Raw genomic sequence first — 121,971 nt, 5'->3', positions numbered from 1 at the left:
TTTGGACTGCCATGTACCATGGTATATGGTTATAGTAATCCTTCAGTAGCATGGTATTACCATCTGATACCATCAGATTATCAAGGTTGGGTGTCCATGAATCGAAATAATCCTGAGATAAGGTGTGTTTAATATAGGAGTCCAGAATTGAGTCCTGTCAAAACTGATCAGAGAGACCAGCACATCTATTCCAATTAAATATGTGTGACAGAGGGTCATATTGTTGTGAAACACTCATAACATTGATCAGTGGTAGATACATCCATATCGATTCCCCTGAGAGCCCTGTGCTCATAAAGGCATTGACTGACCATATGTGCTTCCAGTACAAACACTGCTATAATGACCACAGCCATAATGAATGCACTCTCAGGTTTCCATTTTAATGAAACTGGTTCAATGCCAGTATTTTACACAATGAAAAAACAGGCTCAAATGTCCACAGCCTGTAAGACTTTAAGATACTACAGAGCAATAATGCTCAAATCATTATTCACAACAGCCACTTGTTTAGGAAAAAAAATGAGTTAAACTGTCAATAATGTCACAACACAAAAAAGGTAGATGCTATTTACTATTTCACTAAGTGAAAATAGCATATTTTCCTAGCGATAGATGCTATTTACACAAAGTGAAAATAGTATATTTCCTTAGTGTTAGATGCTATTTACTCTAAGGCTGTGTCCACCAAAGCGTTTTTTCCAGTGGCTTTAATTTAAAGGTGCCCTAGATTCAAAAATTTAATTTACCTCAGCATAGTTAAATAACATGAGTTAAGTACATGGAAATGACATACAGTGAGTCTCAAACTCCATTGTTTCCTCCTTCTTATATAAATCTCATTTGTTTAAAAGACCTCAGAAGAACAGGCGAATCTCAACATAACACCGACTGTTACGTAACAGTCGGGGTGTACGCCCCAATATTTGCATATGCCAGCCCATGTTCCCAACATTATGAAAGGCATTAGACAAGGGCAGCCAGTAACATCTGGATCTGCACAGGTGAATCAACAGACTATGTAAGCAAGCAAGGACAATAGCAAAAAATGGCAGATGGAGCAATAATAACTGACATGATTCATGATAACATGATATTTTTAGTGATATTTGTACATTTTCTTTCTAAATGTTTTGTTAGCATGTTGCTAATGTACTGTTAAATGAGGTTAAAGTTACCATAGTTTCTTACTGTATTCACGGAGACAAGAGAGCCGTCGCTATTTTCATTTTTAAACACTTGCAGTCTGTATAATGCATAAACAACTTCATTCTTTATAAATCTCTCTAACAGTGAAGCATTAGCCGTTAGCCATGGAGCATAGCCTCAAACTCGTTCAGAATCAATGTAAACATCAAAATAAACACTGTACTTACGCGATTAGACATGCTGCATGATGAACACTTTATAAAGATCCATTTTGAGGGTTATATTAGCTGTTTGAACTTTTTTTTTTATGTTGTTTAAGGCAAGCGCGAGCTCTTGGGGCATGGAGCACCAGATTTAAAGGGCCACACACCCTGAATCGGCTCATTTCTAATTATGCCCCAAAATAAGCAGTTAAAAAAAATTAATTAAAAAAAATCTATGGGGTATTTTGAGCTGAAACTTCACAGACACATTCAGGGGACACCTTAGACTTATATTACATCTTTTAAAAAAAGTTCTAGGGCACCTTTAAATGTATATAAATGACAGCAATATCCAAACAGACTTTTAAAAAATGTTTATTAACAAAACTTGCTATAAAAAAGTTGCATTGCATTGAAAATATGTGGAGTGACCAACAGTATCCATCTTAACACTAACAGAACATTTGGCTAGACAGACACTGAACACACACACACACACACACACCGCACCTCACCCCCCCAAAAGGCAATCAATAATTCTACCAATACTGTATAGAGTGATAGAGTAAACCTATATACCGCTGTGGGAACCGGAGTGTACATCAGTTACTTTCATTCAATGGCAAGAACCTTAAACAGAAGACAGTTTAAAATAATGGCAATATAGATAAAAAAAAAATATAAACCAGCTATAGTATCAAAATACAGCACAAAGAGAAACATTATATATTTAAAGGGTTAGTTCACCCAAAAATGAAAATTCTGTCATTTATTACTTACCCTCATGCCGTTCCACACCCCTAAAACCTTCGTTAATCTTCGGAACACAAATTAAGATATTTTAGTTGAAATCCGATGGCTCCATGAGGCCTCCATAGGGAGCAATGACACTTCCTCTCTCAAGATCCATAAAGGTACTAAAAACATATTTAAATCGGTTCATGTGAGTACAGTGGTTCTCTATTAATATTATAAAGTGACAAGAATATTTTTTATACACTGATTCATTTTTGCTCCGAATCTTCCTGAAGCAGTGTTTTGAAATCGGCCATCACTAAATAAGTCGTTAAATATTCTCGTCGCTTTATAATATTAATATTGAACCACTGTACTCACATGAACTGATTTAAATGTGTTTTTAGTACCTTTATGGATCTTGAGAGAGGAAGTGCCATTGCTCCCTATGGAGGCCTCACTGAGCCATCGGATTTCAACTAAAATATCTTTATTTGTGTTCTGAAGATGAACGAAGGTCTTACGGGTGTGGAACGACATGAGGGTGAGTAATAAATGACAGAATTTTCATTTTTGGGTGAACTAACTTTAAATGAAGTTGAAGTCAAATACATGATATCTCAGAATCAACCAGGTAAAAAAGACAGAATAAGATAGAAAATAGAAATAAATAGTAATAAAAGGGAGTTTTATCTAAATTGGGAGAGTTTTTAACATAGACAGTCTTTCATGGGATCTTTATGTGATCCCAGGAATCTTGATAAAAAATAATGTCATGACATTTGTACAAAGCAAGAGTGGAAAATATCATGTCAAAAGGCCATCAATTGTGTTAAACTATTCCTCATTAAACAATTCAACCCGTTTACATATATAACATATTTATAAGCAGCATCTCACTCATAACACAATAAATGTTTACTGGCATGTGACATCCCTGACCAGTACTAATCTGCAAAATAACATTTTCTTAAAAAGTATTTGTCAAATTTTCCAGTAAGACAAAATTTAAATGAAATGTATTATTAATTCTATTCTTTTTTTTTTAAGCATAAAAGTATAAGCCAAAACATAATAATGAGTTTTAAAAAAAATAAATAATAAAAATTCAAGATATATTTTCTTTAAAAAAGTATTTGTTTTAAAGATCTTTAGGTATTTTTACTGGAAAATTACAAAAATACCCCCTTTTTTTTTTGCAGTGTATTGTCATGTTCAGGGCTGAAGATTGACCGAATGTTTAAACCACTTGGCCTTGAAGACAGATACAATTTTTTTAATTAACCCCCAAAATGCCACAAATACATTATCAAAGTTATTTTAAGGGATCAAAAGTTAGTAAATATATCTGGGTATTTCCTTATTTGTCATGCTAAGTACTGTAAAATGACTGCATGCAAATGATTTAGGATTGCTATACATATCTCCAAAAATAATTCTTGTGGATTTGTGAATGGATTTGTATGAGGATTGTCTCCTACTACCAAAAGGAGAGAATGTATTATTATTTTTTTTGGTTCAAAACAGGGCTCTTTCTGTGATCTTCATTTGGCCTTCACAGCCTGAAACCCTACAGCAGGCTACTGAGGTAAAAACATATCCAAATAAAACTACACTAATTGTATTAATCTCTTATAACTAAAGCTTTGTACATTCATCCATCTGATGTCAGATACATTTCTGGTTAATCTGAGAGTCTGTAAGGCAAAAGTTTTCATAAGCGTAAACGTGTAAATATAACTGCCTATCTTTATGATACTGCATGTAAAAGGTTGGTTCTACGTATAGTTATACAGTGGCACCAAAAATAATCCGAACACTTAAGTAACACTTACTGTATGAACGTCATGCATTTCATTGCATAAAATATAAAAAAGTGGCATTGATTTTAACAAAAAATAAAGCACAAAAAGTGAAGTTAATTGTGAGAAAAGCTTTAGCATCATAGTTTGATGTTATGTATTCTAATGCAATGACATTCAAACACATTTAAGTGCAACTTAAGCATGCAAATACTTTTTGGGGAGACTGTACAAAGATCTTGTATCTATGCATACGTATACATTGTAATATAGATTTTGAGCACATTCCTTTATAAATGTGGGTGTTTCATAGGGCCTTGGCGCTGGTGGTGTGTGTGGTGTGTGAGATGGGTTTCTGTGGGTAGAGGCTGTAATAGTACACTTGGAAGAGAATAGCGAAGTCCACGCACACCTGAAGGAGGCCGCAGATCCAGAACTGCATGGGAGCCTGAGTCAACAGGAAGTAGCCTGTCTTGAAAGTGTCTCCACTGGTCCACATCAACACCATCTTAATACTGGAGGGACAGGAAGTGAGAGAGAGAGAGTTAGAGTCAGAGAGTGTTATTAAAGTCTGAAGATGTGAGAAAGAGAGGCAGATCGATCAAAATCACTGAAATTGAGAGAACTGGGAAGTGCAGGATGAGTTACGCTCAAAGGTTAATGCTAATGGTTTGAGGTTTGTTAAGTATGAACAATAATGATAGTGAAGGTTGCCACATCTACTAAATACATAATCTGTCCCAATAATGAGAGAACATGAGATCAGCACTGGAGTGATATGGGTTTGGTCTTCATAACCACCTCTCTTAAAGCTTAAAGGGATAGTTCACCCAAAAATGAAAATTTGATATTTATCTGCTTACCCCCAGGGCATCCAAGATGTAGGTGACTTTGTTTCTTCAGTAGAACACAAATGATGATTTTTAACTCCAACCGCTGCCGTCTGTCAGTCAAATAATAAGAGTGAATGGTCACACAATCTATAAGTGTCAATAAACATGCACAGACGAATCTAAATTAAACTCTGCGGCTCGTGACGGCACATTGATGTCCTAAGACACGAAACGATTGGTTTGTGTGAGAAAACGAACAGTATTTATATAATTTTTTACCTCTAATACACCACTATGTCCAACTGCGTTCAGCATTCGCTTGGTGATGTCTGATCATGCTCTGACAACGGCAGTGATGTCTCGCGCATATACTTCAATGAGTGCCAGACATCACTTCCGTTATCAGAGCGCGATCAGACATCACCAAGCGAATGCTGAACGCAGTCGTTTCGTGTCTTAGGACATCAATGTGCCGTCACGAGCCGCAGGGTTTAATTTGGATTTGTCTATGCATGTTTATTGACTCTTATAAACTGTGTGACCATTCACTCGCATTGTAAGACTGACAGACATCAACGGTTGGAGTTAAAAATCATCATTTGTGTTCTACTGAAGAAACAAAGTCACCTACATCTTGGATGCCCTGGGGGTAAGCAGATAAACATCAAATTTTCATTTTTGGGTGAACTATCCCTTTAAAAAGAGAATAAAGTTTTTAATAATATGTCATTTGTTGGGAAAGGACAGCAGTAACATACAGCCTGGACAGTGTTCTCACAGACTGGCTCCATCTGCTCCACCTGTGGGTCCCATGCTTTGTTTCTCACACTTGTTTTAGAGGAAAAAAGCATAAGATCACACATTCAGATTTAAAGGACCACCTTCCTTTCATAGAGCACAAAAGGAGAAATTTTGAAGAATGTGCTGGTCACTCTTTTCCATCGAATTACCATTAATGGAGACTGACTTGTATACTATATTCATATTCTCCTGAAGGTATGCGATTGCTTTGTGTGAAGAACAGACAGAAATTTTGGTCAATGTTAATTCATAACCCTTGTGAAAAAGAAGTGCACTTAGTTGTAAAGTATATTTTAATTGTAAAAGTATACATTTAAGAAATTGTACTTGTAGATGATATTAATGAAACAGAAGGACACTTAAGTGTGCTAAAAAGTCATAAAAGTGCATCCATTTTAAATACCGTAAAAAACATTTTTAAAAAGTGCACTTTGTAAAATACTTCATTGTAATTTTAACTGCAGTGTGTTATTCAATATTACATTTAAATAAATTGCAACTACATCATTACAAATGTGTAATTGCAAATATATTTAAATACATGACTATACAAGTTTCTAAAAAAAATGGCATTAAAGTATATTTTAGTTTACCATAGATGCTAGCCAGTACATTTGGCAGTTCATGTAAACCATATTTCAATGGTTAAAAAACTTATTGCATTTAATATAAAGTTAAACTTTTATACACTTTAAATTTAATTGCAATTAATTGTCAGAAAACACTACATTCAGTTAACACTTACATATATTCTTTTAAAGTATATTATTTCCGTAATAAGATCTTTTAGTGAACTAGTGTGTTTTCGCTTTAAAACGCAAACGTTTTGCTACGGTTACGTCTATTGTTTACACTACGCTGGCGTTTTCGAACCTCGAAAACGGAGACTTTAGAAAACACTGCAGACCCCATTTTAGTTTGAAAACGCCGGGGTTGTGTTTCAGTATAAACCGACCAAAACGGAGACTTTTAAAAAATGATGGCCGTGACTACCCACGTTCGCTCTGCATATCCTTGACGACCGTGTAAACAATAACATGGAAATTGAACTGCAATCTTTGCTGGCTTTGTTGTCATTTTTAGCAGCCATTGTGCAGTTAAACTCAGCTTTTTTTTTATAATACTGCAGCTGCCCACATGCGCAAGAGGCAACTGTTTACACTTGTACGCGAATGTGTGCATGAACAGTCATGTGCCATGCGTTTTTGGCCATGTAGTGTAGACGGAGATCGTTTCTGAAACGCTGTGGAAACGCCAGTGTAGACAAAGATCGTTTTCATTTTAAAACACCGTTTTAAAACAAAAACGCACTAGTGTAAACGGGGCCTTAAACTGTACTTCTTTTTCACAAGGAATTTTTCCCTGAAATTTGATCACTGAGTTTGTGGGTTGAGATTCAGATCAGTCTGATTTGGTTTTGAGAAAAGAATCATTAAGGAGTGAATCATTGGAAAAACTCGGACATTGCTACGTCTCACATGATTGTGCCAAAGAAAAACTAAATCACTGTAAATATTGTAAATCAATGCTATCATATGGCATCAGAAGACTTGGTACTGTATATAGCAGATTAGTTATGCGGTTTACTTTTATGGTGATTTGTCATTTTGGAGCTTGACACCCCCAGTCCTCCTCACAAACTTTAATTAAAGCAAAAAGAGTGAGTAGGATATTCTTCAAAACTTCATCTTCTGCGTTTCACTGAAGAAAAAAGTCATATGGAATTCATGAGGGAGAGTAAATAATTTTCAGTGTTGGGTGAACGATTTTTAAGATGTCTCAAGTGTAGAAAGCCTTGTATTAGCACAAAAAACAGCTCACATTTTAGGCAGGAGAATAAACAAACTTCCTTTGTGCGGCCGTATTTGGTGCATTACAGAGCTGTAATTCCACCTGCATAAAGCTGTTCCACCATCGCTGTTTCATAATAAACAAATAAATTATTCAAGATGTGCATTTTTCTTTAGACTTCCCAAAATACATTACTTCCACACTACACCAATTATTTATTGTAGATTTGGCTTATTTTATGTACTAAAGAACTTTTGCTGTGAATCATCAGTTTTGGGGGTAACACAGTACAAGTAATCCAAGTTATGTAATCAGATTACTTTTTTTCAAGTAACTAGTAAAGTAACACTTTTAAATTTACAACAAAATATCTGAGTTACTTTTTCAAATAAGTAATACAAGATACTTTGTTTTCCCATGTATTGCCTGACAGCTCTTTTGTTCCCATGCTGAGAGAAATCGAGAGAAAGTGCAGAGGCACAGTGTGTAAACATGACGGTTTTTGTATATACTTTATGTATTTAATCTCACTTTATTAACCAATGTCTTTGCTGCTGACCTTCAATGATTTAATTCAACCATACTAAGGAAAAATGACTTTAGAAAAACATCACATTTGTGGAAAGCCGGAAGATTATTCATTTCACTTTTAGTGTGAAAGGGCCTTTACATTTGCCAAACATAGAACTTTTTTGCTGTTATTAAAACACAAACAAACAAGCCCAGGTGAGAAAAAGTAACGCAAAAGTAATATAACGCATTATTTTCCATAAAAAGTAATGAAGTTAGTTACTTTTTTAGGGAGTAACGCAATATTGTAATGCATTACTTTTAAAAGTAACTTTCCCCAACATTGTGAATCATAAATAGACATAAAATTATCAGGTTATGCTGCAGTAAAACAGATTTAAAGGAACATAAAGTCAACACACACTATTATACTGATGCTGTTACCACGAGTGACTGATTTGGCCAAGTTGGATGTGTTACTGAAACAATATTCCTATTAAATAATCAGATTTTTTCAGGTACAGGGTCAAAGTTTGCAGGTCAAGATTAGATGCAGGCTTAGGGATGGTGTTGAGTTTAGAGACAGAGGTTTTTTGTTCACTGGAATATTGGTCTGCTCTGTGGCTAACAACAGATGTTGATGCAGGAAGTCACCTTAATTTGCAAATTCACTTGGCAATTAACACCTTTATTCAGCAAGGACACATACTAGATCAAAAGTGACAGTAAAGACATTACAGTATCTCACAGAAGTGAGTATATCTTTTCATGTGACAACACTGAAGAACAATGCTACAATGTAAAGTAGTGAGTGTACAGCTTGTATAACAGTGCAAATTTGCTGTCCCCTCAAAATAACTCAACACACATCCATTAATGTCTAAACCGCTGGCCTCAAAAGTGAGTACACAGTAAAAATGTCCAAATTGGGCCCAATTAGCCATTTTCTCTCCCCGGTGTCATGTGACTCGTTAGTGTTACAAGGTCTCAGGTGTGAATGGGGAGCAGGTGTGTTAAATTTGGTGTTATCGCTCTCACTCTCTCATACTGGTCACTGGAAGTTCAACATGGCACCTCATGGCAAAGAACTCTCTGAGGAAAAAAAAAAAAAAAACGAATTGTTGCTCTACATAAAGATGGCGTAGACTATAAAAAGATTGCCAAGACCCTGAAACTGAGCTGCAGCACGGTGGCCAAGACCATACAGTGGTTTAACAGGACAGGTTCCACTCAGAATAGGCCTCGCCATGGTCGACCAAAGAAGTTGATTGCACGTGCTCAGCGTCATATCCAGAGGTTGCGTTTGGGAAATAGACAGGTCAGCCTGTCAGTGCTCAGATCATATGTCGCACACTGCATCAAATTGGTCTGCATGGCTGTCGTCGCAGAAGGAAGCCTCTTCTAAAGATAATGCACAAGAAACCCCGCAAACAGTTTGCTGAAGACAAGCAGACTAAGGACATGGATTACTGGAACCATGTCCTGTGGTCTGATGAGACCAAGATAAACTTATTTGGTTCAGATGGTGTCCACCAGGTGAGGAGTACAAAGACAAGTGTGTCTTGCCTACAGTCAAGCATGGTGGTGGGAGTGTCATGGTCTGGGGCTGCATAAGTGCTGCCGGCACTGGGGAGCTACAGTTCATTGAGGGAACCATGAATGCCAACATGTACTGTGACATACTGAAGCAGAGCATGATCCCCCCCCTGCGGAGAGTGGGCTGCAGGGCAGTATTCCAACATGATAACGACCCCAAACACACCTCCAAGATGACCACTGCCTTGCTAAAGAAGCTGAGGGTACCTAAACCCTATTAAGCATCTGTGGGGCATCCTCAAACGGAAGGTGGAGGAGCGCAAGGTCTCTAATATCCACCAGCATCGTGATGTCGTCATGGAGGAGTGGAAGAGGACTCCAGTGGCAACCTGTGAAGCTCTGGTGAACTCCATGCCCAAGAGGGTTAAGGCAGTGCAGGAAAATAATGGTGGCCAAACAAAATATTGACACATTGGGCCCAATTTGGACATTTTCACTTAGGGGTGTACTCACTTTTGTGGCCAGCGGTTTAGATATTAATGGATGTGTGTTGAGTTCACTTTTGAGGGGACAGAAAATTTACACTGTTATACAAGCTGTACACTCACTAATTTACATTGTAGCAAAGTGTCATTTCTTCAGTGTTGTCACATGAAAAGTTAAAATAAAATATTTACAAAAATGTGAGGGGTGTACTCAATTCTGTGAGATACTGTACATCACACTAATCAAATCAATGCTGTTCTTTTGAACATTCATCAAAGAATTCTGAAAAACAATGTATCATTGTTTCCACAAAAATATAAAATAGCACAACTGTTTTCAATAATAATTATTTCTTAAACAGTGAATCAGCATATTAGAATGATTTCTGAAGGATCATGTGACACTGAAGAATAATGAGTAAAGTCTGCTGAAAAGTCCACTTTGCCATCACAGGAATAAAAAATTACATTTTAAGATACATTCAAATAGAAAACAATTATATTAAATTGGAATTATATTTCACAATATTACTTTGTGAGGCTACTTTCAAAAACATTTTAAAATTTCCCCTTTCACCTAAACTCACTGAAACCTAGTGGAGTTTAAACACTGAAATTGAATTGAATGCAAACACTCAGTGAGGATTGATTTTGTGGAAAGTGAGTTGTAGATATTGGACATGTTGTTATGGGAACACATTGATATAGATTATTCTGGTGCATCTTTCGAGCGACCGTCTCAAAAGCATGAGTAGACTAAACAACTGGGTGTAAAGAACAAACCAAAGCTAGAGAAAAGAAAACAGAGAATACGAAGACAGACAAATCTTTTCTTGCCCAAAAGAAACTGAGTCAAGTGGGGGTGCGGGAAGAAAGCTGAGGTAAACACTGTTTTCTGTTCTTTGTTTTGCTCAGTGTTACACTGAAAGCAAAGCTGAGAGGCGGCCTGATCCATGGCATCTGATAAAAGGGCCACTCTGAAAGCTTATTAGAGCAGCACGTCCTAAAGAGATGAAAGAGCGCTCTCAGTGCCGCAGGGCCACACCGATCAGCCCCTGTGACAGAGCAATAAACCACTCCACACTCCACATAACGGCAGAGTTTAATGAGTGTGAGCTATGATGAGGACAGGGTCATGATCAGTTACATTAAAGCTGAAAGGTAAAATATAGAAGTTTCCCCACTAGCGAGAACAAACCACTGGCATAAAATAAAGATTGTTTCCCAACATGTTTCCCAAACATGCCTACTGCCTGTGAGCTGCTTGTTCAGACAGCTTTTGCTGCACCATAGATGCAGGCCTCAACAACTGTCTAGACAACTGTAAACAATCCCATAATGCACTGCAATAAGCTTGTCCACTTCCATTAACTCTTTCCTCGCAATTGACTCTTCGCAAAGACCCGCCCCTCCTTAGTTACTGTTGCTTTGTCCGACAAGCCACGGCGTTCTAACGCCGCTCTAATGCTCTAACGTTAGTCTTCAAGTCCACCGACGTTAATTTATTAACTCTCCTGTCTGGTTCATTTATCAGACAAAATGGCAGATTTAGCGCCATGATTGGTCAGATCGCCTGTCAATCAAACTCGGGGCAAAGGGTGAACTGACAGAATTTTCAGGCTTTCCATGTTTTTACCGTTATACGGTAGAGGGCGCTATTAATTTCCTTAAAAGGAGCAGAAACAAGTGATAAAAGCATTGCTTATGCACATTGTAGACTTTGGGGGAAAAAAAAAACTTTCTTTCAGCTTTTTGCTCAAAATGTTGCTTTTTTTTTTTATGAAACTTAACCACATTCGATTTTTGATTAAAAAAATTGAATGCACACAGCTAGAATAAAACAGTTTTTTATTTTGTTTGTTTGTTTAAAAGCAGAAGTTCTGTTCTTTCTTTTGATATATTGCATGGTATTCATATTTTGGGGGCCATGATATTTTTTGAGAAAATGATCAAAAACGCTGGCATGGAAAGAGTTAAAGTCTCTATCAAGATGGAAATACTAAAAGAAAAAATTGCTTTATGCAATAAAAACGTAATATTTAATTGCAATGCAATTACAAATAATAGCAATTTCATGCACTGTATATGTATTAATTAATTTAGGAAGGAAGTGTAATAAATGTACAATCAGCTGGTCATTATCATAATGAAAACAACTTAAAGGGTTAGTTCACCCATAAATGAAATTTATGTCATTAATTACTCACCCTCAAGTCGCTCCAAACCCGTAAGACCTTCGTTCATCTTTGGAACACAAATTGTTAAAATGGTCCATGTGACAACAGTTGTTAAAACTTAATGTTATGAAGGGACGAGAATAAATTTTTTGTGTAAAAAACCCAAACAAAAATAACTGTATTCAACTATTTCTCTTTCTACATGAACAGCGTAAGGAGACTGACGTGGAAGAGAAGAAATTGTTGAATAAAGTTATTTTTGTTTGTTTTTGGCACACAATAAGTATTTTCATCGCTTCATAACATTGAGGTTGAACAACTGTAGTCACATGGACTATTTTAATGATGTCTTTACTACCTTTCTGGGCCTTGAAAGTAGTATTAACATTGCAGTCTATCAGAGGTTAGAAAGCTCACAGATTTTATGAAAAATATCTTAATTTGTGTTCCGAAGATGAACGAAGGTCTTACGGGTTTGGAACGACATGAGGGTGAGCTAACCCCCATAAATGTGGTAAAATAAAAAAAAGGGACCAGTGATCAATCTTAACAGCTGCCATGGAAACCATCAGGACTCAACGAGGCTGACGGTTGCCATGGGTTCCATGATAGAGTATAAACAAATTCCTCTTTTCATCCTCACTTTGAGACACAAAGCCAGTCTCCAGCAACAGTTACCAGAGAGCAAGAACTAACACAAAATCAAAAACAAATAAGTATAGCAGCACTGCAACACTATGTTGGTTGCCACTACAAACAACGATTGGTAGCTTATTTTCACAGACCGACTCTAGAGAAACATGAGGCTGGTAATGCCACACTAACACCCACACATTAACATCCAAGAGACAGCTGAGATGAGGACATGAAAGATAAATATTAATATTCTGTAAACTGAATAGGATGGTTTTTGTTACTTATTTCTGTTAAACATTTTGAGAAACTAAGATTTTGTGGATATTAAAATATATTTAAATTGTAATTTTGATTAGATATTTTTTATTCAGTTCCTGTGTAATTATTGAGCTTAGCAATTTATGTGGATGACACTCATAGCAGAATGTGTGTGCATGTCTATATAAAGGCACTGGACTGAGGTGGATTTCTGCAGTGCTCTTTACTCATCACACACACACAAGCAAATCAAATTCTATATTTCTCAAACTGCATCAAAACTCAGAAGAAATGTAACTGAATTCTAAAATAATTCTGCGATAAAACATATATCCCCATATTTTCTGAATGTAAATCACATGTTTCTGATGTTTTGACTGCTAGCCTTCCATCTTCTGCTAATGTTTTACTCATGGGCAATATTTCAATTCATTTCAACAAAAAGTTTCAAATAAAAAAAATATAAAAACAGATGAATAAATATATAAAGTGAAGTTAAGTAAAATAAGAACGGTAAAAACAATACATTTTTAAATATACTTTGTGTTATGTGTATACACAACAGAAGGTGATCAAAAGTCCTGCCTGAGCGTCTCTAGCTGAGAGGACGACTTGGATGTCGGAATAAACACGCCACCAGCAGCCTGAAAAACAGGGTGTTCAGCATAAAGCAGTCAACACAAACACACCGCTGTGAAATACTGCTGTCCTGCACAGCTTCGCCTGACAGAAGCACAGAGGGCAACTTCCTTTTGTGGGAGCGTTCAATTCACCCAGCACCTGACTAAAGGCTCAAATCTATAGGAACGCACAAATTAACGAATGGTTTGTTTGCAGCCCGTGGATACGAACCAGCTTGCTGCTCAGTAAACACATTTATAAAATAAGAGTTGGGTACGACTGCAGGGCAGCCGCGAGATAGTTCAGATGACTAAATAAGGCACTGAGGGTTCTCAAACTCCAACTAACAGGACTCTGGCAATGAACTTGGCTGTGGGGGTCACCAATTTCCCTCCCATTGCGATTCATTAACATTCGACTGATGGACAGCAAAACAGAGTCACATGAGGCCAGAGGTTCATTCACAGCAACAGTTACCAGTCAAACAACTCACTATGAAGCGAGTAAAAGTGGCCGAACAGCTAAACAGAAACAAAAACTAACAATGGCAGATAAACAAAACAAAAAACAAAACAAAAAACACCAAACAAAAACAAAAAACACAAAACCAAAACACAAAACAAAAACAAAAAACAAATAACAATGGTGGAATAGCTAAAAACAAACAAATAAATAAAACTTTTTAAATTCCTAAAACAGTTGTTTTCTTCCACAGTCTTTCAACAAAACAATACAAAACTGAACAAAAGCAAAAGCAAAACAAAACCAAAATAAATAAATAAATAAATGAATAAATGGCTGAACAATTAGTGAATAGCAAAAAAGGAAAAAAACAAGACTGGGAATAAGATGGAAAGTTCTACCATTTGTTTTGTTCAGTGCAGCAAAAAAAAAAAAATAAATAAATAAAATAAAATAAAACAAAAAAAACCTAATTCAATTTTTAGTCTTGTAATACAGGGCTGTCTCCAGGAGATGAATCATCTGTGATTGTGGTGGGCCTGCACAGAACACTGCACAGATCTGAATCTGATATGACCGTTTCCCATACAGTGCAAGTAACATAAATTACTCTAGGTACAATCAATGTGACATTCAGGGAACGTAAACAAGATAAAGCAGCACAAGAGTGCAATAAAAGTTGTCCTTAAGTCAGATGGAAGTTTCTGAAGGTCTCAACGATGCAAAGGCAAATCTGTAAAACTGTTCATTGCAGTAGCTCATTACCACTTACATATTACTGTGCATACATGCTTCATTCTAAAATTTACTGCCATATCTATACATCTCTCAATATATGTTTTTACTTTTTAGATAAATCTAATATGTATATTAAAATATAATTTTCAGACTAATCCTTACACAAAGTGGATAGGATTTGAGTTTTCTTTCTGTATCCTAACCAGCCGCAGTGTTGATATGTGACGAGCGACAGTGGATTCTATTTTTGCAATGGTTTCTGGGATGTTGTGGCTGACAGCTCAATGATTATCTCAGGTACTACTTATTTTTATACAATATTAAAATTGTTTCATTTGAGTTTAAATCTCATTTTTCTGAGACTAATATAATGACAGCGACAATGGATATCTTGAAAATAACTTGAAGGTAAACATGAACGTTCAAACTGTACTATATGCACAGCTCTATATGAACAAATAGTTCACTATTCAAACTATTCCATGACATCAGTCGCTGAGTATGCGTTTTGAATAATATTAAAATTGCTTCATTTTTATTCATTTGATTGTGCACATTTTGTTGCGTCTGTGAGACATTTATTTGGTTAGTAGTCCCATAATAAGCAAAAAAAAAAAAACACTGACAAGACAATACAACAAGTAGATCCCAGTAAATCCAAACAGGATTTAAAAAAGTGACAGTAAGTGTCAAAACAGTGTCAAAAGTGACATTAAAGACATTTATAAATGTCATAAAGATTTTTATTTTTAAAAATGCTGTTCTTTTGAACTTTCTATTTATCAAAGAATCCTGGAAAAAAATTTATCACGTTTCCATTAATTTTTTGTGTAACATTTTCGACTTTTATAATAATAAAAAATGTTTCTTGAGCAGGAAATCAGCAGATTAGAATGATTTCTAAAGGATCATGTGACACTAAAGACTGGAGTAATGACTGATAATTCAGCTTTGCCATCAAAGAAATAAATTGCATTTTAAATATATATTCAAACAGAAAACTTATTTTAAATTGGAATAATATTTCACAATATTACTGTATTTTTGATAATAAATGGTGAACAGAAAAAGACTTCTTTCAAAGACTTTTCCAAACTTTTGAACAATTGTGTATATATTTATATACAGTTTTCTTTTCCTTTCTCTGTTTTTATCCCTCTTTCTAAAACACAGCCACACTCACGCACAAAGCAGCAAACTTCAAATTTAAAAATACATAAACATAAGCATATACAAATAACTGTTTGCATACACACAGATACATACATAGACAGCAATACAGGCTCTATCGGCAGGTTTGCAGATGTTTAAATAGACACACACACACACACACACACACACACACACACACACACACATATATACAGCAACACAGAAGGCAGCAACCCTTATCTTGTCAGGCTGGCATGATGCCAGCGGCAGCTCCCCGCCTGTGCCATCAAATCAGTGCGGGTGAATGGACACACACACACACACACACACAGTGAAAAACAGAGCACAGGATGGCATCTCACAGTGTGAGACGCTACCAAACACACTAAGTCACACTGACAGGACGTGTCTTTACAGCACACACACTGAATCTCTCAAAAGGTTATGCAAGATAATACGCCTCTCAAACACATACAATGCATCTTATACAATCTAACAGTCACAATGAAAAATTACCTGATTACTATTTTTGTCTGATTCATTTATTTTGAGTACACTTTCTGCCACTGTGACTTGTTTTATTACTTAATTTGCTTTGTTTAATTTGTGGTCATACAATTTATACAGCAAAATAAAACATAAAAAATAAAATAAAAAATCCACTAATCCAGTTAATGTATAAGGTATCTACTGTATATCGGATTCCTGTAGCTTAGCAACAGTGTTTCATAAACCAGTTGAGCAGGAAGTCTGACTAGCAGACATCAAGGAGTGACTGTGCGCCACATATCACTTCCCATGTTCCTCTGTTCAAGCACTAGAGCAGTGGAGGCTTTTGTACTCACTCACTGGAGCGAGATGGAGTGAAAGTTAAAATGTTAAAGTGGTCATATCATAATTTTTTAACTGACTTATCTCTTTCCTTCTGAGGTCCACTAATAGTGTTAGTCAAGGTTGTTACTATTTTTTTTAATTATTTGTTTCATTTCCACCCTCTTTGAGCCTTAGATTTAAAACCACAATAAAATGGAAGTAGCGACAGATATTTTATTTTGTATTGTGACATACATCTAAGTGTGAAGTATTATCCAAAAAAAAAAAAAAAAAATGTGGGGTGGGATTTGGCTTTATGCATCAGTTGTTGATTGGATGGAGGCAGATCACCAGAAGATCCAGTTATGACATTTTGACTTAAAATTGATTAAAAAAAATTTTTTTTTGAGCATGTAAAAATTAGATTTGTATATGAAACGAGTAACAATGCTTTGCTGTATATACACTGGTTTGTACCAATAGCCACTATAAGTAAGTCATTACAGGGTTAGTTCACCCAAAAAGGAAAATTCTGTCAATTTACTCACCCACATGTCATTCCAAACCCATAAAACATTCGTTCATCTTCGGAAAACAAATGAAGGTCTTTTTAATGAAATCTGAGAGATTTCTGTCCCTCTATTGAGAGCCTACGCAACTACCACGTTCAAGCCCCAGAAAGGTAGTAAAGGCATCATTAAAAGTAAACCATGTGACTCCACTGGTTTAACCCCCAGGGATCTGAGGATTTTTGGGACCCTGGAGAAGTTTTGACATGCCCTGACATTTGTGCTTTTTTCAGTTGTTCATAAACATATTAATGGAAAAAGTGTCATTACACTGTATTCAGCACAAACTAGGCTACCATAATATGTGAGGAACATGTATGTACATGTTTGTGTTTTTGAAGGAATAACGTTTATGCGTGGTTATTGAAAAAACAAAAAAACTTAAGTCACTGAAATAAAGCCAAAAAATATATATTAAATCTTTGTTCACAAGACTTCTGGGTATTTGAGCTTGTAGACTAGAGTTTTTGCTTCAAAATGAGGTAAAAATTATGCTGCCTGCTTGTTCATATAAAACAATAGAGAGATTTAAATTTTCTGTGTTTCTTTGGTCGAGAAACACAGTATGCGTGGAGCCGTGATTAATCATGAATAATGGGTGATTCTCACCTGAGAAGACAAAAGAATCGCATAAAGAGCTCTAATGACCTGCATAAATAATGAGCTCTTTCAGTCAGATAGGCTGTGAAAAAACCCTCATGTCTCAAATCTCATCATGGTGTAAATCAAACATACAGAAAAAACAGCAATACTGTGAAATATTATTACAATTTAAAATAATGGTATTCTATTATATTCTTTAAAATATAATGTATTTCTGTGATGCAAAGTGTCTGAACAGTTATGTTACCTCTATGGCATTTCATATAGGCTTTTAGCTTAAAAGCATGCACATTTGGAGAAATATTGATGGATTCTCATATGTTTGTCAATTTTCTATACAGAGGAGTAACATTCAATATTTATTGTCATTACTATGAGCGCTGGATACTGTGTTTTCAATTCATACTTGCAGCCAGAGGGCGCTCTGCCCCTTTTGTCCACAAATGCCTGCTAGAGAAGAATAGGCAATCCAGGAACTAACCGAACTAACAGAGGCCATAGATCGCTAACTATGGCTATTCAAAACACTTTTCAAGACAATAAATACACGATTGAGACGATGTATGCATGTATTGACTGAATTTGCGTCTGAATAGCGCTCCCTCCGTGGGTGTGGCCGCATTAGCGGATAATGAGCTGAATCATGGACTTCTGACATGGCTCTCTTTTCATACAGATGACATAAACACAGAATATTTGTTTTCAATTTGACTTACACGATTTAAAACCTGATATTTCAATGTTTTTTTAGACACAAGTCTAATTTTTTTGTGATTAGTATTCACTAAGTTACAGTTCATTTTCTGAGAACTATCAGATTGGAGTTCGTTCAGAGGGAGTGTACACAAATAAAAGAAGATATTCCACAGATTAAAATGGTGTATAGCTCTTAATTGTATGTGCAACATTGACAGAGTATTTTGAGTCTCTTTCACACTGGTTAGAAAAAAGGCGGTGATCACGCCGGCGTGACCACCGACCCGAGGGAGTTAACCACAATTTTATGAAGCGACACGAGTGCTTTGTTTGTGCAAAAAAAAACAGAATTTACCACTTTATTTACAAAATATTAATCCCCAATTTTGTGCGCATGTGTCGTGGTGCTCGTAAACGCGCGGTTACAGTTTTGGAACGAACATGAGGGTTAGTAATTAATGACAGAATTTTCGTTTTTGGGAGAACTAACCCTTTGACTCTTTGCCTGCCACTGACGAGATTTTCTGTCATTTTTGACAAAACGCTATTGACAAGTTATTCCAGCAATCCATGTTTTCACTGTAATATGGTAGGGGGCGCTGTTACTTCTTCTGAAATAATACAACATCTCCGGATCCAAAAACAAGAAAAAGATCTGCATAAACCAAAAGGTGCAATACTGCTTTTGCACAAGTAAGCTAACATGATCATATAAATCAAAACTGCCTAATGTTTTAGTAGAGAAAAAAAATGCTGAAACCCACAAATGAGTATGCGACTCTGCAAACTTTGGGGATGTTGATGGACTCGATCTACTCTATTTATGTTTTGATCATTTGCTCTGAATCCGATCTGGACGAGGTCTTGGACAACTTTTGGCAACTTAAAAATAAAACACTGGCGTGGAAAAAGTTAATAGGTTCATTTTAGGGCTGAAAAACGATTAATCGCGATTAATCGCATACAAAATAAAAGTTTGAGTTTGCCTAATATATGTGAGTGTACTGTGTGTAATTATTATGTGTATATATATATATATATATATATATATATATATATATATATATATATATATATATATATATATATATATATATATATATATATATATATATATACAAACACATTCATGTATATATTTGAGAAATATTTACAAGTATATGTATTTATTTATATTTTTATATAATATATTATATATATAAATAAAAATAGTTTGTACATAACATACTTCTCTTAAATATATACATTAATTTGTGTTTTTTTATATATACATAATTACACACAGTACACCCACATATATTATGCAAACTCAAACTTTTATTTTGTATACGATTAATCGCGATTAATCGTTTGACAGCTCTAGTTCATTTCCATCTCAAAGTTTTAAAAAACTGTTGCACAATATTGCTCTGTTGGAGCATCCCAACTTGCCCAACACAGGAAAATTGGCTAAACCAATGGCATGAGTTTGGGGCATAATGTTCAGAAAACCATTTTATTTGTTTCTTTAATCCAGTTCTTTATTAGTTTCTATAAATAAAAGGTGTAAAGAATGTTAAACCCTAACACTTCTAGGTTAAACTATTAATATCACTGAAGAACTTCTCATGAACCCTTCTTTTTAGACCAAGAACATTAGCAGTACAAACCTCATTCCTTCAGTAGATTTGTTCTGGTAGTTGCAATAAAGTTGTGGTGTTCCCAGCATGGCCTCCGTGAATACAGCAAGAAAACCCAGGCTCTCTACGAACAGAACAGAGTCCAGTAGCAGGTACGTCACGTAGGCAGCCAGCACTGTGAAAGCCAGCACACACTGCAGGTAATCCACAAAACGACTCCAAAACCAGAAGTAATTCCAGTCAAAGTCTAGAATTCAGAAAGAAAGAGAGCAAGTATTAAAAGTAATATGTGCATGAAATAATTCAATTCTTATTGGTTGAAAGGAGTCAGCTTGACATCGATGGTAGAGGTTAAGTGGAAATTTCTGGAAGACTTTTGGGAAATCATTTTGAGTTCTGAAATTTAGCATTTTCAAAATACTCTAAACTTCTATTTCAAAAGTTAATGAAAAACTGAATTCTTTCAAATTTGACCAATGAACAAAATCATTTTAATGGTAAATTTATCAAGTTTCTCCTTTCAGCAATACGTTTTATACAACATTGAAAACACTGGACACATATACAGTATGAATTATTATATTAGTATGGATGGAGGGTTAAATCAATGTCAGATCATCAAGTTCAGACCATACTGTGGTCTAAAGTTGTGTTCTGACCGGATCATGGTTAGCAGGAAAAAAACAATGCAAATAAATAAATAAATACACAAATACATATATATACAAATACACTACCCCTCAAAGGTTTGGGGTCAGTGAATTTTTTTAATGTTTTTGAAAAAAAGTCTCTTATGCTCACCAACGATGCATTTATTTGATCAAAAAAACATTAATATTGTGAAATAATATTACAATTTGAAATGTTTTCTAATTGAATATATTTTAAAATGTAATTTATTCCTGTAATGGCAAAACTGAAGTCAGTCTTCAGTCTCACATGATCTTTCAGAAATAATCCTAATATCCTGAGATATATATATAGCATAGCAAAATAAACTGACATATTATATCCAAAAATTCTTCATACAGTGGACTACCAGTAAAATTGATACAAATCTAGAACCAAAAATTATTCAGACACTTTGACCTGACCAGGTTTTGCTTAAGTGTTATCTGACATAATTAAGATTATTTTTTCTGACACAGTTTAACTCTGAGATCTCGACATATTTTATTACCATATTTAAACTATAGTGAATAAACTGTAATAATGAATGAAGTGTTCAAGGTGTCTGAATAAATTTTGGTTTGACACATATATATATATATATATATATATATATATATATATATATATATATATATATATATATATATATATATATATATATATATATATATATATATATATAAAAATGTAAATCTTACTGACCTTAAACTTTTGAATGGAATTGTAGGTAGATTCCAACATAAACAGCTTGAGCAACATCTACTCATCCGCAAAAACCATTAACAAAACTACACAAGCTAAGAGACACAGGGCACATATGGTTTTTCCTGCCCACAATGGGTTTTGTGCAGTGAATTAACCCGAGAGCATGAAACCTTAAGAATTCAATTTTGGCACTGTGTTGGGTGACCTTGTAATATCCAGAGTAAAATCTGGGTCCTAAAGTAAAACCAGTTCTAAGACTCTAAGACCCCCTCAAAAAAGTAATGGAAGATTTTTTTCATGATGATCCAGTTCCCAGCACACAGGGAACTCAGCAGGGATGAGCCTGACTGGATTCTGAACCAAAATAATCCACTTTCTGCAATTATTTTGGCCTCTTGTCGATGGAGGTTGAACTTGAACTCATAAGCCTGTAAGTCATCCCTCCGCCCATCCGCTGGTGGACGAGAAGAGCATATCTAATCAAAGCACACTGGGAGCTCCAACAACAGTTACTTTCATAAAGCGGCAATGGAAATGTCGAAGCAACAAAGTGCAAGCGGAGGCCAAAACCGAAGCATGAGGACCACAGTGACATCAAGGGTGTCATGAAAATGTCAGGGCATGTGGGACAAAGCTAGAAGAGAAGAGATTGACAAAAGAAAAGCACTGCTGGGTTTAGACTGGACTGATACAGGGGGGAAAAGCACATTCAGTGAATAACTGTAGGGCTGGATTAGCAAATCATGATTCCAGCAATTCATTGCTTGGTGCAAATCTCTTCTGATGCCAGCTGTGTTCACAAAACACGATGAAGAGGGGGCGGCACGGCTTAGATACAAGTGTGTTTGGGAAAACTGTTTGTTTTGGTAAAGCATTTTACATCCAAAACTCTGCCTCAGTATCTGCAGTCTTTGTTTTCTCCATTACTTGGTGGTGTTTGCTAAAGTCTTTTTTGATTAAAGTTTGAACTAACCACTAACCACCTAAAAATGCAAGCACACAGCATAGCGATGTACGAAGCACCGCCCACACAGAGGAACACAGCCAAACCAAGCTGCTTTCTGTTTTGATCAACATGGTGAATTCATGTGCCAAAGATCAATAAACTAGGATGAATGGAAATGGAAAATCCACATAGGGAGAAATTCTCCAGCAAGAGAATACTATCGAGATGACTTCTGCCCTGCAGAATTTCATCATGCAATGTAAATGAGACTGTCACTTTGCAAAGCAATGCCCTGAAAACCACTCAAAGCACCAGTTTTCTACAATCTAAAAATTCAGGGAATTCTAGAAATTCAGGGAACCTATTACTACAACTTAAAGAGGGGGTGTAATGCTATTTCATGCATTCTGACTTATTTACACTGTTAAAGAGTTGCATTCTCATGCTAAACATGGACAAAGTTTCGAAACACGAGTTGGACGTATGACGGAGTATTTCTGTGCCAAATACACTACTTCCGGTTCGGGACCAAGTTTCTGAGAGTTTTTTTTGAGTGTGGCCTTTATCAAGTAATAAAGGGTGGAATTCCTTGTATGGGCACTTCTTCCTGATAAACAGAGCAAGAGCAAGAGAACCCAAAGAACCTAGCGTTAAGGGAACGGTGGATGAAGTTTATTTTTCCGGGCAGCAACAGAGTTGTGCGTGTATATTTGTTCCCGGAATTTTGCTGATAAATGCTTTGTAAACAAGTCCCAGTTCGTCGCTGGATTTGCTGATCGCGGGCGGTGAGTAAAACTGCATCAAATATCTGTGTTTTGTTGGCAATCGGCACGCAAGTGCATAAAATGTAAACAACACAAACGTTTTTGTTCCCTTTTTATTTATAATGATGTTGCAGCTTGCAGATGATCTCTACGCAAAAAGCTGCGCGTGCTCGTGACTCTTTAGCTCTGCCCACGGCAGGCACGCCTCCAGGAGCTCGGCTTTTTTCGGAAAGACTCGGTATGGCATATCTATCTTTTATAGATAGGATAAAACTAAAGACATTTCAGAGATATGAAGGATGCAATACTACTCTACAGGTGCTCAAGATTAACATGAGATTGGTAGAAACTGTGTGTTACCTACCCTTTAAATAAATGCATGGTTGCAAGTTAAAAGTTTTAATCAAATCAATAAATTATCATTTTTAACTTGCAAACATTATTTTGATGAGTTCTGTTGACTTAATAATGTAAATCATTTCACAAACTTAATATGGTGTGTAATTTAAACTGAAATTTCGGCGTGAATTTATTTTTTAAAAATTTTTTAAGAAATTTTTTAAGTCTTGATAACTTAAAATTGGGCAATAGATTTCTAATTCCCAACATGCTTTGCATTAAAAATGGATAAAGAGAATAAATGTCGAAATTAAGGCTACATCTAGATTCATCCGGGCACATATCTTTTCTACATTTTGGCCTTCCGTCCACACTGATATGATGTTTTTGTTCCGCAAAAACAAATCTTCTTGAAGCTGCTCTCACAAGACACTCTAGATAAATGTGAAAAACGCCATTTTTCACATTGTACCGTGAACTGTGCTATTCATTTTCACAATCTTCATATTAAATTCTCTCAAAAATGACAAAATGTACTCACAATTGCTGTTGTGCAGCAAAACATGAGGGCAATTCTATTTTAGCTCATACATGGAATGGCAACTGAGTGTGACCTGAACGCACCAGTAAGTGGCGAGATATTGTGCTAATAAAATGATTGTGCCAGAAATTGTGTGGAAACTTATGTCTGGTCTCTCTGTATCATCTCATTGAGCTTGTATTATGCTTTACGTATGTGCAATAAGATTTTAACATTTTCCAGCAATTCTCTGGAGATGAGGAACTTTTGGTAAATGCTTGAAAACACTACATTATTTTGAGCAGAGATCATTTTAATATATATATATTTTTAACTCAGTTTTTTTTTAAATATATCTGTTTCAGTTGTTCAAAAGAGCTTGGAAAAGTTTGCTCCAGCTGGTAAACACCTTTGAACTACCATTGGTCTGTAGCGATTACGTATTGTGTGCTCTGTGGCTCTGCTTTATTTGATGAGGAAATCTTCTCCAGTTCATTTCCTCTGTTCAGTCCATCGAGGTCAGACACGGGCAAAAACATGAACACATTGGAGAGATGCTTTATAATAGAAATGGCGGTTGTACTTCTTATTGAAACTTTTTGTGGTTACCACTGTGCTGAAGAATAAGTGCTCATGGTTAGGTTGTGGATGGCAACATTACATTGACCATATGAGCAAGGACTGCGTTAATGCCAGTGACAAGCACAAATCTAACTTGTTCATTGAATCTCCATTATAATTAAGTTACATATAACATGTGCTATGCTAGCTGTTAATTTAAACTGAAACTGATCAGATTAACTTGTTTCAATTGTTGAAATTAGTTAGAACAACTTTTTTTTTTAACTTTGAGTAATCAACAATGTTTGTTACAAAATTAAGTTCCTCTAACTCAATGTAGTTTGTTGAACATTTATATTCTAATACTCTATTTAATATAAATATTGAACGCTGTATTCTAGTTTTATTAGAACAGATTGTAATCAGTTGCTTCAAGCTAAAGGACAGCGTGGCAATAGCGAACAAGGTGGCGGCACAAACCTGTAGGAAGTATTAAGAGAAGGCATGAATGAGTAATTGTGCTTTGCACTGAGTATGAGATCAACCATATTACACTAACGAACTTGGCCGATGTGGGACTCTCAGAGAGCCGGTCATGTCATCACAACCCACACAGAGAACAGCGTGACTGTCGAGCACAGACAGCACATTGTGTTGCCAGAGATTTTCAAATGAGTAACTTTACCACTCTCTGTCATGACTTATTATCTTAACCGCTCTTCACAACCAATTCTGGAAAATCAACTCGGCATTAATTCCCATAACGCAACACAAGGAAAACATTTTTTATATTTGATGTGGAGACAACGATAAATGGATAATGAGAGAGAAAGTGAGGTCAACGCTTTCCCCGTCTAAATGTGCATTATGGGAAACAGAAAAATCAAATCTGATCTCCATAAAAAGTGAAAGAAATGACATTCAATATTGAAAAGGATTTATAAAGCTTCTCGTGATTCTGAATTTATTCATTCTTTGAGAAAGTTTCTGCCTGCCCAAGAGAGATATATTGCAAAGTTTTAATCATGTTAAAGGTGCCCTAGAATTAAATATTGAATTTACCTCAGCATAGTTGAATAACAAGAGTTCAGTACATGGAAAAGACATTGTTACGTCCCGTAGTGTTTTCTCTCTCTCTCCTTCACTCTCACTTGTTACAGGTCCCGTAATTGGATGACGTCGCTGCCAGTCATCGGAGTCTCGCGACATCCTGAGAACCAATCAGATGCTAGTGGGCGCGTATAAAGACCCGGATGTGACACGAGCGCGGGAGAAGCGCTTGCTTTGTTTTTGTTTGCTCTCCTGCGTTTGCTGTTGTATTTTTGCTCTTGTTTAGTTTGATTTGTTTATTGTGTGTTTTCTTCATTTGAAACTTTGCTCATCATGCTTTACTACTGATACTGTGATTATGGCGTGACTCGACTCTCGGTTTTGCCAGAGTTTGTTCAAGTCCTTCTCCGATACATAGTGATGGGACCAGGTTAGTATGTCACGTGACTTACACCTCGCAGCACTTAGAGTAAAGTTGTTTAAACACACTAGTTTAGGAGCGGGTGCCAATTTATGTATTTATGTTTGTTAGTTAGTGTAGATAGCGGTGTTCTACACTGAGATGTTATTTTCCTTGCTTTCTTTTGATTAGTTTAGAATTTGTTGGGGTTTAGTTAACTTGTTTTGTTTTATTGATTTCTTTGTTTTAGCACCGCTCTCGTCCCTCGCTTTGTTATCGTTTATTTTACTTTTGTATATAATTTGTAAATAGGTATTTGTTTGTTTTGGATGTATGTTTGGTTCACTGCTTTTTGTATCATTGGGTGTTTTGTTACATTGAATTATTTTCCCTTACTAAAAGCAACTACAAATTTAGTTCTTCTCTGCCTGTTTCTTTACTACACACATCATATCTCCTTAATAAATGAGTCCATTCTTTTAACAGCTTTTTAATAGTTAATCTTTTCTCATGTTACGTCTCCGTATCCTCTAGATGCCAGGGGGACGTAACAGACATACACTGAGTTTCAAACTCCATTGTTTCCTCCTTCTTATGTAAATCTCATTTGTTTAAAAGACCTCCGAAGAACAGGTGAATCTCAACATAACACAGACTGTTACGTAACAGTCGGGTGTACGCCCCAATATTTGCATATGCCAGCCCATGATCAAGCCATTAGACAAGGGCAGAATGTCTGGATGTGCACAGCTGAATCATCAGACTAGGTAAGCAAGCAAGAACAATAGCGAAAAATGGCAGATGGAGCAATAATAACTGACATGATCCATGATATCATGATATTTTTAGTGATATTTGTAAATTGTCTTTCTAAATGTTTCGTTAGCATGTTGCTAATGTACTGTTAAATGTGGTTAAAGTTACCATCGTTTCTTACTGTATTCACAGAGACAAGACTGTCGTTATTTTCATTTTTAAACACTTGCAGTCTGTATAATTCATAAACACAACTTCATTCTTTATAAATCTCTCCAACAGTGTGTAATGTTAGCTTTAGCCACAGAGCACTATCAAACTCATTCAGAATCAAATGTAAACATCCAAATAAATACATTACTTACGCGATTAGACATGCTGCATGACGAACACTTTGTAAAGATCCATTTTGAGGGTTATATTAGCTGTGTGAACTGCGTTTATGCTGTTCAAGGCAAGCGTGAGCTCCAGTGGCGGGGAGCATGAGAATTAAAGGGGCCGCAACCTATATATCAGTGCATAGTTAATGATGCCCCAAAATAGGCAGTTAAAAAAATGAATAAAAAAAAAAATCTATGGGGTATTTTGAGCTGAAACTTCACAGACACATTCAGGGGACACCTTAGACTTATATTACATCTTTTAAAAAGACATTCTAGTACACCTTTAAGAGACTTACAACTGCAACTACAACTTTTTTTTTTTTTTTTATGTTTTTGCTTTAATATGAATCTCCAGGTCATACTTCACCCTAAAAACAAAATAAGATTATATTGTAAGATTTTTTTTTGTATTGTGAATTTTTAAATGAGAATTACAGTACTCATAATGAATCTAGACATTTAACAAGTATTTTTGTATATTTTCCATTATTCTCAATGATGACACTAATTGATGATTAAATTGTCATTAAAGGGTTAGTTCACATAAAAATGAAAATCCTGTCATTTATTATTCACCCTCATGTCATTCCAAACCCGTACGACTTTTTTTCATCTTCAGAACACAAATGAAGATGTGATGCTATAATAAAGAGACTGTAAAACTAATCCATATGAATTGAATGGTTTAGTCCAAATTTTCTGAAGAAGACTCGATCGCTTTATATGATGAACAGATTGAATTTAGTCTTTTATTCACATAAAAACATTCATCAACTCACACATCAGTTGTGGTAAATGGAAGCTCAAGAATGTTTGCTTGACGCATGCGAGACCCAGTGAGGTTCATTCTCGCGTCTTACGCAGAACATTTGAGCTTCCGCAAAAGGGTTGTTCTCACGCATTAAGCAGGTTCAGTTGAGCTTCTGTTTATGTTTGTTGATCAATGTTTATATGTGAAAAAACCTTAAAGTCTTTTTAGCTTTTAGTATGAATATGTTAGCCTTAAGGTTTTGAATAAGCTGGTGTGTTCCAAAACAATGACAAAATTCGCATTTAGGAGATATAAGCATTCAAAACTTACAGTCTCTCACTTCCGCTAAAATGGATCACGGATTTTCATGACCTCACAGCGCACTTCAGTTTCTCGTCAAATCTTCGGTCCAATCAAATGCTGTCTAGAATCTGAAGTCCCGCCTCCTTCTACACTCTTACAGACGCTGAAGCTGCGGCTGACATCGGTCATTTGCTCACACATTTACTAGTTTCTACATAGTGAATGGCACATAGTGCACTATATAGAGAATAGGGAACGATTCAGACGGTGTAAATATGCTTTCCTTTGATGCGAATGAAGTTCGTTTTCGCATTAGTGTCACATGAACCGCCGTAACGTGAGCAGTCTGCTCCGGTCCAGAGATACGAGAGCACAGAGCGGATCATATGCGAGAGTCGGCACAGACCATGAAAGGTATCGGACCCATTTGAATTCTGCACAGAACGCTGTGTATTAAAGCGATATAAAGGACATTAACGTGGAGAAACGGTTAGAGATTAGAAGGAAACTGAGGTTTTACAGAGTCTAACTGCTCTGGCGAGCTGTAACATAAACAAAACGCTATCGGCGATTTAAAAAAAAAAAGGGGCGGGGCTGTTCAATAAATTACCCTGTCTCCCTGTGTCAGTTGAAATTACGTCAACATTGAATAATGCTGCGCGTTCCAACACTCTTCGGTGGGCCTTTAAATTAAATCTGTTCATCATATAAAGCGATCGAGTCTCTTCAGAAAATTTGGACTAAACTGCTCAATTCATGTGGATTATTTTTACAATCTCTTTATGAACTTTTTGAAGCATCAAAGTGGTAGTCGCGTAGCTGTCTAAGGAGGGATTTCATCAAAAAGATCTCCATTTGTGTTCCAAAGATGAACGATATTCGGAACACAAATGAAACGAAAACAAAAGGAAAGTCAGGGTTTGGAATGACATGAGGGTGAGTAATTAATGACAGATTTTTTTGGTGAACTAACCCTTTAATTACTATACTATAATTATTTTCTTTTAAATTCAGAATAAATGGTAGTACAACAAATACTACCACAATGTAAAGAATCTTCATAAATATTTTTTCATTTTTCTAATTTTTTAGTCATTATTTGTCATGAGAATTCTGTCAAAAAATCCTAATTGTACAAAAAAAAGTCTCAAATTTGTTTTTGACAGGTTTCATGAGTTTCACCTGTAAAGGTCTGAGATGGAACTGCAATTAAATCAGCTGTTATCCGAGTCATAAAATGTTATCTTACTGGCAAACTCAGTTTGACAACATGAGAGATGTTGATTTGGGCCTGGCAGACCATTATCTAACATACCATCGGAAGAGAACGATAACCAGTTTATGACATTTCAAACAGATTTATTGAAGTATTGATAATTAACGACAGTGACATTTAAGATGACATTTTAAAATCAGATCAATTACTGTGCTTTTGTCTGCGGTTTGACAGAAAAGACAGGTGCAGGGAGTGTCTCTGTGTGAGAGAACATTTTTTAGTTTGACAGAAATATTATGAAAAAGCAGAAGACATTTTCCAACAGAAAAAGAGAGACCTCGAGAATGTGACTTGTGTGATATTTTAATTGAATGACTGATCAAGTCTTTAATCAATGTTTCAATGCAGTGTTTTGTGCAGTGCATGACAGAAGTTAACAGGAACTAGTGTGTCAACATAACTGTCCAACCAACACATTGTCAGATTTTCTGTTTGAACAGCCATATATCAATAATCAACTTCTGTTTTAACCAATGGTGCAAGTTTGAGGCCAAACTACCCGTTTGTTGAACAATGGAAGATATGGCGGAGATGAAAGTATAAAATGTAAATAGTTCAATTAAACTCTAAATTAAACAATAAAATAAAATAAATACAGGTATAATACAAAAAAATAAATAAAAGAAAAATTAATGTCATTTATTTATTTTTTCTTGAAGCATAGGACAAAGAGATTTCTATGTCTCCAAGTTATAACTTTTTGATGACAAACATATTTTGTATTTGGAATAACATGCATTGATAATTTTTTCAAAATAAGATCTGGCAAAACCTGATCTTATGGAAAAACGTAAGTATGTTATGATTTTGAAGATCCAACCTTAACCCTTCCCCTAAACATAACCATCACTGGGGCGTAAGCAGATTGTACGAAAACGTATTTCATGAATTTGACAAAACATAACTTAATAAAACTCTCTTAGTTGCTGCAGTCTTTGCAATACTTTGCATCAACATTATTATTTATTGATGCGCTACATCTCGTCTCTGTAAGAAATATTGACACCCTGGAGAAAAACCTGATGAAAGAATCACACAATCTCATGCTGACCATTTCACACTGTCCTTTCACAGGAAGCTGCTACACTTTTCAAAGAAAAGCCTTTGGCAGGATATTTATAGACTTCCTTCAAAATGTGCCAAGCGCTCTGTGTCTGTATCATGTCTGTCATGGTATATCTTCTCCAGTCTCATGCCTTAATATAAAGAGAACACGCATCACATCACTGTCTCTCACCCATCATTGGGCATACATTACTTGTGTATGTAAGGAATTATGGGCCTGGAAATAACTTTCCATGTGGCGGGCATCACTGTAGGGAACAGGATCGTCTGAAACACACAGATAACAGGAGCAACCAAGAAAAACACCTACAGCTGGGCTTAGACGCAAAAGGACGTCCATGATACTACCGACACCACCACATGCCAGACGCCAATCAGCAGGTCTGAGATGGCCAGTGCTGAACTCATTTAACTTCTGTGATGTATTTCACATTTTCAAGTGAAATACAGTAGGAGATTCAACAAGAAAATAGAATGCTGATGTTGAATAGAAACTTTATTCTATTCTATTCTGACCAGATCAAAGTGGTGCAATATAAATATAAATGGGGTCTATTATGAATTCATGTTGACTTTAAAAGAGGTTAAACATTTTAGGGTGGGTAATAGACATGTCTGTTACTGCAAATTGGCATAAAGTGAAACATATTTGTAAACAGTTTTTGTTGTTTATTGCTGTTTTAATAAATATCCTGACTTATTGTTTCATAAATATTCTAAAATTTTTGGGGAGTCGAACCACATGATGTATAATAGAACAACCTGACATTTTACAACGTGAATAACAGATTTAACAGAATAATTTCTTTTTTTTTTTTTTTTTACAAATATGAATTACCAGTTTATGATTATAATAACATTTTTAGGGAGTTGAACCACATGACATTTTACAGATCGAACATGTCATTTTACAACAAGAACTAACATCAGAATTTTTACAAATATCCTGAATTACTATTTTATAATTATAATTACATTTTAGGGAGTCAAACCACATGACATTTTATAACCAGAACTAACTTTGCCTGAACTAATTTTAGATTTTTTACAAGTATCATGAATTACTATTTCATAAATATAACATGTCATGTGTCATCGAATCACATGACATTTTACAACCAAAGCATGTGACATTTTATGATTTTAACTAATTTTCCCTGAAATAGTTTCAGAATTTTTTACAAATAACATGAATTTCTTGCTTTATAAATATCATTAAGTTTTTGGGGAGTTGAACCACACAACATTTTATAACCCAACAACATGACATTTTATAATATTAAATAATTTTTTTTCTAAACTAATAATATTTTTTACAAACATTATGTATTTTCTATTTTATAAATATTGTCATGTTTTTGAGTCATTGAACCACATGACATTTTATAACTTGAACTAACTTTGACTGAACTAATATCAGTATTTTTACAAATATCATAAATTTACTTATTTTATAAATACTGTATCATTACGTTTTTGAGGAGGCGAACCACATGACATTTTACAATTAACATTTCACACTGTGATTTTTTTTTTTTTTTTTTTTTTTTTTTTTTACTTTTACAAATATCATGTAGTTCTAATTTTTGGGGAGTTAAACCACATGACATTCTATAGCATGAACTAACTTTGCCTTGTCATAAAAAGGTCAAATTATCTATATATTAATAGACTTATTGACACGCAATCAAGAGGGTCTGCAGGAGTCCTTTCTACAATATAAATTTCTTGTGTTATGTTTCTTTTTCTTCATCATAGAAGGTGTGTATTCAAGCGACTGGATGTATGAACTGCATTATTTTTTGTGAACTAACAGATGAAGACTTCAGATGCAAAAGCCACCGAACGCCACCTCCATCAAAAATGAGATAACGATATTGAGCGAATGCTCTCCACACACAGTATACGTTCATCAAATACTTTTGCTTCAAACCTGCTAAATCCCAGCCTCACCCCATTCAGAAATACCGGTTCATTTGCAGAAACCTCTAAACACCACTTCCCTTTGCCAACAAAAGACTCTAAGTACACAGAACCAATAAGAAGAAGCGAATAATCATATGATTTCATGTGTGTAAGAGTCAGCTTTCAGTTTTCGAGATTTTTAAAGAAACAAGATAGTTCTAGTTTATACTAGAAAATGTACATTTTATGACAATGAATTGTTTAAAATTGACTAATATCAGTTTAATATTTAGTGACTTAATGCACAATTTAGTTAAAAGTACACTTTTTATAGTTATTTATTTATTATTCATTCTTTATCTTTGATACATCATAATTTAAAGGGCACCTATTATGCCCCTTTTTACAAGATGTAATATTGGTCTTGGGTGTCCCCAGAATGTATTTGTGAAGTTTCAGCACAAAATACCCCACAGTTAATTTATTATAACCATTTGAAAATGTCATTTTTGGGGCCTGTTTTAAAAAGAGCTGTTTTGGTGTATACCACCTTAAATATAAATGAGCTGCATATCCCCGCCCTGCCTTTGGATGAGGGCGTAACTTGCATACCTATGGCAATAAACAGTCGGTAGAAGCAGAATGGCTGAGAGTGAGAGACCCGCTGTTTTGTATGGCATTCAGCCGTACATGTTTGGTGCATATTTAATGATGCCCCAAAATAGGCAGTTAAAAAAATTAATAAAAGAAAATCTATGGGGTATTTTGAGCTGAAACTTCACAGACACATTCAGGGGATACCTTAGACTTATATTACATCTTTTAAAAAGACGTTCTATGGCACCATTAAAAAAAAAAAAAAAAAAATGTAATATTGTATATAGGTTATTATATTTTAAATATTATTATATTATATTAGCTTATTGTTGTTATCCAAAAAAGTGTGCTGTCATTTTGTGTCATTATGGTTACAGTGTGATTTTTTTCCCCCTTTTACCTCTATTCAGAAAGGACAGTGAAGTGTGAGAGAGATAGGGTGGGATCGGGAAACGACCGCAGGTCACATTTGAACCTGGGTCCGCTGTGAGCACTTGGAACTGAATAAGATACGGACATGGCAGTAGTGATTTTGCAACTGTTTACTACATTATGTCTTGTCCAAAGAGGTGGACTTAGACATTTTTGCAAAAAAAAAACCACACATGGACTTTGCCATTTTTTTTTTTCAGCAAAAAACAATCAAATTTGTTAAATACCAATGAATTGACTAAAGTGACATTTTTAAAAAATAAGGTATTTCAGTAACTGACTAATAACCTTTTCGTTGCCATTAAAGTGAAATTACTGAACTTGAACATAGGAGCCTGATAAAAAATGTTAAAGGTGCCATCGAATGTTTTTTTACAAGATGTAATATAAGTCTAAGGTGTCCCCTGAATGTGTCTGTGAAGTTTCAGCTCAAAATACCCCATAGATTTTTATTATTATTAATTTTTTTAACTGCTTATTTTGAGACATAATTAGAAATGCGCCGATTCAGGCTGCGGCCCCTTTAAATGCTCGCGCTCTCCGCCCCCTCCCAAGTTCTCGACTCTATCATTACATAAACAAATTTCATACAGCTAATATAACCCTCAAAATGGATCTTTACAAAGTGTTCGTCATGCAGCATGTCTAATCGCGTAAGTATGGTATTTATTTGGATGTTTACATTTGATTCTGAATGAGTTTGATAGTACTCCATGGCTAACGGCTAATGCTACACTGTTGGAGAGATTTATAAAGAATGAAGATGTGTTTATGAATTTTACAGACTGCAAGTGTTTAAAAATGAAAATAACGATGGCTCTCTTGTCTCCGTGAATACAATAAGAAACGATGGTATCTTTAACCACATTTAACAGTACATTAGCAACATGCTAACGAAACATTTAGAAAGACAATTTACAAATATCACTAAAAATATCATGTTATCATGGATCATGTCAGTTATTATCACTCCATCCAGGGCCGGCCCTAGCTTTGATGGGGCCCTAAGCAGAATTTCATTTGGGGGCCCCTCAGTTAAAATAGCTTATGATAAACATTATCTTTTTATATAAAAAATAAATGTAAATGTATAGAATGGACAATGTCAAAATAAATACTTAAATTAATTACAAAATGCACAGTTTAGATGGACCTGTAAGAACTGAAGATAACAATAATAAATATATTATTAACATTAAAGGGATAGTTCACCCAAAAATGAAAAGTTTGTCATCATTTACTCACTCTCATATTGTTCCAAATCTGTATGAGTTTCTTTCTTCTGTTGAACACTAAATATGATATTTTGAAAAAGCCACCAACTGTTTGCTTATACCCACATTCTTCAAAATATTTTATTTTGTGTTCAGCAGAAGAAAGACATTAATACGAGAGTGAGTAAAATTAATGATGACAGAATTTTCATTTTGGGTGAACTATCCCTTTAAGGACAAGGGCAGCATGTTTACTATTACTCAGAAGCATGCTTTCTCCATTGTTTTTGTTTCTTGTTCTCTTGGTGTATCTTCTGAGCTATGTTGCAATGGTGGATGCACTATTTTTCTGCTCCGATCCTGCTTAGTGAATAAAAAGCAGTTGCAAATGATTTACAAAATACACATATCATCTTTGCATCAATAAAATGCACAACACTTTATATTTTACTACCAAATCATATATGTATTAATTAATTTAACTTGCAGTCGTATGTTTTCCTTGAAATCTCACGATTTCGGGGCGTGTGATTTTCCAAACATAATGCATGATGGGATACACTTAGCCTTGAATACTGCTCCGAAGCGGTATTCAAGGTAGTGTGGGTTTAGTGTGCACTAAGGGCACTGCACTTGGGCATTTTTAGATATGGGACAGTCTTGCGCACTTACTCGCGTGCGCGAGCTCTCAAGTGGCCAAGACCGCAAATGTGTGGGTATTTGGACAAGGCATTTGAAGGACGCACGGACGCGACTGCGCGCGAGATGCGTCCGAGCGCAGAAAGTGAAGTATACCTACACGGGCTTTAGGCTTCTGTTTCTTTAAGACCGGCACGCATCTAAATTCAGACACGCATCCGATTTTCTCTCAACTGATTACTTTCACTTTAGACATAAGCAACTCTGTTTATTTAAAATTTGTGTGTATTTGACAGTATTAGTGCAGATGCAAAAGATAAAGTCCACTAATCAGAGGCTGTTTGACAGGCTTTTAGTGTGCACGCGTGCTTCTGGTTAAGAACAGCACGCGAATGAAATGTTTAACCGGCAATGCTTTAAAGCACATACAAATAACGAACTTTTGTGATTGAGAATAAGTGCAGTGTCCTGTGAGTGAGTGTAACATGTGATGCAAATGTACGTAAGGTTTTACAGTATTGAGATGGATGCGCCAGAACTGCAACTGATAGATTGCGCAATGTCAAATCAAGCTGTCATTTAATTTGCTCTTGGGGGCCCCCTGGTGGCGGCGGGGCCCTAAGCAACCGCTTAGTTCGCTTATAGGGAGGGCCGGCTCTGGCTCCATCTGCCATTTTTCGCTATCGTTCTTGCTTGCTTGCTTACCTAGTCTGATGTTTCAGCTGTGCACAGATCCAGACATTAATACTGGCTGCCCTTGTGTAATGCCTTGACCATGGGCTGGCATATGCAAATATTGGGGGCGTACAAATTAATGATCCCGACTGTTACGTAACAGTTATGTTGAGATTCGCCTGTTCTTCGAAGATCTTTTAAACAAATGAGATTTATATAAGGAGGAGGAAACAATGGAGTTTGAGACTCACTGTATGTCATTTCCATGTACTGAACTCTTGTTATTTAACTATGCCGAGGTAAATTCAATTTTCAATTCGATGGCACCTTTAATCTAAAAGAAAAATGTCAGATGGACTTAGAGGTTTTTGCATCTGAAGTCTTCAGATCAAGACAACAAAAATTACTGTAATTGTCAGTTGTAGCTGTAATACTGTAAATAACAAAATTCTTTGAATACAATGAAAATCGCACACATGTATATACACAGAACCTCTGTGTGTGTGTGCGCAGAGTGCTCAGGTAAAGGACTCTGTAACGCTGTAGGCTGCGAGTGTGGAGAGGGCCGGATCAAAGCGGCAGTTGTGCGTGCCATACCGCATCGTGTCTATTGAGCGTTATGCCACTGCTTTACCCCGCTGTGCATGTGCGTATCGCTTCTGCCAGTGGGGCAGTGTGTGGGAATAGACTGCCACGGTTTTTAAACAGCAACCCCACCAAGCTTGTCCTCTATTTCAGCTCACACCCACAGACCTACACGAACAACGACAACTGCAAAACACAGATACTACACGGTAAACAGAGGAGAGTGCTGAAAATATGCTGTGAAATTTCTGCCACTGTTAAAGGTAGATTTTAATGTATTCTTGAGCAAGCTGGCCAAATAAACGAAGATTTAGCGCAACTACGCGCCACTAATTTAGTGTGTTTTTACAAACAAAATTCAACAAAAAAGTGTTGTGGGTAGTTGCCAAAACATGGCTATATAGTTGTTAGTATGCTGAAATGTAGTTGCTTAAGGTGTTCTGAGTGGTTATAAGCGTGTTGCTATGCCGTTATCTGCAGTTGCCCACCTACAAGTCTCTATTTCTATAGATATAGCTCAGGTTCTTTCTTCAAATAGAAGTTTATGGGATTTTAAATGTTTATGCACAGATTTCTTGCCAAGTTTATTGAATATATGGTAATAGCACAGCTCTTCCCAACAAGTCGCATGATTTGAAGTATTATTCATCTTGACAGCACAAATGCGGTGAATTGTGTGCAACGTTTAATACTTGTTCAAATGTCTAACTCTAGGTATGAGCAATACTGATGTTTTCCTAAGCAAACCACAGTACCTTTCAAAAGTTTGAATTCAACCTTTAAAGAAATCAATCATTTTATTCAGCAAGGACACATTCAAATTGATCAAAAGTGATAGTAAATACAATTATAATGTTACAAAATAATACATTTTGTTCTTTAGAACTTTCTATTTTTAATCAAGGAATCCTAAAAAAAATGATCATGGTTTCCACAAAAATATTAAGCAGCAATAAGAATATAAGAAACATTTCTTGATCAGCAAATAAGCACATTACAATGATTTATGAAGGATCATGTGAGATTGAAGACTGAAGGCTGGAGTAATGGCTGCTGAAAACTCAGCTTTGCCATCATGAGAATAAATTACATTATAAAATATATTACTCTAGAAAAAAAGTTTAAAGGGTTAGTTCACCCAAAAATAAAAATTCTGTCATTTATTACTCACCCTCATGTCGTTCCACACCCGTAAGACATTCATTCATCTTCAGAACACAAATTTTTGATAAAATCCAATGGCTCAGTGAAAAGCCTGCATTGACAGCAAGTTAATTTACACTTTTAATGCCCAGAAAGATACTAAAGACATATTTAAAACAGTTCATGTGACTACAGTGGTTCAACCTTAATTTTATGAAGGGATGAGAATACTTTTTGTGCGCCAAAAAAACTAAATAACGACTTTATTCAACAATATCTAGTGATGGCCGATTTCAAAACACTGCTTCATGAAGCTTTATGAATCTTGTTTCGAATCAGTGGTTCAGAGTGCCAAAAATCACATGATTTCAGTAAACGAGGCTTTGTTACATCATAAGTGTTTTGAAATTTCGATGGTTCACATAACTTTGGCAGTTTTAATGCACGCTCTGAACGAATGATCCGAAACAAAAGATTTGTAAAGCTTCATGAAGTAGTGTTTTGAAAATGGCCATCACTAGATATTGTTGAATAAAGTCGTTATTTAGTTTTTTTGGCACACAAAAAGTATTCTCATCCCTTCATAAAATTAAGGTTGAACCACTGTAGTCACATGAATGGTTTTAAATATAACTTTAGTAGCTTTCTGGGCATTGAAAGTGTAAATTAACTTGCTGTCAATGCAGGCCTCACTGAGCCATCAGATTTTATCAAAAATATTTTAATTTGTGTATTAATTTGTGAACGAAGGTCTACAGGTGTGGAACAACATGAGGGTGAGTAATTAATGACAGAATTTTCATATTTGGATGAACTAAACCTTTAAATAATACTACTATATCACAAGATTACTGTTTTAATGCATTTTAATCAAATAAATGCAGCTTTAGTGTGCATAAGAAATTTCTTTCAAAAAAAATCTTTCCAAACACAAACTTTTGAATGGTAATGTAAGGGAATGTAGGACAGCAGTGGTCATCAGGAATGATGGCACAGGACCTTTCTTTCATAAGCATTACACACACACAAAAATCATTCTACATGAGCTTCCAAATGGAACAAATAACCTCTTTTCCTCTAAAACCTCCATTTTCCTCAGGGTCTGTCCCTCTTTTCATGCCATCCTCCCCTAGGCCTACTCTGTGAAGTTTCACTGTGTCCATTTATAAATGGAGAAAAACAACATTCGGGCCAGGGGCTGAAAATGATTGACGTACAACAGAGTGGCACTATTAGTTGTCCGTTCCTTCTTTCAGCACGGCTTCAGCCCACATGCCAAGAGATATCTGTCAGTCCCCTGCTCTAATTACAGCGAATTAAGTGAATTGGAAAGACGTGTCAACGAGGCCTTTGGATGCTTAAATGAATGACAGTTCTGGTTCTGAAGGGTGCGCTGGTCTTCATCCAGATCCACACAATCTGTTCAATCACCACTCTATCCAGTACGAACTGCCGCTCAATCTGCAGAACTGTCGACTGACTGTAGCTAACGGCAGTAACCATCAAAAGCTGGATTAAGATGTTATCAGGCTTGTATACACCAGATTGAATTCACTTGCCAAGCACTGATGTTACAGCGTTTGATACTGTGATTTTATTTTGAATATGTTTTGGTGATTTTTCAGCATTAATACATGTAATTTAGGATGTCCCAGATGTATCGGCTATCATAAGCCCGATCCGTTATTTTTTGTCAGAAGTCACATAGGTGTCGTGAAGTAGGTGGCGGTATGCACCTTCAAGTGGGTTTGCCAAGTGTCATTAAAAGGAGAAGAAGCTCAAATGTCCGTGTGTGAACAAACGTACAAGCACTCTCGAGCTTTCGTGTTTAGCATATTTAATGCGCACTTTTGTAATGAATCACTCGAAAGTTATTACTGTTTATTTTTATCTACTGTCAGACTGGCTGATGAGACGTTGCCATAACGTTGTGTCTTGCTTCGGACTTGACTGACAAACTGGCATTCTGACATTGTGAGCTACTGAGCTTCATGTACCATTGTAACAGATGTTTACATCTACCAGTGTCTTTATATAGGCTATACATACACAGATGATGATGATGATGTATATTAAAGGGTTAGATTACCCAAAAATGAAAATTATGTCATTAATGACTCACCCTCGTGTCGTTCCAAACCCGTAAGACCCCCGTTCATCTTCGGAACACAGTTTAAGATATTTTAGATTTAGTCCGAGAGCTTTCTGTCCCTCCATTGAAAATGTTTGTACGGTATACTGTCCATGTGACATCAGTGGGTTAGTTAGAATTTGTTGAAGCATCGAAAATACATTTTGGTCCAAAAATAACAAAAACTATGACTTTATTCAGCATTGTATTCTCTTCCGAAATCCTTTCCATTGAATTGATTCCATTGAATTGATTCCATTGAACTGATTCCATTGAGTCCTTTCATCTGTCGGCGTTGGTAATGCACTTTTATGTCGCCGTGGTTGTTTTTGGCGATTAGGACATCCGCGACATGCTCACTTACGCACCATTTAAAAAAATATAGCAATACCAAAATACAAACAATGTAGAATAGCTTGAATACAGCGTGCGTCTCCCTCAACTGTAAACAAAGCTCTGGCGCACCAGATAACACGTCAGCAGTGTCTTACATCAGCAGCGTCACTGCGGAGTCGTGAACCACACTCCGGAGCAGAAGGGGGCGGTAATGCACCAATAAGCTGGATGCCAACCGCCGTAAAACAGGAAAGAAGAAGAAGAAGAAGCGGAGTCATGAACGCGAATTGACAACAGACCCGGAAGAGAATACAATGCTGAATAAAGTCATAGTTTTTGTTATTTTTGGACCAAAATGTATTTTCGATGCTTCAAAATGTCGCGGATGTCCTAATCGCCAAAAACAACCACGGCGACGTAAAAGTGCATTACCAACGCCGACAGATGAAAGGATTCAATGGAATCAATTCAATGGAAAGGATTCCGGAAGAGAAGACAATGCTGAATAAAGTTGTAGTTTTTGTTATTTTTGGAGCAAAATGTATTTTCGATGCTTCAACAATTCTAACTAACCCTCTGATGTCACATGGACTACTTTGATGATGTTTTTATTACCTTTCTGGACATGGACAGTAGTGATCGACCGATATTGATTTTTTATAACCGATACCGATACAGATTATTTGCATGTTTATGTACCTGATAACCGATATGCAGAACCGATATTTATTTACTGTTATACTTCTGTTTTTGACAATTATTACAACACAAATGAGCTGAACAAACCATTTTATTTATAACAATCACTCCCTCCTTGCATACAAAAAAAAACTTTATATTTATACACAAATAAATAGAGGGGTCTGAGTCCAAAAAATTAAAGTGCACTGTTACTAAGTGTCTTTGTTTTAAAATAAAAGCTTTGAGGTAAAAAAATAAAGCACAAAAATGATTATAACATATTGGTGGATGCCAACTGACAAAAGTGCTGTTTGACTATAACTTAATCAACCGCGATCGCGCATGGAGATAATAAATAATTAATTTCCACAAAGCGGTAGGCTATATTTATATGTGTATTAGCGAAATAATTGTTATGTAGTAAATGATAATATAATCTAGGGTGTTTAAACAAGATAATCTTGTCAAAAGTTTCATTCAGTGGCCGTGCTTAAGCCTCCTGATCATCCGTCAGTTGCTAAGCAATATGAACGAACTTTTTCTTCTAGACTAATGGTGAGCAAATACAACAGATAGAGAATTAAATTCAGCGCTTTTATTTTCAACATGCACTCATTCATGTCTGTTTTATTTAATTCATGTAAAGTTACGTCTTTATTGGGGCAGGACATGACGAATTACACTACGTGACTCAATGAGTTCGTCTCAATTGTTTAGAAACAAGCTGCATAAATTAACTATATCAGGAATTTATGTCTCAGATCTCATTTGTGCATGTCTGTTATGTTAAATAAAGTTGATTAATTAAAGCAAACCAAGTAGAACATGTACTTTACCTGTGCTCTGAGTTGTTGTTGACTGATCTCCTCAGACGCCCGGGCTGCAATGACGGAAATCTCAAAACGGCCACAAGATGGTGCCGTAAATCGTCGAATCCGATATTACAAAACCGATACCCGATTATGGAAAAATGCTTAAATATCGGGAAAAATATCGGTAAACAGATACATCGGTCGATCACTAATGGACAGTATACCGTACATACATTTTCAATGGAGGGACAGAAAGCTCTCGGACTAAATCTAAAATATCTTAAACTGTGTTCCGAAGATGAATGGAGGTCTTACGGGTTTGGAACGACATGAGGGTGAGTCATTAATGACCTAATTTTCATTTTTGGGTGAACTAACCCTTTAAAAATGTTTGTCTTTGCACTGTGCAATTTTTCATTTTTAGCCTAAGGCCTCCGAATAAAGACTTTTGTAAATTTTAAAGATCTGAAGATTGTGTCCAGGCTCTCATGCTTTTTTTTTACTATGATTTATTATATTAGTTAAAATCTATGTTAATAAAGTAAATTAAACTTCTTTAACAATTTTTTTTTTGCAGAAAATATGATTTGCATTTATAATTGTTTGAGATGTGATTTTTTTTATTATTTTTTTTTTTTATTTCTCAGCATTATTATTACCAACAACAACAACAACAGCACTACATATATTCTTGAGTTTGCATTGTTAATTTGTTGATTTATAACATTTTGGACTAATATTGATTATTGATTTTTTATTATTATACTAATACAGTAATACTATTTTACAGTGCCCTTATTACATATATGTACTTAATATAATAATAAAAATAAATTATGCATAATTATAAGCAACTAACCCTAAACCAAACTCGAACAATATAGTAATTAATACTTATTAGTACTTGTGTAATTACAGTGTAACGGCATAAAATAAAGTGTAACCTTAATTCATTTTGATAATATATTAGTATATGTTAATACTAGGGCTGGGTGATATATCGCATGCGATTCTCACGCGCATTTCGTCAGTAAAGCCGGTTCCCTGATTACCGCTAAATCGCCATCACCTGCTTTCAAATGGAGCGCCTTTTAATAGACAGAGCCGTAGTTCACGGACAAGCCACGCAAAATCGCGTTCAGTATCGAAGATGAATCGACTTCGATAATGAACCCGATTTTGCGTGGCTTGTCAGTGAACTACGGCTCTGTCTATTAAAAGGCGCTCCATTTGAAAGCAGGTGATGGCGATTTAGCGGTAATCCGGGAAACGGCTTTACTGACGAAATGCGCGTGAGAATCTCATGCGATATATCGCCCAGCCCTAGTTAATACTTATGCTATATATACACAATTCCCTATTACAGTATTTTATATATTTCTTAAGTCAACATAAAAGAACATATTAAACAATATTCACAATTGAAAATGAGAAGTCATTCACATATCTTAATGTTTCCATAACAATTTATGTTATATTTAATATATTATTCTATATTCTGTTTAATATTTAGGTTAGATATATATAATTTTGTTTTGATAAGCATACATGACATGCAGAAATTGTGCACTGTAGCTTTAAGAAAACTCATTTTGTGTAATTAATAGGAAAATAGCTGGAGCTTAAGTGTCTGTTGCATAAACTTCATTAATCACAGTTTTTCTTACCATGTGAGTAGATTAGTTTTTACCATTTTACTGTACAATGTGATAGACAGAAATGTATAATAAATGCTTTCAGGGGAGACTACAGTGGATTATTGTATAAAAAAAACAAAAACAAAAACAAAAAATAGCCAGTCAGCAAATTTTCTATTTACTGTCAGTAACAGACTGAGCAGTTTTGGGGAAGTTTAAGACATACATATTTATTTGAAACACCACCTTCACTGATAATAGTGATTGGATGCTAATTGAGGCGGTTGCGGTCGCCTGTAGGGATAATGTAGCAGAGCCGAAACTGTGTGGGAGGGCCGCCCATTTACGTCCATTACTGCACAACCACAAGGACCCCAGCAGTCTGCCCTATATGAAATACATTTAGAAATCTCTGCCAGCGCCTGGACTGAATTACAGGCAATAGAGCCATCAGCAGTGAACAACTACCACCTGCTTCAGGCTTGAACCACGGACATCACCAGGATGACAAGACAGATAAATTGCGATCTGAACGTACGGGCAGCACTGCCATAAAACTCTGACTTATTGAGTGCTCGGATATCATTTAGGAGCACTATTTGTTCTGCCCTCAACAAGCAAACTACCCATTCCAGCTTGACCTCTGAACTTGGATGGATTAGAGCACACCTCCATTATTCAGATCCATTTGATCAATGAGCTTGGGAGCAAAACAGCAATTAGCAAACACCTCTCAGCCTCTCTGCTGAACACACTCTTCTAATGAGGTGTGTGAGGGCCGCTGGGCATACATGAGCAATAGAGCGAGCCATGTGAGAGAGAGAAAACAGCAAATCTACTTTTCCATCAACTGCTAGTTACAGCTAGATAAAGTCCTCTAACAGACAATGAATAAATCCTCTTGTTTATTTAAACTGACTGGGTATAAACAGTAAGTCTAGATAAAGTGAGCTACATTGTGTTATTGTTAACTAAAGGTGCCCTCGAATGAAAAATGTAATTTATCTTGGCATAGTTAAATAACAAGAGTTCAGTACATGGAAATGACATACAGTGAGTCTCAAACTCCATTGTTTCCTCCTTCTTATATAAATCTCATTTGTTTAAAAGAACAGGCGAATCTCAACATAACACCGACTGTTACGTAACAGTCGGGGTGTACGCCCCCAATATTTGCATATGCCAGCCCACGTTTCCAACATTATAAAAGGCATTAGACAAGGGCAGCCAGTATTAACGTCTGGATGTGCACAATCAAATCATCAGACTAGGTAAGCAAGCAAGATGGAGCAATAATAACTGACATGATCCATGATAACATGATATTTTTAGTGATATTTGTAAACTGTCTTTCTAAATGTTTTGTTAGCATGTTGCTAATGTACTGTTAAATGTGCTTAAAGTTACCATCGGTTATTACTGTATTCACGGAGACAAGAGAGCCGTCGCTATTTTCATTTTTAAACACTTGCAGTCTGTATAATGCATAAACACAACTTCATTCTTTATAAATCTCTCCAACAGTGTAGCATTACCCGTTAGCCACAGAGCACTATCAAACTCATTCAAAATCAGAAGTAAACAATATAACAGTATACAATACTCACATAATCCAACGCATGCATGCCGCATGCATGATGAACACTTTGTAAAGATCCATTTTGAGGGTTATATTAGCTGTGTAAACTTTGTTAAGCCACTGTTTAAGGCAAGCGCGAGCTCTGTGGGCGGAGAGCACGGGATTTAAAGGGGCCGCAGCATAATATTGGCGCGTTTATAATGATGCCCCAAAATAGGCAGTTAAAAAAATTAATTTAAAAAAAATCTATGGGGTATTTTGAGCTGAAACTTCACAGACACATTCAGGGGACACCTTAGACTTATATTACATCTTTTAAAAACATAATCTAGGGCACCTTTAAATGATGACGTAAACTGAAAGTTTTTCCTTTGCGTAAGAATGTCAACGTTGTCAAAATGATCGCCGTTCACACAGATCTGCGAAAACGACTAAAAACGCTGTAATATGCATGCCAGGCCAGTAGTTGGCGATATCAGTTTGTAAAAAAAGAAAACACTACGTGCCTATCCACCTTATTCCTGACTAGCCTACTGCGTTTCGAATTATGGGTTCCACTTCCGGTTTGGGGAACTTCTATTTAAAAAGAATGAAATGAATCATTTCAAATAATAATGTTGCCCTACAAATAAAGCTTATCCGTCAGTTTGACTGAATGAGCTGTCAATTTTCCGTTTATGTTTTATTTTCAGACATCATGAGAATAACGTAACACTTGGTATTTTAACGTAATGTTATAACAAGAATATCTATGGCAAGAGCTCTTTTCAGTTGCTGCTTTCTATCCTTGTGATTATTTTCTTTTGTCATGCTGCACATTTTTGGTCTATTCTCCTGATATAATTTACAATATATCCCATTAATAATTCACTGGAATGCATGAAGAATCTCTCGTTTTTCTCCTCAAAGCCTCGCATCTCTTTCCAGGTTTGTTTTCACAGGTAAATACAATTTATTACCTGTAAAAATGATAGAAATTAGGGCTGGGCGATATATCGCATGCGATTCTCACGCGCATTTCGTCAGTAAAGCCGGTTCCCTGATTACCGCTAAATCGCCATCACCTGCTTTCAAATGGTGCGCCATTTAACAGACAGAGCCGTAGTTCACTGATAAGCCACGCAAATATCGCGTTCATTATCGAAGGCGATTCATCTGCGATATGAACGTGGCTTATCAGTGAACTACGGCTCTGTCTGTTAAATGGCGCACCATTTGAAAGCAGGTGATGGCGATTTAGCGGTAATCAGGGAACCGGCTTTACTGACGAAATGCGCGTGAGAATCGCATGCGATATATCGCCCAGCCCTAATAGAAATCACTTTGAAATAGTATCACGCAATATTGAAGTTCATTAACATTTTTTATTAAGGCAACTTATATTACATAATACAGATATATATCACTAGTTATGTTTAACCGGTCCGTTATTGCTTTTTCATGGTCTGTTGAAAGTACCTTGTTGATGGATTTACACTTTTAAATGTCCTTTTAATGTTCGTTGGTTGAAGGGTGAATAGAATAATGTCATCTCATTGTATGCAGTTTAAAAATAAAACGTATTATTGTGTTCATAGAGCAAGCCTTTCATTGACTGTTTACAGCTTAATGGAAGTTAAACCAATAATTCGCGCAAATCGTCATGGGGCAGGAATAAGGTGGATAGACTGAACATGTAATATGCATACGCATGACATCACCGTTTCACAAATTTACGTTTTTGTAGTTTACTCTGAAACGATAAAGGTCTCTTTTTCAAAAATTTTAACTTTGAAACCCATTTTCAAAAGTTTGCGTTTTCAGGCCCTCAAAACGCTGTTGTCGTGTATATGAACGGCCAAAACACATGAAAAGTTTTCCACTTTTAGTTGAAAACTGTCATGTAAACAGCCCCTAAAGCTAAAACAATGTTGTAAATTGAATTAAAATAAAATATAAATATTAGATGAAAAACTAATTTATTTTATTTCAGTTAGTTTCCAAGGCAACATAACTATTTTTGTTTTAAAATGACTAAAACTAAAATAAAATCAAAGCTAAACAGAAATATTTACAACAAAATCTAATAAAAATGACAAACGCACATAACAAAATATAAAAATAAAAACCTGAAAATATAAAAATATAAAAAAAAGCTAATTCAAAACACTATAATAGTAAAATAACAGCTTAGAAGTGTTACATACTTCGAAGTACATACTTAGTACAGTACATTCAGAAAGTATTCTTCTTTTTATTGTCTTTTTATTTTGTTACAGTATGTTGCAGCCTAGTTATCACAACTTTGTTTTTTGTTATGTCATTATGTATAAATTGTATGTGAAAAAAGGTTTTTATAAAGCATTTTAGCATAAAGCTGCAACATAAAAGGTGAATGGGTTTGAATACCTGTATATAAATACACTTTATTTTTCAGGGCATGCAGTATACAATCTAATTTATTTAGTAATTAGATTTAGTATTGATTTGAAGTATATTATTACAGGGAAAATCCCTCCCGGAGTAACCTGAGGTCATCCCTTGCAGGATTTAAACCTACAAAGTTTTGGATTCTAGCCCAGATCTTTAACCAGCACACCACCTAATCTTAAAGAGGTCATGAACTGAGAAATCAAAATCTTTTGACATACAATAGGTCATTATGCTATAAAAACATCCTGTAAGTTACAGAACTCAAGACTTTCTCATTATTCTAAAAACAGCTTATATTGAAGCCAGTCTTCCAAAACGTCAGGTTCTGGAATGTGCCACTTTATAACGTAATAGTGTGGCTATGCACCGCCTCCGCAGAAGATCAACGTCTGCTTCTACATCACTGCCTGTTTAGCCCCGCCCCCCGATTCATGCATTGTAGGTAAATAACGAGCGAGGCAAACGCAGGTCTACTTAGAAACCAAACGATAAAGATGGCTCTGAAGACAACAAGACACTGTGCAGTCCCAAGTTGTGGAAAAACACAGGATTTTCAGCAAGACTAAAACTAAAAGACGATGCTCTGCTGACTACATTGGATCCGACAGTATTGTCGCACCACACAAGTAGGAGTACCTTTTTTAATCATGTGGTCACAATTTCTTTGTCTGTTATTACAGATCGCTTGCTATGTACTGAGTATTTATGCATTTTTAAATTGTGATTAAATTACATATAGAAAGCGATCAAAGAACGCTCTCTTTATAATGGGTGAAGCTGTCAATCACACAGCATGACTCTCGCCAAAACTCCCATTATGAATCTCTAACTGTATTTACACTGTGTTAGTAATGATAGAAGCATTCGTGTGAGTGCAGAAACCAAGTTTCAATGACATGATCACTGCCATCACACGATCAACAAGCTGCCTGTCAACGGCTACAGTGCTCATCGCTGCAAGCTTTCATGCGACGGGAGTAGACCTAAATATAATGCTATAATCAACACTTTTCACGATTAGTTAATCTTGACAGCTGTAGGCCCCAAGAGTAAAAAAGTGTTTGCAGTGGGGGTTCAGTCTGTAACTGCATGGCAGCACCAATTCCACATATAAGACTTATGTCATATGCAAATATGTCAGCCAATCACAGCAGTGGGTGTGTACACTGAAGTCTCACAGCAGACACGCCCCTTCAAACAGAGTGTTCGGACCAGAGGGCTAAAATCAGGGTAGAACAATAGCCTTTTATTTCTAAATTATGGTAATTTTTTGATGAAAAAATCATAAGTTCACCTCAGGAAGCACTATGAAATAATAAAAAATGCAGTGACTAATGTTGTCTTAATGGTATTGGTTCTCAAATCTAGATTCTACAAATGTAATCTAGATTAAAACGCTAAAAATAAAATAAAATCAAGATGTAAACTGAAATCATATATAATCATCAATAACTATTGTTTTTACTGAAGAACATACAGTTCTTGAAATTTCTGGAATCACAAAATGAATAGCTAATTAATTTAATATATGAATAATTATAGCAGAAATAGCAAAAATATTCATTAGTCCAAAAAAATAAAAGAACCACTGTCCACTGGTCTAAGCAGCTGTAAAACAGATTTAAATGCCAAAGTAATTTTGAACATACAAATACTGTCATATTTCAAAAATGTAATTTAATTCACTTGGTCATAATACAAAACTGACTGGTCCCACTTTATATTAAGTGGCCTTAACTACTATGTACTTATATGAAACAATAAGTACAATGTACTTATTTGGTTCATATTGAATTGCAAAACACATTTGCAGCTATTGAGGCGGGGTATGGGTAAGGTTAGGGAAAGCTTTGGTGGTATGGGTAGGTTTAAGGGTAGGGGTAAGGGTTAAGGGATGGGTCAACAGTGTAATTATAAATGTAATTGCAGAAATTAATTACAGATGTAATTACATGCAGGATTTTTTTAAATATAAGTACAATGTAAAAACATGTATGTACACAATAAGTGCATTGTATCAAAGGATTAATTTAAATGTAAGTACATACTAGTTATGACCACTTAATATAAAGTGGGTCCAACTGACTTTATATATAACTGATAAAAGTTCCCGGCGCTCACGCATAGTTAAAGGCGCCCTAGAATCAAAAATTGAATTTTCCTTGGCATAGTGAATAACAAGAATTCAGTACATTGAAAAGACATACATTGAGTTTCTAACTCCATTGCTTCCTCCTCCTTATATAAATCTCATTTGTTTAAAAGACCTCCGGAAAACAGGCGAATCTCAACATAACTCCGACTGTTACGTAACAGTCGGGATCATTAATATGTACGCCCCCAATATTTGCATATGCCAGCCCATGTTCAAGGCATTACACAAGGGCAGGACGTCTGGATGTGCACAGCTGAATCATCAGACTAGGTAAGCAAGCAAGGACAATAGTGAAAAATGGCAGAAGGAGCAATAATAACTGACATGATCCATGATTACATGATATTTTTAGTGATATTTGTAAATTGTCTTTCTAAATGTTTCGTTAGCATGTTGCTAATGTACTGTTAAATGTGGTTTAAGTTACCATCATTTATTACTGTATTCGCGGAGACAAGAGCCGTCGCTATTTTCATTTTTAAACACTTGCAGTCTGTAAAATTCACAAACACAACTTCATTCTTTATAAATCTCTCCAACAGTGTGTAATGTTAGCTTTAGCCATGGAGCACTATCAAACTCATTCAGAATCAAAAGTAAACATCCAAATAAATACTATACTCACATGATCTGACACATGCACGCAGTATGCATGACGAACATCTTGTAAAGATCCATTTGAGGCTTATATTAGCTGTGTAAACTTTGTTTATGCACTGTATAACTGCACTTATAGTTGAGAGCTCGGGAAGGCAGGGAGCGAGAGATTTAAAGGGGCCGTGCAGCCTGAATCGGCGCATAGTTAATGATGCCCCAAAATAGGCAGTTAAAAAAATGTATTAAAAAAAATATATGGGGTATTTTGAGCTGAAACTTCACAGACACATTCAGGGGACACCTTAGACTTATATTACATCTTTTGAAAAGACGTTCTACGGCACCTTTAAACTTTTAGAAAAAAAAAGTTCAATGGAGTTTTATATAAAACCCTAGTGTTACTGAATCATTTTAAAAGAACCCTTTGTGCCAAAAAGGTTCTATGTAAGGTGAAATGTCTTTAATAACTGCAAAATATTTAACAGATTATTTTTTACATTTTTTTTTGTTTGTATGTTTACAACTGTTTAATTCATAATATTTAATTATAATTAATAGTGAATTAAACAAAATTAATTAAAACTAAATCCATAAAATGATGAGAACTCCTAAAAGGTTCTATATGAAGCAACTGAAAGAACCCTTTAAGGTTCTATATAGAACCTTTTCTCATAAAAGTGTGGTGCCTGATGACGTGTCTCATAATTGAGACTACAGGCTACAGCAAGTTTGAATGGAAAAGAACAGAGAAAACAGAAGAAATATTAAAATTTCATGTGCTGCTGCGTATTTTCATTTGCGAATCTAACAGAGATGCTCAGACTATTCAAGTATGGAAGTTCTAGGTTAAACGACTGAACCTAAAACTGGACTAAAGACCCTCACAGATGCTCAGAGAGAGGAGACAACAGCTGCCTGACCACCACAGGAGCTGAACTAGAGACAAACACATCTTTAATAATAAGCATCTGTGCTTCTAACACCTGACATCTGGCACCTTCTACAGTCAATAGCAAGATTCTTTCTTCTACAATCTTTTTGAATTCTCTCCAAAACCATCAAATATTCTCAGATGAAGGCCATACTTAAAGTAGAAAAAAAAAAAAAAAATCAAAGCACATATGTGCAAAAAGTCAGCAGATGTGGGAGTTAATGCAAGAGTCCATCAATCAGACTGTACAACAGCAGATCTCAAGTGTAAACCACTAACGCCACCTGCTGTTCATGTAGAGCAATAGGAACCAAGGGTGCTGTAGGGCTGTGAATGCACTAAGATGCTTTCAGTGAAAACATGCCTGTTGGTTAACTGTCATGTGAGATTGCAGTTGTTACCCAAAGCCATGCGACACTCCTCTGAGTGGTACAGGGTTAAGTCAAAATTCCACCAAGTAGAATACAGCAGTATTATACAATAGTGTATGCAATATTATTGAATTACTAATTCGGCAACCAGATAAATGAGCTGTTAGAATCATGTAAAACTAAATTATTATAAGATTTCTTTGACTGAAGTTCATGCGAGCCATACAAAATCTGATGTCAATTAAAAAGCAATTCACGATCATCTATTTGCATGCAATGCTGCAATTTCCGCATCCAAAACAACAAAAAACATGCAAAACTGCCTCTACCGCTAAACATGCATTTGTGATTCTTTGTTATACACGTCACATGTCTGTTTCAGGTACATGCAAGTGAAATATTAGGGTTAATAGAGAGCTGTGAATTAATGAAGGATTAGAGGAGTATATGGTTCAGTCCAGGTCATACTGGGAGGAAATGAGTGGGGTGGATGATGAAAAAAAGAAAAAAAAAAACTATATATAATAAAAACTGGTGTTTTGAGGGGAAATACATCAGTACATACCCAGAAACAGCCTCTTAGGAACTTTGATTTCTTCATCCTTACTGTCTGTTGCTTCAGACAAATAAGACAAATAAACAAAAAATAAGAACAGGGAGAGCGAGAGGAAAAAATAGATTGCATCGCTCCATCTTCTTGGGGACACAAAAGCCCTGAAGTGATTGAACTCATGAAAACATGACCAAGTTATATTCCATCCTAAAATCAAATGATAAGATACTATATTTTGCATTAAGAAAACAAAGCACATTTTTAGAATCACTATTATACTATTATAATTTCCTGACACATTCTCAACTAAATAAATAAATAAATCATAGAACTTTTTCACATTACAGTAAATGAGAATAATATAATGGCCAAAAACAATACTTTTTACTATTAATTTTAGCAAAATAAATATTATATCACTTTTCACCTGATTTTATATTTGGGTCATAAAGTTTGGAATCATTAAAAAATTATGTTAAATCTTATGCCCATGAAGTCTGCATTTATTTGATTAAAAACACAGTAAAAACTAATATTGTGGAAATATTATTACAATTTAAAATAACAATTTTCTATTTTAATATATTGTGTATGGAATTTATTCTTGTGATGGTGTGCTTATTTTTTTCAGCAGCCATTACTCCAGTCTTCAGTGTCACATGATCCTTTAATATGCTGATTTGGTGCTCAAGAAACATTTTGTATTATTATGATAGTTGAAAACAGTTTTGCTGCTACTTACACTACCATTCAAAAGTTTAGGATATCATTGGGGTAACATTGATAATAATAAGAAATGTTTCTTGAGCTGCAAATCAGCATATTAGAATGATTTCTGAAGGATCATGTGATTGGAATAATTACTGCTGAATATTCAGCATTGCCATCACAGGGATAAATTACATTTTAACAACATATTAACATGGAAACATGTTCTTTAGATTGTAATAATATTTCACAATATTACTTTACTTTTGATCAAATAAATGCAGCCTTGGTGAGCATAAGAAACTTCTTTCAGAAACACTGTTAGCTACACATGCGATCATTAATTTTGATGTGTACCAAATGGGTTTGTTCAAAATTCGATTGTGAGAACCTTAAGACTTGAATTTCAATGTTGGGTTAATTATACAGAAGTAACAACGGGAGCTGTTTCCAATGATTCATCTAGTTATTTTGAACATTCTCCATCTGTTGAGAAGCTGTTGGAGAGTTTGCAAGTGTCACCGCTGTGAAGTTAACTCTGAAAAAAGTTTGTTTAACTCTCTTGGATGTTGTGTCAGTTTTAAGACAATAGTCAACCCATAAAGACAGAGAAGGCAGCAGTATGACTTCACAACAAAAGATAAAAACTTGTTTAAACAGGATGTCTTATGTAAACAGACGAGTGAGAGACTATTAGTTTAAGGCTTCATCTAATTTGTCCAAGGAGCGTTTCTAAAGTCAGAATATATCTGTACCTTTTTATGCACTGTGTGTTTTGTTCTCTCTTAGTTATTGGTTATGTTCAGAACAGCATACCATCATACTACTCAAATTACTTCAACTGTATGTATAATGCATTTTCTGTATGCATGGAATACCGGGAATCACTCAATGAAACATATATGAAGTCATGTCATGTGGCAACAATGTAGCATCATACCACCAGTTTGAAATATTTAAAGCATTACATACTGTATACTGTATTACATACTATTCTTTAAAACAGTACAGGCATATTCCATTCCGAACATAAAGTTCAGCTTTCAGGCTCAGTTTGAGTGAGCAAATTCATCTTTATTAACTTTGTAACACACCTCATGTATAAATAAACCTGAGACTGATGTTCACCAAACAGCCAGCTGGTCAAAGTTTATCCCATGGTTTATCCCCTTCAAAGGCCCTCCTTGTATGATAATCTCGTAAAACATTTTCAAAGACAGACCCTGACCATGTGACTGTATCTACTGTAATTCAATAGGCTGTAAACTCAAGTACCAATCTCAACTAATCAGACTGACTGGAAAACCAGGAATTAGAGAATTTCATATATAAAAAATATTAAAGAAAGAAACCAGGAAAAAAAATGTAAATGATTCTTTTACCTGGGAATAAAAAAAGTGTTACACAAACATTCTCTCCAATATAATGCTGAAAAAAAAAAAAAAAACTTTGGTCCGTTGCTCTACACACACTCAATCGGAAGCTGTAAAGAGTCATAAAGATTCCCACCTGTGAACGAGCGGCGTTTGGTGTTGAGTTCAGTGGCCATGCGGACGTTGGTGCACAGGTTCAGCATGATTAACATTGTGATGATCATGATTATACTCTGCCAAAGCAGTGGAGTCTCAAAGTAACGTCCAAACCTGGAAAAATAAATAAACAACACACACACACACACACACACACACACATAATATATATATATTTGGTCAGAGCTTTTTCCATGCTGTTTCAAGTTGTTACTGATAAATGGATGAGGATTTTTAAAAATCATTTGACAGATTTTGCTAGGGCAGATTTAATATTTAACTATATATATATATATATATATATATATATATATATATATATATATATTTTTTTTTTTAAGTTTATAATAATAATAATTTTTTTATGCACAAAAAGGACAAAATATTTGTGCACCAATAATAAATTTAAGCACCTCTCAATATTTTTTCAATCATATATATATATATATATATATATATATATATATATATATATATATATATATATATATATATATACATATACATAGTACTGGTCAAAAGTTTGGACACATTAAAATGTCATATCGCACAGTGTGCTTGCAATTTTTTTTATTTTTCAATTTTTGTTTGTATTTTTTTTTTTTTTAATTTTCTTCAATCACAAATGTTTAGGTCTCCAGAATAACAGAAAACCTAAGAATCTTTTAAATATCCAAGCCAGGAAAATGGAAAGCAATAATAATAATTATTATCATTTTTATACAGTACCGGTCAAAAGTTTGGCCACATTACTATTTTTAATGTTTTTGAAAGAAGTCTCTCATGCTCATCAAGCCTGCATTTATTTGATCAAAAATACAGAAAAATTGCAATATTGTGAAATATTATTATTTATCATTTAAAATAATGGTTTTCTGTTTTAATATACTTTAAAATATAATTTATTTCTGTGATTAAAAGCTGAATTTTCATCAGCAGTTACTCCAGTCTTCAGTCTACATGATCCTTCAGTAATCATTCTAATATGCTGATTAATAATCAATGTTGGAAACAGAATTATTTGATGAATAAAAAGTTTTAAAAAAGTGAGACTTCTTTCAAAAACATTAAACAAAGATATGATGTCAGATAAATGCCTCTTTATAAATACACAATAAAGAGAATTATGGCAGATGAGTGGATTATGTGCCATGTATTTACATTGTTTCCTCATATAGCAGTCATGCAGATGGATTTTGTGGCTCCAGACAGGATGGTTGAGGTATAACTCACCTAAATAGTATTCTTAATATGTTGGCTACCAGCAGAACCAGGCAAACATACGTGGAGAATCCTTCAGCATTCTGAGTCCTGCGGATATCCCTGTACTGAGGGATGTATGGCACAACTCCTCCAAATACGATGGCAAAAGATGCGATCCAAGACACCACTTGATGAACAACATACATGATCTGATCCATAAACACTTCATCCATCTTTGAGTGATGTATCTATCTGTCCTTTATGGTTAAATCAACTGAATGCAATTACTAGCCTGCTAATTTAATGATACATAAATCATTACTATTTGGCTATTTTGTTCACATATTAAAATGTAATTTCTCGATGATTACTGAATATAACGATAGTAAATGTACTTTCATTGTCCCAGTCACCATTCACTAACTCATTAGATCTAATTCATTCAAGTGCTTCCCTTTTCCAGGAAATAAATACTTGCTAAATCGATGGGGACGGTTCCTCAGCATAGGTCCATATCAGACGATCGGTATCATCTGTTTTATGATCTGTGCAAAGATGAATAGAGTGCTGTATAACATTTTAATGCCGCAGTGATCCTCTCTGCTACAGCTGGCTAATGCTCATAACAGTACTTCCGTGTTGCACTACGTCACGATACGCTCATTACATATTCATGAGATGCAGGGTCCTAATGCCAGTTGATTTTGTTTTGTTTTGTGACACGCGTTTGACAAAAACAATGATACGGCAAATTATTAATACACGATTAACGCCAGTTTTTAAGCAATTCTAAATGTAAGCAATACATTTACCATCACATATTAGACGCACACTTGAAATGGGCTGATCTCAAACTGCTTTATAGCCTAGGCTACTTATGACACAAGATTTATCTCTTTAATTAATCCCCTCAAAAGTTGCCATGTGCCAAAACGACGTTATATAATTCATGAAAACAAAATGAAATATTATCAGCACTGTGTAATTCAAAATAATTGTTCATCAGTGGATTGAAAATGACAAAAATACTTCTCTGCTACTAAAAGGGTTAAATGTTGTGAATGGATGCCCCACATACGAACGAGGAAGTCTTTATATGCAAACAATGAATGAGAGTGAGAAGTTGAAAAGTTATAGAATCCTTTTATTCTAATTGATATATGATCAAAAATCTCTGAGATTAAAGAACATAACTGGTATTTTCACAGTGGTATTGTTTTAGTCCAGATAACGTTGCCTAGAGCTGAAACCAACAACTAACACAACAAATTCAACCAAACTCATGGCAGGATCCGAGTCAAAAGCCGCCAAAGATTTGACTGCAATGGCAAGTGTTCATTTTAATACATTTTAATTTGACAATTATATGCAAGACGAGGAAATTTTATAATTGCAGTTGCGGGGGGTATGTTTTAAAGTTTCACAAATCTGCTCAATTCATTTTTTCAAACAGATGGAGACGACAATGCAACAACTTCAGAACAGGTTTCAGAACGTATCTGACCAGATCATCTCCAAAAATATCTTTTTAGATACATAATCTCACTTTGTAGAAGTTTAGATTAGCTTTTTTTTTGCTGTCATAGCACTAGCATGAATATTATAGCACTATATGTATTTGTATTTGAATCGTTCCCATAGTAATATCATGTTTTGGACACAAAACAATGACAATATCACAGATTTTTGGACAATGAAGTAGGCCTATACCTTAAATATGGAAATATGGAAATAGCCTAATTCAGTACTTGGTATTACCACTTGAACTTATACCATAGTATTGCCATAACACTTACAATAAATCAATACTTTTATTAACCAAGGTTAAATTGCGTTAAATTGATCAAAAGTGACAGTAAAGACATATAATGTTACAGAAGATTTCTATTTCAAATAAATGCTGTTCTTTTTGAACTTTTTATTCAAACACATTATAATGGTTTCACAAAAATATCAAGCAGCACAACTTTCAACATTGATAATATGAAGAAATGTTTCTTGAACAGCAAATCAGCATATTCGAGAATGATTTCTGAAAATTCAGCTTTGCCACCATAGGAATAAATTGTTTTAAAATGTATTCAAATGAGAAAACAGTCATTTTAAAGTGTAATAATATTTCACAGTATTTCTCCTTTTTGATCAAATAAATTCAGCCATAAAAAAACTTACCAACCCCAGACTTTTAAATGGTAGTGTACATAATACATTTAAAAACATATCTATCATTAGAGTGTCATGTTTATTCTTCATAAATGCATTAAGCTTTTTTTTATCGTGATAAAATGTTACAAATGTCCTCAATGATGAATGTAACATCTATTTGAGGTCTCATACAGGACATACATAGTGATTTTTACATTCTTCTGATTTTTTTATTTTCTGATTGTACACACTCCATTATGTGTAAAACCATTTATTAGCTGGTTTTGACTTAGATATGCTACACAAAGAACTGAGGGTTTTTCCTTAATGCCTGAACTGGATGAGATGGGAACACGTATAGATGACCTGGAGAAGAATGTCGCTGATCTCATGACACAAGCAGGAATGGAAGATCATCATAAATCAAAGCAAGTGCATTGGATTTATTTCATCTCCAAATTAAAGTTTGCACAATAACTAGGCATTTAAAACAAAAAATCATGATATATAACTTAATATTTCTGTTTTTCTGCACAGTGACTTTGAAAAGAGAACAAGCTGGCCAAAGCACTGAGCAGAAATGTTGCAGAAGCTGGAGATCAACAGGATATTTGTGTATTAACTATGCATGTATTGTTCACATGTGCCTTATTTTTTATTAAGTTTATATACATGTAATGTGGATCTTGTACCTATCAATAAACTAACTTGTTTAGCTTCTTGTGTAAAATCTTTTCCAGAGTACAATATAAACAAAAATGGAAGCATGTTACAATATATTCATATAAAGGACCTCTCAACGTTAGCGATCATTGAAAACTATAGGCATTGAGACATTAGGCGAAAAAGACTACTGGTCCCTTTTTAATGTTAAGTAGTTGCAAAGGACATTATATCAACATATAATTGAACTTAAGGGAATACTTACTGATTTTTAGTTTAATTTTGCTTATATTTTGTATAGTGTTTATTACTCAGAAAGGTTTTGTTCAGAATTAACCATTATGCAACACTACACCATGGTGCAACATTAACTAATGTTGGCTGGCAATTAAAAGTACATTTGTTGTCATTAGATTATAATTCAACATTTTATTTATTTAATTTGCTAGGACTATAGTTTTTTACATTAAAGGTGCAGTATGTAGGATTTCTGTCCGCTAGAGGTCGCTAGAGGCCGCTAGAGGCCTATTCAAAACAAAGGCGTAGCTTGATGACGCCAAGTTTTGGGCGTGGAATTTTGGGAATGTGATGTGGTCTTCACATCAATGGATAGTGCAAAAGAATAGGGATAGGACTCGGGAAGAAATCATGTTCATGGATGTGATTATTAACGTTATTGTAGTATGAAGCAGAGCAGGACCGAGTGTTGTGGGAGCTGAATGAGGAGCTGGAGCGACTGCGCAACACACGCCTCACGATCAGAGGAACTTTTATTATGACACAGTCGCCGGCGCCGCTTCCGCTTTTTTGGTCATGAGTATGAGGTAACGCAGCTCTGTTTATCATATTAGATACTTTTGAGCATGTTGAAAATGATGTTATAACGTTACTCTGTGCCTTCACTCGGCGGCTGCTGTGAGACACTTGTTTGAGACACACTGCAGTAAGATAGATTGATTTTAGAATATCATATTAAATGCTGGATGGCTTGTGTTGATAAATGGCATGCAATTAATTTTAAAATGTATGATGGAGAAAATTCTGTATTACTGTTACTAAAAATAAAGTTGCATCTGATTATGCTATGTTAGCTACTTGACAAAATAGTGTTTTTCTCTGAGGCATGGCAAAGCATGGTACTCACAAAAAAATAAAAGACTTAAAGTGTTGAGCTATATAACAACAATTAGTTTTCTGTCTATAAATATATCAAAACAGTTGTTCCCTTGTCTATTAAAGGCAGACCAATTGTAACGGCAGTATGACGCAATTGATAGGCGACTCCTCACACGTCCCGGAGCCTTGGTTAAAATTGCAATTTTCTCACGATTTACAAATAGTTGGAAACATTTGGGATATTGTAAGTACTCAAGTGAACAAAATATATAACATTGGCCTAGTGGTTTTTGGATATTTTACTGCAAAAATGTTATATATTGCACCTTTAACAAAGTGTCTTTGCTATTGGGGAAAATACAATATTAGACTTTTTTTTTACAGTCTATGGGGAAAACGTGTGTGAACCATAGGTGTGAACGTACATCATTCATGGACCTAATTATACTCTTTGGCCAGCAGGTGGCAGCATTGTTTCTCTCCTCTCACAGCTCTTTCCATAGCAGTAAATTAGTAAATTATCAAGGTAATTAAATCTACGGAATCAGAGTCAGATGTATGTCTTCAGCCAGACCATCATAATAAATGAAATTTACTGTTTATCTGTGCATCTTCTCATGACAAGACATAAAAGAAAAAGAGGCCTTCGACTGTTGAACCGCCTCCCCTTGATATCTACACTAATTATAATTTTTAGTTTAAAAACATTTGTATACACTTGTATTTACTAATATTTAGATATTCGTTGGAACATTCTGCTTTGTCAGTGACATGTTTGTTGCTTTACTATGGAATTTATGGCTATTTATTTTACTTAATATTTGTCTTTTTCAAATATTATTATTCAGTAAACTTAAAAACAACAAAGCTATCAAACCTTCCGAAACTTGTCTGCAAAGAGGCATCTTCCGCTAAAATGCAGTGACAAACTTATCTCCAACCCTCATTTGAATCATAAAAATCTTTTCCCCCTTGTGGCTTACATGAAATATCGCGAGATTTGTGCGGACGCTATTCACCAAAGATACGCCACTACCCTCGCCCCCGTAGTTGTCAAGGGAGACTACGCAAGAAATGTGACGTACGCCTGTGGGCTGGACCGTGAGTTGGAGAAAGGGAATGTCGATCGGTGAGAGATCGGTTACAGAGGCGGCCGGGAGCGTCAGCAGAATGGGTGAGAATTTAGTCCCTGTCGCTTTATTTAACTCAAACTGTCAAACTCTTCTGTAAGTAAGTTTATATGTTTATGTGTGCCGTGTGTTTTAAAGGCGCGTGCTTTGTTGCGCGCGCTAGATGCTTTTCCTGAGCGTGTTAATAGACAAATAGATCTGCTCAAGCTCTCTGTTTCAGTGTAATCTTCACTCTTTATGTCATTATCATGACAATTACTGTCTCTTTTCTCAAATAAGACATTTAATTGAAAGGTTTCACTAACGAATATGTTCTGTGGGTGGTACAATGATAGTTTCATATTGTAATGCAGTGGAACTGAATCAGAAGCATATTCATCTGCCATGGTATTTTCATTGTTTCTAAGGTACCTCAAAGAATACCACGATGAAAAAAAAACATCGCATTAACATAATATTGTCCAGAAAACGATGAAAATACTGGTTAGGATGGGTTTAAGCAACGAATGCAGTGCTATGGCTAGACATTTAGTGTTTCCGTCTGGAGAAACACCTTCTTGTTTTTGTCACTCTCAGCTTTGAAGAAAAATTCAAATAAGTATGTTGCAGTAGGTCAGAGGTTTCTGCTCCTGCTCCTGCTCCTGGAGGCTGCCTTTCAGCAGAGTTTAACATACATGAACCTGCTAATCAAGGTCTTCAGATTCACTAGAAACTTCCAGGCAGGTGTGTTGGAACTAAACACCTGAAAGTGGTCCTCCAGGAGCAGGATTGGACATCCCTGGTGTAGAGAATATATCACTTGCTATTGTATGAATGGAAGTATAGATGGATAAAAGGATGAACTGATAGATAGATTGATTGACAAATGGGTGGGTGGATGGATGCATAGATAGATAGATATGTGCAGATACAAATAATTCACTATACAGATACAATATGTACATTGAATAATCATAAAATTATTTGTTGTTTCATTTTAAACATCAGTTGCTCGAACAACTTGTTTTATCCAAATTGTCATTTGGTGATGATTATACTAAGTTTGCGTGAACCGGAAGTTGCAATCGACTTCAGTAGTGTGACATATTGTAAAAACAGAGGGCAGGGCTTGATTTTTTTGGGCACCTCCTCACCATCTCTAGCTGGCAGCAGACTGACGGTTGGAGATGTTTGGTTTAAGACGTTCTGCCCAAGCCATCAAACTGACGTCATCTGAGAAGGAATGCAATTCCACAGCGGAAACACATTTTTAGATGTTGACTAAAGATTATGAAGACAAACACATTTTCTTATGTGGATTACCCTGGATGGATTAATTGTTCATCACAAGACTAGTACTGTGTGCTAACTTAGTAAATATGGGAATCAATTTGGATTTCATGCAGACTTTAAGAAGATCCATTAATGTAGAGTGTCAGGCACAAACCACCCTCGATTCACGTTTACTGTACTGAAGGTTGGTCATATTCATTAAACATTCTCCCTTGCACTTGTCTAGTTCATATTTAAGATGTTGCATGTACATTACCTGATATTTACCTTTACTTCTAAGCAACGTAGCTTCTTGTATGAAGCCTCAGTCTTCTGTACTTGAATAAATTTGACTTATAGCAACACACAGCATGATCGTATGTAAGTTAGATTTTTTTGAGATCGCTAGTGTGGTGAGGACCCTGTTGGGCTCTTGTTCAGTGAGAAGAATTCATTCTTTATTTATTCTCATCATATTTAGATCACATGGCTACTGATTGAATCGTTCCCGTCCATTCACATGTGACTGTGTATTTTTCCCATGGTTAGTACTGAGGCCTTATTTATAAAACGCACATACAATTGAATTTGATCCTAAATTCAATGGCTTTCATCTTACCTCAAAAGGGAATAAGTCAGAATATACTACGCCAACTGAAGAGCATTTGTAGAAACGTTTTGCACTCATATACCAGTAATTAAATTAATAATCTTTTATGAAAATGTACAAATGAATGGCAGTCACAATGTGCACAAATTATAATATGCCTACATGCACATGTTGAACTACAGTTCATGAAGAGGGAGCATTTATATTATATTATTTAAGAAACTGTTGTTCGTTCACATTTATGATCCTTCTAGTCTTTATAAATGAGGCCTCTGGATTGAGTGGTCCCACAATGCTCTTTTTTTTCTGTTTCTCCACTCCGATAGTGTCCACACCATACTAAAGTAAACATTGCTTCCCTTTATTGCTTAATTTGCCAAATTTGTGAGAATATTCATTATATTTGGCTGTTTTATTTCAGACATTTAAAGGGATAGTTCACCCAAAAATGAAAATTCTGTCATAATTCACTCATCCTCGTGTTGTTCCAAACTAGGGCTGCAACGATTAATCGCGATTAATCGTTTGCAAAATAAAAGTCTGTGTTTACGTAATATATATATGTGTGTTCTGTGTATAATAATTATGTATATATAAAAACACACATTCATGTATATATTTAAGAAAAATGTTATATTTATATATAAAATATTTGTTTATATGTAATATAAAATATATATAAATATATATACATTTATAATACATGCATATATTTCTAAACTTTTTACCTGTATGTGTGTGTATTTATATATACATAATTATTATACACAGAACACACACATATATTACGTAAACACAGACTTTTATTTTGCAAACGATTAATCGCGATAAAATCGTTGCAGCCCTATTCCAAACCTGCATGAATAAATTCTGCGGAATGCAAAAGAAGATATTTTGAAGAATGTTGGTAACCAAGTTTTTGTGACCATTGACTTCCATTGTATGGACAAAAAAAAAAGTTTTCTCAAAATATCGAATTTTATGTTCCACAGAATAAAAAAGTCATACATTTTTGGAACAGCATGAGGGTGAATAAATGATGACAGATTCATTTTTGGATGAACGATCCCTTTAATGGCAAGTAAACAAGTTATTGTTCAGATTTAAACGTAACAGAAGGAAATTGTGTTTGGTATGTTTAAAGGGTTAGTTCACTCAAAAATGAAAATTCTGTCATTAATTACTCACCCTCATGTCGTTCCACACCCGTAAGACCTTTGTTCGTCTTCGTAACGCAGATGATCTTTTTGATGAAATCTGAGAGATTTCTGTCCCTCCTTAGACAGAATTGAAATGTTGACATTTCAAAAAGAGATCGTAAAACAAATCCATATGTATTGAGCGGTTTAGTCCGCTTTATATCGCTTTATATTGCGAACAGTTTGAATTTAGGCTTTTTTTCACATATAAACATTCATCAGCTCACACATCAGTTGTGGTAAATGGAAGCATGAGAGAACCAATGAGGTTCATTCTCGTGTGCTACGCAGCACATCTGAGCTTCAGCTCGAGGTTTGTTCTCGCGTGTCATTCAGGTTCAGTTGAGCTTCTGTTTATAGTATGTTCGGTGATCAATGTTTATATGTGATTAAAAGTCTAAATTAAATCTGTTCCTCATAAAAAGTCCTTTCAGAAAATTTGGACTGAACCACTCAATTTATATGGATTAGTTTTACAATCTCTTTATGAGCTTTTCCGTCAAAGTTTTAGTTGCGTAGCTGTGAATGGAGGGACAGCGAGCTCTCAGATTTTATCAAAAACATCTTCATTTGCGTTCTGAAGATAAATGAAAGTCTTACATGTTTGGAATGACATGAGGGTGGGTAATTAATGACAGAATTTTCATTTTTGGGTGAACGAACCCTTTAATATATCGATCAGATGGTTTAAGTGGGTGGTTCTTGAACAAAATAAGATGCCGTGTTGACCAGACCTTGTGCCAGTAGTCAAAAGTCTGGCTGTGTGGGACCAGCTGAGTTTATGGATCAGGATCTGCCATTCTTGTGGATGTAAATCTATTTTGGTCCTGGATGCAGATGTGATAGTTACTTTCCAGCCCTTGAGTAGGATGTTAAGTGAATAGTTTACAGCTGAAATCTTTAGAGAGAATGTGTGTCTGTCTCTGAACTGTGGGTGGTCAGAATAGCCATTATGGAGTGTATTGTCTGACTGCTTTCATTGAGTGCGTGATGAGAAAACCAGGCAGAGGCTGCTTTCTTTGCTCAGGTGCTGTTGCGATGAGTCGATAAGATCCTGATAGGGCCCTATTCTGCAATACAGAAAACATGGATGGAATTGCGAAAGCCAGTCATAAAATGGAATTTACTGTATAATGTGGAATGTCATGGTATTTGGGAAATTTTGGATGAATAAACTAAAAGCCTGTCTCACTATATGAGGACACGTGAACTACATCTCCAATGGAAACATATTTTGGAAAACAAAATGGAAAAAAGTTTGCAGTTAATTGTGGACTCTGTTGACACCTTTGTGTCAGTCATGCCTTGTGAACCTCTGATCCAAAGTGTTTTATGTAAAAACAGGATATCAACGTATCTTATAGGCTACCATTTACTCATTTTCATTACTTTGTCTTTCTGACTTTCTTTTTTTAATGCTTTAGATTTAGACTACCACATCTCTTCCGGCAGTTAAGCCACATACAAAAACATGTCATTGTTTCTGAACTGCAGTCACTCTCTCTCACTCTCTCTCTTTCATTTTGATCTCTGTAAGGTAATGCTTTTGGATAGGTGTCATCCAAAAATCCCGTCTAACACTGCAAAAAATGCTTTTCTTGCTGAGATTTTTTGTCTTGTTTCCACTTTCCAGTCCAAATATCTAAAAAATCTTAAATCAAGAAACATTTTCTAGACGAGTAAAAATTATTGTCTTGTTTAAAAAATAAGTCAAAATTAAGTGAGTTTTTGCATAAAACAAGCAAAATAACCTGCCAGTGGGGTGAGCAAAATAATCTTGTTTTTCGGTCTGAAATAAGATTAATTTGCTTACCCATTGGCAGATTATTTTGCTTGTTTTACGCAACAACTCACTTAATTTTGACTTATTATTGTCTTTTTTTCAGAAATTTTTTTACTTGTCTAGAAAATGCTTCTTGATTTAAGAATTTTTAGATGTTTGGACTAGAAACAAGAAAAAAATTCTAAGTAAGAAAAGCATTTTTTGCAGTGAAGGGATTGTCGCATCTTTTGCACTTTCAAATTTGTCATTTTTAAATGTAGACGCACTACTGTTTTGTGCATCTATGCCGCAGCGTGATGAAAAATTCCCAACTTTTCAGAATGCCGCAAGTGCACCACAAGTCATGTGAAAAGAACCAAACAATCAGTTATAAGACTTTAAAGTTGTCAGTTGATAAGTTATTCTACTGTACATTGCCTTTACAGTAAGCCTAATTACCTCAGACAAATGTAGAGCTGTTGAGAGAGAGAGAGAGATGTTTTCTGATGCTTGGGCCAACTTTTCTTAGAAGATCATCAGACTGGTCTTTGTCCACTTTGAAATAGGCTTTAAATCTGCATCGTAGAATTAGTTGGTGAAATTCTCTGTGTTTTCTCCAGTATTTTCCTCTTATTTTAGACGTGACATGTGAATGTCCAAGCAGCTTAACCTGGCACATCTTGATTAACTGTTTACATTTTTCCATATGCTGGATGAAGGAATCCATCTGTCCCATAATAACCCACATCAGTGACCCAGAATGTGACCTTGAGGTACAGTCGTCATGTATATCATATGTGTGAAAGCCTTGACATGATATATTTTTGGTTGTGTGAGTCCTTGTGGACCATTTCTGTCAACGCTACACCACAGGAAAATCCAGTTGTGCTTTTTTTGGTCTTCGGCATGTTCCTCATGGCAGTCTGAGGTGGCTTTTGCTGGTTGAGTCCATTCAAATTTGCATCAGTGCATTCAGATGTTCCCCTTCAAACATGCTCTCTCATCTTTGACAAGCTCTTAGACTGGAAGAAGGAACATGTACATCCTCTCTGTTTACCCAGTGAGATCAGATATTATTATAATTACACATTATTTCCTGCGTGAGTGCTTGTGTGTACTAGAGTGTTTCTCACACCTAACACCTGCCCTCTAGTAGAACATCAAACGATAACGTCAGCAGGAAGTGGTGCAGGATATTCAAAACAGACTTTCATTTGTAGTTTCAAGAAAGAGCATTGCATTGTGTGGGTGGGGAAAATGGAGTAAGGGAGGACAAAATCTTTGTGCAATAATAATTTTAATTAAAAAAGGATAGTTTACCCAAAATGGAAACTTTTGTCTGACTTGGCAAAAATCAGACGGATATGATTTCAGTTCATCTAAGCATAAACGTAAAAACGTAAAAGTTGAAATTGACCTTTTAAAGTGAATGTAAATGATGTAAAATGGCATTGGTTCTCAAGTTTAATAACTAATCACACTGCAGAAAAATTGTATTTGCGAATTGTATAAATGTGATTATTTCAGCTGAGGCTCTTGGTGCGGAGCGAGGCAAAAGTATAAACAAGGCTTCAGACAGCGCGCAAATGCTGAATTGATTTCTTTCACGTCTTGTACTTGAACGGACATACACAAAATTACTGTACATCAAAATGCCCATATTGGCAAATATCCTTGTAAACATAGTCTGTTAAGTGAACATAAACAGTTGAGAAATAAAACGCGTGTGTAACAGTATATTGGATCCATGCAGTTCTTAAAGCGACAGCAGCCTAATAAACCTGCTGCTGTCTTTTAATTTTAATGTTATAATGTTAATCAAACAACAAAGGACAAAGAAAAAATCACTCACTGCTCTTGACTGAATAACTTTTCTTCATTTCATAAGGATCAAATTATATTTAATTTATACAGTGAAGACTATGCACTGTTATTTTACATTTGATTATTCCATTTTTGTACCTAAAACTTTATTTCATTTGTTCTGTTGTGTTTATTTGTGCTATTGCTCATAATTTGACTATTTGTTCTTATTTTATTACTGACAGTTTACTTGTCTTTAACATTATGTTAAATTTATATTATTTAGGCTAGTAGTTTTTGGTGTCATAACTTTATTTGTTAAGATTATGGATCAAAGACAATGAAAACCATAACTAGGCCTATTTTATTTTATTACATTTTTTTTGTGGTGGGACCTGACTGGTCAAGTAGAAAAAAATCATTAGTGTTGAGCCCTGAATATATATATTCAGGTTTTTTATTACTGGATTCTATGTTTCTGTTAACGCAAGTTTGTATTCACAAATTTTGTGAATGTGATTATTAACTACTTTAGTCTAAGATTTTTGGTCTGTTCCTCACACAAAGCTAACTTATGACTTCAAAACATCTTGAATATACTCTAATGCATGAGTCGTCTGACCTACTGTACCCTTTACAATACGTTGCAGCATACTTTCTGAATCATCATCACAAACTTGCATCTGTTCAGCTGCATACGTGTCCCTCCAGGACATTTCCTTTTGTAGTGTTAGCAGAATCATATGAAGGTTTTGATAGTCAAATGAGTTGGGTAATTTGCAATCACAGACCAGTATATTTGATGCTTTGCTGATTCAGAAGAAAGAAAATACTATTCATAGAAGGCCTGATTTATGCAGTTAGATGATTTTACTGTCCATTTTACTGGCAGCTTAAGCACCGTGGAAGTCTAGTGCTGAAGCCCATTTTCTGGCCTTCCTGTAATTCTGTATGTTTAGAGAAGTGGTTTAGTTGTACAGCATTAGGCAAACACTATGTGCTGTACATTTTTGTGGTTTGGATCAGGATTAAAATAGGCTGATTATTAACAGAAGCTTCCACAGATGTGTTTTGTTCTCAAACTCAGGGAGTGTCTCACTGATTTCATAGTATAATAGGTCATTAGCCATTTACACCTGGTAAATCGCAAAGTGTTGTATCCACTTGAGATTAGATCACCTGAGATGAATGTTAATACCAGGTGTTCTATCATTTATTTGCTTCACTGGCTGCTCAACATCAGCTGTCAATCAAACCTGAGCCAGGAACCTCTTAGTGAATCACAGACCAGCAGTTAGAGATAAAAACCTCTTAATGCACTTTAGCTGTTAGCTTTTCTCATTTTCTCTCTTTCTGTTTTATTTTGTATATGTGGATACCTCTTTTCCTGCCTGGTGGAATCTGATCCGTCCATCCATCGAAATGTGGAACAACATGATTTGAATGCTCTCCAAAGTAGCAGTAAGTATGCGTACAATCATTTCAAACATGCTGACAAAACACACATGCGTGTAATTTAGATCCCCAAAAGATATAAAAAAAAAATCTGGAGCCTGTGCTGCTAGTTTGCTCAAAATTTAGTATTAGATATTATAATTGGTGGTGTTTTAAGGCAAGCAGCACTAGTACTATCACTCCATATCACTAACAAACCATTAACCCTAAGTATTAAAGGCGATAAAGAGGATCTTTTCGTCGACTGAGAAACCAAAGACTGTTACTGAGTTTTTTAAATGAGCGCATGCGTAAGAACAACCCCCCCTCCTTTCGAGGGAACGCCTCCCAAAACTCGTGCACAAGTATTGGAACACAAGTGTTTACCACCAGCATTCGCTGTATCGTGTTAGTGGATTCATTATGTCGGACTCACCGCAGGTAACTCATAATCTGCAGTTTTTACTCCTGTCTCCGGACAAAAACACTGCATGCGGCGCCTGTGGAGTGTGGAAAGTTACTGGAGCGCGCAGCTGCGCTCGTCTCTCACAAGGAACGTCATGGCAGTGATTGACAAGCCAGAGGGCCAATCCGCGCACGTCTCTCACAAGGAATGTCACGGCAGTGATTGACAAGCCAGAGGGCCAATCGTTTACGCGATGATCACGTAAAGATTGGCTGATGTTTTTAAGGCCCTACCTCATGCACAGATGATGTATATTAATATTATTCCTTTCAGTGCACCTAATAAATAGTCTTTTATCAGTTAGTAAAGACAGTTTCAAGTAATATTGCAAAAATGTATAAAACAAAACATCCTCTTTAGCACCTTTAAACTGTAGTGTGTAACTTGTTCCACACTATTTATGCTACAGACATGAATAATACTTTAAATTGTGTGGTTCGTGTGGTAACATTTGATAACAAATAACAAAAATTTTTTTTGCCTGGTGGCCAATGAAACTAACGAAAGAAACTCATACACTAGGGCTGGGCGATATATCGCATGCGATTGTCACGCGCATTTCGTCAGTAAAGCCGGTTCCCTGATTACCGCTAAATCGCCATCACCTGCTTTCAAATGGAGCAGCGTTTAATAGACGGAACCGTAGATCACTGACAAGCTACGCAATATCGCGTTCATTATCAAAGGCGATTCATCTGCGATAATGAACGCGATATTGCGTAGCTTGTCAGTGATCTACGGTTCTGTCTATTAAATGCCGCTCCATTTGAAAGCAGGTGATGGCAATTTAGCGGTAATCAGGGAACCGGCTTTACTGACGAAATGCGCGTGACAATCGCATGCGATATATCGCCCAGCCCTATCATACACTTATCACACCAACACAAATATTCAGCGCAAAAAATTGCTAAATATGTTCAGATTTACGCATGAGGGTTTTTTTTCTGTTTATACCAATGTGAAAAAAACAGCTGACTAGCTCACTCTGACAGTAGGTGGCATTTATGGAAAATGAATACATTGGTACAAAAGGGCAACAGTCTGCAACTATCTGTTTTTCACACCCGCTTGTCACAGAGCAGAAACTGTCAAACTGTATTTACATGTTTCAAACAGTTGTTAAAATTGTATTTGCTGTGTTGTTTATCAAATAACAGCAAATACAAAGTACAGAGACGAGAGACTGTTTCGGATTCTTCTGCTATTCACTGTTGCTTAGCAAAATACTCTGTTCGTGAGCTCCAGCAAGTCATGGTTATCCATGTGGTTATCATAACGACATGGGATGGACTTTTTGTTTTGGATGTGGACATTAAGAGTTTTGCACAAACAAGCACTGACATTTTCTTCAGAAAATGTAAAAATAAAGTTTTTAAATGATCATTTGTCTTAAAGCCCTTGCTTTTAACTAATTATAGCCATGTTTCTATGCTATTGTTTAAGTGTCAAACCCAGTTTTTCTATTTTTGAAGATCCATCTTGTTAACAGTATCCATGTGTAATCATGAGTGATGGCCGCCTACTTGTTTCTTATTTGTAGTGTTTTGTCAGACAGGCATGACAAAGCCATTGACTGTGTTTTTGTTTTGGTCTACAGCAACAGAAGAACCTTGAGGGGTACGTGGGATTCGCAAATCTCCCCAACCAAGTGTACAGAAAGTCTGTGAAGAGGGGCTTTGAGTTCACTCTCATGGTCGTTGGTGAGTAACTTCTGTCCAGTTTATCCCACTGCTGCCCACAGAATTTCCCCTTAAATTAAAGCTCATTTGTCATTTGAGTAGAACTATAACCAAATCATGCAACAACCTTTTTGGTCTATCTGCTAGACATTTTTCTTTCATTTAAAAGTCATTTTTCATAAAGCTTTAAAATGGATAGTTCACATGGAAAAAGAAAATTGTCATTATTTACTTACCTTAGTGTTGTTCTGAATTTCCTTTTTTCCTTGGAACACAAAAGAAGATATTGGAGCTTGACATTTCTAATTCACTGGAAAAGAGCAGTGCCTTTATCATTAGAAGACTCTATTATGTTTCACAGAAAAGAAGGTAATATGGGTTGGAACAACTTGACAGAGTAAATGTTGACCAAATTTTCATTTTGGGTGAATTATCCTTTTTAAAAAACAGATTGTCCTTTTGAGGTTTGCGACATATGGAAAAAAGCTTGAATGAAACGTTAATAAAAGCAGTGTCAAAAATAGAGGGCTGGTGACCCAGCATGCTTCGCTATGTGGATTATATGCACTCATGTGTCTGGCGGTATATGGTTTCACGCGGGCCGCTTCATGCCGGGGCGCTGGCAGCTGTGCGCTGAAATGCATTTGTGATGGATTTCACATGGCAGAACAGAACGAGAGAGCAGGGCTTGAAGAAACGCGCATTCAAAACAAATGTGCTTCCCATTCTCCCATGGACCTGGGGTTTTTCCCCTCCTTTGGAATGTATGTGTGAGCGTGGCCTTGTGGGTGGGTAGTTTCCTGTAATCCCATTCATTCAGCCTGGCCTTAGGACTCGCATCTACCTCCACCTTCAGCTCTTCGGCCTCCAAACACAACACAACCTGAAACTGCCACTGACGCCCACCTGGGGTCAACTCACGTCCTGCTCATAACGGAGATAATCCAGAGCAGAAGCCGCGTTACTGACAGTTTTTCAGAATTCCATCTCCATTGGGATTTTGGGAGTAGTGTTGTTGAAGCTACACCCTGGAGTTTCCCCCTCTGCTGCACGCTGGGCAGGAAACAAGCTTTTAGATGGCAATTTGGTGTAAAGCATGTAATTAGAATCGCAGAATAATTGAAGAAGTGCAGCACTGTCAAACACTTCCAGCTCTCTCTCTCTCTCTTTCTTTGGATGATAAAAACACAGATGTTGTTGTTCAGACCACTCATCTGTTCTCGACGGGACGCACACTGGGGTCTTCTATGGTTTCAGACCTGTCTGTTGACTGACAGTGGGGTACAGTCGTGAGGCTGGTGAAAGTCAATATTTACAAATCATTAACACGTTTACTATCCGCTTGGAAGTTTTGGCCTTGATCTTGGCTTGTGTGGAAGCATATATTCTTCTTCTCATTTTTCTTTTCATTTATTATCAGTGTTTGGGATTATGAGCTCTGTAAAGCTTTATTTGCCTGTGATAATGGTTGGATTTTATTCCAGATTTTAGGATTTAAACTGTTAGACAGGAAGATGTTTTTACAGTGGTTGTAAATAAACACTGTACTGATACCGGGCATTTTTTTTTATATATACATTTTATAAAGGTATAGGCTGTCTAAATGGTCTGCCTGACATTTATTTGCATACTAAATTATGATTAGTCTACCATTTTGCATCTATTTGCATACTGAATTATGATTGGCCTTCTTTATCATTGGTCATCTGTCTAGTCTCATTTATCAATCGAATGTTATATGAGAAAAAGATTGCCTTCTGCAAATATTTTTAAAAAAATGGGGAAAAACCCCTTTCTGTAGAGCTGCACCATATTGAAGAAGGCAATTGCTGCACGAAATTGAAAAAAATGCAATATGTGATATTCGAGATGCGATACGATAATGCTTTAAGTGGGTATAATAAATGTAAATTATATTTAAAAACTGAAAATGATATAACCAACATACGTTTCACATTCTTTTTGTGAGAAGAAAGCATCCTTACAGCTGTCACTTTAAGAACTGTGCAGATTCAATATATTGTTACACGCATGCTTCCTTTTTCAACTGTTTACTCCGCTTAAGACTGACGGTGTTTATGTAAATACTCACAAAGACGGGCATTTTGACATCATTTTGTGTGTATTTGACCATATAAACTGCGGAAGAGAACTGAATTCGGGATTGCGCTCTGTCCGAGAGACGGCTTCCATGTACGCTTGATGCATTTAATAAAATTAAGCATGTCATGTATGTAACAGTCATGTGTCCAGTCTGCTCTCTGCTGTCTGCATGGACCTAAAACTTTGACCTTTTGTAATCTTTTGGAGTATTTAAATTATGCAGTTATTCGATATGCATATATCACGACATGTACATTTGTGATATTTCGATAATTTCAACATCGACATCTTATGACTTATGCTCATATTTGGAACACAAATGAAGATATTTCTTTCCATTCATTGAAAATCTAGGAAATCAAAACTTTCAGCACCAAAAAGGTCTTGAAGGCATCATAAAAAGCAATGTAAAGTATGTGCTTTGGGTGCAAAAAAAAAAAAAATGAAAAATTAGGTTTTCACAAAATATCTTCACTTGTGCTTAGTAGGGTTGTCAAAAGTACCGGTACTTCGGTACCAAGTCAGTACTGAAATGTTAAAAATGTGACGATACCAGCATTTCCCCTAAGACTTTTGAGTGCTGTTGAGCAGATTCTGACTAACTTAAACACCTCTGATTGGCCATTGTGTTCACACACTCAACAGATATGGCTACAATGATCAGTGCTTCAAAAACATGTTGTAAGTAGACATCTTTGACGCTCTTCACCGAGTGCTTGCACAGATACCCACGGGAGCATTTGAAAGCAGACGTCTATCAGCGGATCCATTTGAAATCAGCGGATCTGCTGATATACGCCTGCTTTTAAACGCTCCCGTGTGTATCTGTGCAAACGCTTGGTAAGGAGGTCTATTAACATGTTTTTGAAGCTTTGATCATTGTAGCCAATCACAGACATTTCTGTTGAGCATGTGAACACAATGGCCAGTCAGAGGTGTAAAAGTTAGTCAGAATCTGCTCAACAGCGCTCAAAATGCTAGGGGGAAATGCTGGTATCGTCACATTTTCCAGTATTTCAGTACCGACTTGGTACCGAAGTACTGTTACTTTTGACAACCCTAGTGCATAGCTCTCTGAATTTTCTTTTTCCGGTGAACAATCCCTTTAAATGGCTCTTTGTGACAGCATACATAAACAGATCTTCTTTCCTGCATTCTGGTTTTATCCGAGCCAGTGAAAGTTCTTTGAAAGTTCGTCCCTGCCAGCACAGGCCTGAGCTTTTCCTGCTTCCCCCACCCCTATCATTCGATGGGGAGTTCCTCTGGAATAAGCCCCCTGGTTTACACAGCTGTGGGATATTTCCTTTAAAGGAAGCAAGCTGGACCCTTACCGATCCGCCTGGTGGTCTTTGGGTTGAACTGCTCCAGTGGCATGACTCTCACCCCGCTCTTCTCTGGACTTCTGTAACACTTAACACCTCTTGTGTTTAGATTGCCTCCATTGAAACAGTTTGGGCTTATTGTAGTGTTTGCTGTGCCTGAGAAGTGTTTTGTATTGGCTAATGTTGTGAAATACAGGAGGCTAGATGGATGCTTGTTGTATGTTGTTTTTCATCTGCTCAAGGCAGGCCTGTAAGGATTTGACACAATACAAACAGTGAGTTTCGTAACGCACAGGGACAGGGCGGGTTACAGATACCGCAGTTTTGCATTTTTGGGCGGCTGACAGGAAAGCCCTGATCTATCATCATTGTTGAAGCAGAGTTCAATGAAGGACTCTGTAATTAGCTCTAGTGTTAACATGGTAAACTTTCGGCCCATAGTCATCTTTTTGTTCATTTATCAATGTCTTTCCCTCCTTCCTTAATACTAAACACTGTCTGCATATACACTTACACCTCTTGCATGGAGTGATTCAGAGTTTAACTACTTAAAGGATAAGTTGAGGAAAAAAAACATATTTCGTCATTTATTCACCCTAATGTTGTTCCAAACTTATATGGCTTTTCTTCCTACAATGGATCTAGAATGTAACTTTTTGTACATTGTCAATGGCAAGTAAATGATTAAAATATTAAAAAATATTTATTTTTGTCTCTGTTATAATATGTTTGCTACAAATATGCAAGAAAAAAAAAAAATAATAATATACACAGTAACAGGAAGTGAACCTGCACCTGTAACGATTGCTTTGTAATGTGGTTCCTCATTTTGGAGGCTTAATATTGCATATATGGATCACCAGAAGTGAAAAGTATATACAATTGATGGTATATATTTAGCTCAGTCAAATGTTTTCTTTACTTGTAGACACTGATTTGCATTGGTCAGCATTGGTGGATTCTGATTGGCTGTCATTTTAGCTGTGTTGTGGACTTTGCTGTTCTGATCAGGCTTTTACATTAATACTGTGTATCAAGTTTTGTTAAGGTTGGGACATTGGATTCAGGAGACAACAAATGTAGGTCAAATCATGAATGAGTGACACCAGGCCATTTACTGTAATTCATTAATAACTTTGCAACACTTCAGCAAATCAAAATTATATTGATAACTTTTTGCCACCACCATCCCTTGCTGCTGTGCCTGTGTGCTTAATTTGGTGAAGATCTAAACAACTGCCTAGGAGTTTGAAAGAGCATTTTTTTAAAGAAAATATCAGAATTTTTATAGACTGAAATGAAGTTATGATCCAAAATGTGTTTTGCTTTATTATAGTGTCAAATGGGTGTGTGTCTGTGTTCATAAGTAGTGGTGCCTGATTAGGACTAGGGCTGTGACGGTGGCATATTTTTACTACCGCGGTGGCAAATCACCAACAACCGCCAGTGTTGCGGTGGTGGGGTCCGAAGGGGGCGGGGTTTAATTTATATATATATATATATATATATATATATACACAGTACAGTCCAAAAGTTTGGAACCACTAAGATTTTTAATGTTTTTAAAAGAAGTTTCGTCTGCTCACCAAGGCTACATTTATTTAATTAAAAATACAGTAAAAAACAAATATTGTGAAATATTATTACAATTTAAAATAACTGTTTTCTATTTGAATATATTTCACAAAGTAATTTATTCCTGTGATGGCAAAGCTGAATTTTCAGCATCAGTGTCACAGTCTTCAGTCTTCAGTGTCACATGATCCTTCATAAATCATTCTAATATGCTGATCTGCTGCTCAAGAAACATTTAATGTGTACAATTGTACAAAATATTTGTGTACAATATTTTTTTTCAGGATTATTTGATGAATAGAAAGTTCAAAAGAACATCTTTTGTAACATTATAAATGTCTTTACTGCCACTTTTGATTGATTTAATGCATCCTTGCTGAATAAAAGTATTAATTTCTTTAATTTCTTTTCAAAAAAATAAAAATAAAAATTCTTACTGACCCCAGACTTTTGAACGGTAGTGTATAATGCTACAGAAGCTTTGTATTTCAGATAAATACTGTTCTTTTGAACTTTCTATTCATCAAGGAATCCTGAAAAAAAAAAAAAAAGTACATAACTGTTTCCAACATTGAAAATAATCATAAATGTTTACTGAGCAGCAAATCAGCATATTAGAATGATTTCTGAAGGATCATGTGACACTGAAGACTGGAGTAACGATGCTGAAAATTCAGCTTTGCCATCACAGGAATAAATTACTTTGTGAAATATATTCAAATAGAAAACAGTTATTTTAAATTGTAATAATATTTCACAATATTACTGCTTTTTTACTGTATTTTTAATTAAATAAATGTAGCCTTGGTGAGCAGACGAAACTTCTTTTAAAAACATTAAAAATCTTAGTGGTTCCAAACTTTTGGACTGTACTGTATATATATATATATATATATATATATATATATATATATATATATATATATATATATATATATATATATATATATATATATATATATATATATATATATATATATATGTTTGCCGTTTGTTAATTTTGAACCCTAGATGGATCACGGAAGAATCAGCAGCAGAATATTCACATTGTTCTTTTCCATACAATAAAATGAATGTTAATGTCTGCTGTTGAATTCCAAAAAGAACAAAGGAACACTACAAAAGCGCAGCTATCAAATCTTATTTGTGCTTGCACAATATTCAAAACAAATGTTTACACTTTAGTTGGGAGACATAAGAAACAATGTAGTTTAGCATAATTGCAGCAGCATTTATCCATTTTGGAGCCTGGAAGCACTTGAGCAAATGAGCAACATGAAGAACTAGGGCTGGACGATTATGGCCTAAAGTCAAAACCTCGATTAATTGAACATTTTACCTCGATTATGATTAATTAACGATTATTTTGTTTGTTTTGGGTTTTTTTGGCCCTCATAGTTCACTGACAAGGTTTATACTGTAAGTATGCTTGACTATTAAAGTTGGGATATTTTCTTTTGAAAAAGTGATCTGACATAACAGCTCACTTTCAGCAGTTATTTTATCTATGGTTTGTAACGTTTCTTACAGATTTCTGCTCGTTGTAAATCAGATAAAGATACATTAGTACAGTACCAGTAATGAGAGCTATTGCGTGTGTGAATTAGTCATATCGTCTCTGTATTAATTGTGAAACTGTGGGTTGTAAATAGTTCCTTCAAAAGTAGAAAAATATATGCTATAATAAGTTTTTGAGTTTCTAAGCTACTTTAAGGCAGGCGTACACGGTGCGAATTCTGATGGTCGGAAGATTGCATGTCAGCTCAAATCAGAATACCCTTTGTGACATGCTGGATAGAAAATAGACCTAAGTGAGAAAAGTTTTTTTTTTTTTTTTCTCATCGACTATAGTTGTTCAAGCCATTAATTGACTAATCACATTGATTAGTTGATTAATCACATTCAATTTCTTAAATACTGGAGAGAATAAGCTATTATAATTAGCATTTATATAGCACTCAAGCGCACGCATAAAGCTTGCCATAAAGAACCGGCAAAAGAAATGATTATGAATTTGACCAAAAAAAAAAAAAAAAAAAACAGCAAGGAGACATTTTAATTGTTTTTTAATAATCTAATGATTTCTAAATCAGTGTCGGCTGCAAAGATGAAGTTGACATTGCTGACTCTCATCATCTTCGCAGTGGATGTGCATAGAGAATGCATATTTCATTCAGAATACATAATCAGAGAGTAGCCCATTTCTTTTCGTTTTGAATTATGCCTATTTCGTTTAAAAGAAGACCTTTCAAGCTTTCTAGAGATATTTTTCTCGTGTCTGTGAGATAAGCAGCCTATGCGCTGAATTTCAGTTCATTTAGCCTGTAAGACGTGCTCCAGATCAAGTGCAAGTGATCGCGCCCGCGCATCCATGAATATATTTGCTTCTTATTTATGAAATCCAAGCAATTGATTGATGAAACATTGATTAAAATTAAGATACAATTTTTACAAAACGAAATTCACTTTAAAGAAAGGCTTTCTACAAAACAAAACTTAATGAAGTGATCAAAATCATGTCTGACCCACTCCATGTCTCCAGATGTATTGCGCATCTTATGATGTATTCTATCTTACTCATGCTGTTCACTTGTCTTAATCAAATAGATGAAATTAAAAAAATAACATTATAATAGGCATATTTGTAAATTTGTAAATATAGGCATAAATGTGAAACTAAATATAATTTTCTTTAATGGCTACCAACACGTATAGAACAGTAGTACAGAGAAATTTCATGTCGTGATCAAGAGCGGATCATGAGTCGAGTCATATCAAGCATAATTTATTTTTTAACCTGATAACAGCTCTTGGGCGATCCACTGTAAAATATCATCTCGGACGACCCTGTCATGGTACACACTGCTTGACGCATCATACAGCACTCGCCCAAAGTTCAGCGAGTTTATCCTCCTTTTCAATGGTTCAAATTCACCGTGGCGCTGTCATCTTCATCTTTCTTCTTCTTCTGTGGTTTTCCTAAGCTCTTGATTGGTCAACTTCAGATAGATTGAAAAATTGGCTTGTTCAACCGCACACGTCACAAATTCAAACTGATAGTTTTTGGACTTTTTTTGTTGGGAAGAGCTTGTAAGGCACTCTGCTCGGCTCGTAATTCCTCGCACATGATACGAGCCACGACCATACGAGCATCAACGATTTCCACGCGATTGAAAAAAATTGCTTGCGAGCTCGTATGACAGCAAAAATCGCACCGTGTACACCCGCCTTTAGTGATAAATCACAGGACAGCACTGACAACTAGTTTCTGCGTTCCTCTCTGTGCACGCGATCTTCACGTTTTGCGCAGCTACTGTTTGTATGAGTCTTTGTGCCACAATGCAGCTGCACAAGCACGGTAGTAATAACATATATCCAATTGTCTAAAATCGCTTGAATGTCCAAACTGGTACACCTTATAACAAATACAACTGACAAAGTTTAGTGAAGACGCGCCATGACTCTCCGGCGTTCACCTCCATGTTGCTTTTATGCCACTGACTGGACGGGGCGGAGTCAAGTGGCTACACACGCGATAGTATGTTTTTAAGGGGGAAGTATTAACAGGATTAAAAAAACGAAATAACCGACATGGGGAAATTACGTCAGTTAGAGGTTCTGAATTTCAGTTTCGATTACTTTTCAATTAATCGTCCAGCCCTAATGAAGACCATACTTTTGTATTCCACTATAGAAAGAAAGTCATACAGATTTGAAGTGACATGACGGTGAGTAATGTTCGAAATGTTTGTTTTTGGTGAACTATCGGTTTAAGATTTTGTACCAAATTAGTTTCCTTAAACAGCTGCTGCAAGTTGCGATACCATAACTCCTGCAAGCTACGATTCCATAAAATCTTCTGCTTTTTATGTGGATTTCTTCTAGCAGGGAAATTCTTCACTCTGGCAGCCCTATATTCAGTGTCATGTGTCTTCCAGGAGTAACTCCACCATCTTGGCTGTTTTTTTTCTGGTCTCTCAGCTGCATTGGAAATGGCAGAAGTGCATCGCCAGTACCCGCTTCGCTCCACCACTCGCTGCCTGCTTTTTATTGTTTCCCTAATTCATAATGACATTTTAAAAGAAGACCGTATTTCACTTGATGTTTTCTCAAGACCATGGGCCTGTTCTCAAAGACCACATTCAGCAAGCAAAATAAATCCTGTTGGGCTCTTCCTCATTCTGCTCAAAGAAAGCAGTTTATTTTGCATATCTCCAGGCTGAGTGGAAGATGTTTCAGTTGCAATGGTGAGGTCACTGTTGTTCTGCCCTTCTGGAAAACATTTAGGATTTGAAAAGAAGCTTTTCTTTGTTTGAAGGTTCTCTCCCTGTTTTACGTGCTGCTTTAGCTTTCTGTGGAAGTGGCACTGGGTTGGGCACTTGTTAAAGGTCAGAAGAGAAGCCCAGCTCTGCTCTGTGCCAGCATGCACCCAGTTTCCTTCACACTGTCCTCTTTGTTCCAGGCCTTACAGGAACCACGTTGCCACGCATCCAGTTGATGGATCGCTCACGGATGCTTGGAGGAATTGTTCTGTGAAAAAGTCACTTGTTGTTGGTGATGTGCATTGTGGGGAAGCACTTGAAGTGTGTGGAAATCAAATGTCAGCAATATTTTACAAATAACACAGAGTGGGATGAGTTTCCGTTTTGGCACATTACAAACTACATTTATATTTTTCAGAAGAAAATGTCAGTTGTTTTCAGTGTGTGAAATTAGTTGACAGTTCTTTGGGGTTCCAGAGTTGTTTGCTGACATACACTACCGTTCAAAAGTTTGGGGTCAGTATTTTTTTAAAAGAAATTAATACATTTATTCAACAAGGATGAATGAAATTGATCAAAAGTAACAGTGAAGTATAATGTTACAAAAGAATTCTATTTCAAATAAATGCTGTTCTTGTGAACATTGTATTCAAAGAATTAAAAAAAAAAAAAATTATATATATATATAATATATATAATTTATATATTATAATATATTTGCTCTATTGTATTTATTTGTGCTGTTGCTTGTAGCTTTTAAAAGTCATTTATTACCCTCTTGTTGTTCCACACCCGTAAGGCCTTCATTCATCTTCGGAACACAAATTAAGATATTTTTTGTTGAAATCCAATGGCTCAGTGATGCCTTCATTCACAGCAATGGCATTTCTTCTCTGAAGATCAATAAAGGTACTACAAACATATTTAAAACAGTTCATGCGAGTTCAGTAGTTCTACCTTAATATTATTAAGTGACAAGAATATTTTTTTGCGCCAAAAAAAACAAACAAACACATTTTTCAACAATATAGTGATGAGCCAATTTCAAAACACTGCTTCGGAGCTTTACGAATCAAATCAGTGTCTCGGATATCCTATCAAACAGCTAAACTGCTGAAATCACGTGACTTTGGCGCTCCGAGTCACTGATTCGATTCGCAATTGTTGTTGAATATTGTTGAATAGTCGTTATTGTTTTGTTTTTTTTGGCGCACAAAAATATTCTCGTCACTTTATAATACTGTTTTAAATATGTTTTTAGTACCTTTATGGATCTTGAGAGAGGAAATGTCATTGCTGTGAATGCAGGCCTCACTGAGCCATTGGATTTAATCAAAAATATCTTAATTTGTGTTCCGAAGATGACTGAAGGTCTTACGGGTGTAGAACGACATGAGGGTGAATAATAAATGACATTATTTTCATTTTTGGGTCAACCAACCCTTTAAACGGGACTTTGGTAATAGCTACTGAAAATTCCGCTTTGCCATCACAAAAATACATTACATTTTAAAATATATTCAAGTAAGAAAACCATTACTTAAAATTGTAATAATATTTCACAGTATAACTGTTTTTACTGTATTTTCGATCAAATAAATGCAGCCTCGGTGAGCACAAGAGTTCTTTCAAAAACACTTAAAAAGTCCCAAACTTTTGAACAGTAGTGTAAGTCATAAGAGTTCACCCTCATTATAGTTTTATTGTCCACTAGGTGAAAAATCATAAGTCTAGTTGGTTTTACAGGTTACTGTGTCCCTTTTCTAAACAACCCTGGTAATTTGAGTTATTCATATTTATAGCACAAACTTTAATTCAATTCATCCAGCACAGTTTAACACTTAGGGTTAAGGGTTAAAGGTTAAGTATGAGCAATGGTGATGCTTGTCTTAGCAAACACCACTAATAAAGTTTGTTTTGTTTTTTGAGCATCCTCTTTGTTTATCTTGGTTCTCAGCTCACCCTCTGGTTCTTCTCCTGGTTTGCACTTTATCATATTGAGTCTGAGTTTCAGACTGTTTAGATTTTCTCTCCATCTATCCAGATAAATAGTATTCTCTTGTAGTTCATGGAATTCCACAAATTTCAAATGCCGTCTGCGATTCCCACACTCAGCAAGCGACCCCATATAAGTTCATGTCAAAGCTGATTACATTATGCCACTCCTCCAGACTGATTTCCTGTTTTTGGAGTTAAGTTTAAAAAAACTGAAACATTTCAGACATTCCGAGCGCTGAGTTTGGTAGATTTGCAATGATGTTCCTTATAGGGCCCTATGATTTCTGCCATGTGGAAAAAGTGGACAGAATTATGGAATCCAGTTCTTAAAATATAATTTATTGTGTAACGTGGAATGTCACAGAATTTGGCAAATTTTGAATTAACAATCGAAAGTACAGGGTTGCTTATAGGTGCTTAAAGAGCTTGAAGTACTTGAATTTGACTTTTTTTTTCCTGGAAAACCCTTGAAAACAGCCATTTTTATGAAAAGGTACTCGAAAAGTGCTTGAATTATTGAAAGACAATATATGTAAAATTAGAGTTTTTGTGTAATCTTTTCACACAAAATCAACACTACAGCTCATCTGATATAGATATAGTGCCATTTTGCATGGCTATGAGTGTGATATTGCTCATATAAATTTCCAAGTATATAATACAGCTCAATCATATATTCATAGGAGAAAAAGTCAGTTTGAATAAGGAAAGCGATCTAAGGAAAGCATTTTTGTATGCTTTGTATTTTTCTTTTTGAATCACTTTGTTTTTCTTTCTTTGTAAGAAATCACAGAAAAATTAAAACAGAATTAAAAAAATTATGATAAAATGGAATTTGCAGAAAATAAGCATGAAAAAATAATAATAAAAAAATCATTTTGATGATTAAAACATAATATTAAACCATTAAAACAGAATCCAGGAAAAAATAAAAACGGAAAACGTAATTAGGAAATAAATAAATCAGATTTAATTGGGCCCTAGCTTTAGCAAACACCACAATTTACTCAAAATATTTAATTAAACGGGAATGTAAGAAGTGGATGTGTAGAACATTGTGAATGATGGCTGTTCAGATTCTATGGAAATCTGCAGACTGAAATTCCACACAGTCCTTGTTCACAAACAACAGAAGTGATGACTGAGTCACATCCTGACGTAATGTCTTATTCTCTGTCCTGCAGGAGAATCAGGTTTGGGGAAGTCTACACTTATCAACTCCCTGTTTCTGACAGACTTGTACTCACCAGAGTATCCCGGACCCTCTCACAGAATCAAGAAAACTGTTCAGGTAAGATCCACTCAGCATACGGATGTATCCTCTTTTTACCATGAGATCACTACAAAGCGCTACATTTTTGTTGCCCAGTCCATAAGTTCGCATCACCCTGGTTTCCTTGACGAAAACCCATTAGGATTTTTAAGTTGGCTTTTGGAACTCACCACCATTAAGCTTCTGATAACTTAATTTAAAAACATTTTCCCTGAAATGTTTAGTTAGAATAGTTTGCAAAAGCATTATTATAAACACAATGAGGCTGTGAAAGTGGACTAGGAGTTTACCTCTTCAGTGTGATGACATTTAATGTCCCAGAAAACCTGTACTTCTGTAGTCCCATTTAGACACTTGTTAGCAGCCGTCTTTTTCAAAACAAGTAGAAGCTTTTAAAAAAAAACATATTACTGATGTATTTTATGTCATAGAATAAGATGTGAAACTAGTTTGTGTTAAACACAGACCTTATTTCAGGCATTTAAAGGTGCCATAGAACTTTAAAAAAAAAGATGTAATATAAGTCTAAGGTGTCCCCTGAATGTGTCTGTGAAGTTTCAGCTCAAAATACCCCATAGATTTTTTTTAATTCATTTTTTTAGCTGCCTATTTTGGGGCATCATTAAATATGAGCCGATTCAGGGTGTGTGGCCCTTTAAATCTCGTGCTCCATGCCCATGGAGCTCGTGCTTGCCTTAAACAACATAAAAAAAAGGTCACATAGCTAATATAACTCTCAAAATGGATCTTTACAAAGTGTTCGTCATGCAGCATGTCTAATCGCGTAAGTACAGTGTTTATTTTGATGTTTACATTGATTCTGAATGAGTTTGAGGCTATGCTCCGTGGCTAACGGCTAATGCTACACTGTTGGAGAGATTTATAAAGAATGAAGTTGTGTTTATGCATTATACAGACTGCAAGTGTTTAAAAGTGAAAATAGCAGCGGCTCTTGTCTCCGTGAATACAGTAAGAAACGATCGTAACTTTAACCACATTTAACAGTACATTAGCAACATGCTAACGAAACATTTAGAAAGACAATTTACAAATATCACTAAAAATATCATGATATCATGTATCATGTCAGTTATTATTGCTCCATCTGCCATTTTTCGCTATTGTCCTTGCTTGCTTACCTAGTCTGTTGATTCAGCTGTGCACATCCAGACGTTCTGCCCTTGTCTAATGCCTTTCATAATGTTGGGAACATGGACTGGCATATGCAAATATTGGGGGCGTTACGTAACAGTCAGGTGTTATGTTGAGATTCGCCTGTTCTTCGGAGGTCTTTTAAACAAATGAGATTTATATAAGAAGGAGGAAACAATGGAGTTTGAGACTCACTGTATGTCTTTTCCATGTACTGAACTCTTGTTATTTAACTATGCCGAGGTAAATTCAATTTTTGAATCTAGGGCACCTTTAACAAAAAACCCATTAAAAAATCCATCGACTTAAGGACAATGGAACCAGAAGTGCTAAAATGCAACTTGTTTCTGGGTTTTGGCCTACAATAATATTGTAATCCCTGCAGAACTATATAGAGCTGTTTCTCGCATCTGGATCACATATGCCTCAGTCTGCTGTGTGTAGAGTTGAATCTCTTGCCGAATCAGCAGTATTCTGGTATCAGCCTTGTATCAAACTTTTACTTAGAAGCTCATGCTGAAGACAGCTTCCCATTTCTCTAAAGGAAGGAATATGTGATATAAATACCAAATAGGAGATGTCAATTCAGTGAGCATTAGAACTGGATTGACGGGCATTGTCAATCACTATCAAACACAGGTGTTACCCATGATCCCTCACAGGCTTTTGTGGTATGTGGTTTGTCAGCTATTGTAAAGAATGCTGTGATTACAATGTCACACTATTCACACATTTCAGTTGTTTTTGCAGGTGTTTTCTTAGGCTGCATTTACACTGCAAGGCTTAATGCACAGATCCGATCTTTTGACTTAAGGAATATAGACTGGAAAATAAAGGTAATTTGCGTTTGATATTTTATCTACAGTTATCAGTTTCAAGGGGGTCGCACACCAGACGCGAAGCTCAGCACCGCGCCACGTCTTTAAAATTCGAACGCATTGTTTTCTATGAGTGTACGCACACTGGCGGCGATATTCGGCGCCTGTCCGCGGCGCCCAGCTACGACTCAGGAAGTTCTACGACTCAGAAATCCTGCTGCACCACAGAGCGCCATGTACATTGTTTTACATTAAATGTATATTATATTTCTCTCAAATTGTCGTTAATGTACATACTGACTTCACCCTGTGCTGCAAGATATATCAGTTTAACATTCTTAGTTTAACAGCTTGAGTAATGTCTATAAATGTATAATAAACGTAGCCTTTTCTTTCATTTTGCTCTGTTATGCCATTTTTCCATGTACACTAACCTCAGTGAGAAATATTAATGCATAGGCATATGTAACGTTTCCCAGTTGACGTAAAACACTCCCATCATGCAGCTCTTTTATCAGGAGTCGATTTAAAATTGAGCTCGCTCGTATATAATGTGCGCGGCTGGTGTGCGATACCTGTGAGTTGTCCGAGACCACCTTAAGAATTCCATTTTTTTTTTATGAGTTCGACTCTCGAGCAAGCTAGGGAGAGCGCGCGCGAGAGAGAGAGAGAGAGAGTTCAGTGAAGCTTTTGGCTTAAAGGTGCCCTAGAACTTCTTTTTAAAAGATGTAATATAAGTCTAAGGTGTCCCCTGAATGTGTCTGTGAAGTTTCAGCTCAAAATACCCCATAGATTTTTTTTAATTAATTTTTTTAACTGCCTATTTTGGGGCATCATTAACTATGCACCGATATATAGGTTGCGGCCCCTTTAATTCTCGTGCTCCCCCTCCCCCGGAGCTCGTGCTTGCCTTGAACAGCATAAACACAGTTTACACAGCTAATATAACCCTCAAAATGGATCTTTACAAGATGTTCATCATGCATGCTGCTTGCATACATTGGATCATGTAAGTATAGTATTTATTTGGATGTATTACATTTGATTCTGAATGAGTTTGAGGCTATGCTGCGTGGCTAAAGCTAACATTACACACTGTTGGAGAGATTTATAAAGAATGAAGTTGTGTTTATGAATTATACAGACGGCAAGTCTTTAAAAATGAAAATAGCGACGGCTCTCGTCTCCGTGAATACAGTAATAAACGATATTAACTTTAACCACATTTAACAGTACATTAGCAACATGCTAACGAATCATTTAGAAAGACAATTCATAAATATCACTAAAAATATCATGTTATCATGGATCATGTCAGTTCTTATTGCTCCATCTGCCATTTTTCGCTGTTTTCCTTGCTTGCTTACCTAGTCTGATGATACAGCTGTGCACATCCAGACGTTCTGCCCTTGTCTAATGGCTTGATCATGGGCTGGCATATGCAAATATTGGGGGCGTACACCCCGACTGTTACGTAACAGTCGGTGTTATGTTGAGATTCGCCTGTTCTTCTGAGGTCTTTTAAACAAATGAGATTTATATAAGAAGGAGGAAACAATGGAGATTGAAACTTGAAACGAATTTTTAGTGCGAGTGCATACAGGCACGTCTGCTTCATAATACAACATGAAAGCTACCCTTTAGTAAGAAAACATGCCGCAATCGCCGTGTGATGGCTTGGGATTCCAATGGGAATCGGATATGCGTGTTTAGACGTAGGTCGGATCTCATGTGGATTTTTGTGTTTACACGTGTGCAACTAATTCCGATCTATGTCAGATGTGAGCAAAAGATCGGATTTTTTGTGCCAATGTAAACGCAGCCTTAGTGGTCATGTGGACCATTTTCATGAGGTGTTGTTTTTTTCTTAGAATCTGTAGATTTGAGAAAAACTATGCAAAAGATTGAGAAGATTGTGTTACATTATGTAACCGTGCTATCATATGACTATTAAGGACACAAAGATCTGTTTGCACATGATGCACTGAAATCCTTTGCAATCTCACAGAAATCAACCACATATGCTTGATGTTCAGGCAGATGGCTGTCACAAATGGCCATTTTTGTAAATCCAGGTTTGCTGTGCTTGTTTGCAGGGCTTCACAATTTGGCCAAAATTTTGTGATATTATATATCAGTGTAGCTGAATAATAGTAATAACACGTGTAAATGAGCACAGTGCTGCACTTTACTCTGAAATGCACAGTGCATATGTTTAATTAAATCACAGTGTTTGAGATTTGGTAATTGTACTAAGTCATAATCGGGCAGCCGTAGGCTAAACAAATTAATCTCTAATCAGAATGTTTCCATTGAGCTTAATAATGTTTATGCTGATAGTTCAGGAAGTGATACTTTAGTAGAAATGGGTCAGTTATGATATCATACTGCTCTTAGCTAATGTCAGGTGAAGGATTAGGCCTAGGTTTATATCTGGATTAATCTCAGGGAAACATTCCATTGATGAGATGCCCTTCATTTTTTTCACCACTGCCACACGAGATTAACATACTGACTGAATAACATGACATGCTGTTATACCGTAGATATGAGCAACTAGATGATTAATTGGCAGCTGTTGCTAATTGCTGTCCTACGTCAGAGAGTCTGCCATATTGGAAAGGTCGAAATCCGCCCATAAATGCATGCAAGTGAATTGACAGATGCCATGTGTTATTAATGCTAATACCCCATCCCCCCATAAAAAGATGTAACCATGGCAACCATCACTACAATATATCCGAAATCACTTGCACAGTTATTACTTTCAATACTGGGCCAATTTAAAAAGTATTTGTACTTGTAAATTGATAATCTAAAAATCAAATATACCAGCATAAATACAACAGAAGTATATCTATTTATAATGTGACTACTGTATATAGGGGATTTATATGACCTATATTAACTTCACAAACTATATTATATAAAGCTATAACCTTAAATGTTGTCTGTTCCATGATTGACTGTTGACTAGGGCTGGGTGAAATCGCTGAAATTAAAGCTCAGTTGTATGTGTATCACGGTTTCCACAGAAATATGAAGCAGCACAACTGTTTTCAACATTGATAAGAAGAAATGTTTCTTGAGCAGCAAATCAGCATTTTAGAATGATTTCTGAAGGATCATGTGACACTGAAGACTGGAGTGATGGCTGCTGAAAGTCAGCTTTTCCATTGCAGGAATAAATTACATTACAATTTGAGTGTGTGAAATGAGTTTACATGCTGATGAAATACCAGTCTAAGAATCTGAAGCCTCTGCTGTCAGATAAAACTGATCGTATCTCTGGTCTCTGTTCTGTCCTGTCCTGAACAATAACAATGAACTTGTGTGTGGTTGTTTGCCTCAGAGAATTCTGGGAAGTGAGTCAGACAATCAGTATTTTAGTGATTTGTACATGAGGAGCAGGAAGAGAAGCTTCATCACTGACGTTTCACACTGTTGCATCACTCTTGTCAAACTGAACAGCTCAAGATCTGTGTGCGTGCGTGCGCGTGTGTGTGTGTCTGTGTAATAGCTGTGATTATGATGGCACACGTTAACCACCCTCTCTGTGGTCTGGCACCAGTGTCCTGACTATTTCAGGCCTGTGTATGTTTATTCGGGAGTGCTCATTGAGACTAGTTATGTTGTTTATGTAAAGTGTTGGCAGCTCTCTAACTGGATATGCTTGCCATTGAGATGTGAATACGTTGTGACAGTTTGAAAGATGAGTGTGTATGTCTGTTCAATCCCTTAATACAACAATTTGTCTGTTTGTATTAAACTCAAGTAGTAGTATGTCAATACTGCTAATCGTCAGTGAGTGAAAATGGCAACATTTGGAAAGAAATACTAGTGTAAAAAAAAAAGTACTGTAGACTTTTGCGGTCAGATGTATGAGTGTGTTGAAAGCTGAGGGTTTGGCAGAGCAGTGATGTGTCCAGAACTTCATACCTGCGGACATCTGAACCGACAGCAGAGTTTTTGCCCTCTATGATATCAGACTCTGTCAAGAGATGCTTGAAGGTGCAGTGAAGCTCTTCATCACGTCTTTATCCTCTGTTCCGCTCTACCTTTTCTGACCTTTTCATTGGAGCATGGATAACTAAGGAACTGACCTCTTTGAAAGACTACAAAATGACATTTAGATCATTTTCAAAATAAAATGTCATTTTGTTTACTGAGACTTTCTTAATGGCACTGTCCTGTGGTCAGTTTTCTGAAATTCCAGAAGTTTGTTTTCATCCCAAACACTTGATCATGGCATTTAAAGTCAGTGTAAAATCAAAATCAGCCTCATTTACTTTAATACATGTTGGTTTTGCTGTGATTCATCAGTTAATATCTTTCTAAAGAAAATCTTTAAAATATAGTAATTTTTCAACAAAAAAAGACCTGTAATGTGTGCAGTTTTATTTATTTTTTAGTTTTTAGTTCATTTTTTATATATATATATATATATATATATATATATATATATATATATATATATATATGTGTATATATATGTATTTATGTATATGTGTATATGTATTTATGTATATGTGTATATATATATATATATATATATATATATATATATATATATATATATATATATATATATATATATATATATATATATATATATGTATATATGTTTATGTTTTTTATGTATTTTTAATTTATTTTAATTTAATTGTTTGTTAGTGTTCACCTAACAAATAATGTCATTACTAGGATGCACTGAAATTTCAGGGACCGAAAAATTTTGGCCGAAAACCGCTATTTTAAATTTTAAACAGCGTTTAAAGGGTTTGTTCTCCCAAAAACAAAAATTCTGTCATTAATTACTCACCCTCATGTTTTTTCACACCTGTAAGACTTTTGTTCAACTTCGGAACAATGTCTTTTAATGTCTCGACTTTAAAATTCTGTCGATTTTAGTACGAAATTCAAACGATAAATGTTGTTTTGGTGCTTTTTAAATATGGTGTGACAGATGACTGTAGCCCCTTAGTTCAAGCAGCACATGAACTGATCATCTCATCTCCTCTTTACTACATCACAAAATAACCATTGGTTGAACATCAGAAGGTATGTTGAAAGATACATTACAGCTTACTGAAAGTTGTTGTTCAGTTTCGGTTTTCAGCCAAGTGCATCCCGAAATTTCGGCACTGATTTTTCATTTTAGTGCATTCTAAATCGTTATTTTTACTTTAGTAAAAAATAACTCCCCCAGAGTTTTCAGTTTTATTTTTTTTATTCTTGATTTTAGTTTTTTAGGGCTGCCAAAGAACACAAACACAAACACAAATTAATCAATCACAATCTGCTACACTCAGGTGCACGTTTCAATACTGAATAAAAGATCTGTCGAAACTTCGGTTTCATTGTGATGTGCACCAGTTTTACTTGTTCAAATGAGATTACAAATGAGAAACAAATGTTATTATCGAGTCATGAAATGCATTGCAAATGGGTTTTTCTGTTGACTTTAAACCACACCCCAAATTAGTGACTTCATTGGGGCTGGTGCTGATGATGCTCTGTAGTTGCTTGGTTTCTGCTGCCATTTCTGACACCATATGTCTGACAATTGCTTAAGACATTTATCCAGACTATCTCACCACCTCAGTTGACATCAGGTCAGGTGAGAAGAGGACAGCCCACGCTAGCTGCTGACTATTTGTGGCTTGGCGAATACTATCATTTTTTCCATCAACACAGGAAGTACAAAGACCACTCAAAATCGGCGAGTCATAACTGTGCTTGTTTTCCCACTCCAGTCCATTCACAGATGGAATTTCAGACCGTTTAAAGCCAGTCAAGATGTTCTCACCATTTGTGCATAGTTGCTGAGTGATTACACTGGTGTGGTGTAATTATCAGGGTGATGTCATTGATTTGGAATTGTTTCGTAAGTTTCGTAAGTCATGGGCTGGGTGATCACACCTCAGGTCATTGTGATGCTTTTTGTTTTTGTTGTTCAAGCAGCTGTTGAAGCAACTTCCTAAAACGACAGCATCCTGAAGTGAACATAAAACTGGTCATCATCTACCAAAATCATGACACATCAGTCCAACATGGGTACATTTTATGCAAACATCTGAATGTTTAAGAACATGAATCTAACCTAAATTCCTAACAACATTGTTTATTACTACAATAAACGTGTAGCTTAACAATACAGTGCTTGTTTACTAGGGATGTTTGCAAAAGTAAAATTTGAACAAACTTTTCTAATAGTTCAGACAATTTTAATTTAGACTACGAGGCAGTTACAAGGTGTGCAGTTATTTAAAAGGTCCTTACAGACTACAACAGCAAAAGAACCAAAAACCCACAAAGACTTTAACTGAACAAATAATTCTAGCAACTATTTTCATGATTTTCCAAAAAAATCCCCTTTATTATCTATGGGAAAGCATGCTTTCTCCCGCTCTCACTCTCAAATGCACACACATACAGTACAGACACACGGAAAAATGCTCACAGAAACTTGTTGTGTGCTGTTAGTCCTACACACAAGAGCATTTTAAGGACAAAAACCTGTCAAATGTCTCAATAAAACGTCTAAACATTGTCCACTTCGCTGGGCATTATTTTTTGAATAATTCAGCAGTTCGTCGTCAATTATTCCTTAAAAATTTCACAGTTCTGGTTCAACAACAGATTTGCCTGTTCACATGTGTTATAACCTGCAAGTGTGTTGTCTTTGTTAACATGCTTCGGATAAATTTTTTTTTTCCATTATATCATTTGCCACATCTATGAAACTGCATATATAAATGAAAAGGTGTGTTTACAAAGACTTTTAATCTCGGCAATCAATCACATGCTGGTTTGTTGAGTCACATGCTCACACAAAGTCTCATGTAAGTCAAATCGAAAACAAACCTTCTGTGTTTATGTAATCTGTATGAAAAGAGAGCCATGTCAGAAGTCCGTGATTCAGCTCATTATCTGCTAATGCGGCCACGCCCACAGAGCCAGCGGTATTCAGACGCAAATTCAGAGGCAATACATGCATTCATCGTCTCAATCGTGTATTTATTGTCTTGAAAAGTGTTTATCTGGATGTAAAAGTCATGGTTAGGGAGCTCTAGAAGACATGCAGTTAGTTCTATAGATGAATTTTAGATGAGTTTTTGTTTCTTTAGCGCCCTCCGGCTGCAGTATGAATTGGAAACTCCATTCATGGAATAGCCTCTTCTTCTTTTAGATGAATTTGTGGACTAAAAATGCACAGAGAGCGCCCTCCGACTTCAAGGATGAATTGAAAACACCAGCGCTCATAGTAATGACAATGAATATTAAATAAATATAACTCTCCTGTATAGAAAATTGACATAAGCATATGAGAATCCAATATTTCTCCAAATGCTTTTAAACTAAAAGCCTATATTCAGACTCTTTGCATCACAGAAATACATTATATTTTAAAGTATAATATAAAACCATTACTTTATATTGTAATAATATTTTTCTGTATGTTTCATATATCATGATGAGCTTGAGACATCACAGAAGGTTTTTTTCACAGCCTACCTGACTGAAATGCCTCATTAATATGCAAGTCATTTCAGCTCATTACTATCCAATTCTTTTGTCTTCTCAGGTGAGAATGGCCCATTTTTCAGTGGTGATTCACGCCTCCACGCATACTGTGTTTCTTGGCAAAAAGTGTCTTACAAAAACTAAATCAATATATTGTTTTATATGAAGGAGTAGGCAGCATAATTTTTACATAATTTTGAAGCAAAAACTCTAGTTTACAACCTCCAATACCCTAAAGTATTGTAAACACAGATTTACTATACTTTTTTTGGCCTTATTTCAGTGACTTAAGTTTTTTGTTTTTTCAGTAACCACGCATAAACATTATTCCTTCAAAAACACAAACATGTACATACATGTTCCTCACATATTATTGTAGCCGAGTTTGTGCTGAATACAGTGTAATGACACTTTTGTCATTTATATGTTTATGAACAACTGAAAAAAGCACAAATGTCAGGGCATGTCAAAACTTCTCCAGGCCCCAAATCAGCCTCAGACTCCAGAGGGTTAAAGTAAAATGTTGCTGAAGTATTATTTCTAGCATTTCTGTTTGGAAATATTAGGAACATTGTGATTTCCAGGCCTTTAAAAGTCATGAAAATGAGTTAACCTTTTTTTTCTTTTTTTTTTTTTTCTGTAATGGTTCATCAACTGGTACAATCTATATACAATTGTCAAGATTTTTTTATCTAGTAATCTAAACAACAGGAAAAGTTGTTGGAAAATCATGGAAATTCTTTGGTCAGAGGGTGCGAGTTTTTAAAGTATGTTTTTACATAACTCACTTCACAGCGAGAAAGTCCAGCTGCTTTCTTGAGTTACTAAGACGAGTGTTGTTTCAGACTGCAAGGTCTAAAGACAGGCAGCTCTCAGAGGTGTGATAAAAATCAAACACAGGAAGTATTATAAGGAAGTACCATTGACTGTGCTAGTCTTGCGGTTTCTTGGCAAAGGCAGGTTATGACATGGCAAGGTGAATATCGAGCCCATGTAGTTATTTATGTTCTTTTTCCTTTTCCAAACATTGTCACGGTCATGTGAATAAACGGTTGAAGTCTTCACCAATAGATGTTAAAACGACAGCTCATTTTTGAATAGACGTCAAAGCGCCATAGTTTCTCTGTCAGAGTCTTCCTTAGTGTCAAACCCAGCCAAATGTTTTTTCAGTTGTTGCCTGCAGCATGTGGCTTCGCTCATCTATTTGCAGAGGAATCGGAGGGCTGCAGAGGAAACAGTCTTTCTGGTTTCTCAGCATAGCTGGATAACAGCGGTGCTATATCATCTACATGTCACTGCACGTTAATTTTTACTCTTCCATATTTTCAGGACCCATATCACTCCATGACTTCTACTTAAATTCATCAGAATATGTTATCAAAATGTGATGTCTGCAGACTGAGCATAGGAATGTGTGCAATCCCTTTTAAAGGGAGTGGAAGGGATGCTAGAATACAGCCAATTGTTTTTCCAAAACACAACTGGACCCGCCTGTCTGAAATTCTCATTGGTCAACAAATACCAAACTGCATTGCAGCAAAAGTTTTGGTTACTGTTTTATTTGTCCTCTGCATCCTTGCAATGCCTTGAAATCAATGGATTTGCTTGTTCTCTGACTGAGCATAATGCTAGTAGGCACCCTTTTAGCTGTTCACACATACCCCCTTTCCACCAGCATGAACCTGGTGCTAGTTCAGAGCTAGTGCTAGTGCCAGTTCGGAGTTGGTTCAACTGACGAGCCTTCTAAGAACCGGTTTGCCTTTTCATGGGCTAGAGAGCAGCACAGAGCCAGGTGTTACGTCACTGTATACATATTTCACAGCAAAGCTACAAATACACCAGGCTCGTTTGAGATGCATCGGCTTCTCGCATGGCTATCGGCGCATGACATCAAAGCTCCGCGCGAACGATCCGAAAGCACAAGGAGTCGTATGCTCCATAAATGCTCCCGCGGATCCGCGGCACCCGCCGAATCGGTCCACGCTGCTCCAATGCATCTTGAACAAGCCTTTTATCAACAATCGTGGATGTTTCACTACTATTGATGCTCATGGCTTTGCGAACTTACATCAGCATCCAAACACGGCTCGCCATAATTTGTATATAGACGGAGATTACAATAGAGCTGCTATTAGCTCGATTAGCTGCTATTTCAAAAATGGCGGTCACAAGTTTCTTGTGGGTCACGGTAACCCCGCCCACCAGCCCCTGACGCAAGCGGTTCTTACTTCTAGCCCAGCAATGTTTTGGTGCTACTTACGAACCACTTTTCCTGGTTCGGAGCTGGTGCTTTTGTGTGTCGAAAGACAAAGAACTGATTTGAAACTAGGCTCTGGCTCCGAACCAGCACTCAAACTGCCTTGGTGGAAAAGGGGTAACATACCCCTTTTCCATTGATGTGGTTCCAGTGCGGGTTCCCAGCCTTTGTCCATTCTCGAACCATTGCATGCGTTTCTACTGCAGAAAATGGGGTTCTGGGCCAGAAAAATTGGTTAAACTCTGGTCCTAAAAACTTGCTGGTCTTGGCGCCGGGGACTGGGTGCGGAGAAATGCTATCACTGTTTACAGCAGTCTTGAGCAATGTAATAACGTTCCACTATGAATGAATCACCTGTTTTGTTTCATTGTCAATATATCTCCAAAAAGCACAGATGATAGTAAAAACACTTCCACTAAAAAACAGAAGTGTCCCACTGCCTGCACAAACACTGTGATGCACACTGTTTGATTTTAGACAGTTTAAGCCCTGGGTAAACATACACAAGAATTTGAAGCACGTGCAGTTTTGAGCAATCTCTCGCCACGAGTTACAACCTATGTAAATATATTTGTATTCTTTAATGATGGATTTGTACAAATGAGGGTACTTTCTAACCTCTTCACACAATCTGTTGTCAATGTAGGCCTCCATTGTCACTGTACCTTGCATGTGTTCCGGTCTATTTTGTTTATGCAGGTTTTCTTTGTCTATCTTGTGACTCGACGCCCCCAGGACACAGTTGCCACCTTGTGGATCAAAGAATTACTGCAAAAAGAATTATATATGCATGTGCGACCTGTGCGTACAAAGTATACGCGGTTACAAAAATCTGACGGTGCATGTACAGTACGCTCGTACTCTTCTGATGACAAAATTTGCATCACGCGCACTGTATGCTGACTCTCAGGTATGCGTAAAAAGTTAAATATACTTTGGACTTTAGTCAGGTAAACAACATGTAGCAACGTTATGCCACTGTTCGTTCCTCATGTCTGTGGAAATATGCGACCACTTTGCGACAGGCAAACTGACTAAAAACACTTCGCCTGACTAAAAACAGGCTCTGGCTTAGAGAACGCGAACTATTTTGGTAGAAAAGATCTAACAGAATGCGTTTTTGCATTGTTGTGGAGTTGCAAAAAGTAAAAATTAAAAAAAAGTTGGACAACTTTTAACTGTACCACTTTTAAATGTGATGCCTCAAAAGATGCAAGCACAACGACAAAACATGCATCTAGCCATGTTTACATAGAACAATGTTTGTGTACAATTTTTAAAAAGACCTTTTTCCATTCGACAGCTTGCATCTTACAGTCTTGACTGTCATATTGTGAGCACTTTACTTCAACCAAAATACCTCATTTGTTGAAATGAGTCAGTGTGGCACAATTTGTCGAAAGGAATTAGACCATTCTCAGGGAAGTGAACACTTTTTGAAATGTGTACCCACTAGCTTCTGCTTTGATGTTTATTTCAGTGCCCAGGGGTATTAGCCCTGCATAGGGCGCAATCTTTAATCACTTCACTTACATATCTCAATGCTATGCTAGAATCAGTGCTTTGAGCATCATTAGCTTTGTGAAATTCAATGATTAGTTTTTACTTCTCACTTGCTAACTGTTAAGAAAACTTGTAAACACTGGACTGATATAAGTCTGTGCATTAGTCAGATTGTCGGTCTTTACATACAGAATTGTGCAAACATAATTTACTGCTGTATGTATGATGGAGATCATATTATGAAGACTTTCTCAGGCTATTAGCTACTTTTTATTGTGGTTTATATTGCTTTTTTTTATTTCTGAGAGACAAACGGATGTGATGAAATGAGTAGCATGCATCTGATGGAAATCAATGTGGTTTGCTGTACAGACGGAGGAAGTTAGAGAAGACTTTATGGGTTTGTTACTGGGGCAAGGTGTCTCGTTTGGACCGTTTTACAAGCAGGTGGTGAGCAAGGTGTCTTGCTATGTGATAGATCACACTTAAAGTGCTGTCTGTCTTTGCACTTGCCATTTATAAGCTCCAGCGTTTGACGTGCCAACCTGAACTTCACCCCAAATGTTCTGCGGTACACCTCTGTGGGTGCCGTTTTAGTGCCATGTCAGCACACAAAATAATTCCTTGAGACTCGATGGAACTGTTTATTGTCTTTAAAAAAGTTCATGTCCAGCCAAACAAATCTGTACTTTTAAATGGTTATGCTAGTGGTGGACCTATATGAATTTTTCAATTCAATGACATTGTCCATCCGTATCTCATTCATCGAACTGAACTATTTATACACATGCAACATTTATTTAAGAACGTGACTTAAATGTTCTTGTTAGATTTTATAGATAAGCAGGTCTCTGCACTTTTATCAGCATTAAAGGTCAGAGGTCAGCTGTATGATAAGTATTGCATATGATGTATGTTGGCGAGTGCTCACAGTGAGACTTGAGTGGAATGTTCACCAGAACAGTGTAGTATGATGAATCTGAGGTCACCTGCTGACCACAGACAGTAAAGCGCACAGGAATCCGCCACACACCCAGCAGCAGGTGTGCGGCAGCAGGCATCGTCACGCTCGCCTGGAAAAAAAGTTTGCATTCCAGAACCGATGACCTCCTGATATAGCGATTTCTTCTACATTCCTACCCTTAAAATCATTTATGCATGGTTTTTTCTTTCCCTGGTTCTGTGGAGTTGGTAATTTACCGAATGACAGATCTGTGGTGGTTGCATGTACGCCTTAGCGCATCGTCTTGCTCATGTTTCCAAAATATCCCCTTGGCCTCTCAGCTAGTGCTAATGGTTTAGAAAACAACACCTCGACTGAGAAGAAAGAAATGTAGCCAATGTGCTCTCATATTGCGTGTTTTTTCCATTGGTAGGCTACTGCGGTGCCTGAGGGAGAGACTGTGTTTAGCAAGAGGATATTCACCCAAAAATCAAACTGTCCTCATTTACTTGCCTTCATATTTGCCCTCATAATGCCTTTCTTCCGTGGGGAAAAAAAAAAAAAAATGTTTGAAGAATGCTCACGTTACCCTTTTCCATTCTTATTCTTTAAAATAAGCCATTGAGTGCTTTGTGAGGATTTACGTGGAATCGGATTTCACCTGAATTATAGGTTTTTTTGATGGCCGATGTCGAGCAGTGTGGCTGATATAAAGCCAGTATACATGTCACAATATTTAATTTGATAGTAAATAACACAACAATTGCTCTAATTAATTTTATATTTCTTTACCTGATACTTGTTAAAATAATTGGCAATAGATTATTTTAAAATGAATAAATTTTTTTAATATAATTTAAAAAATCTGTAAAATAAACATTTTTACTTCACACAGTCTTCAAAGCTTTACGAATCTTTTGTTTCGAATCAATGGTTCGGAGCACTGCCAAAGTCATGTGAACTATTGAACGAAACCTTGTTTACTGAAATCATGTGACTTTGACAGTTTGAGATCGTTTGTTTGATATGCGCTCCGAACCACTGATTCAAAACAAAAGATTTGTAAATCTTCGAAGCTTCATGAAGCAGTGTTTTGAAATTGCCCTTCACTATTATATTGTTGAATAAAGTCGTTATACTGTCTTTTTGGCACACAAAAAGTATTCTTGTCACTTCATTCATAACATTAAGGTTGAACCACTGTAGTCGCATGAACTGTTTTAAATATATTTTTAGTACCTTTCTGGGCGTTTGAAAGTGTAAATTAACTTGCCGTTAGGGCTGCAACGATTAATCGCGATTAATCGTTTGCAAAATAAAAGTCTTTGTTTACATAATATATATATGTGCTCTGTGTATAATAATTATGTATATATAAATACACACACATTCATGTATATATTTAAGAAAAATTTTATATTTATATATAAAATATTTATGTTTATATGTAATATAAAATATATATATATATATATATATATATATATATATATATATATATATATATTTATAATACATGCATATATTTCTAAACTTTATACCTGTATGTGTGTGTATTTATATATACATAATTATTATACACAGAACACACACATATATATTACGTAAACACAGACTTTTATTTTGCAAACGATTAATCGCAATTAATCGTTGCAGCCCTACTTGCCGTCAATGCAGGCCTCACTGTCATCGGATTTTATCAAAAATATTTTTGATTTGTGTTCCGAAGATCAACGAAGATCTTACGGGTGTAGAACGACATGAGGGAGAGTAATTAATGACAGAAGTTTCATTTTTGGGTGAACTAACCCTTTTAAAACACAACATGAAGGACACAAGTCATCAGTTTGAGCTTGCATGCTGTCTAAAAACAGCCCTAGTTCAGGATGAGTGTAGATCCTCCATCCCAGCTGTTTGGAAGACGACAATGGCCAAGTTTCTTATTTTGGGGTTGTGCTTCATGAAATGAATGTCCTGCACTGGGCTTAGTGGTGTCCGTCCGAGCTGTGGGCTGTTTAGGAGGAAATCATAAAATGCAGCCCTGAACAACCCAAACCCAGAAGCCACAATCTCAGACCACAGCTGCTTTATGGTGCACATGGAAAGGTGTGGGCTTGAGCTTGTTTTAGCTGAGGTTACACACATGTGGGCTGAATCTGTTGAGCTCGGACTGTTTCAAAATATGTTTAATGGGCTTAGAAGCTCCTGTTTTTGATAGAAGAGTTTTCAACTTTATTTGAGTTATCATTCCTGTCCATAGAGCAAGTTTCATGGCAGGGTTTAATAACTTTGGGTTAGGCTTAATGCCAATCGGCTGTTCCACACTCATGTCAGAAGCAGAAAATTCCCTTTTTTGCTGCTCTCCTGAATGGATGTTTTGAGCCCTGCAGGCCCTGATATTGACTTCATGATTGAATGGAAATCTGAGCGTATGTGCTCATCACGAGTTCTGGCCATCATGCTGTTTGCATATCTGTTCTCTGAAAACAGCTCATTCATGTAGATCTAATGAGGGTTTTTTGCCGTTTCTTATTTTGTGTCTTACAGTATATCAGTGGTCAATTCTTGGAGGGCCACAGCTCTGAACAGTTTTGCCCCAACCCTAATCAAGCACACCTGATCCAGCTAATCAAGGTCTTCAGGATTACTAGAAACTTCCAAGCAGGTTGGAGCTGGTTGGAGCTAAACTGTGCAAAGCTGTGGCCCTCCAGGAATTGAGATTGAGACCACTGCAGTATATCGTTCAGATACTGTGCTCAGTTTAGGACTTTTGTATTAGCATCATGATTGTAAGCTAAAGGTCTGTTTACATCAAGCCTGAATTTTTGTCTATTTTCATATCTAGTACAAAAACCCAGTCAACCAGTAAGATGTTAGCTTTCAGATCATGTGTCCAAAACTTGTTCAAGGAAGGCATTGACCTGAACATGTTGGTTTTTGAGAAGATCAAGGCTACAAACAATTGGAGTTGAATAAGAGATAAGACAGTATGACAAGCAATTGTTGACTATATTTAAATGAAAATAATATATAAGTGAAATCAGTATTATGAGATGAGATGTATTTTTTTGCATTTAAGTGTGTGAATGCAAATTTTTCCAGAGAATCCTAAAAATTAGCATAAGAATTAGCATGTATTTTGGTCACATTGGGTTTGGTGTGAACAGGGCCTAAAGCCGGGCACACATTTAACGACTAGCTAAAACATTCTAAGACTGTGCTCAACACACAGCGATTGTTTCCTGCGACTGAAGCAGATATAAATACTTACACATGGAATTTGAACACCGACTGTAATCGCAGACTGAACGCAACTGGCTCTGACTGGACGCGTTTGAGTGCGATCAGTCATAAGTATGAATTTACATTAATAATCGGCCTTACAATCGTTAAGTGTGTATGTGCGCAGCTTAAGTTTTATCAGTCCAGATTGTTCATTCTAGAATGCCAGGTGGTTGTTGTTGGTTTTTTTTTTTTGGTTTTTTTTTTCAATTTGTTTTAATTATTAATTTTGTTATTATTAATGCATTTTTTTTATTATTATAGCCCTGAATTAATTTAGAAACCAACATTTATGATTTTGTGCTTTATGCGTTTTGCTAGTAGTGATTTAATTTATTGTTGCTTTGTAGTCATTTGAATGGTGTTGTTGTGTTTTTTTTTTTTTTTTTTTTCAGGTGGAGCAATCCAAGGTGCTGATTAAAGAAGGTGGAGTTCAACTGCTGCTCACCATCGTGGACACGCCAGGCTTTGGAGATGCCGTTGATAACAGTAACTGGTAAGTGTGATTTAGTGTATTTTCTGCATTTCACATGTTAAAAGCTGAGAGTCTCCTCATATTGGCGTTAATAAATGAGGGATGGCTAATTTGTTTATATTACATTTCCTTTATAACTCAATGTCGATTATGTGTTCTGTAGCTGGCAGCCTGTCACCGACCACATTGACAGCAAATTTGAGGATTACCTCAATGCGGAGTCACGCGTCAATAGACGCCAGATGCCCGACAGTCGAGTGCACTGCTGTCTGTACTTCATCGCTCCCTCTGGTCATGGGTAGGCACTCCATTTCAAGCCTTAGACACACACAAATTCTGTATATTCGGCTTGTGGGTTTGTTGTTGTTTTGCAGTAGAGGCTTTTAGAGGTGAACTCTAAAGTAATGCCAAGTACATGAGGATATATTGCACTGTCAGCGTTTTCAGACTGAGGGCCATATTTACTAAACGGGAAAAATTAGCGTGAGAACGCAATTCCAAAAAAGCGCAGATAGGAGTGGAAAGTTCTGCACGTGATCTACTGACGCACAGATGCAGCCAGATCATTTCCATAATGACCAATGCAATCTACTAGGAGCAGCACAAATTAGCGTCTGGTTTAAGACATGCTTTTTTAAGAAGTAAATGATGGCGAAAATACCAGTAAATTGACTAATTGCAAACCTTAGTAAATCACCTTGCATGATTCATTTAGGGATTGGGAAACTCCTACAAATGCATATGCAATAAGGTCAGCTGCAAAAATAACCCTGTCCACGCCCTTTCAGTGTCTTTATTAAATCCTGACAGTCATTTTTTCACTCCAAAACAGGGTTTGCGCTGGTGCAAGCTTTTAGTAAATCTGGGCCTAAGTTGATCAGATGACTTATTGTATTGTTGTTACAACAAGTTAAATCTCGTAATCATCCAGTGGTTAAAAAAAAAAAAAAAAAAAACATAACCTGGCCTAAAACAGAGATTCTTTCTGTGGCTTAAAGTCATGCTCTGACTGTTTTTGTCTGCTCATCTAGGAAGTCAGAAAGCACAAGTATATTTAGCTGTGTTTGTCAGGCAGGTTGCTGTCGCCCATACTTGAGGCTTTGAATTTGAAGTCTCTAACCCTGTTTTATGTGTCGGATGATGAGACATGTTGTTGTTTTTGTTTGTTTGTTTTTTTTCAGTTGATTTATTTGGTGGTTTGCCTGGTGTTTTGTTTGATGTATTCTTTTTTTGTTTTTGGTTTAATTGTTTGGTGTTGTTTTTTGGGGGGGGGGGATTGATTGGTGTTGTTTAGTTTTGTTTGGTTTGAAAGACCTCTTTTGGGCCATACACAACCACAAGAAAAGTGCTAAAAACTACTCTGAACACTCTAGAAACCATTTGACCTTAGATATCAGTCAGTACACCTTAGCAAACCCATAGCAATGTCTTGGCATCCAGTCAGAACTCCCCAGTACCTCAGTTGTTACTTTTGCATGTAAATGCACCAGTTACATTTTCAGAAAATGTAAATGTCACACACAAGCGTTTCTCATAAAATAAAATGCCAAAAATCACTAATCCTTCCTTTCAAATTCTTCCCCCAGTTCCTCAGAATGCCAATCTGGTAAAATGTCCCAGTCTCCTTTTGAAACATATATTTTAATCTTAATTTAATCAAGAGACCAAATGGAAAAACAAAAAAACACCTTTCACCTGCTGATGGGAATCCAGTATGTGCATGTGTGTTATATAATGGCTAAAGCTGTGAAAGTTACACTGGCCTGAGTGGACAAGCACAAATGAATTTCCTGCCATTTATTTATTGCTCTTTTTGCAGCACATGTGGTTTTACTACGAGCCGAGCTATAAGTTCAGCCAAACTGTCAAACAGCAGTGTGAATGTGATACCTCACTACTACACTACAGAGGAGACTTTTGCTGCTGTTTTTGGACTCATGCTCAGTGTTTAGTTTGAAACATTAAACCCTCACATTCTCTCTCTCTGTCTGTCAGACTGAAACCACTGGATATTGAGTTCATGAAACGGTTACATGAAAAAGTGAACATCATCCCGCTCATCGCGAAAGCAGACACACTGACTCCAGAGGAGTGCCAACAGTTCAAGAAGCAGGTGAGAGTGTGCTAATGCCAAACACTGTACCTGTAGATTTTATGGTTTTTCTTTCCCCCAAAGTACACTTATAACTAGGCTTCTTGCCCCAAAAACATCATAATTCATTTTCCACCCACTTTATGACTCTTAGACATAAGCTGGTTGTAAACAGACCAGCCGCAATACTGAGTCCTGAATAGGTGCTGGTATCAGCGCTGCACAGTTATTCTAAATGCATCTATCTATATTAAACAATAAATGAAATGGAATTTAATTTCAGCAGGCTCAGAACAGTTTGCTTTAATTATGCTGTGCAGGTCACTAAATAACATAGAGTACTCCAGGTTCACTTTTTTACATTCACATAATTCCAAACATTTCTAACCACTACAAGTTATTTTACAAATGTGACGTCGAAACATAATACAAAAATGTTGTCAACTATAAACAGAACCACAAGTCTTTCCTTCAGTTATCCTCCAAATCTCAAGGGTTTATTGGGAACACCTAAGAAATCTGTGTCAAAGTGAGACATTACTGCAGAAGTATATTACTGTTGTATGATAAAATTCTAATCATCAGTATAATTCATTGGAATATTACAAAAATATTCAGACTGGCACCAACAATGTAAAAAAATGAATACTTGTGTTCCAAAATAATAATAAAAAACTTTTCATAGTTCCTAGAACTATTGGCTCCGATTTTGCCATGTTCGCACCGCAGGAACTAGGAACGATTTTAGTTCTAGGAACTCCTTTTGGGGGAACTACTTCAGAGTAGGATCTATAGCACTATAGAAACGTGAGTTATAGTGTCCTGCGCTATATAGTGACGTGAGTTATGTTGATTGGTCAAACACATTTCAAACACCGGCACCTGGCATTTTTAAAAAGTCGTGCAACCATATTTATTTCACGAATATTGAAAACAGCGATAACGGCATTTTCCTGTTGTCTGCAGGGTTGTGTTCTTTTTTCCACCTTGATGATATGTAGTACTTAAAGTTGAGATTTCGTCTCTTAGCCCCACTTTTTGCTCTTTCAGTCACATAAATTATGCATTTACATTCCATCTCAGTTATCACGAAACCCACGACACACAACAAACACAGCTCCGATCACGGCATCCTCCATTTTTTAGCGTTTGTAAATGCCGCGCTTAAAGATGCCGCTGTAGGCCGCTTCAGAGTTCCTATTCCCGGTGTGCATGCAACCAGGAACATGGCCCAGGGGAGAAATTTGTTCTCAGGGATCTATCCTAGTGGCTAGTTCCTATAACTGAGTTCCTAGAGCTATTTTGTGCGAAAGCCCCTTATGAATTTCACCCAAAACAATGGGTCTCATTCACCAATCATGCTTACGCACAAATTTGTGCGTGAAATCTGTGTACAAACTTTTTCACGAACAAATCATTATTCCGCAATAACTTTTGTACTAAAATTTATTCTACATTTACAACAACAAAAAAAGTAGGAACAACTGAAACCACTTGTACGCAAAACTCGCATACCCTGGGTGGCCTTAAATATAAATGCGTTAAGATCAAATTTTTTACTTATTTCATCTTAAATATAATTGCACTCATACATCTTACACAAACAAACATATATTCCTCAAAATGAATAAAAACAGTGAAATGCAGTCTCAGGATATTGCACAAATCTGCCATAATTAAATATATTAAATTAAACAAAAATACTTTATGTATTTAATCTCACTTTATTAACCAATGTCTTTGCTGCTGACCTTTGATGATCCAATTCAACTATACTAATAAGCAAAACTTTAAATAAACATCACATTTGTGATCAGCCTGAAGCTTATAGTATTTGTTTCACTTTTGGTGTGAAAGGGTCTTTACATTTGCCAAAAATAGAACTGTTTTGGTGTTTTTAAAAAACAAACAAACGAGCCCAGCCAGGGTGAGAAGAAGTAACGCAAAAGCAATGTAACGCATTATTTTCCATAAAAAGTAACTTTCCCCAACACTGTGTGTGTGTGTGTGTGTGTGTGTGTGTGTGTGTGTGTGTGTGTGTGTGTGTGTGTGTGTGTGTGTGTGTGTGTGTATATATATATATATATATATATATATATATATATATATATATATATGTATATATATATATGTATGTGTGTGTATATATATATATATATGTATGTGTGTGTATATATATATATATATATATATATATATATATATATATATATATATATATATATATACACACACACATATACACATATACATACATATATATATATGTGTGTGTGTATATATATATATATATATATATATATATATATATATACACACACACACATATACATACATATATATATATATATATATATATATATATGTGTGTGTGTATATAAATATATATATATATATATATATATATATATATATATATATATATATATATATATATATATATATATATATATACACACACACACACACACTTTTATATTTATATATAAATATAAAAACATGACAAATGAGGTTTAGAACAAATTCATGTGCCTACGCATGTGTTGTGAATTAGGTGGAAATTTGGCTTAATAGCCTTTGTGTCAGCTATTGCATCTGTGAAAGCTTAAATGCTTTTTAGTTAGGCAGCTCTTCACTTTTTGGAAAAGAGAACATGTGTACCTATTACATTGAAATGTATTTATTTAATAAAAGCGAAAGAAATTGTTGTTTTCATTAAATAATCCTTTTTGTATTTGCATGAACAAACATTCAGCCTCCTCTATTCAGTTTGATATTGACTGACCTCACTGAACAGCTCTACATAGAGATACAGGAATTATGTCAGATCACAGCATCATGAAAGACCAGTGTTTCAAATGGTTTAACAGTTTAACATCTGCAAAACATCTGAAGTGACTGGTGTGCATGTCACAGCGGCTGCAGTGAGAAAACATCATAACACGAGCGATAAATCTTTCCGCACATGGTTTTTGCTGACTCCTTTGAGAGTAAATGCAATCTCAGACCAGTGACACTGTGAACCTTCAGAGGCTGCTGGGAGATACCAAGTCTTTTTACTTGTCAGCACCAATTTTATTCTTTATTTTTCATTCCTTTTTGTTTCCTCTTGTTTGCAGATAATGAGAGAGATCCAGGAGCATAAGATCAAAATCTATGAGTTCCCAGAGACTGATGATGAGGAAGAGAGCAAGCTAGTGAAGAAGATTAAGGTTTGTGTGTTCACAAATGTTAATGAATGATTCTTTCTGTACTGACACTGAAATGGCTAATTAGTAGGTTGTTTGAATGATTAGATACTGAAAAGGGTTAGTGTTCTGTTATCATTTACGTACCTTCATGTCGTTCTAAACCCGTAAGCCTTTCGTTCATCTTTGAAATACAAATGAAGATATTTTTAAGGAAATCTGAGCAATTTCTGTCCCTCCATTGACAGTTTATGCAACTACCACTTTGACGCTTCAAAAAGTTCATAAAGAGATCGTAAAACTAATCCATATGAGTTGAGCGGTTTAGTCCAAATCTTCTGAAAAGACTCGATCACTTTATGTGATGAAATATTTAATTTAAGCTTTATTTCACATATAAACATTCATCAACGCACACATCAGTTATGTTAAATCGAAGCTTACACCGTGTCCTAACCAGACGCGACGTGACAAGCGATAAAAGGTATCTTTTCCATGTTAATCTGAGTTTTTGTCCTAACCAGCTGCGATGGCGACACGCGAATATTCTATTTTAGAAATGGTTTCTATTTCTCCACGACGTCGCGGCTGGAACAGCAACACAAAGTATGGCAATGATAATATCAGGTACTGTTTATGTGCTTTATTTAATGTTAAAAGTGTCTAACGTGAGTTTGAATATCGTTCTGTGTTCCCAGCTTTTTAGCTGTAAAGAAAACAACACTAATTCACCTCAGATCTTGAAAATAAATGACACAAGAACGTTCAAACTGTCAACTCAATGCGAACAAACAACTGTATTCTATGACAAAGATTGGTTCAGTCACTCCATATGTACTTTAAATAATGTTTAAATTGTGTAATATTTATGAATTTTACTAAGTACTTCATTGTGTTCGCTGTGCTCTTGCTGAGAGAGCAATTGTTGTGTTAAGAACGATAGCACTCAGCATATATTAAATGCATATCTAAACACCGCTCCCAGCAGCAATAGTCAGAACAATAATTTATCATTGCACAACTATCTCTTCGGTTTAGCCCTGAGCAAAGAACTTCGCTGAGAGGATATCGGAGCCCTTACACTTTGTCCTGGTTTGATAACCAAGTATTTGATCCCATTGTTGTCTCAATCAACTGCAAGTGATGAGTTGTACTACATTTTGGATTCCCATTGGACCAAAGTGCTTCTCATGTATATTGAAACAATCAAGAATGGATGAGTCGAGAAGATTCATGGAGATTAGATAGATCGGATAAGTGTCATTATCGTTAACTAAAACTATTAAAAAGCATTTTTGTTAATTTCAAATGAAGCTAAAATAAAATGAAATCTAAATATCAGATGAAAAGCTTAAACTATATATGAAAAGTAAAATGTTGCCTTGGCAAGTAACTGATATAAGTTTAAGTAGATATATTAAAATTAAATAAAACTAAAACTGAAAAAAAAAAAAAAAAAAAAAAAACTACTAACAATGACTATAAAGGAAACTAAACTTAAACTTAAAATTAAAAATATAAGCCATGCAACTATAATAGTATATAAATAATACTAAAATGGACTGGATCATATTTACACCAAATCACATCTTGTTAGGACACAGTTTTTAAAGTAATGCTAGATCTGGACTAAGTGCTAAAGCACCACTATTAGAAAAAAAAATCTAGATATACTCACTAGTCAAGCTCACTAATGGACTACTTTGTTGTTGGACAAATTGACCATCCTGACCCTTTCCTAACACTTATGGACTGCTTTTGTGGAAACTCAGTCACTGTTATTTTAGTATAATTTATATACTATTGTAGTTTTTCTTAATATTTTTCTATTAAGTATTACATTTTATTTTTTAGTTTATTTGGTTTTAGTTATTTTAGTACTTCAATTAAACTAAAATGAGAGTCTGCTTGATAACAATCTGAAATAAAATAAGTTCAAGTCTTTTTATATTTTATTTCAGTTAATGTTTATTTTATTTCAATATATTTTATATAGTTTTAGTTAACGATAATAACCCTGCTCAGATTACACTTAACTACTCAAATGTTGGCTCTCTAATTCAGCCCATCAGGGAAATAGGTCAAGCAGAAACACACTCACTCACAGAACACATTATCGTCATTCCCCACCTCTCACACACACACAGACACATTAAGAGTCGATATCGGCCACCTGACATTCCCAGTCTCCCTCTCCCTCTAAACATGCCTGTATATTATATGTGCTTGTGTATTTGTGTCCCTCAGGATCGTCTGCCCCTGGCTGTGGTCGGCAGTAACACCATCATCGAGGTCAATGGGAAGCGTGTACGAGGGAGGCAGTACCCCTGGGGCGTGGCAGAAGGTAAGGGGTGAAAGGTCACCTCCCCTTGACACAGCAGATCTTTCCCATAACACAGCAATGCTGAGTCTGAGAGATGTGTGTATAAGCTTAATGTAGTTGTTTGGCTTCATTAGTGTTGTATGCCAAGACTATTGTTGCCGTCCCATAACCTTTGTTACGGATAGTAATATTGTGCACATTGAATATGATAAAGCAGTCCATTTGACCAGTGACAGCACAGAAAGCTTTAACTTCTGACACATTCTGCAGATGATGTCTAGCCTCCAATGAATCATTCAGGATGGACTCTGCCAGCGACAAATATAAATCATTTCTGTTCATAAGAGCATTAAAATAACTTGCAATTATCAATGAATACCAGCAATAATGATTTTCTTTTTGATTACATCATAATGGCATTCATTATATACACATCATAGTCAGATGGCTGGGATGTCGGATAACTGTATTAAACTTGGCTCAGGATTCTTTTTTCATAATTGTATTTATTATAATTTTATTTCTAATTTAATTCACAGTTTTCCAAACTGAACTGGAACTTGGATAATTAATTACCTTAATAATTAATTAAATTATAAAAATTTTAAATTTAAATAATTCTAAATCTAATAAATAAATCAATAAAAATCTAAATAAACCACTAAAAAAATTGAAATATTAACTTAATATAGTATAAATAATAAATATAGTTTAGAGATCCTTTTAACAGCTTGTGGTCCTTTCACAATCCCATCAACAATCAAATAGTCAATAAAAAGGAACCTTTCATCACTTTATTTTTGTCAGAAAGAACATTTCCGCTGATAACTAATGCCATGTTTTTGCTGTAATAAAAAATTTAATGTTTTCAGTTCTGAACTAAAGTGCTGGTCAATGTCATATTTAGTATTTGTGTACTATTTTTTTAATTAGCTTTTAGATTTGGGTGTTTATATTTTCATTTTATGTGCTTTTGTTACTTATTATTTTTTAATATTTCAAAATAATTTTAATTTATTTTTATTTCAGCTTTTAATTTTTAATTAGCAATATAGTTTTGGTTTCAGTTAACATACACTGTATAACAATAGTATAATAATATTGGTGCTAGTTGATTAAAAAAAATCCTCTTACAGAAATTAAAGAATAAACAAGTGACATTTAATAAATGAAAGACATAATGAAGTAATTGTCTTCATAGCATGTTTAGGGGTCATGTGATCAACACTCTAGGGTGTGCATTGGGTCTGCAAATCTGCAAACAGGAAGTGAGTGTCTTTTGATGTTTCATCGAGAGCTCCTGTAGGGCCTGTCACATGATATGCTGTAAACCAACAGTATGAAATATGACCATGAATGAAGCTTTGTAGATGAAGGTCCAGTGACGCTTCAGAGCTCATGCATTTCAAGCAGAAGATCGGGATGCTGATTTGACTGTCACATCTGTTCACTCACCAAATCAGTTTGGCTGGAGCTGATGCCAGGGTGGACTTCCTCTTCTTTTCTAGACTTTCAACCTCTGATAACACCAGAGTTGTTAAGCCAAATCCTCTCAAGCGACCCGTACCGCGAGCAGGGTTATTGTGTCTGAGCTCAGAGTTTACAGTTGTCAGCTCTAGACAGAGTGTGATCAGGAAGGCCATGAGTTTGATTGCTGTATTTGAAACCAAGGGTTATCTGTTTTAAGAGGGAGAGTTTTGAATGCCTGAGATACTTTTAGCAGCATGTAAGCACACAGATGGCATGTGGTTGGGAAGTAAGGAGAGGTCTGCTTCATTCATTCGATAAGTGACGCACACGCAGCAGGAGACACAAGTCGGTGCCAGATTGGGTGCCACCTGCTGGTCAGTTTATACATTACAGTAGCACAGTAATGATCAATGCCAATTTGTGCCTATGGGCCATTTCAGAACTTCAGTTATCAAAGGATTTTGTTTGGTTTACTTAGTTTGTTTTGTTTTAAATGAATAGGTTATTTTTGTTTTAATTTTTGTTTAGTTTAGTTTGTTTTTGGTTGTTTTTATGTTCTGTGATTTTTAGTTTTTTCGTTTGTTTGTTTGGTTTTTCTTGTTTTTGGTTTATCTGTGCATTTTATTGGCCTTTAAAGCATGCAATTTTTCCTTTCATCTAGGTGTATAACTTTCAAAGAATGATACTGTGCATTAAACTGAGTGTGAATTATTTATTTATTTGCAAACTTTTGTTCCATATATTTCACATTAGGAAGTGGTGGATATTGTAGTGTAATGTTGTCTCTGTTTCTTTATTCACTTTAATACTTTTCTTGTTTTTAGTGGAGAATGGAGAGCACTGTGACTTCACTATCCTACGAAACATGCTCATCAGGTATATAACATAAATCTACACCAGCACTAATACGTGATGATGGAGGTGGAATTCTCATAATTTCTCCAAACTGTCTTTTCAAAAACATCATTGTTCATATTATCATATCATCATAGATTCATCTGTTTCCTTCTTTAAAGGTGCCATAGAACACATTTTCACAAGATGTAATATAAGTCTAAGGTGTCCCCTGAATGTGTCTGTGAAGTTTCAGCTGAAAATACCCCATAGATTTTTTTTAATTAATTTTTTTAACTGCCTATTTTGGGGCATAATTAAAAATGCGCCGATTCAGGGTGTGTGGCCCTTTAAATCCTCGCGCTCGCGACTGCCTTAAACAGCATAAACAAAGTTCACACAGCTAATATAACCCTCAAAATGGATCTTTACAAAATGTTCGTCATGTATGCTGCATGCATGCATGCATGCATCGGTTCATGTGAGTATAGTATTTATTTGGATGTTTACATTTGATTCTGAATGAGTTTGATAGTGCTCCGTGGCTAAAGCTACATTAGCAACATTACACACTGGAGAGATTTATAAAGAATGAAGTTGTGTTTATGATTTAAACAGACTGCAAGTGTTTAAAAATGAAAATAGCGACGGCTCTTGTCTCCGTGAATACAGTAAGAAACAATGGTAACTTTAACCACATTTAACAGTACATTAGCAACATGCTAACAAAACATTTAGAAAGACAATTTACAAATATCACTAAAAATATCATGATATCATGGATCATGTCAGTTATTATTAATTATCCATAATATAAATAATCAGTTATTATTATCCATCTGCCATTTTTCGCTATTGTCCTTGCTTGCTTACCTGCACAGCGTCTGTTGATTCAGCTGTGCACAGATCCAGACGTTAATACTGGCTGCCCTTGTCTAATGCCTTGAACATGGGCTGGCATATGCAAATATTGGGGGCGTACATATTAATGATCCCGACTGTTACGTAATAGTCGGTGTTATGTTGAGATTCGCCTGTTCTTCGGAGGTCTTTTAAACAAATGAGATTTACATAAGAAGGAGGAAACAATGGTGTTTGAGGCTCACTGTATGTTATTTCCATGTACTGAACTCTTGTTATTCAACTATACAAAGGTAAATTCAATTTTCCATTCTATGGCACCTTTAATACACTTGTGTTCAAAAGTTCGAGATCTATAGGATTTTTAATGTTTTTGAAATTAGTCTCTAATTAGTAACCCTAACCCACCAAAGCAGCATTTATTTGATCAAAAATACAGTAAAAACAGTAATATTGTGAAATATTATTACAATTTAACCCTCTGGAGTCTTAGGATGTTTTTGGGCCCTGGAGAATTTTTGACATTTGTGCTTTTTTTCATTTGCTTATAAACATATTAATAGCTAAGGTCTCATTACACTGTATTCAGCACAAAATGGGCTACAATAATATGTGAGCATCATGTACATTTTTGTTTGTTTTTTGAGAAAATAATGTTTATGCTAGGTTAAACTTTTTAAGTCACTGAAATAAGGCTATATAACACATAGTAAACATTTGTTCACAAGATTTTTGAGAACTGGATCTTGTAGCCCAGAGTTTTTTTCTTAAACGGTCTGAGTTGAACATGCTGTGATATGAATCTGTCAATTATTTGTTTTATTGCATCTCCTCAATCATAGAACTCACATGCAGGATCTGAAGGACGTGACCAACAATGTCCATTATGAGAACTATCGCAGTAGGAAGCTGGCTGCTGTCACTTACAATGGCGTAGACAACAACAAGAACAAAGGCCAACTCACAAAGTGAGTGTTTTTCACTAATACAAGTTTGTGAGTCTATTTTAAACCATTATTTAAGTGTACACCAACATAACCAGTACTGTTTCCTGATGTCAGTCTACTGTACATGAAGCAGATCACCATGGTGTCAGGTCTGTGGTTATAATATGGCGGTAAAGAATCATTGTGTAAACCAGAGTGTCTGGACCCCAAAGCTAGACTGACACATGCTAATGGTGCGGAAGTCAGCGCCGTGACACTGAACCGATCAACACATCCAGGCTTCCTAACAGCCGCAGCTGTTCACCCTCAACACTAACCCTCAAATACAGTCCAAACGCTCGCTAACCGGCCATTCACATCCATCCTCACGCGTGTACAGCTCTGTCTAAAGAGTCCCCATCTTAACCAAAGCATAAGAGCGGCCAAAAAGTACAGCTGCTAACGTTGTTTTTCTAACACATGATGCACTGTGAGCATGCTAAGTGTGTTGTGTGTGTTTTTATTTTAGATCTGACACAGTTGAAGGCATGTAAGTGTCATGCACAAGTTCACATTTGTCTCGTCCTCTCCTCTCCTCTGCTCTCTGTTTTCCCCCTTTCTCCTTGTTTGTTCAGAGTCAGGCATCCAGCTCAATGTTCCTTATTGTCTGTAACTGCAGTTCCAGCTTTGCGTTAGGAACATTGTCAAACCTCTGTTCTGTAGTGTTGTACTTCCTTTATTTAACTGAGGTTTATCCTGCTTTCCATTAGCTGGCAGTCTTGATACAAATTTAAAAGGATTTCTTAAGTTAGTATAAGAAGCTGGGTAACTCTGGACATGTTCATGGTAAACTGTCTTGGATGCTGCCTGACGGGAGCTAAGACCTGTACATACCAAATTTTTGGCACAGCATCATTTTCAAATGAGAAACGTGTGTCCATATGAAGAGTTCAGATGCAAAAACCTCTGTCTGACATGTTTGTTTTGTTATTTGGGAGCTGTTTAGCTTTTGTTTTGGAGCAAGTGATTTTTGTTTTTGTTCTGTTTTTTATTTTTTTTTTATCTTTAATTTATCTGTGGGTTGTTTTTTGCACTAAAGCACGTCAAAAAGTGCATTTTTAATTTTAGGTTCCTACACGGTTTGGAAAAGTATGGAATTTGATTAGAGTAATTTCCAGGTCTGGATAAGTGAAAATCGTGTTTCCAGACTATTTCCCCCTTTTCAGCTTTCTAAAATATATAATTAAGAATTTATAAAAATTAATGTATCATACAAGCTGAGTGATTTCATGGCAAAAGTTTAGTGATCATTTAGTGACTGAATTCAAGACACACATTTTCATCATGCAAAACTGTTTATTTTTACCATAAGTGAGTCTCTTTTGAACTTCATGCAGACTGTACTTTGCTGTTTGATTGTGCCACATAAAACCATATTTACATTATCAAACTGATACATCAAAGGTATATATATTATCAGTTTATAAAGTGTTTTAGGTTTCTTCTCATCAAATGAGAATATTATTACTTTGAGAAAACCAATTAAATAAAAATATTTACAGATGACTGCACTATGTGACCCTGGACCACAAAACGGGGTCATTTTTTTTGTTGAAATTGAGATTTATACATCACCTGAAAGCTAAATAAATAAGGTTCCATTGATGTCTGTCTGGTTTGTAAGGGTGGGACAATATTTAGTCGAGATACAACTATTTGAAAATCTGGAATCTGAGGGTGCAAAAAAGTCAAAATATTGAGAAAATCGCCTTTAAAGTTGTCCAAATTAAGTCATTAGCAGTGCATATCCACTCACAGAAATTTACAAATATCTTCATGGAATATTATCTTTACTTAATATCCTAATGATTTTTGGTATAAAAGAAAAATCAATAATTTTGACCCATACAATGTATTTTTGGCTATTGTGTACTGTTTTTGTGGTCCAGGGTCACATATACCAAATATAAAGCTGAAAATAATGCTTAAAGAACCATTTATATCAAATATGGTATGGAAAAATCTACAGAGTTCTTTGGAAATTTGAGTGTGGAAAATTTGTGGAATTTTGAAATGGAAAATGTGTAGGAACCTTGTTTTATCCAGGTGTATAACTTTTGTCCAGAATATAATAATAATGTGCATCAAACTTAGTGTGAAGGATTTTCTTTTGCTCCATATGTTCGCATTAGACTTGGTATGTACAGGCTTTCGTCCTCCGTAATTCAGCTCCGGACTATCTGGATATGATCTTGACTTGTTATTTGTATGTAATTTTGCAGCCCATGTTAATTGCCTGGTTAATTTGCTCTCATTGTTTGTTAAGTGACTTTGGCTTTGTGGCTCCCTGTGCTATCTGAGCGGTGTTGATCTTGCGGCCTCACACTAACACAACCGCAGTTCAGCCTACTAACTCACATTCCTCAGACAACTGCACCGCACTGGGTCCTAAAACCTCTCCCACCAGGGTCCTCTCTTCCACTACTACTCTTTTGTTTGTAAAACTCAAATTTTTTTGATTAAACAGTCTAATGAATGTGTTTGTGCATCTGCCCTTGCGCTGCTTTTGCGCGTGTGTGTGGGTGTAAGTAGGAGCCCCCTGGCACAGATGGAGGAGGAGAGGAGAGATCATGTGGCAAAGATGAAGAAGATGGAAATGGAGATGGAGCAAGTATTTGAGATGAAGGTCAAGGAGAAGATCCAGAAACTCAAAGACTCTGAGGCAGAGGTACCATCTCACACGCACACACCCAATATATATACTTCATATTTGACTGAGCTACTCAAACTGTTTCTGCAGTATGTACACTGTGCACAGTATGCAGATTTTTTTGGATAAGATACTGGGTGTACTACATTATCCTACAACGCAATGGGTTTCAACTTTATATTTCCTGTATGATGAATGAGTGATATCAAAGACCATTTTAGCATTATTTGATCTGACAACCCAAGACATTTTTCACAGAATTTCATTAATATTGCACATTAATTGTATTTTCAGAATGATATCTGAGTTTAATGAGGTCATATGACAACAATGTACTGTAGCATCACTAGCGTACCGCTGTTTCAAAGACATATTATGCTGTATACATCATAAATGATTGTTAGTAAATCTGGTGGGGTTTTTTGTTTATTCAGCTACAGCGACGTCATGAACAGATGAAGAAGAACCTGGAGGCCCAGCACAAGGAGCTGGAGGAGAAGAGACGTCAGTTCGAGGAGGAGAAGGTCAACTGGGAGGCCCAACAACGCATGCTGGAGCAGCAGAAACTGGACGCTTCCAGGTACACACACTTTTACAAAACTACAAGCAACTAAAACTAAACCAAACCTTAGCCCTAAAATAAGTACATGATGTTAATTAAAGTGCCTCTATTATGCTTTTCAGATATTAGCTTTCATGTAGTGTGTATTATAGCTGTTTGTGAATGTAAAATGTCTGCAAAGATCAAAGTACACGACAAATGAGGAACCTTTTCATAGTTCCTATAACTAATGGTGGAAGTACTCACTTTTTGGAGTGTTCACACTGCAGGAACTGGGAATGATTTTAGTTTTAGGACGCCTTTTTGGGGAACTAACTTAGCTCCTACTCTAGAGTAAAGTCTAACCCAGCACTATACAGTCCCTCCAGAAAAATGCGATTATGCGATCGCCTGATTTAATTTATAATCAGCCAAAGTCCGCATATTTATGCGGGTATCGCATTTTTTCAAATACGCCGCACTTTCGCTGCATAAATTGCCAATTTCAGCAAGCAAAATATGCGGGGCTAGCGTGATTTCATAATCCCTGTATTTTCATTGCAAAAAAGTCACATATCTTAGCAGAAAGTTGAAAAATGTTGCGTTTACTTCACACAAGTAAAGCGCCATTATTTTCCCCCCATTGCCATGGGAACCTTATGAAGTGAAGTAATCACGCGACGTGAACATCATCTGCAAACCCCGCGGTGAAACCACGATGAAGCACGCAAATCATTCTCATTTGCCAACAAAAATAGTGCAAAAGACTGTTGATGCAACTTTACAGTTGTAAGATTGCACTTTTTTGTTACAGAACAGTACCAAAACCTTACAGTTGTAAGTATATTAGTAGTATGTCAAATAATTTACGTTGCAGTAAGAGATTGCACTTTGTGCATTGGAAGCACTTTATTTAACAGAAGATGTCTGTTTTGTATAGCTACCTCTGTAAAACAGGAAGCACACATTTTATTTTTTTATATTTTATTTATTCATTTTTATAGAAGTTGTTGAATATTCCTTTTGTAAAGCTACAGAACTTGTTTGACTCAATGTTTTTTAAGTTTGAGCCATGTGTTAATTAAGGTCTGAAATAAAACAGAATGAGAACTTATATATTCTGTGATTTAGTATGCTTGCTTATCATAGGTAGTAATAAGAAATGACTCTTTACATTAAGGTAGTAGCCTAGTGAGAACAGGGTGTTGGGGGAATCATCGTCAAACCGCAGTTTTTGCAAGTTCCCGCAATTTCATCGCATAAAATTGCAAAAATATCCCGCATATTCCATCGCATTTTTTAAGAAAACGTGCCGCAAAATCAAGGATTTTTGCTATAGGAACTATCAGTGACATAAGTGTCATTGATTGACCGAACGCATGCGAAACACTTTTTAAAAAGCAGCGTGAAAACAGTTTATAGCCTATATATTTACTCCTTGAATAGCGATAGATGGACCGATGCTGAAGTCCTGGCACTTCTCAATATTTACACTAAGAAGGAAATCCAACATGACTTTGAAGGGACCAAGCGAAACAACATGATTATGTATTTCTGCTCAGCTAGCGACACTGGGCATCAACCACACGGCAAACGCTATAATACTTTTTCATATACCACTTATTCCTTTTGTTTAACAGTAGGGATCACCGATGGGATTTTTTTGGGGCCGATACAATTATTGGCCGATACAGATTTGTCACTTTCCTCTCTTATTTGAAATTTTGTCATCAAAATAGATTGATCATGTTTTAAATCAGCAAAGCTCAAAAACACCTGCATTAAAATATACTAGCAATTTTATTGCTGCATCATCAAAATAATTTCTAATGAACATCAATTGTATCCGTTTAACATTCAGCAGGCCTACATAAATACAACAGAACAAAATACATATGAAATAAACAGTGCTTTTTAGGTAGGTTTAACAGTTTTCAGGTACAGAAATAAAGTAAACAAATGTAAAATAACACTGCATATTCTTCACTGCATAAATTAAATACATATTAATGCTTTATTTTGTATACATTTTTATATTTTTTGTAAGTTTAAATATGTATAAGATCTGCACCTCCTTTACAAATGCGGGCCTCCTATTTTGATGGGCTTTCTAGTCTACGGAGCTATACTGGTAATGGAGAGCACGCAGTTCTTCTGAGATATTTTGTAGATTTAAAGTTTGTCAGTTTATTAAGCATACCCCAAAAAGGCTTGAGATCTGTATGCATTTGTTTACTGTTAGTTGTAATAAGTGTTTTGTGTGTATTTTTTCGCAAAGATGTTTCATCAGCTGAACAATCGGATTGTTGTTAAACAACATTACAATCTGTTGAACATACTTTGAATGTACTTTATTCTATCCCTCACAAACCTTGTTTTCATTCCTGTCAAAAATTAAAAATGACACTACCATGATTAAGGTCTGTTGATGTTGATGCCATTGTTACTGTTCGTATTATTGTGAATACAAGTGCTGAGGAAACTTCTGGTGCTGAAATTCAATATGGTAATGGACGTTTAGTTTCTGACATGCGCTGTAAGCGGTAGACCAATCACAACAGACTGGACCATTTGACTGTTTATCAGACAGTTTCAGAAACTGTCAGAAAAGTGGTGATGCTGCAATGTATATTATGTGTTTTACAGTGTTTTTTGTCCTTGGATACTTGTAAACATTATAGGAGACCTTCAAAACAAAATCAAAAGCCTTTAAAATAGCATATTGAGGCACTTTAAAATTACTCAGTACTTATTTGTGTAATTACATTGTAATAACAGCGCATTAAACAAAGTGGTATATTATTATTATTACTATTAGTAGTATTATATGCATGTTTTATTCATTTAATCATTTGTTCCATGTAATTAAAAATACTGTGCAATCCTTTATATTTTAAACTGACTGCTTTCTCTAATTTCCTTTTTTTTTTCTTCTTATTTTCAATCCTAAAGGACCTTGGAAAAGAACAAAAAGAAAAAGATCTTTTAAACCACTTGGACCATCACCATATTCTAGTTGCCAATTATACCAGCCTGGACCCTCAGTCAGTCTGTCGACCAAAATCATACATTTATATAAAGCCCCGTGTTTTGTTTTTTGTTAGGTTTTTTTTTTTGTGGGGACAGTGTGCCTCTGCACACCCCGCTGACCTGGAAACACTTAACACTGTCCACACATTATGCTCTTTTTCCACATCTAAAAGCATCGGTTCATTTACCAGACCTCAGAAACTGAGAGCGCAGAAGCGCACTTGATCTATAATGAATAAAAACAGAAACTTCTCAGAGATATGCAATGTTGTATGAAACTATAACCTCTTTGGGTCTGTTTTGAATTTGTAATATGTCAAATTCCCATCCTGCATCATATTTGTTTAGTGTTTTAAGATCCAGAGGTCACTTCCTCCTCTCCAACTGCATATTGATTGGCCACATCAATAAAACCTAAAGGCTGAATCTTACCTCAGGCATTTCTGTCCTTTTAAACAACTTTTTTGTGGCTTCTTTTCCCTTCCCGAAATGTTAAGCTCTTCCAATATTTGTGTAAATTAAATTATTTAGCCATGGACCTTAGCCATTCATGAATTGTTTCTTCAGTTACTATTATTTTGTCATGTTTAATTTGTTTCTCATATAATTTTCAAGTTCACTGTTTAAGCGGTAGCACATAGTCATCTACAGAGCGTTTATGAATGTCACATGATTTGTTTATGGATCCTCCTATAATGAAGTGCTGTATGACATTTATGCAAAGTCTAAAAAAAAAAAAAAATGGAGGATGCATCACACATTATGAAGCTTTTTTAAATGATTTGTTCATGTCTGTTGCCTACCGTCGGGTGTGTTTCCTGTTCTTTGTCATGTAAACTGACCCAGGAATAGTGAGCTGTCCTTCTTGGCCAGTTGTTTTTTTGTTTTTCTCTCTATAGGCACCGAGTTCCACCTGAGCTGGCCTCCCCCAATACCACACTTAGCTTTCAGTCATGTACCTCTGCAGCTTCTTTTATAATTTTGTTTCTCTTGTTTTGGTTTTTCATTTTTATTGTAAAAAGTCACAATAAACTTGTGATGATGCCATTTGAATAGTACGAGTTGCTTTGTTTTGTTTGTAAGCGATCAAGACAAACAAGATGCATTAACAGTTATTAAACAGTGTGTATATAGGCTACATCTATGCCATTGGCATCTATTGTAAGTGCATTTCATTTTGAACTGAGGAGTCAAATGTATTGTGGTATCTGACAACATGCTACAGAGGCTGCTCATTGAGTTCAGTGAATGCAAATTATAAACACTGAGTGTCATGTTCAGAAACGGGTTTGACAGGAAGGGGGCAGCAAATACCGCATGAAATGTAGGTCTGCCTTGGTGTCAACCTCCTATTGCTGTCTTGTGACTGAATTCGTCATTTGCTCATTCATATTTTTTTTTCCTTTTATTTTTTTTATTCAGCATTATATATAAAATTGCTTGACATTTCACCCACCTGATTTGCTTGATATTTCACTGTTGTCTCTTTCTGAATAATTAATATACTTGTTTAAAGGCAGTATTATTTAGTATAATTTAAATACTATTTTTTTTTTTTAATAATATTTAATTTTTTTATATATTTTCATTTTAAAATTTTAGTAATTTTGTGTCATTGTTTAAGGGTCATTGACGAATAAGGTCAAAAAATAATTAATTTTGAAATTTTATTAAGCGTTAACAATGAGATTGTGGTTTTTATAATCTTTTTTTTTTATTTTTATTTTTTTAACAAGATGGACAAAATTTGTCACCAAAAAAGTCATTTGGTTTAACCAAAATTTCGGTTTTACCGAATGACACTTTTGGTTATATCGAATGACGATATTTTCAAACGGTGCTGACAGGCTGATATCTAGCTAGCTTGCTAACAAAGGGACAATTAAACATTTTATATTTAGTAAGTTTTTAAAATATTACAACATTTTCCATGTTTTATAGTGGTTGTACCGAATGACCTGATGTTTCGGGACATGCGCAAGTGAAAACATGAATTTTTCAAATAGTTAAGAGAGTGTTACTTACTTTACTTCACGACCATGTGGTCCTTTGCAGGTGTCTGAATGATGTCACATCCTGTCACATGATATTGAACGCATGACTTGATCCAAAATGGTCCCTTTATATTGGTTACTCCGAATGACATCAATGAAATTCATTTTTCCAGACATTCTTTCTCATAACAAAGCAATGACTTCTGCACATAATTTTAATACCATTTTGCACTATGTTGATATATGATGTTATAAAATCATGCCAGAGTAAAAAATATATAAATTTATTACATTTTAAGATATTTTAATCACAAATGAAAAGGCTGTACTGGCCCTTGGATGGTTAAACAGAAAGATATATTTGACACTTCAAAATCTTTAAAATACCTTTTATATGTAGCAAAATATAATTAAAACCTTTTGGATTCAATAACAGAGATCCAGTTGTACTACCTTACATACTTTGGATGTCATATCTTTGTTTATTATTATTATTAAAGCCTTTGGACAAAAAAATACCCGTCACGTCATTGACCTTTAAATGTCTAGTTTTTTTTTTTTTCTTCAGTTTTATTTTTGTACATTAACTTCAACTAACTGAAATAAGTTTAAGGATTTTATTATATTTTATTTCAGTTAAAGTTTATTTTATCTTAACAAATGTTTTTTAATTAATGGTTTTAGTTTAATGAAAATAACGCTGCTTAAAGGAATGTTTCAGGTTCAATGAAAGTAAAGCTCTATGGACA

At 35.7% G+C, this 121,971-nt stretch overlaps 3 protein-coding genes across 11 annotated transcripts; 2 read left to right on the top strand and 1 right to left on the bottom strand.

Moving 5' to 3' along the window:
- Nucleotides 1–3,052: 3,052 nt before the first annotated feature.
- LOC125275172 (solute carrier family 66 member 2) lies at nucleotides 3,053–56,136 on the bottom strand. Of its 3 annotated transcripts, XM_048201886.1 has the most exons (6): nucleotides 55,980–56,135; nucleotides 55,536–55,692; nucleotides 54,283–54,416; nucleotides 52,078–52,128; nucleotides 20,220–20,436; nucleotides 3,053–4,404 (listed from the first exon to the last, which is right to left on the bottom strand). In XM_048201886.1, coding segments are annotated over exons 1-6 (768 nt in total). In that variant the 5' UTR covers nucleotides 55,981–56,135; the 3' UTR covers nucleotides 3,053–4,196. The 3 variants fall into 3 exon arrangements, with proteins under 3 accessions (XP_048057843.1, XP_048057841.1, XP_048057844.1); XM_048201884.1 differs by having other exon boundaries at nucleotides 55,536–56,136; XM_048201887.1 differs by lacking the exon at nucleotides 52,078–52,128 and having other exon boundaries at nucleotides 55,536–56,133.
- A 27-nt stretch (nucleotides 56,137–56,163) lies between these two features.
- LOC125275174 (heat shock factor-binding protein 1) lies at nucleotides 56,164–58,365 on the top strand. 3 transcript variants are annotated; one of them, XM_048201890.1, is made up of 5 exons: nucleotides 56,164–56,300; nucleotides 56,714–56,832; nucleotides 56,959–57,025; nucleotides 57,988–58,078; nucleotides 58,188–58,365. In XM_048201890.1, exons 2-5 carry the CDS (start codon nucleotides 56,788–56,790, stop codon nucleotides 58,222–58,224), a joined length of 240 nt encoding a protein of 79 aa, XP_048057847.1. In that variant the 5' UTR covers nucleotides 56,164–56,300; nucleotides 56,714–56,787; the 3' UTR covers nucleotides 58,225–58,365. The 3 variants fall into 3 exon arrangements, with proteins under 3 accessions (XP_048057847.1, XP_048057846.1, XP_048057845.1); XM_048201889.1 differs by lacking the exon at nucleotides 56,164–56,300 and adding an exon at nucleotides 56,400–56,620; XM_048201888.1 differs by lacking the exon at nucleotides 56,164–56,300 and having other exon boundaries at nucleotides 56,410–56,832.
- Nucleotides 58,366–60,450: 2,085 nt separating this feature from the next.
- Nucleotides 60,451–120,281, top strand: septin7a (septin 7a). Of its 5 annotated transcripts, none has more exons than XM_048201879.1 (15): nucleotides 60,451–60,603; nucleotides 68,476–68,477; nucleotides 70,682–70,784; nucleotides 83,208–83,314; nucleotides 101,174–101,274; nucleotides 101,417–101,551; nucleotides 103,249–103,366; nucleotides 106,465–106,557; nucleotides 108,781–108,877; nucleotides 111,151–111,202; nucleotides 112,864–112,989; nucleotides 113,477–113,497; nucleotides 115,537–115,675; nucleotides 116,092–116,237; nucleotides 119,151–120,281. In XM_048201879.1, exons 1-15 carry the CDS (start codon nucleotides 60,549–60,551, stop codon nucleotides 119,185–119,187), a joined length of 1,332 nt encoding a protein of 443 aa, XP_048057836.1. In that variant the 5' UTR covers nucleotides 60,451–60,548; the 3' UTR covers nucleotides 119,188–120,281. The 5 variants fall into 5 exon arrangements, with proteins under 5 accessions (XP_048057836.1, XP_048057835.1, XP_048057834.1 ...); XM_048201878.1 differs by lacking the exon at nucleotides 68,476–68,477 and adding an exon at nucleotides 68,641–68,645 and having other exon boundaries at nucleotides 60,455–60,603; nucleotides 115,540–115,675; XM_048201877.1 differs by lacking the exon at nucleotides 68,476–68,477 and adding an exon at nucleotides 68,641–68,645 and having other exon boundaries at nucleotides 60,455–60,603.
- The last annotated feature ends 1,690 nt before the right edge of the window (nucleotides 120,282–121,971 follow it).

The sequence above is a fragment of the Megalobrama amblycephala genome, linkage group LG9 (genome assembly GCF_018812025.1).
Source record: "Megalobrama amblycephala isolate DHTTF-2021 linkage group LG9, ASM1881202v1, whole genome shotgun sequence".
Lineage (NCBI taxonomy): Eukaryota > Metazoa > Chordata > Actinopteri > Cypriniformes > Xenocyprididae > Megalobrama > Megalobrama amblycephala.
The sequence above is the reverse complement of the archived record's forward strand: the minus strand, read 5'-3'. Positions and strand labels throughout refer to the sequence as shown.

Excerpts from the sequence above, each read along its gene's own strand:
- septin7a (XM_048201877.1), top strand. The coding sequence starts at position 60,549 with ATGTCGATCGGTGAGAGATCGGTTACAGAGGCGGCCGGGAGCGTCAGC. Across the intron at positions 103,367-106,464 it reads GCCAACAGTTCAAGAAGCAG|ATAATGAGAGAGATCCAGGA; the intron begins GTGAGAGTGTGC and ends TCTTGTTTGCAG. Across the intron at positions 113,498-115,536 it reads TCTGACACAGTTGAAGGCAT|TAGGAGCCCCCTGGCACAGA; the intron begins GTAAGTGTCATG and ends TGTGGGTGTAAG.
- LOC125275174 (XM_048201890.1), top strand. The coding sequence starts at position 56,788 with ATGGCAGGATCCGAGTCAAAAGCCGCCAAAGATTTGACTGCAATG. Across the intron at positions 57,026-57,987 it reads TGACCAGATCATCTCCAAAA|TGGATGAGATGGGAACACGT; the intron begins ATATCTTTTTAG and ends TAATGCCTGAAC. Across the intron at positions 58,079-58,187 it reads GAAGATCATCATAAATCAAA|TGACTTTGAAAAGAGAACAA; the intron begins GCAAGTGCATTG and ends TTTTCTGCACAG.
- LOC125275172 (XM_048201884.1), bottom strand. The coding sequence starts at position 55,738 with ATGGATGAAGTGTTTATGGATCAGATCATGTATGTTGTTCATCAAGTG. Across the intron at positions 54,417-55,535 it reads ATATTAAGAATACTATTTAG|GTTTGGACGTTACTTTGAGA; the intron begins GTGAGTTATACC and ends TTATTTTTCCAG. Across the intron at positions 52,129-54,282 it reads CAAACGCCGCTCGTTCACAG|CAACAGACAGTAAGGATGAA; the intron begins GTGGGAATCTTT and ends ATTTGTCTGAAG.